General features: G+C 32.1%; 4 protein-coding genes and 1 long non-coding RNA gene across 6 annotated transcripts; 2 read left to right on the top strand and 3 right to left on the bottom strand.

Moving 5' to 3' along the window:
* Positions 1-12,649: 12,649 nt before the first annotated feature.
* Positions 12,650-70,742, top strand: LOC143080696 (calcium-transporting ATPase type 2C member 1-like). Of its 2 annotated transcripts, XM_076256686.1 has the most exons (24): positions 12,650-12,785; positions 22,278-22,481; positions 24,672-24,761; positions 25,487-25,522; positions 26,036-26,097; positions 26,940-27,048; positions 29,934-30,095; positions 31,569-31,637; positions 40,328-40,470; positions 41,322-41,446; positions 44,203-44,300; positions 45,172-45,357; positions 45,725-45,829; positions 48,620-48,631; positions 51,777-51,933; positions 52,463-52,633; positions 56,066-56,214; positions 56,756-56,919; positions 60,876-60,944; positions 63,004-63,120; positions 64,192-64,339; positions 65,097-65,192; positions 66,034-66,175; positions 66,775-70,742. In XM_076256686.1, the coding sequence occupies exons 2-24, from the start codon at positions 22,296-22,298 to the stop codon at positions 66,897-66,899; spliced, it is 2,721 nt and encodes a 906-aa protein (XP_076112801.1). In that variant the 5' UTR covers positions 12,650-12,785; positions 22,278-22,295; the 3' UTR covers positions 66,900-70,742. The 2 variants fall into 2 exon arrangements, with proteins under 2 accessions (XP_076112801.1, XP_076112802.1); XM_076256687.1 differs by lacking the exon at positions 48,620-48,631.
* LOC143078413 (uncharacterized) lies at positions 31,764-40,023 on the bottom strand. The gene is made up of 2 exons (XR_012979212.1): positions 39,259-40,023; positions 31,764-31,910 (listed from the first exon to the last, which is right to left on the bottom strand). It is a non-coding gene; the product is annotated as an uncharacterized LOC143078413 (long non-coding RNA).
* A 5,834-nt stretch (positions 70,743-76,576) lies between the features above and the next one.
* LOC143080695 (stomatin-like protein 1) lies at positions 76,577-86,352 on the bottom strand. Its single transcript, XM_076256685.1, has 10 exons — positions 86,241-86,352; positions 84,832-85,118; positions 84,237-84,340; positions 83,345-83,411; positions 82,619-82,701; positions 81,589-81,792; positions 80,989-81,044; positions 80,191-80,297; positions 77,977-78,213; positions 76,577-77,056 (listed from the first exon to the last, which is right to left on the bottom strand). The coding sequence occupies exons 2-10, from the start codon at positions 85,025-85,027 to the stop codon at positions 76,821-76,823; spliced, it is 1,290 nt and encodes a 429-aa protein (XP_076112800.1). The 5' UTR covers positions 85,028-85,118; positions 86,241-86,352; the 3' UTR covers positions 76,577-76,820.
* A 5,427-nt stretch (positions 86,353-91,779) lies between these two features.
* On the bottom strand, positions 91,780-123,178 carry LOC143080694 (uncharacterized). The gene is made up of 8 exons (XM_076256684.1): positions 123,039-123,178; positions 121,745-121,909; positions 120,589-120,691; positions 119,016-119,132; positions 115,565-115,635; positions 98,916-98,980; positions 97,923-98,016; positions 91,780-97,151 (listed from the first exon to the last, which is right to left on the bottom strand). The coding sequence occupies exons 1-8, from the start codon at positions 123,073-123,075 to the stop codon at positions 96,340-96,342; spliced, it is 1,464 nt and encodes a 487-aa protein (XP_076112799.1). The 5' UTR covers positions 123,076-123,178; the 3' UTR covers positions 91,780-96,339.
* Positions 123,179-137,096: 13,918 nt separating this feature from the next.
* On the top strand, positions 137,097-139,144 carry LOC143080686 (E3 SUMO-protein ligase RanBP2-like). Its single transcript, XM_076256669.1, has one exon. It carries the CDS (start codon positions 137,110-137,112, stop codon positions 138,322-138,324), a length of 1,215 nt encoding a protein of 404 aa, XP_076112784.1. The 5' UTR covers positions 137,097-137,109; the 3' UTR covers positions 138,325-139,144.
* Positions 139,145-144,179: the final 5,035 nt, after the last annotated feature.

Here is a 144,179-nt window from a genome sequence, read left to right as displayed (position 1 = left end):
AAGATTTCTATTATTGTTTGGGTTTTTTAGACTCACATCTACTGACTTTTGTTTTTCAGGAACAGTGTCGAGATATCGTATGTTTTCCTGGAAGAGTTTTGATTAACGACCGATGTCTACCAGTACTACCTTTTACCTCAAACATAGGCTACATTATTGCCTTTGGTATCGATATTTATTTAACATTTGCAATTGAAACACCTGTATCTTTTATAGGGAAGTTGCGAAACGAAATTTGGAATCAAATCGAGCTAGTTGGTGGCTTTCAATATCCTTTTAAACAAATGTCTATTATTTTAGTAAACAGACCATGCAATGAGAATTTTTCATGGACTGTAGGACATATTCATATATCTGTCTTTATAAAAGTATTTAGTGTTGGTTTTGTTGACAGAAGCAAAGTAGAACAAAATCTGTTCAGGTTTATGCAAACTAATTTTACTTTTTATTTTCCCTGTTCAAAAAGAACTCCTGAAGTATTTTGTTCATCAAAATGCATTTTGGGTTTCGATGAAAATGCTTTTTATCTTCCTTCACGATTCTATTTTGCTTCTGAAAATAATAAATGTAGCCTGAAGGAAGAATTTATAATTCAAGACACGAATATGTATGTTTTCCGACGAATTAGTAGTCTATTGGAGTGTCCTCAAATTCAGATGGAAGCTGACGAAATCCAGGCAACATATGACAAAACTAAAGTCCGTATCAATCGTTCTGGTGCTGATCTTAATTTCTATGAATTCGTTTTCATCAATGAAAATGCTATAAGAATTTGTCTGAGCAGATTTTATGACATTGTTGATGCTACCAAACAAGAGAATACTCCTGTTATCCAAATGGTAATACTCATTTGTACTACGTTATCTCTTATTGCTCTTCTGTTGACATTTATTACCTATTGTATGTTTCCAACGTTAAGAACACTGCCTGGGAAAAATAATATGAGTCTTGTTTTTGCACTATTTTGTGCCTATACATTTCTTGAATTCGGTATTGAAAGAACTGAAAACCAATTCGGTTGTATGATTCTAGGTATTTGTATTCATTTTTTCTGGTTGTCTACCTTCGGATGTGTGAATGTTTGTTCTTTTCATATGTATCGCACTTTTCGACAGAACTTTATATTCCAGAGTCATGATCCAGAAAGAGACAGAAAGCGGTTTGCTCTTTACAACCTTTACTCATACGGTGTTCCATTGCTTTTTGTTGGTTTGAATGTGATAATTTCAAATAGTGTAATTGACAATCAGTCCTACGGTTACGGTGGAAAGGCTTGTTTTATATCGCATCAGTTGACAGTCATCTGTACATTCATTGCTCCTGTGGCGCTCATCTGTTTGGTAAATCTTGTTCTGTTCATTTTAACAGCAATAAGTATAGCCTCTACACCAAAAGCTTGTGCAACGGACTCTTTTTCGCAAAACAAAATTCAATTTTCGGTTTATGTCAAACTTTTTATCCTCACTGGAGGTTCGTGGATTCTGCAGATTTTAGATTCTTTTTTTCCGTTCTCAGTTTTCTCAATTTTAGTTTCTTCACTGAATTCATTTCAAGGTATTTACATATTTTTTTCATACATTTGTAACCAACGTGTTTTTAACTTGTACAAGAGTTTAACTGAACAAAAGCAGGTTGATACTAATAAAACTGATCAGCGGAGTTCCAAGTCGAAAACGTCGTTTCTGTCAACAGTATCTGTTAATGAATACCAAAACGATAAAGAAGTTGATTTAGGTCAATCAAAACGGGATGAAAGAGTTGTTTCAACTAACATGTGAAATGTATATATGGATATTGAGTGATGCCATTTCAATTGATATTTTAGTGTGTCCTTCTATGCGGTGATGTCACACTATTGTTTCGGGTAAGGGTGAAGGTTTGTACCCATTATAACGTTTAAACCCGATGCAATTGTTTTCACCTGTCCAAAGTCAGTAACCTGATGTTCAATAGTTGTCGTTTGTTGATGTGGAACATAAGTGTTTCTCGTCTAAGGTTTTTATATAGATTAGACCGTTGGTTTTCTCTGCGTTTGAATGGTTTTACACTAGTCGTTTTTGGGGCCCTTTAGCATGCTGTTCGGTGTGAGCCAATGCTCCGTGTTGAAGATCGTACGTTGATCTATAATGGTTTACTTTTACAAATTGTGACTTAGACGAAGAGTTGTCTCATTGGCAGTCATACCACATCTTCTTATATCTATTAAACGTACAGAGTTTGTTATTTTACAGCCAAAATCTGACATGAAGTAATTTTAAGAGAAAGTGTATGTTATACTCGTAATAAGTGTATATAATATTGTTTGTTTTTTTGTAAAATTGTTTTTAATATTATATATGGTGTTTTATGCTAAGATATATTGAAATATTTTATAGATGTAATATAAATATATTTAATTGTGTGTTTTACAGTCTCTCATAACTGTTTTAAGAATGGGTCGTGTATAAATTAGTCTATTGATATTATATTGTGATGTATATCAAATGTTTTAAAGAGGTGAGACTCTAATAAATTATTTGTTGTTGTTGTTGTTGTTGTTGTTGTTGTTGTTGTTGTTGTTGTTGTTGTTGTTGCTGTTGTTGTTGTTGGTTGTTGTTGTTGTTGTTGTTGTTGTTGTTGTTGTAAAACGTACACACTGGTCTGAAGACAAATCATTGTATGTTATCTAACTCGTTTATTTAGTTTATTAACTTGACAAACACATATGTTGTACTACCGTTAAAAAGAGACATTGATGTGACGGACTATACAGTCGTCAAACGGCAAACCCAGACCGTAAGCTATTAAAGTCATGGTGTATGCCACAACATCAAACGAAGAACAAATACGACAGACATGAACAAAAGACAATCACGGAATTGCAGGCTCTTTTTTGGGACAGACACATGTAAAATGTGACGTTGTTAAACATATGAGAGCACAACACTGCCATGACATGTCACATTGTCGCACCACAGTAAGAGAAAAAACAGTTGAATAAGACTTGACTCGTAAGAAAAGTATTTGACTGACAAATGAAATATAAAAGACAGAAAACAAAAAGTATAATTCTGATCACCATTACAATTTTTAGTTTGATATAAGTAAAAATTCGGTCATTCATGATCTCTTTACTTTTATTATCTTAAATAAGGGATATATTTCCCTCATAAAACCCACTGATCATGATTCCTTGCTCTGCTTTAAGTGATAAACTCTGCATCTTGTAACGAGTTTTGGATTTTCAAATAGGTTGCACTCGAGCATTACTGAAGAGACATTCGTTGTGGAAATGCGCATCTAGTGAAGAACATTGTGTACTGTTTATGTTAGTAATGCATTAGATCTGGAATAATTTAATGTGTCTTGTTCAGATTATACAAGAACAAAACTGAAGTCTTACTCTCAATCATAATTATCAAATAAGCCTCTTGATAAAATCAAGCAAATATACCAGTCGAACTTGTAATAAATTTCCACTTTTTGTTGGTGGATTCCCATTTTAGATGTTATGAAATTATCAATTACTTAGAATTATGTTATAAAATGATATATTGTACTTTAAAACGTTGTTAATATATCTGTTTTCTATGTATATAACTTGTCATGTTGTCAATAAAATATTGTTATAAGTTCTTTAGTTTTTATTTGTTCATTGGCATTTGGTTTCAAAAATTCAAAAACAGTGTTTATTGTCTTTAATCCCCCTGTGTAGTACATAGTTATAACAATGTGTCAAATGAAATTTTGATTCTTTATCTTTTCAATGGATTTATTTCATGTTACGTAAATCAGTATTGTTTTCTATGTGCGTTTCGTTGTTCCTTCTTCATGTTATTGATAATGATTGTTGATTATTTAACATACAGTGAATGCTCTGGAATCAAAACGAGAATTATTAAACAGTATACTCACTACGAAGGCTATGTAAAGCGGAGCGTCCTGGAAGTGGTCCCAATTGAAAAATGAGGGCGTTTGTTTCTTTAAGTCATATTATAATGCCGCTTTTTGCAATATTTTATTGCAAATAGTTATGAAAGGTACCAGGATTATAATTTAATACGCCAGACGCGCGTTTCGTCTACATAGGAGTCATCAGTAATGTTCAGAACAAAATAGTAATAAAGCCAAACAAGAACAAAGTTGAAGAGCATTGAGGACACAAAGTTCCAAATTCATTAAATAAATGCAGAATGTTGCCATGGATACACAAAAAAAGAAATTCTATTTCCACATTTTAACTTATGAAAATCAAATCTATGGAAGCTGCATATGTACAGCATGACAAAAACCTTTGGCTTCGTGTATTAGAAAGTCAGGAATAGAAGATGATTAATATTTTGTGGTTCAATTTAAATTTTATTTTCTAACTGTGGAGTGCTACCATAAATGCCCCCCCCCCCCAAAAAAGTGTTATTGTTATCTAATAGTTCGTTTCTGTGTTTGTTGCATTGTCGGGTTTTTTTGGGGGTTTTTTTTTGTGTTTTTTTTTTTGTGTTTTTTTTTTTTTTTTTTTGTTGCACTTTAGTGTTTTGTTGTTTCGTTGTTTTCCTCTTATAGTTGATGTGTTTCCCTCGGTTTTAGTTTGTAACCGGATTTTTTTTTTCTCTCAATTGATTTATGACTTTCGAACAGCGGTATTCTATTGTTGCATTGATTTATTACAACCCTGGATAAGCCAACGGTGAAAGGAATTACCCGACTCACGAAAGCTGTCAGGAACATGCAAGTTGTTATCCTTTCGTTTGATGTGTTTGAGCTTTTGATTTTGTAATTTGATTATGGACTTTTCATTTATTGATTAGGAACTATCCGTTATGAATTTTCCACGAGGTTCAGTATTTTTGTGATTTTACTTTTTACAGTTGTTCAGTTTGTCTATGGCATGGGACATAGCCCAAGAGGTGTTACCAGATTTCATAGAAGTATGTGTTTAAATCACCCCGTTGATGAATAAACAAAAACATAACGTGCGTTATAAAAAAAAACGCCCGGAGTTACAAAACAGAAAAACAAATCAAAAAAAAAAGAGAAGAGAAGAACAAACCAACGACCTGATTTAAGGTTAAAATATCAAATAAAAAACGACTAAAGCAGACAGCAACTAGACTTCAGGCTCCTATGATATACACACAATGATTACGACGGTTTTAAACATGTTTGTTGCTCATACCTTCCCTTACATGGAACCTGTATAAGCAATATATTAGAACAAGCTGAACAAAATAATTTGGAGCACACACAACTAAAAACACATGCGTTTAGTTTCAGTAACGGAGAGCAACTTGATTACCGAACTTCATCTGTAATAGTTAATATTTTCAAATACTTTAATATACTAGTAAATCGGTAAATCTCCAAAGGGTTTTGTTTAAAGATGTGATAGGCAGTCTGGAAAAAACTTGACCTTGCATATCCTTCTAAAATTTACGTTGTGTTTATGCATATTTAAATGTCTGTCCATATTTATACATAAGTCCTCAAGTATAGCTTCTCCTTTAAGATTTTGTTTTGATAGAAAAACTGGTACGTATAAAATAACAGGAACTATGTAGTCTTTTTCTTCGGACTACAAAATAAATATTTATATCAAATAAAGATCGTAGAAAAATGCTTTTCGACTGTTGTATTTGTTACATCATAATCCCGTTCCCTTTCTCTCGAATGTGACCTACCGAATTAGACGTATTATCAAGTTTGTACTAAAATGGGCAACACATGGGGTGCCGCATGAAATTTCAAAATTGTATATGTGAGCCATAAAAGTGTCCTGTGAAAAAGTTTTTACAGAAAAGGTATATTTAAATGTGTCCGATGCTGTGCATAAGAGTCTATTCAATCGATCATATGTTTAAAAAGTAAAATCACAAAAATACTGAACTCAGGGGAAAATCAATTCGGAAAGTCAATAAAAACATGGCAAAATCAAAAGTACTAGAACACACCCGTGATATCGCGGGTCCATGACTGAATTAAAGTATATAACTATGCGCAAGCCTTATCTTAGTATTAGTACTGTCATCTGATAAAGTCATGCCGATTATAAGATACACAATTTTCTCTGCTTTCAAATCTTTCTGTTTGAACCCGTCGAACTGGAACTTATCAATTATTGGTAATATTAATTATTTGGAAAACAAAAGGTCCTGGAATGGAGTATTTTTTAATCAACAGCATTGTCCTATATTAGTTATAAATAAAGATGAATTCTTTGATTCGCTGTTTTACATCATGTCCGCTAACAAATTGAAACTTATTTTTAGTCCAGATTTTTAGTATTCGTATTGTTATCTTAGAAAGTCTTACGGATTAAAATACTACAATAGGTAACAATTTGACAATTTAGTAGTGTCAACCCTGTGATTATGACCCGTGTATATAGCATATTAATCCTGAATACACCGTTTGGTGGTGCGCCTGTCAGATGCGGAAGGTACAGATAAGGTAATAGGTAACAGGTGATTATACTATTGGTATCGGTATCGGACTCGACCCGGAACTTCCTAATTATTGGCAATATTAATTACGTGGAAAACAAAAGGGCCTGGAGTGGTGTAATTTTTAATCTACACCTTTGTACTATATTAGTTGTTTATAAAGTTGAATTCTTTGATTCGTTGTTTTTACGTGATGACGGCTGACAAATTGGACCTCGTAATTTTAGTATTATAGATAGATCTTAGAGAACTCGCAATAATAAAATAACAATGTGTATATTCAAGAAGGTACAAAACAACTGATACATAGAAAAAACTTTATTCAATAACATTAGAATTACAATCAAAAACAAAGAGTTATATATACTGTCAGAGACATAAAATACATGTCTCTGATACTGTCAAAGGGGAAAAAATCTACTTTCAAAAAATATGTTCATTTTTTTTTTTTTTTACCTCAACATGAATTAATATTAAATTGTTACACTAAAGGTATTCACACAAAGACAATATGTCATATTGAAAATGTCCGTGACAATGCGCAAACCAAGTGTGCTCGAATACTTACTCGTGAAAAATATATACATGGTATCATGCTACATTGTAAGTTAGTACTATGTGAGACACTCCGAAAATGAAAGGTGGGAAAAGGCTGTACATTGTTTATTACATGATTTTTACAATTGCTTTATCAATATGCAGCAATAATAAGTTTCTAATGCAATTATCTTGATAACTGATGTAAATTACACATTATGTATGTTCGTACATATTCTAAATAACATAGTTCTCCGATATTTTTTTAGAATTGTAACATAAATTGGATTTTTTCCTTTGATGTTTTTATGAAATAATTTGCTTTAAAAGTGTGGTGAGGGAAAACCATGGTATATTATATGCAAATTTATGTTGTACCATACTTTGCTAATTAAATCATGCAACTCGACTAGAATCCAAAGGAAAAAAGGCGGAGCTTCAGCCATGGTATAACATATTCATTTTCATGTTATTCCATGGCTGAAGCTCCACCTTTTTTAAATGTATCCGCCTCTAAAATATTTAGGAAACTGTAAAACGTACTAAAAGGTCAAGATCTTCATTTGTTTTCATTTTATAAGAAAAAACACAAATTATAGGATTGTTACGAATTCCCTTAATTTTGGAAACAATTACTAAATGTTTCTTCTTTCAGTTTTGAAAAAAATAAAATGTAAAACTATCATTTCCTTTGCGAAAATTCAATTAAATTTCGATTTAAAAAGGGGGGTACGTATACAAAAAGGAATAAATATCGGCTACAAATATCTGTGAAAAAACATGATTAGGGGACGTACACTATCTACGCCCCTGGATCCGCCACTGTTAAAATATTGTTTTATCATTAAAATTGTGTTTTAATAAATAATCTAATAAAATAACGGAAGAAAGGCATTTTTCAATTAGATGAAAATTCTGTAAAATATGATTAATTTGTATGATACATTGAAAACAAAAAAAAATTAATTCTTACCGTCATTAGAATAATTATTTAATCCTTGTCGCTGGAATCCGACATTTTGTTAACCTCAGTCTGATGACATTATGAAATTACCTGCGCCTACAATCATACACGCGGCGCAAAACTAAAAAAAAAATCGAGAAAATCCGACATTTTCTTTACTTTCTGCAAATTCAGGGGTTCTATTACATGAAATACACAGACAATCATACACGAAGCGCAAAAGTGACTTGCGCGAGCTTCCATTTCATTGGATAAAACTGTAACGTGATCAATTTCCAATATTAGTTGAAGGTCTTGAAACTGTCAATCATTTTATTTATATTACAAATTTTATATACCATGTGTCTTACTCATTAACATATTTAAACAAACTCATCCTTCGGATTCGTTTGTTTAAATATGTTAACTCGTAAAAACCATGGTATATATAGTACCTGTACTATTGTGGTAAGAAAATAACTTTTAATACGAATGTTTACCTCAGTAAATAGAAAGAATTTTCCGCCTTTTTTCATTAGGAGTGTCACTTTTCTATTAAATCTCAAGTCATCGGTTATCCCGTTTTATATCTACATGTATATTAACAACATATTTCCTTTTCTGGACGAAATGGGTATTTTTAAAACTTGATCAAACACTTAATATGTATAAGTGAAAAATTTACAGTAATTGCTTATCATCAAGATGTTTTTATACTCAAGTTTACCTCATTAGTGACCCTTTAGAAATATATTCAATATTTTGTTTTATTAAAGTCTCACCACATACAATTCCATATATTTACACAATAAAATATTCATACAGGTACATAACACATACATGTATAACAACAAACTTAAAATTCACATTGTATGTGCCAATCTTAAAAGATTTATGAGAGATGTACAATCTATACTATTAAAAAACCATTAGATATTGTACATATTATATATAATATATATTTGCTTATGAATATCATTAAAATACAGCATAATCAATTATATAAAAAGCTATTTCTTCTGATTAAAATGCTATAGCAGTTTCTGGCGACACTTTCAAAAACTTTATCATTATTGAATAAAAAAATTAACTTTTCATTATCTGATAAAATGTTAAATCCACATTAAAATTTGCAACTTCATAAAACAATATATGTCTAAGATCTTCATATAGTGGACATTTCATTAAAACATGTAGTTCATCTTCAATACTATTATTACAATAAAAACATGTTCTTTCGTGTATTTATTTTTTCTTTCATATCTACCCGTTTCTATTCTAAGGGGAGCAACTCCACATCTAAATTTAGCAAAAATGTTTCTAAATTTAAGGTAGCAAAATACAAAGATTTTTTTACTTCCAATCACTAACGTTTGAAATGCTGTAACTTTCTTATGAATGCATAGAAAATAATAAAAGAGGTATATATAGATAGATAAAAGATCAATCTTTTAAATGAATGCAATATTTTTATTATGCAATTATTATGTAATCAATTATAATGTAATTAGTGGCAAAATCTGGGTAGGTTCATTTGAATGAATTTAGCTCTATCATCTCTTTAACTATACAGAAAATTTTAACCAAATCTTAATCAACACTTCATGGGCTTCAAAGGGTGTCTCAGATTGTCTCTATGGTGTTCCATTCTCTTATAAATCTCTAATTAGTGTAAACATCCTAACCACATAAAAGAAGAAAATGATTAATTAGGTGTAAAATTTGTTCTATACATTCTATCTGAAATCTGAGACACCCTTTGGTAAATAATGGCCATAGGAACAACATATAATAAAATCAACCCTCTAGGGATACATATGCAGAAGCTAATTTCATTTGAAAGTGGAAATTTGGTGAAAAATATTTTAGACTCAGTTAACATTATAATTGGTTACATAATTGTTGTATAATACTAACATTGCATTAATTTGAAAGAGTAATCTGTTAGCTATCCAAAACTACCACTTTTATAAATTTTCAGGCATTATTAAGAAAGTTACAGCATGTTAAAACTTGGGAGTTGGAGTTATAAAATCTTTGTATTGTGCTACCTTAACTGGTATTTTATATTTTAAGTAAGGTTTAGTACAATATTTAAATAACTTATAAGTTCTTCATTTATAACCTTGAGCATACGCAGATACTCTATAACTCCATTCTATTTTATATCTATCAAACATCATTGTTTCTAATTGTACAATAATACTCTTATTTAATTCATTAGTTTCATAGTTACAATAATTATCAAAATTATGATTTTTAAACATTTCTATAACTCTATGGCTCCAATTCTTAATTCTTAACCTCTAGCTAACTGACCATTTAAATACCTTAAAATTTATTCTATCTTGAGTTATATTTGAACATCTTTTCCAGTGTCTAAATACACTTGTCCATCGTTTTACAGATGGTGGTTTCCAACCCATATCGCCATGTATGGCATCATTTGAGGTATATTTACCGACACCCATAAAAAATCTTATGGCTCTATGTTGGACAGCATTGATACACGAGTAATCGCGTGTACCCCAAATACACGACCCGTAATCAATAACTGACCAGACCATAGTGTTGTATAATTTAGAAAATATAGAGCTATACTTGCTGATTTGGCTACTGCCTTAGCCATTAATTGATAATCTAAAAATTCTGTTAATAACAATCCCAGATATTGATAGTTACTTACACATTCCATTGTATTGGTACCTATTGTAAAATTACATTCAGTTCTAGGTACAGATGGATTTCTACAATGCATAATTTTGGACCTATTAATATTGCCATACTTTATAAATTATTAGGTCTTTTATTAAACTTTTTGATTCGAGCATCACGGATGAGGGTTTTTTTTATATATAGAACACAGACACTTGTCTCAGAAAAAATCCCTAGTGCCAGTGTTATATAGAACCTTATCTGGTGTACACAATTTTAAGCCAGATATCAATAACGTGTTAACAGTGTGAGGGTTAAGTTTAAGACTTCAATAACTTTGTCAAGCATTATAGAATAATTAATATGTTGATTGGTGTGTGATGCCACTTCAGTATTAATTGTGCTATTTTGTGGGCCTGGCTGTCAGTTTTTATTTCATATTAGTGGAGGTAGCCGGAAAAAAGTGTGACCTTTTGGTCTAAAAACTAACAATCCTATTCAATTATAATTGAAGATGAAGGCCATGGCTTGTACAGGATTAAAGACTCATAGTGGATCCACAACTTTTTGTAAGGGAGGGGCTACTCCAGTCATGATTCAGTAATTCCATATATAAGCAACCAATTTTTTTTTTTATTACTGTTTTAATTTATTGATTTTTTTCATAATTTTTTTAAATTTCAATAAATGTTGAATTAAGTGTTTCCTGGTATTATTTTGTCTTATAAGAAATCAGTGAGGTTTACATGATGACGGTCATTAATTAGTTCTGCACAGTGAAATATTTTGAAGGAACTGTGATCTTCATACAAACTATTTTATAATAAAATAGTCTTTCAATAAAGACTTTTCTTTCTGGTTTGTGTGTCTAGGTAAACGAAACACCTTCACCTTTATTATAGGATTTAAAGTTCCAAATGGGTTGGTTTGGGTTTTTATGAAGATGTTGGAATTTTTCTGCATTTTTTAGTGTTCGATTACCGATCTGATCGATTAGTTAAGTCTGGATATTGTCGATAAGCTATAAGAGGTAAACAGATTTTATTTTTCCCCAGAATTCAACACATCGGACTAAAACGTCACAACCCACTCGAGAAGGTCAACCAAATAAGTTACAAATACTTAATTGATTTTCTCCGTTATAAGAAGGAATATAAATTTAAAACTTTGCAAATGTGTTTTTTATGTTAAGATGAACATAATTAGATGATAAGTAAAAAATCGCGGAATTTCCCTTTTAACATTGAAAAGAAAAAAAAATCATTTGAAAAAAAAAATGTCTAATTTAAAACATGAAATAAAGTTGGACATGTGTATTTTTACCAAATGAAAGAAGAAATGACTCTGACGGAAAAGTGACAGGGTAGTATAATTGCAGTATAAGGTTTGTTTCAGTTTGTCACTAATATTCACTATGTAGTTAAGGTGACACGGTGTCTTCCTCTATCTTGGAATTTCGAAGGAAAAAAAAGCAGTAACAATCGGTCTAGATATTTAATGAAATGTGCATTTCGAGAGTAGTAATTGTAATTCATTTGCAAGACAGTTCTTATTGATATAGAAAATCGTGTGTCTTATCATATTTTAGGCTGTATTTAACACTGAAACAAAACCCAAAGTCCTGCGTTTATGAGCTTCTGTCCTTGCTTGGAAGTTGATGTAGGAGATAACTTAAATGAAGTAATTTTCATAATAGAATTAATGTGTTGTAAATTTACTCAGTATTTAGCAAGAAAATTTTTGGCTTAATGCAAAAAAGTTTGTTTAAGAAAAAAAAAAAACATGCCCCCTCCCCCCCAACAAAAACTCAAATAGTTACTGCTTAAAAAAATCAACAAACGTTTCTTCAATGCAACTTTAAAAAACTAGGTCTTCCAGAAAGTTAATGATGTTCTTGGTTGTGATTCATTGGTATAAAAATTTTTGAGTTATTGTTTGTACTGGGATATTTGTTTCGTACAATAATCATTTGAAAACAACATATATTTATAATTCAGTGGTCATTCTACACTTTTAAATTAATTTATAACATTGACATATCAATTCAATTTATTTAAAGCAAAAACATTAGTAAAGCTACCAGCTCATTTTCAAGCCGCAGCACCGCAATACTTCGTGTACTTCCGGTGAAAAAGTGTTGACAGTTTGACATATATATATGCACTTCGCACCGTCTGTATAAGTCATTAGGTAAAATTGCCGAAACTGAATGGGATACAATTCTGAATTTTGAGGTGAGTATTTTGAGATTTATCTTTATCTTAGTATAGTATACCGTTATATGTCTTTTTTTCTTTTTATTCAGACGATAAATCTATTCAACGACCATGACAACCAAACTTGATTTTCGATTCTACATCCGTCATCGTGAATCAATCATAGATCAGAGGATATGAAAACAAAATTGATAAGTAAGGCCACACCAATTAGATTAATAGTTCTTTGGACAAAAGCTCCAAAAAATATGGGGCAAGCGAGCGAAGTTTTTTTTATCTTGAAAATGAGTTTTGTTGAGGCGGGTGCTCTACAAGTGAAGCGAGCGGTATATATTTTTTTTTAATGTGCATTTTAGAAATTTATCTACATGTTAAAACTGGGTAACTTCAAAGGAAAAAGAGGAGAAACATGCTCTTACGCATATAATTTGATGTGTTTGTGTCTGTAGTACAGTCTATACCATACATTTTTGTACCAAGCTTTCTGGTTTGCTATGGTTTAGTATAATTTTGATTATTTTTGTCAAATAAGCTTTAACTTCGTGAATTTTTATTTATTAAATTCATTATTAAATTTATTATTAAATTCATTATTAAATTTATTATTAAATTTATTATTAAATTTATTATTAAATTCATTATTAAATTTATTATTAAATTCATTATTAAATTTATTATTAAATTCACACATGTGTATATATTAAGGAGGCAAAGCGGATAAAGTTTAGCGGGAGTAATTATGTTTGTTAGTTAGGTCAAGGACGTATGTTAGTTATACGTCCTTGGTTAGGTAAATATATTGTATGGAATAAAATTAAGCTATGTGTATATATGAAGAAATGCCCTTGAAAAATATTCACAGTTGTTTTCATATATACTAGTGATTGTTTATTGTCTGCTTGGCATCTAGTTGGACCTATTTCTCCATAACAGGATCAACATAATGAGCGACTGAGGTGAATATTTCAACAACATCTTGAGTAAAATAGTTATTTTGCTATGCATGTAGATCTCAGTGTAATGAAACATTCCCTTAAAATACATTGTATATTACTAATCCACATTCACATCATTATTTTGATTTGACAAAATACATTTTCCTTTTGCCCCTGTAACCTGAAATGTCATAATATTTGGACTAGGAAAACAACTGAAACTGTCAATTTCTGACTTGGTGCATACATTTCCTGATGATTACAATGGTAGCTTTAACTTAGTTATATAGCTAGCTTAACACCCACTTGATTGACAATCGTATTGCATTCCTAAAAAGACTTATTATAAGACAGGAGTTACCTGTGAAAGCAGAGGGGGCGTATTAGTTTTACCCTTCAGCTTGTCTGTCTGTATACTGTACATAGGTCTATACGTCCCATTGAATAAACGTACATGTATTTACACTTTTAGTATATAGCTATATTTTGCCTCCAAATGACCTTAGATCTGCTCTGAATCACCTTTTTAAAGCAATGACTTGAAAGTTATTATAACATAACCATTTTCAAACAACTTGGAACAGAATAAACAATATTATGTTAGAACATTTTCAGCTGATCTGACAAGAGAGAAACATTCCAAATTCACTATCATTTCTAAAGGGCAGACTTGGGGTCAATTACATTGCAATGTAATTAATTAAATTACACATTACATTGCAAAAATGATCAATTACACTAATTACACATTACACAGTTTTTGAAAAGTAATTAATTAAATTACAATTACTTTACTAAAGTAATTAATTAAATTACACATTACATTTTTAATTACCCCATCCCTGCTAAAGGCATCATGATTAGTGTAGAAATGTTAAGTTCAGCTGCACAAATATATTGTAAATGTCAGGGTAATGTTTTTATATTACATAAAAATACAACATGTACAAAACAGTAAATATACATTAACAGTCAAGGGTCTAATTACTAAGTAATTAGAGAAAATAACAAACATGTTGTTATTGTGTGCTAAATAATCAAAAAACATATGTATGGTACATGTTTCAAAGGGAAAATATACAACCTTTATTTTGTTAAATTTTTGGTGGAAGAAGACTTCAAGTCTTCTGAAGACCTATGGTGCCGACTTTAAAATCATTGAACCTCTGTGCGGCTAATGCCACATCTGTTTCTGTGCATTACAATTTCATAGCAACTTCCGATTCTTGACACCAATTTTTATACGACCGCAAAAATTTTAATTTTTCGTCGTATATTGCTATCACATTGGCGTCGTCGTCGTCGTCCGAATACTTTTAGTTTTCGCACTCTAACTTTAGTAAAAGTGAATAGAAATCTATGAAATTTTAACACAAGGTTTATGACCACAAAAGGAAGGTTGGGATTGATTTTGGGAGTTTTGATCCCAACATTTCAGGAATTAGGGGCCAAAAAGGGCCTAAATAAGCATTTTCTTGGTTTTCGCACAATAACTTAAGTTTAAGTATATAGAAATCTATGAAATTTTGACACAAGGTTTATGACCACAAAAGGAAGGTTGGGATTGATTTTGGGAGTTTTGGTTCTAACAGTTTAGGAATTAGGGGCCAAAAAAGGGCCCAAATAAGCATTATTCTAATTTCTTGGTTTTCGCACAATAACTTTAGTTTAAGTAAATAGAAATCAATGAAATTTAAACACAAGGTTTATGACCACAAAAGGAAGGTTGGTATTGATTTTGGGAGTTAAGGTCTGAACAGTTTAGGAATTAGGGGCCAAAAAAGGGCCCAAGTAAGCATTATTCTTGGTTTTCGCACCATAACTTTAGTTTAAGTAAATAGAAATCTATAAAATTTAAACACAGGGTTTATGACCACTAAAGGAAGGTTGAATTTGATATTGGGAGTTTTTGGTCCCAACAGTTTAGGAATAAGGGGCCCAAAGGGTCCAAAATTGAACTTAGTTTGATTTCATCAAAAATTGAATAATTGGGGTTCTTTGATATGCCGAATCTACATTGTAACTGTGTATGTAGATTCTTAATTTTTGGTCCCGTTTTCAAATTGGTCTACATTAAGGTCCAAAGGGTCCAAAATTAAACTTAGTTTGATTTTGACAAAAATTGAATCCTTGGGGTTCTTTGATATGCTGAATCTAAAAATGTACTTAGATTTTTTATTATTGGCCCAGTTTTCAAGTTGGTCCAAATCGGGTCCAAATTAAACTTTGTTCGATTTCATCAAAAAATGAATAATTGGGGTTCTTTGTCAGATATGCCAAATTTTACTGTGTATGTAGATTCTTAATTTTTATTATACCCCCGCTTTAAAAAAGGGGGGGTATACTGTTTTACCTCTGTCTGTCCGTCCATCAGTCCGTCCATCAGTCCATCCGTCAGTCAGTCCGTCCCATGAAACTTTCGTCACATTTTTCTCAGGAACTACACATCCACCCTTTCTGTAATTTGGTATCAACATTTATATATGTCAGCCATACCGTGTGATGCCTTTTCAGATTCATCACTTGACAACTTCCTGTTTACCGAACACTTGTCTGATTTTACACATGATAGCCAAGTTGAAAATTTTCGTCACATTTTTCTCAGGAACTACAATACAAGGATTTCTGAAATTTGGTTTCAGGATTTATATAAGTCAGCTATACCGTGTGATGCGTTTTCAGATTCATCACTCGACAACTTCCTGTTTACCGAACACTTGTATGATTTTACACATGATAGCCAAGTTGAAAATCTTCGTCACATTTTTCTCAGGAACTACAATACAAGGATTTCTGAAATTTGGTTTCAGGATTTATATAAGTCAGCTATACCGTGTGATGCGTTTTCAGATTCATCACTCGACAACTTCCTGTTTACCGAACACTTGTCTGATTTTACACATGATAGCCAAGTTGAAAATTTTCGTCACATTTTTCTCAGGAACTACAATACAAGGATTTCTGAAATTTGGTTTCAGGATTTATATAAGTCAGCTATACCGTGTGATGCGTTTTCAGATTCATCACTCGACAACTTCCTGTTTACCGAACACTTGTATGATTTTACACATGATAGCCAAGTTGAAAATTTTCGTCACATTTTTCTCAGGAACTACAATACAAGGATTTCTGAAATTTGGTTTCAGGATTTATATAAGTCAGCTATACCGTGTGATGCGTTTTCAGATTCATCACTCGACAACTTCCTGTTTACCGAACACTTGTATGATTTTACACATGATAACCAAGTTAAAAATTTTCGTCACATTTTTCTCAGAAACTACAATACAAGGATTTCTGAAATTTGGTTTCAGGATTTTTATAAGTCAGCTATACCGTGTGATGTGTTTTCAGATTCATCACTCGACAACTTCCTGTTTACCGAACACTTGTATGATTTTACACATGATAACCAAGTTAAAAATTTTCGTCACATTTTTCTCAGGAACTACAATACAAGGATTTCTGAAATTTGGTTTCAGGATTTTTATAAGTCAGCTATACCGTGTGATGCGTTTTCAGATTCATCACTCGACAACTTCCTGTTTACCGAACACTTGCATATTTTTACTCTATTAATATTATCCACTTGCGGCGGGGGTATCATCAGTGAGCAGTAGCTCGCAGTTTCACTTGTTAGTCCTGTTTTCAAATTGGTCTACATTAAAGTCCAAAGGGTCCAAAATTAAACTAAGTTTGATTTTAACAAAAATTGAATTCTTGAGCTTTTTGATATGCTGAATCTAAACATGTACTTAGATTTTTGATTATGGGCCCAGTTTTCAAGTTGGTTCAAATCAGGATCCAAAATTATTACATTAAGTATTGTGCAATAGCAAGAAATTTTCAATTGCACAGTATTCAGTAATAGCAAGAAATCTTCAATTGCACAGTATTGTGCAATAGCAAGAAATTTTCAATTGCACAGTATTGCGCAATAGCAAGAAATCTTCAATTGCACAGTATTGTGCAATAGCAAATATTTTCAATTGCACAGTATTGTGCAATAGCAAGAAATATCTAATTGCACAATATTGTGCAATAGCAAGAAATGTTCAATTGATTGGAGTTATCTTTCTTTGTCCAGAATAGTAGTTGAATCAACTTAAATCATTGTTTTATACAATATACAATGTATATTCACTTTTACTACCAACTGAGAAATTAAAACAATCTTTACCATTCAGTGATAACAAGCACCTTTTGTTACATTTTAATATTTTATGATGTATTTAAATGAGTAGTTATTGTTGCAAACTCCATTAGAAATTTGAATTGAGATCAGTTTTGGAAAAAGGGAAAGGGGGATGTGAAAAAAAAAAATGGGGGGGGGGGGGTTAAATTTTTCTCATTTCAGATTTCATAAATAAAAAGAAAATTTCTTAAACATTTTTTTGAGTGGATTAATATTCAACAGCAAAGTGAATTGCTCAAAGGAAAAAAAAGTATTTTAAGTTCATTAGACCACATTCATTCTGTGTCAGAAACCTATGCTGTGTCAACTATTTAATCACAATCCAAATTTAGAGCTGAATCCAGCTTGAATGTTGTGTCCATACTTGCCCCAACCGTTCAGGGTTCAACCTCTGCGGTCGTATAAAGCTGCGCCCTGCGGAGCATCTGGTTACACATGATTAAGCATCTGAATCATTTAATTTGTAAATTAGGATTGAAAAACAATCACTATCTAGCTAAATTTGTACCCTTTTATGCCATAAAAAAGAATAGGTTTGTTTGCCCAAACTCTACCTACCCAGAAAAAGGTTGCCTACTCAAATTCTTTTATTGTCCTGAATTGAAGAATTTTTTTTTAATCAGTTAGGCATGAAGACTAATAGACACCCGATACTTCAATTTCTCTTTTTGAAAAAAAAAAGAAATGCCTACCTACCTACCCACTGTCTCAACCTTTGGATAGGGTTTGGGCAAACCAAATTTTTTTAATTGTGGCCTTATTTATGTAAATTATTAGATTCCATTTCATTTTCATGAACGTTGTTTGTTTACTTGTTATATAACTGGATGTTTTTAATGTAGATATTTGTAGTACGCATGTGCACGTGTGAATTTGGTATCGGGTCGACTCACCCTGTTTATATGTTCGCCCTTGGTTTGTTCGTCCTGAGTTCTTTTGACCATATAGTACGTTCGCCCTGTGTTCATTCTCTTCACTCTTATCAAGGACGTTTTATAATACATGTACATCCTGTCATTTTTTTAAATATTAAAATTAAGGGTATTGTAAAAAAAACCTCTAAAACACGATTTAGTGAAAATCATCTGTTCCTTATTTTGTTCCCAAGGTAAATCAATCGTGTTCAGCCAATCAAATTCTGTGTTTCTCATGATCAAATTAATAATTATATATATAAGCCAATCAAAAATGTTTCCTCTGAAGATTATTCTAACATGCTAGATTTTGAACTTTGATGTTTTCATCTAGTAAAATCGTGAACATGGCACTGCTGCAGGTGAATTTTCATCTGCAAAGAGGGTTCTTGCACAGCTTAAGGATAAAAGCATGGCTGATTGACAAAATTCAATGATGCAGTACTACCATAAAGATAATACTGAATAGTAGTTTTTTTCACTAATTTATTGACATAATACGTTATTTTTGTATTCAATTAAATCATTTAAAGCACAATGTACTATTCTTTTTTTCACAAAGACCAACAAACAGGTCCATTGAACATAGAAAATGATTGTAAGGATGGGAAATCCATGTATTTATGACACATTCTTGTTTGAAGAAAAAAAATATGTCATAAAGATAATGGAACAAAGCAGGCTGGGTTATTGGGGCTGCTTTTATGGTAATTCAAGTAACCTTTTATTCACCTTCTTCCACCTCAGAGCTATCAGCTCTTTGATTCTCAAGTTCTATTGATATTATAATTTTCTTTATGTATACTTATCTTTGCAAAGATATACAAGCTCATAGTTTACCAATCATGCATAGTACACCTATGTTATTACAGAAAATATATTTCTGCAATAACCAAAGGGTGTTACATGTATTACAGTTTCTCTATATCTCTTTAGAGGCTTTGCTCTGACATGCATAACAATGCATTTCAATTCATTGTAAGAAATGATGATCAGAGCTTGTAATGAGGCATGGCGCAAGATTCCAAGTGTCTCATTTACTCTCATATACTAAGTTACATGCTTGTAATAACTAAGCCTTGTTATTACAGCTTAGTTTGCCCTTAAAGGCCTTGTCTTATTGATTTACCATGGTTGATCAAAATTGTATTAATGGAATTAGAAAATTAGTTATCTAGGTAATATATTAAACTACATTTTTTGTACTGTTCAAAGTTTTAAGAATTCCCAAATGCCCATTATAGATAAAATATATTTAACTGATAACAAACATATGTTATTACAGGTTAAGGAAAAAAGAGTAGACAACTCATGAAAGTTTCTTTAATAACACATGCATGTTATTTTTCTCTAATAGCTTATTTAAGTTAGACCCTTGACTGATTAACAATGTCATGAACATGATGAATGTGGATAAAGGCAATTTTTTTATTAAATAGAACATGTAGAAAAAATAGATATTTCTGGCTTTAATAGCGACTAAATAATTTTTTATTTTTTGTGTTTTTTTTTGGGGGGGGGGGGGGGGGGGGGCTGTCAGTAACAAAAGAGTGGTCTAGGTCTGACTTATATAATTTTCTTTCTGAGGATCAGGCAAAGGGTGCATATTGAATATGTGACTGCTGGGTTCATATCCACAGTGTATATTCGTCACGCTTGTGTTCAGGTTTTAGAGTTACTGAACACTAAATACTTGCAGTAAATTGTAAATTTGTAGAGGTTGAAACTTCAATATTATGTGGAAATATTATACATTTTTGTACAAATAAAGTACCTCACAGAACTTTCGAATATTTGTTTTTTTTATTTTTCATAAAAAAAAAAAATCAAATTAAAGTGTATTAGAATTTATACATTTATTTTAAAGTTTCACACATTCTGTTAAATAACGAAAATTCACCAATTGAAAAATTCTTAAATTACAAGAGAATATTACTAATACCTGCATTCTGTTTTTCGTATGTTTTGTTCAAAATTCAATTTTCTTTGCAAAAACTCTTTAAACAGAAGAGTTGAAGATGGTTTAAGTGCATATGTTCAAGCATTTCACCGTTAAATTTGACATTTATCCGACTGATTTATTATAGAGTCAATAAATGTGTTTATGGTGTTGTTGAAGTCCATTTATTTTCCCATCTTCCTAGGTGACTAGCATCAGAATGATGTGCAGTTTAACTAACGAAATGAGTATAAAACTATAATTATTTCTTATGAATAATTACCTGTTATACACAAGGAAGCTGCATTATACAGGAATTTACCATCGTACCTGCTGCTACATCCCTGAAAAGATATATCAAGTTTGAATTTTGATGGTGTCACTTTTATTACTCTACAGATATGCCCTTATACAAATGAAAAGTCATGAAAATGGTTGCATTTCTCAGTTCAGTTTTCTTGATTTAATAGTTCAGTCATGGCACTGTATTTATTAATTCTTGGTCTTTTTTAGAGCAAAGTTATGAGTCAAGAGAAATGAAAGAAGAACATTATACAACTTTTTTTTATTTATTTAAGTAAACAGCATTTGATAAATGTATAAGTGATTTTCATTGTAACTCTACCTACAGCATGTACAATATTATTCATCTGTACCAGTAAATGAAAAAAAAACAGGTATTTTTTACCTGATATACTGACATGACCGACATTACAACAAATGTTTAGAAGAGTTATCAGTTATAGATGTAAGGGAATTCCCTATGTCATTGCAGTCATGGTTGAAAACAGATAGAAAAATACAATTAATAATTACCTGTTTTATAAAACAATCATTTCTTGTAAACTTTCTGTCAAATATGTCATGTGAAATATGTAAACTTCCTTGATGCTGGGCATGGTATACATTTTAGATATACTTTTTACTAGTATTAAACTATGTTTTATACATATTACAAAGATATAAGGAGATGTTACATGCATATATAAATCAATGATTAATTTATAAATTTATAAACTGTAAATGACAAAAATAGACAGGTGTTACAACATGTTTATTTGATTGTGTTCAATTCTTATGTACATTGTAATTATAAATCTTCATTATTATCAAACTTGACTTTTTTCCTACTTCAGAAATTTGTAATCATCTAAAACACATACAAAAAAGAGTCAATTTATTAGATAACTTCCAATATTTTCATGATAATAAATATAATACATGTAACCTTAACTGAATACCCTCAACAAAAAGTAAATACATAGATGTTTCAAATATGTATGTTATCAATTATATCTATTGGCATGAGCTCCCTTTGATTTTTATAAATTTTAGATTTTACATTTCCAAGTTATGGTGTTTTATTCTTTAAAAGGTTGGTATTTTTCCTGTTTTATTTAAGATAAAAAAATCTTTTGTAAACTTTATTCCTTTTATTCTCTATTTTTAGATTTTAGCTCTCATCAAAACAAAGATAGAATTAAATATATCAGTCTTCAATTTTTTCCTCCTTTTTATATGTTATAGGTATAACCAAATGAAGCTATGATGTCTATTCTAACATCAGAAAAGGCAGGTTACATGACAGTGAATGAAGTCACTGAGACAACAAGGACAAATGTTGATACTGGCCTGAATGGAAGTGAAGTTAGTCAGAGGAGGAGTTATCATGGTTACAATGAGTTTGAGATTGCTAAAGAGGAACCACTATGGAAAAAATATTTAGGAGAGGTACAATAGAAATAAAATACGGTATACACGTTATGTGATCTATAGATGTTTTTGTCTTGTGTCATTTAAACTCTGGTGGATAGATGCTTCAGTGTCAATAATACCACATCTGCTTATTTTAAATAGAAATGAATGGAGATGTGGGATACTAAAATGGTGCTGCAACACAACAATCAATAAACAAATAGACATTTTGAGGTCAACATTTAGTGTAAGAAATATACAGATGTTTTTCAATGTTTATTTTTTCATGCTTGAATAAACAAAATAGATATACATGTATTAGGTCATCAATCATTATGTTCAGCAGTTTATGTTTTCCGATGAGTACATTTTAATGTATATTCGATCATTTCTGCTACAAGTGTTTTAAGGGATCATTAATGATCAATTGTTTTTGAGATGCAATGTATTTATTTCAGAAATCAGCACAAATCCATTTGGAATTTTTAATGGACAAATTCCTAAAATAAGAGAAATATCTTCTATAAAACTGAACTAGATATATATCAATTTATCATGTGAAAACTACAGAAGCACTGTAGGTATAGCATTGTGTTGTAATGTTTATAGCTCTTTTTAAAGAAAAATTCTCAAGATTTTTTTTTCCCTTCAAATTTTAGTCAATTTATCATGCTATTGACATTGCAAAATTGACCTTTTACCTACTAACACTAAAACCAATATGGGTTTTGTTATTTCTAATTTCAATGGGGCATTTTCCAGATAAGATTTGTGAAGATTAAAAATACATGACATAGGGTTCAAAATATATCATCCAAAAACCAATTTTGTCATAATTTCAGACAGTCAAATATTGCTGCTATGACCTTGACCTTTGACTAAGTCACCTCAAAATTAATAGGAATCTTTTTAACCAAATCATGGGATATTATCAAACCAAGCAAGTTAAATATATTTTTCATGTATTAAAGGACATTATCTGGAATCTGAAGTGTTGCAGTTTTCCCAACACCCAGTTAGCATCCATTATAAACATAGTTCAATGATGTCACAACTGCATTGTACAATATATACTGGAAATAAATAAACAAATGTCAGTAAATGTATTTGGAATGAGAAACACAATCAGTTGTATTGCCATTCTGTTAAAACAGACACTCTCTCAAAACACAGACAATATTCATTTTGTATAATTTTTTGTCCTGCTTGACGTAGTCAAAAAGTGAGACATAGGTAATTGCTGTTTCCAGCGGCTGTGGCAGCTGCGTCAACAATGTATTGGTTTGTGATAAGGTCTTGTTTATGGTGAACCACAAGGGGTAGGGCAATGGTATTTTGTATGCAGTTGTATAATTAGCATTAGCAAATCTCATTACCATGGAGATTATTTAGACCTGCCCCTTCATTCATGGTCTAATAACTTTGAAACTTTTCTTTAGTTTACATGTATTAGTTTGTGATTAGGTCAGTTTATGGTAAACCACTAGTGGTAGGTCAATGATATTTGGTATGTAGTTGTATAAGCATTGGCATATCTCATTTCCATGGAGATTATTTGCTCCACCCCCTTAGTCATGGTTTATTGACTTTGAATTTATCTTAGTTTACAAAATGAATGGTATAGTTCGTGGTTAGGTCAGTTCAAGGGGAACCATTAGTGGTAGGCCAATGTTAATTGGTATTCAGTTGTATAAACATTTGCACAATTCATTTTCACAGAGAATATTTTGCCCCACCCCCTCTGTGAGTCATGGTCTATTGACTTTGAAACATTAGCTTAGTTTATATGTATTAGTTTGTGATTAGATGAACTGCTAATGTTATGTCAATGATATATGGTATGGAATTTATTGGTATTTGCAAGTCTTATTTCCATGGAGAACTCAGATTATACATGTAAAGCCCCTTCCCGTCATCATGGTTCATTGACTTTGAAACGTTTACATAGTTTACAAGTTAATGTTTGTGTTGTGGTTTGTTTAAGGAGAATGACTCATGATAAGTCAATGGTATTTGGTATGCAGTTGTATAAACATTGGCACTTCTTGTTTCCATGGAGATTGTTCAACCATGTACCTTCAGTCATAGTTCATCAATTGTGAATATTTGCCTCACTTATGAAACATGTTAATGTATTGCTATTTTTATTTCAGCATTTGCATAATCAAAATTTCCAAAAAGCAAGACATCTCTGTGATAACAGTTTATTTTTATTTTTTTTTCCAGTTCAACAATCCATTGATATTGCTGTTACTAGCTTCAGCGTTAATTAGCCTCATTATGAAACAGTTTGATGATGCTGTTAGTATAACTGTGGTAGGTATTTATTACTAATGTTGTCATAATTACATCACATGTATGTTATTAAGAATCTGTTAGTTTGATTGGCTAACAACAATTGCACATCAATTCAAAAATTAACCTTCATATCAAAATGAAATGTTAGATTCATGATGACATGTGCTTGTGCTTCCACAAAAAAGTGCACCCTCAGTTTAAAAAAAAGAAATAAAATTGATAAAACTTTTCACAGTCTTATTAGCACTAAAATATAATTAAAAGAAATGAATGCTTCTTTTTGTCATTTTACTAAGCTGGAAAGTGTTCATTGTGCACACATTTTAAGAATGAAACACTTCATACTTTGCTCCCATTTACACCATTAATTTCTTAAAACATGTACCTGGTACAATAAGTAATATAAAATATTTTGCTACTCAAATCCTATTTCTTATCCAAATTTTTTAGCCTAAAAAACACATATGTTTTGTTGCATAAATTGCGATATTGTCATAGTAAATATATTTTAAGTGATACTAAGTAATTGAAAACATTAAAGGCATAAGAAGGAATAGTTTATATTTTCCATTATGTCTTGTCAGTGGATAATAAAAAAGTCATAGTCAACAAGATTCAAAATTTCCCTGCAAGAAATAAACTTATTACCAATTACCAGGACACATATATATTTATGTATATAAAAATGAGTCAACTTATGTATTCTTTTTTTGTAAGTCTTAAACATTTGTTTTACATTGTAGGCTATCATAATTGTGGTGACAGTAGCTTTTGTACAGGTATGTGTATTTTAGTGTATTTTAACTTTGAATTCTGATGATAAATATAAGTGACCATTCAGGTCAGTATCAGTTAATGGGATGTCAGATAATGGGATGTCAGTTAATGGGATGTCAGTTAATGGGATATCAGTTAATGGGATGTCAGTTAATGGGATGTCAGTTAATGTGATGTCAGATAATGGGATGTCAGTTAATGGGATGTCAGTTAATGGGATGTCAGTTAATGGAATGTCAGATAATGGGATGTCAGTTAATGGGATGTCAGTTAATGGGATATCAGTTAATGGGATGTCAGTTAATGGGATATCAGTTAATGGGATGTCAGTTAATGGGATTTCATGGGTAAAAACCCCTCATTTGAATGTTCAATGGAGTACAAGCTTTATATAAAATTGAGAATGGAAATGGGGAATGTGTCAAAGAGACAACAACCCAACCAAATAAATGCATTCTTTGGTAAATTCATGAATTTTTACAAATAATAAAATAAGTTGTTTTATAATTTTGTAGGAGTACAGATCGGAGAAATCGCTAGAAGCTCTGGCTAAACTTGTTCCACCTCAGTGTCATTGGTAAGTCACATGTGGAAATGACCTTAACTTAATAGAAGATAAAATGCTGTTTGGATTTTTTTCTTCAAATATTTGCTTAGTGTAAATATGTACACATTGTTTCAAACTATTTTTTCCAAAAACACAATTTTTTTCCTCCTTCACGAAGAAATCACTTTTTGTAACTAATTCCGTGAAAAGCACTCAACAGATTTTTCTAAATGACATGTTATAATGTGCACCAGCTATTTTAATTCTTAGTTTGAGTATTTTTTTTCAATTTCTAAGACCAAAACTTTTCTGTCTGTATTATTTGGAACAGCAGGAATTTTCCTGTGGAGCACTCAAATTTTTTTTAGTGGAAAACATTTGCTTTTTTAAACACTAACTTATATTGTATATTTTATTAGCTATCTTTTAAAATGAATACAATGATACAATTCTTATTTCCTGTTCCAAGATTCTAATTTTATTTTGAAATATTTTTTCAATCCTGGCCTTTGGGTCTTAAACTTTACTCATTACTAATAAGGGTACACAATTTTTGCCCTTAACTCAGAATCCAGTTATTTTATTGGTTGATTTATGAGTCTCAGTACTATAATCATACTCATCATACTCAAAATGTCTCAATATACTACTGCAACAGTTTGTAATCAAAACTCTTCTCAAACCACTCAACAGGATTTCATGAAACCTTTTAGATAATAAGGACATATTATGAAGATCTGTATAATGACAGGAAATTATGATTCAATTTTTTTTTCTAAGAGTTATTTTATTTGTCCAGTGACAATGTTGGGACATGTGGGTATATGAGTGCGCTCACTAAGGTTCTTTAATTATTTCTTTATCTTTACCAGTTTGAGAAATGGTCAGATAGAGACATTTTTAGCCAGAGAATTAGTTCCTGGTGATATAGTACATCTAATGGTTGGAGACAGAGTTCCGGCAGATCTTCGTCTTTTTGAGGTAAGATAATGATACATCTATTGAATGATGAGCTTCAGTCATTAGGTTGCAGCAGATCTTTGTCTTTTTGAGGTAAGATAATGATACATCTATTGAATGATCAGCTTCAGTCATTAGGTTGCAGCAGATCTTTGTCTTTTTGAGGTAAGATAATGATGCATCTATTGAATGATGAGCTTCAGTCATTAGGTTGCAGCAGATCTTTGTCTTTTTGAGGTAAGATAATGATACATCTATTGAATGATCAGCTTCAGTCATTAGGTTGCAGCAGATCTTTGTCTTTTTGAGGTAAGATAATGATACATCTATTGAATGATCATCTTCAGTCATTAGGTTGCAGCAGATCTTTGTCTTTTTGAGGTAAGATAATGATGCATCTATTGAATGATGAGCTTCAGTCATTAGGTTGCAGCAGATCTTTGTCTTTTTGAGGTAAGATAATGATACATCTATTGAATGATGAGCTTCAGTCATTAGGTTGCAGCAGATCTTTGTCTTTTTGAGGTAAGATAATGATACATCTATTGAATGATCAGCTTCAGTCATTAGGTTGCAGCAGATCTTTGTCTTTTTGAGGTAAGATAATGATACATCTATTGAATGATCATACATCTATTGAATGATCAGCTTCAGTCATTAGGTTGCAGCAGATCTTTGTCTTTTTGAGGTAAGATAATGATACATCTATTGAATGATGAGCTTTAGTCATTAGGTTGCAGCAGATCTTTGTCTTTTTGAGGTAAGATAATGATACATCTATTGAATGATGAGCTTCAGTCATTAGGTTGCAGCAGATCTTTGTCTTTTTGAGGTAAGATAATGATACATCTATTGAATGATCAGCTTCAGTCATTAGGTTGCAGCAGATCTTTGTCTTTTTGAGGTAAGATAATGATACATCTATTGAATGATCATCTTCAGTCATTAGGTTGCAGCAGATCTTTGTCTTTTTGAGGTAAGATAATGATGCATCTATTGAATGATGAGCTTCAGTCATTAGGTTGCAGCAGATCTTTGTCTTTTTGAGGTAAGATAATGATACATCTATTGAATGATCAGCTTCAGTCATTAGGTTGCAGCAGATCTTTGTCTTTTTGAGGTAAGATAATGATACATCTATTGAATGATCAGCTTCAGTCATTAGGTTGCAGCAGATCTTTGTCTTTTTGAGGTAAGATAATGATACATCTATTGAATGATCAGCTTCAGTCATTAGGTTGCAGCAGATCTTTGTCTTTTTGAGGTAAGATAATGATACATCTATTGAATGATGAGCTTTAGTCATTAGGTTGCAGCAGATCTTTGTCTTTTTGAGGTAAGATAATGATACATCTATTGAATGATCAGCTTCAGTCATTAGGTTGCAGCAGATCTTTGTCTTTTTGAGGTAAGATAATGATACATCTATTGAATGATCAGCTTCAGTCATTAGGTTGCAGCAGATCTTTGTCTTTTTGAGGTAAGATAATGATACATCTATTGAATGATCAGCTTCAGTCATTAGGTTGCAGCAGATCTTTGTCTTTTTGAGGTAAGATAATGATACATCTATTGAATGATGAGCTTTAGTCATTAGGTTGCAGCAGATCTTTGTCTTTTTGAGGTAAGATAATGATACATCTATTGAATGATGAGCTTTAGTCATTAGGTTGCAGCAGATCTTTGTCTTTTTGAGGTAAGATAATGATACATCTATTGAATGATCAGCTTCAGTCATTAGGTTGCAGCAGATCTTTGTCTTTTTGAGGTAAGATAATGATACATCTATTGAATGATGAGCTTTAGTCATTAGGTTGCAGCAGATCTTTGTCTTTTTGAGGTAAGATAATGATGCATCTATTGAATGATGAGCTTTAGTCATTAGGTTGCAGCAGATCTTTGTCTTTTTGAGGTAAGATAATGATACATCTATTGAATGATCAGCTTCAGTCATTAGGTTGCAGCAGATCTTTGTCTTTTTGAGGTAAGATAATGATACATCTATTGAATGATGAGCTTCAGTCATTAGGTTGCAGCAGATCTTTGTCTTTTTGAGGTAAGATAATGATACATCTATTGAATGATCAGCTTCAGTCATTAGGTTGCAGCAGATCTTTGTCTTTTTGAGGTAAGATAATGATACATCTATTGAATGATGAGCTTTAGTCATTAGGTTGCAGCAGATCTTTGTCTTTTTGAGGTAAGATAATGATACATCTATTGAATGATCAGCTTCAGGCATTAGGTTGCAGCAGATCTTTGTCTTTTTGAGGTAAGATAATGATACATCTATTGAATGATGAGCTTTAGTCATTAGGTTGCAGCAGATCTTTGTCTTTTTGAGGTAAGATAATGATACATCTATTGAATGATGAGCTTTAGTCATTAGGTTGCAGCAGATCTTTGTCTTTTTGAGGTAAGATAATGATACATCTATTGAATGATGAGCTTTAGTCATTAGGTTGCAGCAGATCTTTGTCTTTTTGAGGTAAGATAATGATACATCTATTGAATGATGAGCTTTAGTCATTAGGTTGCAGCAGATCTTTGTCTTTTTGAGGTAAGATAATGATACATCTATTGAATGATGAGCTTTAGTCATTAGGTTACAGAAGCATTGGTATCAAGCACACATCTCTTCTAAAATAAATGTTGCTAATTTTAAATAAGAAAACATTATTTTACAGTATTTTTTAATCATTTTTCAAGAGAAATTAATTGTTTTGGTCTAAACCTTACTAGATTGTTTTAGGAAAATTTTTCAATTCTGAAAATGAAGTTATAAAATTCCACTTTATATACAGTCATCTGTCTCAAATACTGTGCTTTTTTGTATTTAAGAGATATATAATAATATAAAACTACACTCCTACGGTCCTACCATATCTTACCATTATTTTTTGCAGGCCAATAATTTATTGGTAGATGAATCCAGCTTTACAGGTGAATGTATGCCAAACTTAAAGACCACAAAAGAAATGAAGAATGGACATGAGAATGATAATGAGATCCAGGAATACCCTTGTATAACATTCATGGGAACTATGGTCAATGCTGGCAGAGGAAAGGTAATGATATTATATGAAAATATGTATGTGCTGTTAAAAAGAATTATAACTTTCACTTGATGCATCAAAAGTGCTCTACAGCATAAATGTTGAAGCTGCAAAAATGTAAATTTTTACTACGACAAGAACCATTTTTGTCCAGCCTTTGACTTCAAATGAAAAGACGACACATAGGGATCCTACATTCCGTTGGCGTTGTCGGCAGCGGTGGCGGTGTCCACAAATATTCACTCTGTGGTTAAAGTTTTTGAAATTTTAATAACTTTCTTAGACTATACTTGATTTCTACCAAACTTAGACAGAAGCTTGTTTATAATCATATGATGGTATCCAGAAGTAAATTTTGTAAAAATAAAATTCCATTTTTTCTGTATTTTACTTATATATGGACTTAGTTTTCCTGCTGGGAAACATAACATTCACTCTGTGGTCAAAGTTTTAAAATGTTAATAACTTACTTAAACTATCCTGGGTTTGTACCAAACTTAAACAGAAGCTTGTTTATGATCATGAGATAGTATCCAGAAGTAAATTTTGTAAAAAAATAAATCCATTTATTCCATATTTTACTTTTAAATGGACTTAGTTTTTCTTCCATTTAACATTTTTCCCCCTTTTTAGCTCACCTGGCCTGAAGGACCAAAGCATTTAGAGCAAATATGACATGGTGTAAAAGTGTTTATCAGGTCAAGATCTATCTGCACTGAAATTTTCAGATGAATCGGACAACCCGTTGTTGGGTTGCTGCCCCTAAATTGGTAATTTTAAGGAAATTTTACTGTTTGTGGGTATTATCTTGAATACAATTGTAGATAGAGATAAACTGTAAACAGCAATAATGTTCAGCAAAGTAAGATCCACAAATAAGTCAACATGACAAAAATGGTCAGTTGACCCCTTAAGGAGTTATTGCAGTTTATAGTCAATTTTTAAAAATGTTCATAAATTTGGTAATTTTTTGTAATTTTTTTCAAAATACTTTCCTCTGTAATTAAAGGGCCAGGTTTATTTTAGATAAAATAAATTGTAAGTAGCAAGAATGTTCAGTAAAGTAAGATCTACAAACACATCACCATCACCAAAGCACAATTTTGTCATGAATCCATCTGTATTTGCTTAATATGCACTTAGACCAAGGTGAGTGACACAGGCTCTTAAGAGCCTCTAGTTGAAAGTTCTGGTTCTTAAACTTCAAACTTGAGATGAGGCTACTTAGTCAGCACTCTTTGAAATTTCAAGAATGTGTCTCCTCTATGAATATGTTATCATTTTGCTTATAAATTATTTTCCATATTAATCTTTATGTTTCTCCTCAAGCAGGGGCAGAAATCTGACTTAATGATTCAGGCTGATATGAAAATGATAGGATGATATCAGAACATGGTTTAGAAATGGTGTGTAATATTCTGCATATATTGTTTTCTAAACAGAAAATTAGTGTATTTTGTTTTAATATTTTAACTTTTATTTCAGGGTATAGTAATTGGTACAGGAGAAAATTCTAAGTTTGGACAGCTGTTTAAAATGATGAAAGAAGAAGAGGTATGGCAAATTACTTTTATAATTAATAAAACTGCACACTCAAAGTTTTATAATAATTAAATCAATGCTGCAATATGTAAAAGCCGGTTTCTTGAGGCTTTTAGTAAATAATAACTAACTTCTGAATAGGGTTCTGTAACTTTTATTTCAGACTAACGAAGTTCAATACTATATGGTAATGTAAATAAAGCCCTCACATATCGTGCAAGTGGCACATTTCCATATAAACCATATTACACACTACATCTTTAATACAGTAAGGTTTAAATATACCTTATTTATGAAACTCCAAATCACAGAATTGTTATTGTAAAGATTGTTATTTGCAGACAGGTAAATATAGGTGATGACCACAAGATGTCTTCCCATAAGATATAGAACAAAAGAATTAAATCGCCAAAAGTACTGACCAATAGAAGAAATGTCCGAAAGCGCTCAAATCAACCGTGAAAATAAAGTAATAACTACAGTGAAATCAGACTTAACCAAACCATAAGAATAGAATTCGTCCGTCAATAGTCCATGTCAATAAGTTAAAAATAGAATAACACATAATACTTATCCTTAATTACAGAATGTAATTAATAAGCTAACAATATAACTTTATTCAAATATGTACTAATATCAATTACTAAGAATATAAAAATACACACAATACATAAAATAACAGGCTATCACATACTCCCCCCAGCCGTGAAATGACGTCCCGTCATTTCCTGTCTGGTTGCTGTTGTAATGACGTCAATAATAGCCTGTGCTGCTTCTGCCTGTTTTCCATGAAATAGATGAGTGTCCGCTAAAGATGTAAGGCATTGAACCCTCTGAAACCAATCTGTAGTGGTGGTATGACTTGCACTCTTCGAAAGCTCGTATTTCCCTGGCGTCATCCACGCAGGTGCTTTCCTTGCTCTGGTCGACCGACGAATACTAACAGGTGACGACGATGACGAGCTGTCAGAACTATCCTCCTGATTGTCACTTGTCACCTCTGGTGAAGGCCTTCTATCGCCGATATCCGAATCTGTCCCATTGGTGTCATGAGAGTGGGCGTCCCCTTCAGATTCAGATTCATCTTCTGTTTCTACGTCATTTGTTGGATTCACCACTGGCTGAATGATATCTGAAGTGACGGTTGAATCACTGTCATCCTCAACAAATGGTTCCAACAATACATCTATAATATCCTCATCAGATGACTCCGGATAATCAATGGTCCGTTTCCTCAATACTCTAGGTGCTGGTTTCGGTGGTTCTTTCTTAGCTGGTTTTCTGAGTTTCGGTACTGGTCTAGTTGGCTCTACCAGATGACCCACTGGCAACAGCAAGTTTCTGTGGAGATTCCTTTTATGTCCTTCTCCACTCTCCTTCCTCACTGTGAAAACTGGTATCTCCAGATTCGGTCGTTCAAGTACAACGTAAGGGTCTTGTTCCCACTTGTCTGACAGCTTGTGTTTGCCTTCAAATGCCACTATTTTCACCAAGACTAAATCTCCTATCTTGATTGTACCTCCCTTTACTTTGGTGTCATAGTTCTTCTTCTGTCTCAGTTGTGCTTTCTTAGATGTTTCCGTAGCCAAGTTATGAGCAACTTCCAACCGTTCTCTAAGGTCCTTGATGTAATTGGATCCTGTATCTTTCCGTATGCCAAATGCTACATCCACTGGAAGTCTAGGATCTCTTCCAAACATGAGGTAGTATGGTGCAAATCCTGTAGACTCATGCTTAGTACAGTTGTAGGCATGGACAAGTGGTCCTACATAGGCTTTCCAGTTCCTCTTCTTGTCTGGTTGAAGTGTTCCTAGCATGTTAAGTAGTGTTCGGTTGAACCTTTCGCACATTCCGTTGCCCATCGGATGATAACTGGTGGTACGTGACTTGGTCATTCCTGTTAGACTGCATAACTCCTTTATGATCTTTGATTCGAAGGTAGCTCCTTGGTCTGAATGAATACGGTCGGGTGTTCCATAATGTACTATGAAGTGCTGATAAAAGGCTTCAGCTGTTGTCTTTGCCGTTTGGTTCTTGGTGGGAATGGCTTGAGTGAATCTGGTAAAGTGATCTGTTATGACCAGGATGTGTTGTTGACCTCCTTTAGATGGTTCTAACGTAAGGTAGTCCATACAAACTAGCTGTAGTGGTGTTGTTGTCTCAATACTTACTAGCGGAGCTCTCTGGTTTGGAAGTGTCTTTCTCCTAATACACCTTCCACAATGCGCTATCCACTCTGTAACATCCTTGGCTATACCAGGCCAGTAGAATCTGTCTCTCACTAATGACAAAGTACGGTCTTTGCCAGGGTGTCCCATGTCGTTGTGTAATGCCTGGAGTGTTGTAGTAATATGAGCTGTTGGAAGTACTAGCTGTTGTTTAACTTCATCGTTGATAGTAATTTGACGATATAATACTCCATCTATGATCTTCAGATGATTGTACTGCCTCTTGAATATGGCGTCTCCTTTCTCTGGTTTCTGGTCTTTCTGTATCATATCAATCCAGTGACTAACAACTGTGTCTTGTCTTTGAGCTCTCTTCCAGTCTATGATATCTGATGTTGATGTTCCATTCAGATCTATGTCATCTTGTAGTATATCTGGATTGACTGCTAAACACTCGGCATAAGGTACTGATGTTACGGAATTACAGATGGTTCTGATAGTGTCGGTTTTGATCTCTATGATATCCCTGGGAAGTCTGCTTCAGGAATCAGCATCAGAGTTGTTTCTCCCCGGACGATACTTGATATCAAAGTTGTAAGTTGCAAGATCAGCCAACCATCTGTGTCCTGTGGCATCCAGTTTGGCAGTAGTGAGGACATACGTCAAAGGATTATTGTCTGTCATCACTGTAAAATGTGCCGGTCCATACAAGTAATCCTTGAACTTGTCTGTTATCTCCCACTTAAACGCAAGGAACTCCATCTTGTGAGCCGGATAATTCCTCTCAGCTTTGGTAAGACCTCTACTAGCATAACAGATGACATGTTTTTCTCCATGTTGTTCCTGGTAAAGTACAGCACCAAGTCCAAACCCAGACGCATCGGTGTAAAGTACATACTGTAAACTGTTGTCAGGATAACTCAGTATCGGAGCTGACGTAAGGAGTTCTTTCAGTTTATTGAAGGCTTGGTCCTGTTGTTCTCCCCAATGCCATTCCTTCTGTGGTTGTTTCTTCTTCTTCTGTCCTTTCCTACCCGATGGAATTGGCATCAACTCTGTCAATGGTCTGCTAATCTTGCTGAAGTTCTTTATGAAACGTCTGTAGTTCCCAGCCAATCCCAAGAAACGTCGAACATCTTCAGGTGATGTAGGTGTAGGCCAAGCCATGACTTTCTCGGTCTTTTCTGGATCTACTTCCACTCCATCTGCTGAAACAATATGTCCCAGGAACTTTACCTTGCGTTGAAAGAACGAACATTTCTTGGGTGCCAACTTCAGGTTCGCCTTTCTGATGCGGTCCATTACTAGTTGCAAGTTGTTGAGATGTTCCTCATACGCCTTTCCAAAGATAATCACATCATCAATGAACACACAGCATATTCTTAGATGGTAATCAGCTAGACAGTCTTCCATGAGTCTTTGGTAGATGGCTGGACTGTTGGTGAGTCCAAATGGCATTCTATTGTACTCATAAAAACCTAAAGGTCCAACTGTGAATGCAGTCCTTTCCTTGTGTGGTTCGTACAGCTCCACCTGGTGATACCCGGACCTCATATAAACGACACTGAAAAAGGTACTTCCGGAGAGACAGTCAAGCAGGTCTTCAATCCTTGGTAGACTATAGCTATCCTTTTTCGTCCTATTGTTGAGCTGACGATAATCAACACATAGGCGTAGAGTGTTGTCCTTCTTTCTAGCAAGAACTACATTGGAGGCGAATGGACTCTTAGATGGTCTAATGATCCCTGCATGTGTGAGTTGTCGAAGATGATCTCTTACTTCTTCATATGCTGATGGAGGAATTCTTCTGTATCGCTGCTTAAAAGGTCGATCATCTGTCATATCGATGCGATGTTTGACAATATCAGTACGTCCTACGTCTTCATCAGTCTTGGAGAATATGTCCATGTAAGAGCGTAGAAGTTTAACTCCTGTATCTAGTTGTTCATCTGTTAAAGTGCTCTGTGTTATCTTAATCTTCTCCATGATGTCAGTACTTTCCTCTTCAGATGGTATACTTGGTGTAGGTTCTAGTTGAACTGGTTGTAATTCACATACTATTGCCTTCGGTGGTATACTTAGTGTTCTAGTTGTCAAATTCTCTATGGTAACAGCTACTGTCCCATTCTGTTGGTGTTGGTAAGTAATCAATGATGGTTCAACATCAAAGTCTTCCGAATCTTTGGCTAAGTTGCAAGGATGGAGCATAGCTGATGTAGTATGGTATGGTATTTCCTTGTCAACATATCCAGACAATGTAATGGTCGTGTTCGGTGGTACAATGATCTTTTTAACTTCAGCATTCTTTATAAGACCTAAGATGTTGTTGTTTCTCTTTAGTTCATGTTCTTGTAGTAATATACATCTAAATGTGAGATACCAGGGTGTAGTCAGCTTACTAGTCTGTAAAAATCTTTCTCCAAAGTCCTTCTTGAGAGATTCCATGAAGTATGACAGAGTTGACAGAGTGTTAGTTCCTAGTAATAATGGTACTTGCTGATTGTATCGACTGTCTGGTGTAACTAACAGGATAGATGAATGTGTCTGTTTATAACCTGGTATTCGTAGATCTGCTTCTATGTAGCCTAAGTATGGTAGTTTCTGGCCATCAGCACATTCAATGTCTAGTAGTGTTGTTATGTTGTTCAATGGTATTGTTAAATGTTCCCTGTAAAAAGATTCGCTGATAGTTGAGACGGTGGAACCAGTATCAAGAAGTGCTGGTGTTTCTAATCCCTCAATACTAACTTTAGTTTCTGTTGGTTTGCCAAATAATCCTGGTGGTAATTTAACACGACTTGTTTTGGGAACACTACTTCTGCATAAGCCTATGGACGCTCCCCCTACATAGGCTTCTTGCCGTTTAAATCCTGCCTGCTGTGATCCATTCTTACACCACAACCTCTTTTATAGTGTCCAGTTTGTCCACATCTCCAACATTGTGGTTCATCATGTGTCTGTTGTTGTCCTCTACCTCTGCCTCTACCTCTCTGTTGTTGCCATCTGGGTTGCTGATATTGTTGCCATGTAGATTGTTGTTGCCAAGGTTGTTGTTGTTGTTGTTGTTGCCATGTAGATTGTTGTTGCCAAGGAAGTTGTTGTTGTTGTTGCCATGGAGGTTGTTGTTGCTGTGTAGGTTCTTGTTTTTCCAGTTTCTTTTCATAACGGTCCATTCTAGTTGTCATCTGCTGGATCATTCCTTTAATATCCTCAGCATCTGATTGTTCAATTGCTGCTTTACTGGTTTGTGGCTTGGAAGACTTGGTTAATACCTCTCTGTGCATATGATCATTCTCAATTTGACGAAGTGCAACTCTCAGTGAATCAAATTCCTTGATGGTGTCATACTTGTGTCCTGAGATGTCCTTGAGTGATGTTCTCAAACCAGTCCACAACATGGAGTGAAGCATACCATCAACATCTTGTCTTCCCACAATACCTCTCTCTACTGCCTGTCCCATGAGTGATTCTAGACGGCAACTCCAGCTGGTAACAGTCTCATCTTCTTTTTGTCGTGATCCATAAAACTCTGCTAAAAGTTCCTCCTTCTTGTCAACATTCCCATAAATAGAGTCTAGCTTATGAATGACTTCTTCAACTGATGCATCTAAATCCAGTCGCATAGCTGCATATCCAGCTTCCCCTCGGAGCGATCTCCAAACAGCATTCAAGATGGCTTCCTTCTCATATGACTGCTTCATCAATAACTTTACTTCCTGCTTCCATAACTCATAGGTGGTGTCTCCTGACTTCGGTTCATTTTCAGAAAAATTGGAAATCCTTGGTGGGTGTGTCATGACTACTTTGCTAGATTTCTCCCTTGGTGGTGGCTTAGGTGGAGGTGGTAATACAATGTCTGGATTGACATGTTCTAACTTGATGGCCCCAGTAGATTTCAGGTAGTCTATCATCCATTTTGTTAGGTCCTCAGGTGTATCAGCCTTTGGTTTGGTTCCTGTTTTGGCAAATGCTTCCATGATATCCTTAAGTGCAGGTGGTGGACTTTCAACTAATGGTGTAGTAGGTTGATCAGTAGTGCCATTCTCCTCAGTTCCATTTGAAGCCATATCAGTGTGTCGAAATAAACTATATGTATATATGAACAATTTCTCAAATGTACCTACCAAATAATATAAATAATCTGCTTCTACCTAAAACAATATGGAATAGATATGTGAATCTTTTACGTTCACTATCTAAAATAAGGAACAACAATACTTACTCTGTACTAAATATCAAATCAAATTGTCAATGTAAGTCTAAGTCTCAAGTGTCAACTTAAATCAGAATCAAAATCCTAAAAACTATCCTATCTAGAAAAATGTAACCTAGAGAATCAAGAAAAGAGAAAAAAATATGGGAAAGCTGAAATGGATGTATGTGTATTACATGCAATAGGTAAGGGTTAGGAATAGGGATAGGCAGTGTAGTTGTTAAAGTACTAACTGTTATAAAGGAACATGCAACTTAACTCTCAAACAACTTTAACTACTATGCGTATAAATTTTAACTTTTTTTTATATTAAATCACTATTCAACTGTTTAATTTGTATAATAAATTTATCTGATATTTATAAATTAAATTGAAAATTGAATTTTACCTTTTAAACTAAACTGAAAATTAAATTTTAAATTTTAAATTAAATCTGAAATTTTAAATGCACCAACAAATATTTTTACAATCAACACAACACAAGGTACAACATACAACACTAATACATATAAACAACTATATACTATATAGGACTATGCACACACAATCAACATATAACACAAATGACAATGATAATAAACAAAGTCGCACACAAAATAAATATTATATATACACAACAACCAAAATTCACAAAGTCTATATGGATGTATCAATATCAAAGAACCCTATGTGTGTATGTGTGTGTGTCAAACAAATTTGGACTTTATTCGCTTATCAAAGTGTATGCGTAAATTAACAAAGTGTGGTTTTGCTTTAATTTGACATAAATATTTCAAACACAATCAATGTGTCTTATATTCAATGCAAAATACCAATTTTAAATGTATGTCACTCTCTATGCATAAATAAATGTGTTTGTTTACATGTGGTGTATGTCTAGACTGCTTTATCAAGTGTACTTCCGGTTGACCTTGACCTTATTTCTATGGGTGTGGTCTTTTAGGGGGGTCAAGTATCAACAAACAAATAAACAAAGTACAAAGTACAAATGTGGATGTCTAAATATGAATTAAATCTCAATGACAGTCAACTGCTATGCTTGTATTCAATTGAGTTTTATGTTAACTCAGTGTCAGTAATATTAACGCTTATCGGCGTGTAATGTTTACAAAATGAAAATTGGACAAATTTTTTCAACACCAATTTCAATAATTTCAAAGTCTTTGCATACGATAAATGCTACACAAATATATATATACAATGTATATTATCAGGCAATTAAGTATAAGTATATATGAACTTATATAATTACTATAATATCAATATGTTCAATAAATCCAGCAATAATGTTTGTTGATCAAGATGAATCCAACGAAAAATGTGCTCTCTGTCGTCCTAGTTCATGAACCGGTTATGTTGATATAAGTCACTGATCAGTTTCCGGTAATGCGCATGAAGTTTTTCCGTACGGATTCACTGTCGTTGTCAAAATTCGGAATATATTCCTGGTTTCTACTTCGTCGCTGATGAAAGCTTCCAAATACGTTGGGCGCCAATGTAAAAGCCGGTTTCTTGAGGCTTTTAGTAAATAATAAAACTTCTGAATAGGGTTCTGTAACTTTTATTTCAGACTAACGAAGTTCAATACTATATGGTAATGTAAATAAAGCCCTCACATATCGTGCAAGTGGCACATTTCCATATAAACCATATTACACACTACATCTTTAATACAGTAAGGTTTAAATATACCTTATTTATGAAACTCCAAATCACAGAATTGTTATTGTAAAGATTGTTATTTTCAGACAGGTAAATATAGGTGATGACCACAAGATGTCTTCCCATAAGATATAGAACAAAAGAATTAAACCGCCAAAAGTACTGACCAATAGAAGAAATGTCCGAAAGCGCTCAAATCAACCGTGAAAATAAAGTAATAACTACAGTGAAATCAGACTTAACCAAACCATAAGAATAGAATTCGTCCGTCAATAGTCCATGTCAATAAGTTAAAAATAGAATAACACATAATACTAATCCTTAATTACAGAATGTAATTAATAAGCTAACAATATAACTTTATTCAAATATGTACTAATATCAATTACTAAGAATATAAAAATACACACAATACATAAAATAACAGGCTATCACAATATATTATGACCATAAATAGGAATGTAATTACTTATGCAAAGGTTCAGTGACCAGATATGAACTGGTTCTTATTCTTGTTATCTTATTTTTATTTCATCCTCCTGGATACAATTTTAAAAAAAAAACCAGAAATTTTTTTCACTGGTTATGTAAAAATGGTTGATGACATGAGAAATGCTACAAGCGTGTACAACATATATATCATATATAACTATTTTCAGGTTCCAAAAACTCCCCTACAGAAGAGTATGGACCTACTAGGGAAGCAGCTGTCATTTTATTCATTCTGTATAATTGGTGTTATAATGCTATTAGGATGGCTACAAGGCAGGGGTTTACTGGAAATGTTTACTATCAGTGTCAGGTATAAAATATTAAAAAAATTAATGTTTTTATGCCCCACCTACGATAGAAGAGGGGCATTATGTTTTCTGGTCTTTGCGTCCTTTCCCGTCTGTCCCGCTTCAGGTAACAGTTTTTTGTGAAGGTAGTTTTTGATGAAGCTGAAGTCAAATCAACTTGAAACTTAGTACACATGTTACCTATGATATGATCTTTCTAATCTTAATTCAAAATTCGAGTTTTTACCCCAATTTTACGGTCCACTGAACATAGAAAATGATAGTGTGAGTGGGGCATCTGTGAACTGGGGACACATTCTTGTTATTTTTATTTTGGTTGACATGAGATGTTCTCAGGGAATTTATATATCTCCCAACCTGCTTTATGTCATCTCTGTTAAGGTTACCAACTTCTTCGATTGCTGTTATAATGCTTTTTTGTTTTAAACATCCATTCAAAGGTTTATGTGAAATACTATATATTGTACATGTTGTGAATGGATTGAATCTCTTGAAAATAAAATATACATGCATTTTTTTTTCAATATAAGATGCAGTTAAATGGGTCTTCTGAATGTATGCAATATTTAATCAAGAAAGGAAAGTATGCCTCATTTCTTATGCTTTGCCTTAACTGAAAAATCAAAGTTTCGGTCATCTGAAAACTTACAAACATTATTTTCATTTGTTTATCGATCTTAGATCAGGGATATATTTTATAAGTTTCAATGCCAGATGTTATTATTACAGTCTGTTTAACACTTTATACAGCAAAACTGTATACAGTCAATGATTGTAATGCCAGAAAATTTAACAGTTGTTATGAGATTAACTGAGCATATATGTCAAATGAAACATCTTTTTTCTGTTTCAGTTTAGCTGTGGCTGCCATACCAGAGGGTTTACCTATTGTAGTGACTGTTACGCTGGCTCTTGGTGTAATGAGAATGGCAAAAAGAAAAGCTATAGTCAAGAAATTACCAGTTGTTGAAACATTAGGTACAATTATTGATTAACAAACAAAGTATCAAATCACATGTGGCATATGATCTGTACCTCATTTTACTTTATATTTAATCTTCAAGAACTGTATATCATTTTCAGTTTATAGTAGTTCTTCCATGATAATTTCATAATGTTACAGCTGTATAATTATAGATTATCGTTGATCATCTCAACGAGATTTATTTTCTCGTTTGAGCCGGTACGGCGATAGCAAGAAAAGCAATTGAGTTGAGATGACCACTGATAATCTATATATTGCTATTTTACCTTTGAGGACGTTGTTAATTTCATGTCAATTTCATTAGAAACACCACATGCCTTCTTGGTTTCTTGTGATGATTTGCTATCTCAAGAGAGCAGCATGATATGAAAAATTATCACACAAAAAGATCAAAGGAAAAATGCACACAAAATAGCAATAATATATATTATTTTATTATTATTATTTTTAATTATTCTGTATAAAAATATAAGAAGATGTGATATGATTGCCAATGAGACAATTATTCAGCAGAGACTAATTGAGATAGATGCATGTAAGTAAATATAGATCACTGTACAGCCTTCAGTAATGAGAAAAAATAGATTAGAAAGCTATAAAAGGATAATCACCACAAAATAAAAACAACATTTCAAACCAAGCAAACAACAACCTGATTATGTACAAAACAATAAATAAAGCACAAATAAAATGTACATTGAATACATGCTGATCTTGTTACGGTCAGAAATCACCTTTAAATTGTAGCCAACAAAAGACACAAATCAATTATAAAATTTAACAAGATTTATTATACAAAAGTTTACAAGAAGCATTACACAAATAAAAGTGTCAATCCAAATGCTATGAATACTAATGTCTATTGATGTCTAAGTCTGAAAGTTTAACTTTAGTGTCAGTATATATATATATAGTTGTCATGGAAATCTCTAGAACACTCTAGACAAAGAAGGTCTTAGAAAGCTACAACAGAAGTTTCCAGAAAAATGTAGAAGTTTTAAATAATGTATCCTTTCTTTGGATCATTCTGGAATCGTTATATAAGTCAAATAGAAAGTTCCAATCATTCCATCAGTATCTGTGATTGTTCCAGTGATTTCTAAACTGCACAGTTATAAGATTATTTTGTAAACAACTATCAGGCCACACAAAACAAATTAGGCCAACATAATAAAATATAATAATTACAATATCATAACAATCTGTACATGTCAGTAACTGCTAGTAGTCTGTTGTTATTTACAATGGATGTATCATTGTCATTTTGTTTATTTTCTTTTGTTTCATATTCTGACATCAGACTTGGACTTCTCTTAAACTGTGTGTATTGTTGTGCGTTTGTTTTTCTACATTAACTAGAGGTATGGGGGGGGGGTTGAGATTTCAAAAAACATTAATATGCATATTTGTTTAGGGGTCAGCTGAAGGACGCCTCTAGGTGGGGTAATTTCTTGCTACATTGCAGACCCATTGGTGGCCTTCGTCTGTTGTCTGCTCTATGGTTGAGTTATTGTCGCTTGGACACATTCCCCATTTCCATTCTCAATTTTATTATAATTATGAGTTGGAATAGAGATTATTGATGATATTTTAAAAGTCATTAAAAACTTTAAATTGGGCTTATTAGATATTCAGTATACTAATGATAATTGTGCGAAGGAAATTATTTTTATGAAATTACTAATTTATCTGGAAACCAATTTTCACAACTCATGTAATCAACCATACAGAATAAAATAAATGATTTACATGTTAATAATATTTTTCTACTTGCTAACTTTAATTACAGGCTGTGCTACAGTAATATGTTCTGATAAGACAGGGACTCTGACTAAGACTCTAACTTTAATTACAGGCTGTGCTACAGTAATATGTTCTGATAAGACAGGGACTCTGACTCTGACTCTAACTTTAATTACAGGCTGTGCTACAGTAATATGTTCTGATAAGACAGGGACTCTGACTCTAACTTTAATTACAGGCTGTGCTACAGTAATATGTTCTGATAAGACAGGGACTCTGACTCTAACTTTAATTACAGGCTGTGCTACAGTAATATGTTCTGATAAGACAGGGACTCTGACTCTAACTTTAATTACAGGCTGTGCTACAGTAATATGTTCTGATAAGACAGGGACTCTGACTAAGACTCTAACTTTAATTACAGGCTGTGCTACAGTAATATGTTCTGATAAGACAGGGACTCTGACTCTAACTTTAATTACAGGCTGTGCTACAGTAATATGTTCTGATAAGACAGGGACTCTGACTCTGACTCTAACTTTAATTACAGGCTGTGCTACAGTAATATGTTCTGATAAGACAGGGACTCTGACTCTAACTCTAACTTTAATTACAGGATGTGCTACAGTAATATGTTCTGATAAGACAGGGACTCTGACTCTAACTCTAACTTTAATTACAGGCTGTGCTACAGTAATATGTTCTGATAAGACAGGGACTCTGACTCTAACTTTAATTACAGGCTGTGCTACAGTAATATGTTCTGATAAGACAGGGACTCTGACTCTGACTCTAACTTTAATTACAGGCTGTGCTACAGTAATATGTTCTGATAAGACAGGGACTCTGACTCTAACTCTAACTTTAATTACAGGATGTGCTACAGTAATATGTTCTGATAAGACAGGGACTCTGACTCTAACTCTAACTTTAATTACAGGATGTGCTACAGTAATATGTTCTGATAAGACAGGGACTCTGACTCTGACTCTTACTTTAATTACAGGCTGTGCTACAGTAATATGTTCTGATAAGACAGGGACTCTGACTAAGAATGAAATGACTGTTACCAGGATTTATGGAGCTGATGGTAGTCGTGCAGAGGTAACCAAAGATCACAAATTTATTCATTGCTTGATATGGGAGAATGACTGAATTATAGGAACAGGAAAACTGTGTAAGGGGGGTCAGTGGCGGATCTAGAACTTTCATAAGGGGGGCCCGCTGACTGACCTAAGGGGGGTTCTGCTTCAGTCATGATTCAGTGATTCCCTATATAATGATAATCAACCAAATTTTTCCAACAAAAGGGGGGGGGGCCCTGCCTCCCCCTTAAAAACAGTTGTAGACTTGGTACACTTATAGATTGTTGGAATAAATATACATTGAAATATCTGCATTCTAATAGAAAAAAAGAAAAGATTTTTTATGCCCCACCTACGATAGTAAAGGGCATTATGTTTTCTGGTCTGTGGCTCTGTTCGTCCGTCCGTCCGTCCATCAGGTTAAAGTTTTTGGTCAAGGTAGTTTTTGATGAAGTTGAAATCCAATCAACTTGAAACTTAGTACACTTGTTGATTATGATATGATCTTTCTAATTTTAAAGCCAAACTAGACTTTTGACCCCAATTTCACAGTCCAATGAACATAGAAAATGAAAGTGGAAGTTTCAGGTTAAAGTTTTTGGTCATGATAGTTTTGGATGAAGTGGAAGTCCAAACAACTTGAAACTTAGTACACATATTCCCTATGGTATGATCTTTCTAATTTTAATGCCAAATTAGATTTTTTTCCCAATTTTACGGTCCATTAAACATGAAAAATGATAGTGCGAGTGGGGCATCCGTGTACTTAGGACACATTCTTGTTTTATAAAACTTTGTGATTCAAAGTGTTTTATAAATTGGATGTTATGTAGTAATCGTCAAATCTTTCCATTATCCTGCATGATTATTGATATCTATTTTGACTACAGGTAACTGGTGTTGGTTATACTGCTGTTGGAGAGGTGATCTGTAATGGTGAGGTTGTAACTGAACATTCCCATTCTTCCATAAGTAAGGTTATAGAAGTGGGTGTTATCTGTAACGATGCTGAGATTTTACCAGAAGGATTACATGGACAGCCAACAGAGGGAGCACTTATAGCCGCTGCATGGAAGGTAGGTTGTATTTGTTGTTCAATCACATGACCTTTTGTAACGATGCTGAGATTTTACCAGAATGATTACATGGACAGCCAACTGAGGGAGCAGTTATAGCTGCTGCATGGAAGGTAGGTTGTATTTGTTGCTCAGTCACATGACATTCTGAATTTAAATTTAGATTTAATTTGATTGTCTCTCTTAACTCATCTGTTCGTTACTTAATGCTCTTCAACATTGTACTTAATGCCCTTTTTAACTTCTTTTTTTTCAGCGACACTGTCATTTGTAGACGAAACATGCATCTGGTAACACTACAAAATTTCAATCCTGGTATCTCTGATGAGTTTATTTTAGAACCTCACCTTATATTCTATATTTTCAGCTAAATATCCATCATATAAGAGACTTGTATTTAAGACTTGAAGAAATGCCATTTAATTCTGACACCAAGTTTATGGCAGTTAAGTGTACACCAAAATATGGAGAGGTAAGAGTTTCTATATAACAGATATATAAAATTCACATAGATGTATAAAGAACATGATAAATTTTGATCTGTAACTTGAACATTTGTTTACCTTTGAATTTGCTTCCTGGTATTTTCTCTGTAATATCATGCTACCAGAAAACACAAAAATATCACACATTGACCATACATGATTGTTTTGGAATTATTCATAAACAGAATACAATGTAATGACAGATTTGAAGATTTTATTTTGAAATTGAAGTAAAATATATTGATATATTGACCAAGATTGGCCAGAATAAAGCCTTAGGTCAGTATATGTTTGTTGGATAGTTAAAGCTGTAAATTGACTAAAATGATCAGGTTACAGTGTTCGTTATTCTTTGATATTATTATTAAATTATTTATTTAATTATTAAGCACATCATTTTCTTAAAGTTTTATATTTACTCTTTATTGTTTTGTTAATCAGTGTTTTTAGGGTGTTTTTTTTTTTGGCTCGGTCTTGCCTGTCTTTTTCATCAAAATCAGATTTTTATTACATCCTTTTCCCTTGTTTCCTATTCCTTGCATTTGTTTACATTTGATCTTGTCTCATGTGCATGTCCACATCTCTACCTTGATCTTATAAACTAATTGCTCCATATACATTTTTGTGCAGATAGATCTAGGAGAATCAAACCATACAACAACAACAAAATTGATTAAGTAATTTTTTCTCCTCCCAATTTCATGAGATATCTTAAGCATTTTGTGGACTACTGGGTACATTTATGTAAATTTATATCCTGAATCATTTGGGACAATATTGGACAGCATTTCATGACAGACATGTTACCCTGACCCACATTTCATGCTTCATTTTGCTTAATTGTGTAATACTTCAGAGTTAAGTTCTCAGATTCTAAGTGACTTACAGTCATATATCTTGGTATTAGAAGGTTTAAGTTGTTGGTAAGCTGTGATAGGAAGTTGGTAAAATTGTATTGGATACAAGTAACAACTGGGAAACTTCACTAGACCCCCATCAAAGCTAGTTATTTAAGGTAGCACAATACAAAGATTTGTTCACTCCCAATCAGACAACTTTAAACTGATGTAATTCATTTAATCCTTCTTTATATATTATAAATGAGGTACCAAAAGAAAGAAGAAAGATTCATCTTTCAAATTGTGATAATTTCAATATGACATAATTATTACATAATTAATTATTATGTAATAAGTTGCTATATTGTGATGTCCACACTTGAATGAATTTAGCGTCTTTGTTCTTCATAGCATCCCAAAATATTTAATAGATTCTGGTACAACACAGCTTGACTTCCAAAACTGTGTCTCAGATTTCCAAAAACATCAATAGAACAAATTTTATACCCAATTGAATTTAGTGGTCTCTTATGAATTATTGTTGCAAATTTCATTGTAGATTTATGAGAGAATGAAATACAATAGGAAAAATCTGAGACACAGTTTTGGAGGTCAAACTGTGTTGTGCAAGAATCTATAAAATATGTTGGGATGCTATGAATAATAAAGAAGCTAAATTCATTCAAGTATGGACATCCCAATATGGCAACTAATTACATAACAATTAATTATGTAATAATTATGTCATAATGAAATTATCACAATTTGGAAGATTAATCCTTCTTCTTTCTTTTGATACCTCATTTATAAAATTTAAAGAAAGATGAGTGGAATTACATTACTTTAAAGATGTCTGGTTGGGGATGAAAAATCTTTGTATTGTGCTACCTTAAACAGTATTTTGTACTCTTCACTAATTCCAGTAAAGTTTTACATTTTCTTTTAAATGTTAAGTGACTTAGTAATATTATGTGGTAATGGTATGTATCTAAGAAAGTCTAAGAAATAACCTTCATTTTATTACGCTATATTGACTTCAGTGAAGTGTTGTGAAGTATGGTCATTTCAATTTGGTTCTTGAATCTATCCAGGAGTCTGTGAAATTTTTGCCCAAAATTATGCTAAACTATGGTTTTGGTGAAGTTTTTGCACTATGTAGAATTATTGACCTATATACAGTAATATTATTTGTTTATTATAGAGATAAAATTTAGTTCATGTAATGTGGCAAACCATATTTGGAAATGCTCATATGAGCATGGTCAGTTCAGTTTACCCATTCTGTGTAACCATAATATAACTTTATATGAAGGTATCTCAATTTATGATACCAGCTATGAATGTTTTTAAGAAGACGATTTGTGAAACAAGGCAACTATTAAATGTAAATTTAGATTAACCTTGTGATAAATATCTTGTTATTGTATGAAAAATTTCACTTATCTATTTAGTAAATGCATGTTATTAATATACTGATGGCATGAAATATTGCACATCCCAATACCTTTTACTATTTGCTAGCCCAAGTAGATTTGAAACTCAATATAGATGTGATGAAATACATGTTTTTTTCCCAAAGAATTTTTGATCAAAATATCAATTTTGGTAATTTTATACCAACATTTGACAGACTAGACAAGCATATATTTGACATTTTCTAGAGTTATTGATTATTGTTTCAAAATGTTAATTTCTTATTTTGATTTTTCATATCTTACATGTCTTAAATTTTCATCTGAAACTATTTTGGTAGATATCAGCCATGTTTAAACCATTCACATTGCATATTTTTTCTTGAATTTTTGAATCAATATGAAATAAGGTAATTGCAGATACTTCAACTCGGTGTGTTACAGGCTTCTTAGTCTCGAGAATCTCTCATTAATTGAAATAAAACCTTTGATCAGTTTTTAATGGACAATTATGCTGTGCTTGTAGCATGGTATAGAGGTATGGGTTTAATTTTTTACCTTTCTGCACTTATTGTCTGCATGCACTGTGACATGTACTATAGGGAATCTAACATCAATTTGCATGGTAGTACTAAATTTAATATCGAAAGTATCATTTAGATTATATACTGTAATTTAGAAATTTCAAAGGATACTTTTGTTTCTGTTGATCTCTTTCTTGTATATTTTAAGACTATTTTTTGTTGAGATTTTTAACTTTGACAGTATACTCATTTAAGAGAATAGTAAGGTTTGTCATATTGCATCTACTTATAATTATATTCACATAGTATTTCTACTATAGCGGGGGGAAAATTGCTCACAAAAATTAGTTGGTTTCGTAGAACTGTATTTAATGTTTTAACACAGTAATGTCAGTAAGAAACAAAGAAAAATTCAAGTATCTTTTAATCATCACTGTTTTTTCTACCAATTTCTAAAAGACGAAGATACTCAATTCTGTAAGAAAACTATGCATGCATCAGAATAGTGGCAATAATATTTTGGCAAGTGACCATTTAGAATGTCTATACTATACCATTATGTCATTCAATGTTTTATACAAACTTGTTTATTTTTTCTTTATGATTTTAATGGAAAATCGTGCTTTTTGGTGTTTAGTTAAATCATGCTATTTGGTGTTTATTTAACAATCAATCTGAATATCAATTTATTTGGTTCATTTTGAAATGACCCAAAATAAACAAAACTGGAAAAAAATGGTAATAAAATGTAGACAATTAATTATAGAAGTTCTGTTACAAATAAGTCCTTACATTGTCATAGATATCATTTCTCTAAACCTGTTGTTATTTTCTTTTAAGTATCAAATTGATTTCATGTTGATATCTTTTGTTATACCCCCGCTTTAAAAAAGGGGGGGTATACTGTTTTTCCTCTGTCTGTCAGTCCGTCCGTCCGTCCATCAGTCCGTCCGTCAGTCCGTCCGTCAGTCAGTCAGTCCGTCCCATGAAACTTTCGTCACATTTTTCTCAGGAACTACACATCCACCCTTTCTGTAATTTGGTATCAACATTTATATATGTCAGCCACACCGTGTGATGCGTTTTCAGATTCATCACTTGACAACTTCCTGTTTACCGAACACTTGTCTGATTTTACACATGATAGCCAAGTTGAAAATTTTCGTCACATTTTTCTCAGGAACTACAATACAAGGATTTCTGAAATTTGGTTTCAGGATTTATATTAGTCAGCTATACCGTGTGATGCGTTTTAAGATTCATCACTTGACAACTTCCTGTTTACCGAACACTTGTATGATTTTACACATGATCTCTAAACCTGTTGTTATTTTCTTTTAAGTATCAAATTGATTTCATGTTGATATCTTTTGTTATACCCCCGCTTTAAAAAAGGGGGGGTATACTGTTTTTCCTCTGTCTGTCAGTCCGTCCGTCCGTCCATCAGTCCGTCCGTCAGTCCGTCCGTCAGTCAGTCAGTCCGTCCCATGAAACTTTCGTCACATTTTTCTCAGGAACTACACATCCACCCTTTCTGTAATTTGGTATCAACATTTATATATGTCAGCCACACCGTGTGATGCGTTTTCAGATTCATCACTTGACAACTTCCTGTTTACCGAACACTTGTCTGATTTTACACATGATAGCCAAGTTGAAAATTTTCGTCACATTTTTCTCAGGAACTACAATACAAGGATTTCTGAAATTTGGTTTCAGGATTTATATAAGTCAGCTTTACCGTGTGATGCGTTTTAAGATTCATCACTTGACAACTTCCTGTTTACCGAACACTTGTATGATTTTACACATGATAGCCAAGTTGAAAATTTTCGTCACATTTTTCTCAGGAACTACTATACAAGGATTTCTGAAATTTGGTTTCAGGATTTATATAAGTCAGCTTTACCGTGTGATGCGTTTTAAGATTCATCACTTGACTACTTCCTGTTTACCGAACACTTGTATGATTTTACACATGATAACCAAGTTCAAAATTTTCGTCACATTTTTCTCAGGAACTACAATACAAGGATTTCTGAAATTTGGTTTCAGGATTTTTATAAGTCAGCTATACCATGTGATGCGTTTTCAGATTCATCACTCGACAACTTCCTGTTTACGGATCACTTGCATATTTTTACACTATTAATATTATCCACTTGCGGCGGGGGTATCATCAGTGAGCAGTAGCTCGCAGTTTCACTTGTTTTTGTTAATTTGATTGTAGTGTTATAAACTTCCTTCCTTTGCTTCATAACATATCTGAAACCTATTAATATCTACAGTTTTAAATGTTCAGTTTCACTCTTTCCTAGTGGCTTTTACCCTGACCTTTGCACATGATACTGTCTTGGTTTCCTCAAACAATTCATATTCAGTTTTAACTAAAGGAATTTCTAAAAATTGCCATACAATTTGAAGAATTTGCACCTTAAGATTATTTATCATGAGAAGAGCCAGTGTTGATAGTTTGCACTACCCTAGAGTTAAACCAATCTGTATATGAATCTCATTCTTTGTAAGCTCTTTGAAAGAAACTTACATGCTAATTATTCAAACTGAATTTAAAATTAATACTGTAAATTCAGAAATTTTTGCGTGCATTTATTATTGTGATTTTGTCATTTTAGACTTCAATGTGATTTTATTTTTTTTTGATTTTGAGAAAAATCATGTTTAAATCATATAAAATATTTCAAAATGAGAGATTAAATTATTGCGTTTACAACTCTGTCGCATTTTTCCCAATAATAAAAACCTCACTATAATTTCTGAATTTACAGTATTTACTGAAATGATAGCATTCAGATTTGGAACTAAAGCATTATTTTACAAACTGATACACCTTAAAATATGTATGGGTACTGTACATTCCTTTATGAAAACTAATTATGTGAATTATCTCCCCTGATATACGATAGATTTCAAAAGTTATGAATCAAAGCATTTTTTAAAGATTTAAAAAATAAATGATTTTTTAAGTGAAATATTACAAGTAAGTTCCAGTTCTACACTAAATTTGCTAAATTACTGGAAATCTATACCAATTATTTGCAGCTGATTGCTAGGAAAAACAAGTTTAATTTGCTTATCTATCTATACATATTTTTATGTGTGTTGAATTACAGCATTTTAAATTAATTAATTTAATTTTAGACAAAAGAGTACATGTTCTTTGTGAAAGGAGCCCTGGAAAGAATTCTCAATAACTGCAGTAAATTTTATAACGAAGGACATTTGGAAACATTAACAGAAAAGCGTATCCTTGAATATAACCATGAGGCATCAGTCATGGGGAGTTCTGGATTACGAGGTAATAGAAAGAAATGATAACTATTAAAAAGAAGATGTGGTTTGATTGCCAATGAGACAACTCTTCACAAGAAACCAAAATGACAGAAATTAACAACTATAGGTCACCATATGGCCTTCAACAATGAGCAAAGCCCATACCTCATAGTCATCTTTAAAAGGCCTATGTTTGAGTTTACAAATATGATGAAGGCAAAAAGTTTAGATAGCTGAATATATGAATGGGAGTGTGAAAACTGATTTGGCATTACACATAATAGCCTAAACTGTTCTCGGTCTTTGTTCTCTGAGTCTTTTGATTATCACATGATTCGGAATTGAGATTACAAAAATAAGGGAAATTACTTTAAATAAATAAGGAAACGAGGTATGATTGCCAATAAGACAAACAGAGACAAAGGACAATAATGTAAACATAATAAAGTATATATTTGTCTGTCAGACACTCTGTCTGAACGCATCTTTTCTTAAAGATATTTTTTCTAATAGAATATGAATATTAATAATTGTTAATTGTAAATTACTTTCAGTATTAGCCATGGCTTATGGACCCAGTATGAACAACTTGGTGTTTGTTGGTATGGTTGGTATTATTGATCCACCTAGGGCTGGAGTAAAGGAAGCCATTGAAGAATTAATATCAGGGGGCGTGGCTGTCAAGATGTTGACAGGTGACGCAGAAGAAACAGCTAAAGCTATTGGTTAGTTTAATAGTTTATTTTAATTGGTAGGATTTGCAATTATGGAATCATAGTCCTTAAGGGTTGACTGGGGTATAAAGATATTGTCACTCCCTGATCTTCTTCTGACTAGCAGTAAAACCCTTTCCAAGTGGAGTTTATGTTTGGCTGATGCATACTAATGTATAAATTCAAAGTTGGTCAGAATGTGAATGTTGAATTAGATATCTCGTGAAGAGAGATTGACAAACTCTTTGAATGTTATTAAGAAACTTCCCCGACAGTTTACAATGCAGATCCTGAAACAGGAAGATTGCAGATATTTTGAAGTTGTGTACCTGCTGTTATTGAATTGTTTGGTTAATTTCTGCTCATATTTCCAGACTTTGAAAATTTTTAAGGAAAATTAAGTCAGAAATATAACAACCCAGCCATTTAAGACTTTGACCATATGTTTGTGAATATGCTAAGATATCTTTTGTTCTTAGTTTTTAATTTCAATTACAGCTGCTAGACTGGGGTTGTATACTGCTGTGTTCTTAGTTTTTAATTTCAATTACAGCTGCTAGACTGGGGTTGTATACTGCTGTGTTCTTAGTTTTTAATTTCAATTACAGCTGCTAGACTGGGGTTGTATACTGCTGTGTTCTTAGTTTTTTAAAGCAATTGCTTTTATGCCGTCGCGTATGGCCATCTTTGTGACCCAGATCAGAGACTCCGCCCAGATCAAGCCATAGTATTTTGTTAAACAGGCTCCTGGTCAGTCATTCTTTAACACCTATGTATGTTTTCTAATGCAATACATAGCTTGAAACTTTAAAAAAAAGTTAGTGGATTTAAGAAGTTTCAGAATATGTTCTTGTAGATGTATTTTTGTATTTAAAGGGTCAACCGTTTGACTATCAAATAACATAGAAGTCCGAGTGAAAAAAAGTACATTTTTATAAATGCGATTCCGTTTTCCGCCGTTCGTACGATGTTTCAACAAAATATGGATTCATTTCAGTTGTTGATTTAGTATTGAAAATTTAACTGAATTATCTCCTAATAAATACGGTTTTTTATGTTTAATTTGTGTTTCTTTAAGAGGTCAGGTGCTCTTGTTCATTCATAAAATTATCGTTCATTCATACATTTATCGTAAAATCAAAATCACTACACAGGTTAATGCGTAGTGTCAAATTATTACCTGTAATCTAAAAATAGACAAACTTTATTTGCGCAAATAATTTAGCGGAACGAAACCCTTGTTGAAAACACATAACAATAAGTTCGTTTTCCTTTTCTGTCAAAACTCCGTAATATTTATCGATCACCTTACTAATGAAATGGACCCGTCCAAACGTAGTAGATGCCAAGTCGGTCCAGATGAAGAGATATTTACAATTTGGAATTTTCTAGTTTATTAATACATAGATTGAAAAAAAGTACGTCTTTTTAAATATCATGATCAAAACTGGGTTTGCATAACAAATGTCAGATGAAACCATTATCCTCGTCTTTTCAATGAACAAGTCTACTACGTTTGTTGACACTCGACGGTCCACCGTGTTAGCAATTTTATTTCACATGTTTTCGAAATATTGAAGATCATTTTTCGCAATGTTTCCTGAAAATTGATAAATATCAAAGCAACGTAGAGCTGTTTGTTCTTGTTCGTATAATAAAATTGAGAATGGAAATGAGGAATTTGTCAAAGAGACAACAACCCGACCATAGAAAAACATACAACAGCAGAATTAAGGTCACCAACAGGTCTTCAATGCAGCGAAAAATTTCTGCACCCGGAGGCGTCCTTCAGCTGGCCCCTATACAATATATATACTAGTTCAGTGATAACGATTTAATGTCATGTTTGTCTGTGATGACCCCCCTTTTCGGGATTGCATGAGAATTGTAGTTATCTCGTACCCACATGCACTGCCTGTGCTCGTACCGCATCAGAAGGACACATATCAACTGAGCAATAATGTTTGGAACTTAGTTTTAAAAATGATGACAAAGTAACATTATGAAAATATTTTTATTAAGCTGAAATATACATTTATTCTTTACATGTTTATGTCTTGTAAGATATTTTATTTCTTTCCCGTTTTTTAACATTTGCGTCTGGAAAGTTGAAATGTTTTAACTTAATCATTTGTGTTAATGGTTAAATATAAATTAATAATGAAAATTGTTAAAATTAAATCAATAAAGGAAATTATTGCCAAGGAAGTTACAAACACTACCAGGGGATAATCCATGATGATTTCTTTTTGAGTTATATGTTTCAGCACATGTATATTTGACCCAAACTTTAGCCTGGTAAACGTGTTGTCTCCTTGTGAAATATAAAACATATTAAAAATGACTTTCTGCTAAAGTCTTTTATTTATATAAAGTTAAAACCTTCTTACTTTTAACTAGACAACACTCATGTCGGGTTTAATTCTTGTATATATGTGGATGAAAAATAAAAGTCCCCAAACATTAACATGGCAGCAATTGCTTTTACAGCCTTTAAGGCTTTGATTATTTTAATTACAGCTGCTAGACTGGGGTTGTATACTGCTGTGTTCTTAGTTTTTTTATTTCAATTACAGCTGCTAGACTGGGGTTGTATACTGCTGTGTTCTTAGTTTTTTATTTCAATTACAGCTGCTAGACTGGGGTTGTATACTGCTGTGTTCTTAGTTTTTTATTTCAATTACAGCTGCTAGACTGGGGTTGTATACTGCTGTGTTCTTAGTTTTTATGCCCCACCTACGATAGTAGAGGGGCATTATGTTTTCTGGTCTGTGCGTCCGTTCGTTCGTCCGTCCATCTGTTCGTTCGTTCGTCCGTTCGTTCGTTCGTTCGTCCGTCTGTCCCGCTTCAGGTTAAAGTTTTTGGTCGAGGTAGTTTTTGATGAAGTTGAAGTCCAATCGACTTCAAACTTGGTACACATGTTCCCTATGATATGATCTTTCTAATTTTAATGCCAAATTAGACATTTTACCCCAATTTCACGGTCCACTGAACATAGAAAATGATAGTGCGAGTGGGGCATTCGTGTACTGAGGACACATTCTTGTTTATTTTAATTACAGCTGCTAGACTGGGGTTGTATACTGCTGTGTTCTTAGTTTTTAATTTCAATTACAGCTGCTAGACTGGGGTTGTATACTGCTGTGTTCTTAGTTTTTAATTTCAATTACAGCTGCTAGACTGGGGTTGTATACTGCTGTGTTCTTAGTTTTTAATTTCAATTACAGCTGCTAGACTGGGGTTGTATACTGCTGTGTTCTTAGTTTTTATTTCAATTACAGCTGCTAGACTGGGGTTGTATACTGCTGTGTTCTTAGTTTTTAATTTCAATTACAGCTGCTAGACTGGGGTTGTATACTGCTGTGTTCTTAGTTTTTATTTCAATTACAGCTGCTAGACTGGGGTTGTATACTGCTGTGTTCTTAGTTTTTATTTCAATTACAGCTGCTAGACTGGGGTTGTATACTGCTGGAAACCAATGTTTGTCTGGTAAAGAAATAGAGAATATGGATGCTGATGAGTTGTCCAGGGTTATAGACAGAGTGACCGTTTTATATAGGACAACACCGAAAAATAAAAATAAAATTGTGGGGGTATGTAAAATTACAATTTTATATTTATAATCATATAAAATATCTCAGTGCAGTACTATATCCATTTTAGGTTAAAACCATTTGGTTAAAACATTCAAAATAAAAGAAATCAGTTGAAACTGAGAAATTTGAACAAGGCCATACAGTTTCCACATATTAGAAAATGGTCCTTAAATGGAAGGCAAATTTTATAAAACTATCAATTATGCCTTATAATAAAGGAGATGTGAGTTATACTTCAATGGGACACCATCCCAACAATTTAGATAACCAAAAGATTAAAAAAAAAGAAGCTCTAAATAACCTTATAAAGTCTAAAAAGGTTAAATATTTTCTTTCATCAATATGATAGTATGATAGTCTTTATGACTATTTTGATTTCAAGCAAGACGTTGGAACATGTGTGTTGATCTCCATATTTATACACACTTTTCTTATTATTGTATGAAATCGTTTAAGATAGATCTGTATTTCAATTAAAATGAAATTTAGAAAAAAGAAGATATTTATAACAAGGGAGATAATTCTGTTATATTTTCAGGCATTAAAGCGGAATGGTCATGTAGTTGGTATGACTGGTGATGGTGTTAATGATTCTGTAGCTCTGAGAAGTGCTGACATTGGTATAGCTGTTGGTTCAGGGACAGATGTATCTAAAGAGGCAGCAGACATGATACTGGTCGATGATGATTTCTCTGTTACCCTGTAAGTATATCTTAAAGTACTGTAAATTCAGAAATTATTGTGTGCATTTATTATTGCGATTTTGAAGGAATGGACGTAAATGCATGATTAATAATTTGCGATTTCAGGAAAACATGCATACATACATATATGTATCAGATATCAGAATGCAAGTTCTTATGATTGCAGTACTCATTCAGTCACATTATTCACAATAATAAAAACCTTGCAATAGTTTCTAAATTTACAGTATACAATAAAATGTATTGTTTTTGTACAATAAAGCTTATTTGTCAACTAAGTAGGAAATATGTAAAATAGAATAAAATGAATGCATGTTACAGTGAGTTGACTATAGGTGTTATTGTTTACCTGTAGCTATTGTTCAATCAGATTTAAACATTGACAATACAGTAGGGACATTTAAATTGACCAGTTGGTTTTGTAAGATTAAAATCTACCTTGATGCTACCTGTAAAAAAAATTATTCACCTAACCCAAAATTTCAGCATGCTTTTTTCCTGAAATTTTTCTTGACCTAGGATTATGCTATCAAAAAATTGAAAGGGTAGAAATTTTTTTCAGTTTTCATTGTTTTAAATCCCCAGTATTGATAATATTTCTAAAATTTACTATAAAATCTTAATCAGTAAAATATTTTGTTAACTGCATATTAATATGTATGAAAATTAAAACTGTTTTCTCATCACTTGGCGTCCGGCGTCCGGCATCCGGCGTCGTTAACTTTTACAAAAATCTTCTCCTCTGAAACTACTTGGCCAAATTAAACCAAACTTGGCCACAATCATCATTGGGGTATTTAGTTTAAAAAATGTGTCTGGTGACCTGGCCATCCAACCAAGATGGCTGCCATTGCTAAAAATAGAACATTTGGGTAAAATGCAGTTTTTGGCTTATAACTCAAAAACCAAAGCATTAAGAGCAAATCTGACAGGGGTAAAATTGTGTATTAGGTCAAGATCGATATGTCCTGAAATTTTCAGATGAATCGTACAACCTGTTGTTAGGTTGCTGCCCCTGAATTGGTAATTTTAAGGAAATTTTGCTGTTTTTGGTTATTATCTTGAATATTATTATAGATAGAGATAAACTGTAAAGAGCAATAATGTTCAGCAAAGTAAGATCTACAAATAAGTCAACATGACCAAAATGGTCAGTTGACCACTTTAGGAGTTATTGCCCTTTATAGTCAATTTTTAACCATTTTTGGTAAATCTTAGTTATCTTTTACAAAAATCTTCTTCTCTGAAACTACTGGGCCAAATTATTCCAAACTTGGCCACAATCATCATTAGGGTATTTAGATTAAAAAATGTGTCCGGTGACCCCGCCAATCAACCAAGATGGCCACCATGGCTAAAAATAGAACATAGGTGTAAAATGCAGTTTTTGGCTTAAAACTCAAAAACCAAAGCATTTAGAGCAAATCTGACAATAAATTAAAATTGTTCATCAGGTAAAGATCTATCTGCCATGAAATTTTCAGATGAATCGGACAACCCGTTGTTGGGTTGCTGCCCCTGAATTGGTAATTTTAAGGAAATTTTGCCGTTTTTGGTTATTATCTTGAATATTTATATAGATAGAGATAAACTGTAAACAGCAATAATGTTCAGCAAAATAAGATCTACAAATAAGACAACATGACCAAAATTGTCAATTGACCCCTTAAGGAGTTATTCCCCTTGATAGTCAATTTTTAACATTTTTCATAAATTTTGGTAAATTTTAAAAAAATATTTTCCACTGTAATTACTGGGCCAAGATCATTATAAATAGAGATAATTGTAGCAACAAGAATGTTCAGTACAGTAAGATCTACATACACGTCACCATCACCAAAACACAATTTTGTCGTGAATTTATCTGTGTCCATTGTTTAATATGCACAAAGACCAAGGTGAGCGACACAGGCTCTTGAGAGCCTCTAGTTAAATAATAAATGATTCTTTAAATTTGTAACCCTCATACATAGTATTGTCCATTTGTCAGTGACACATGAAAGAGCTATCCAGGTGATTTCAGTTTCAATTTTCAAATGGATTATATGTTGTGCATTTCTTTATAATGTCCCTTCAAGATTTTCATTTTGGATTATGATATTTGCAGTGCTTTCTTTGAAATTTATTATAAGAGAAGGAGAAATAATTGCAACACATTCATTATAAATTTTGGGATATATTATAAGAGTGATTCACCTGTTTAAATGGAATATATATCATTGGAATTATCATGGAAATGAAACAAAATGTTAAATTCATAAAGTGGATATAGTCTTATGTAGTGATAAAGTGAAAAGAAAAAGTAAAATATTCCAAAATATTCCTAATGTTGGGATAATATGAATTTGAAATTGGAAATAATCATTATAAAGTTCTGGATCTAATATTGTTTAATAGGAATATATACATGTAAATGAAATAAAAACTCAATACTGTGGATATAATAAAATCAAGTGATATAGTGAAAATATATGAATAAACTTATCCAAAATATTTGTAAAGTGAGATACTCATTTTAAATGTGATAATGGAAATAATCAAATATTGCAAAATTCTGTACCTGTTTTTAGGGATATATATATCATGGGAAATTTAACAGAATTTTGATAAAGAGAGAAAATCTAGTTATATAGTCAAAAGCATGAACAAATATTCAAAAAATTTCATCATGTTCATAAAATTAGAAAAATGTTATAAATTATTTCGGGTAAAGAAAATTGAATACTGGATGAGATGTAAAATATGTAGAGTAAATAAAACAGTTCATTCAAATATGATTTTGATATTTCAATGTGAATATACATTAACAATTTGTGCAAGGAACATGTCAAAAACAAATTATTTTGAGTTATTTAAACAGCCAAAGAGATATTACAGTAAAAAGGTTTTTTTTCCAACAATATGCAAGAAATCTAAGCACTCATAGTATTTGGCCAAGAAAACATTAAAGAGGAAATGTAGTGAATTATATGACATGCAATTAAATTCCCTTATAAAAACATATAGTCTTGATCTGGCTTGCCTTCTTCTAAAATTATAAATGACAGTAAAAAATAATCTCTTTTTCCGTCTAAATGTTGTGTTTTTTGGCATTTGAATGAATAATTATTTCAGGGAAAACATCCATTTCCATAACAAAAAGACTAATAAAAATGTTAATTTCTTTACCTGTATTAGTCTTTAAAAAAAAAAAAACATGAGAAAAGAATTTTTTTTATCAAATTCACAGTGTTTAGTTAATGTAAAAAAATGAAATAAGTTTGTGTCTAGTTATATAAGTGGTCATATTCTAGCATTATTCATACCATATAATCTAATTTAGACTGAATGCATATTATATTATTCAACAAAGATAAAAATTGAAGCCTTGATGCCATATAAAAAAAATTATAAGTTTAAAAACTTTCTCAGTTATACTACAACAGTAACAATTAAACAGGTGAAGTGATAGGATAAGAAATACTTCAGGAAAAAAGCATGCTGAAAGTTTCAGTTAGGTGAATAAAAAACTTTACAGGTAGCATCAAGGTAGATTTAAATCTACCAAACCAACTGGTCAATTTAAATGTCCCTACTGTATTGTCAATGTTTCAATCTGATTGAACAATAGCTACAGGTAAACGGTAACACCTATAGTCAACTCACTGTAGTACTTTATTTTATAAAACACACATGAAACTCAAACGTCATTTCAGCATTTTATTATAGTAATTTTAATGCATGAATTTATACATTTCTTATCTTCAGCCTGCAATGGTAATGTGTTAGGGCTGCAAGAATAATAACAAGTATTTGATATTTTGGTAATTTATTAACTTGTATATATACTAAAAATAGCAAGAGGAAATGTTCAAATGAGATTCAAATTTAGATACATTTTCTCCATAGATTTCTAACTCTATACTTATAGTTTGATGACATAGTTTTCAGTATGAAACTATTCTTTTATTTTAGGTCAGCAATTGAGGAAGGAAAATCTATATTTTATAATATAAGAAACTTTGTCAGATTTCAGCTTAGCACGTAAGTATAAGTGTTATTTTAAGACTACATGGAAATATTGAGGAAGAAAGATTTGATAAAAATAATTCACAAAATAAAGACAATGATTTCAAACAAAAAAGGAATTGACCCCTTACGGTCTTCTTTTATTTGTTAAATTATTAAAAGGCATCAAATTTAGTTTACTGGCTTTCTTACTGTGTCATTATGTTTCCTCTTTGCAAAATTTTGTATCTGTATTGATTTGATTTTGACAGGAGTATAGCAGCTTTGTCTTTGATAGCAGTTTGTACTGTGTTTAAGTTACCTAATCCATTAAATGCTATATTTTGACAGGAGTATAGCAGCCTTGTCTTTGATAGCAGTTTGTAGTACTATGTTTAAGTTACCTAATCCATTGAATGCTATATTTTGACAGGAGTATAGCAGCCTTGTCTTTGATAGCAGTTTGTACTGTGTTTAAGTTACCTAATCCATTGAATGCTATATTTTGACAGGAGTATAGCAGCCTTGTCTTTGATAGTAGTTTGTACTATGTTTAAGTTACCTAATCAATTGAATGCTATATTTTGACAGGAGTATAACAGCCTTGTCTTTGATAGCAGTTTGTAGTACTATGTTTAAGTTACCTAATCCATTGAATGCTATATTTTGACAGGAGTATAGCAGCCTTGTCTTTGATAGCAGTTTGTACTGTGTTTAAGTTACCTAATCCATTGAATGCTATATTTTGACAGGAGTATAGCAGCCTTGTCTTTGATAGCAGTTTGTACTGTGTTTAAGTTACCTAATCCATTGAATGCTATATTTTGACAGGAGTATAGCAGCCTTGTCTTTGATAGCAGTTTGTACTGTGTTTAAGTTACCTAATCCATTGAATGCTATATTTTGACAGGAGTATAGCAGCCTTGTCTTTGATAGCAGTTTGTACTGTGTTTAAGTTACCTAATCCATTGAATGCTATATTTTGACAGGAGTATAGCAGCCTTGTCTTTGATAGCAGTTTGTACTATGTTCAAAATACCTAATCCATTGAATGCTATATTTTGACAGGAGTATAGCAGCCTTGTCTTTGATAGCAGTTTGTACTATGTTCAAAATACCTAATCCATTGAATGCTATATTTTGACAGGAGTATAGCAGCCTTGTCTTTGATAGTAGTTTGTACTGTGTTTAAGTTACCTAATCCATTGAATGCTATATTTTGACAGGAGTATAGCAGCCTTGTCTTTGATAGCAGTTTGTACTGTGTTTAAGTTACCTAATCCATTGAATGCTATATTTTGACAGGAGTATAGCAGCCTTGTCTTTGATAGCAGTTTGTACTGTGTTTAAGTTACCTAATCCATTGAATGCTATATTTTGACAGGAGTATAGCAGCCTTGTCTTTGATAGCAGTTTGTACTATGTTCAAAATACCTAATCCATTGAATGCTATATTTTGACAGGAGTATAGCAGCCTTGTCTTTGATAGCAGTTTGTACTATGTTCAAAATACCTAATCCATTGAATGCTATATTTTGACAGGAGTATAGCAGCCTTGTCTTTGATAGTAGTTTGTACTGTGTTTAAGTTACCTAATCCATTGAATGTTTTATTTTGACAGGAGTCTAGCAGCTTTATCTTTAATAGGAGTTTGTACTGTGTTTAAGTTACCTAATCCATTGAATGCTATATTTTGACAGGAGTATAGCAGCCTTGTCTTTGATAGCAGTTTGTACTATGTTCAAAATACCTAATCCATTGAATGCTATATTTTGACAGGAGTATAGCAGCCTTGTCTTTGATAGCAGTTTGTACTATGTTCAAAATACCTAATCCATTGAATGCTATATTTTGACAGGAGTATAGCAGCCTTGTCTTTGATAGCAGTTTGTACTATGTTTAAAATACCTAATCCATTGAATGCTATATTTTGACAGGAGTATAGCAGCCTTGTCTTTGATAGCAGTTTGTACTATGTTCAAAATACCTAATCCATTGAATGCTATATTTTGACAGGAGTATAGCAGCCTTGTCTTTGATAGCAGTTTGTACTATGTTCAAAATACCTAATCCATTGAATGCTATATTTTGACAGGAGTATAGCAGCTTTATCTTTGATAGCGGTGTGTACTGTGTTTAAGTTACCTAATCCTTTGAATGCTATGCAGATATTATGGATTAATATAATAATGGATGGGCCACCTGCACAGAGGTAAGTACATTTAGAACAGTGTACAAACACTGTATTGATATAAACTATTATTATACTGTATGTAAACACAATGTCACTATTATAAACAAATTCCTATTAATATTTGGACAAATTGTAAGAAAATTGAGTAATATAAGATTCTGTCTTAGATTACAAATTATGTTTTCTGGACAAAATCTTTTGATTCATAAACAATAGTTTTTCCAATATGAAAATAATATGATGTGGTATGATTGCCAATGAAACAATTATCCATCAAAGTTCCATGACAGCAATTAGAATTACTTTAATAATGTTCAAATGATTGAAGAAAAATTCCTATTGATTTTGAGGTCACTACTAACTAAGTAGAAGTTTAAGGTCACAGCGCATTAAAAATGTCTTACCAAAAATTATCCATGAAGATCAAAATGGGTATGTAAAAAATAGATATATAGGTTATAATATCAGACAGATCCAGGATATAATTGATTATGCAGAAAAATTTAATATAGAAGTAGCATTATTATTTTTAGACTTTTCAAAAGCTTTTGACTCTTTAGAATGGGATTCCATGTTCTCAGCATTAAAAAAATTCGGCTTTCAAGATTCTATGCTCAAATGGATAAAAACTTTGTATACAGATATTAAAAGCTCAGTGATCAATAATGGGTGGATATCTGAACCCCTCAACATTTTTCGAGGGATTAGACAAGGATGTCCATGCAGTGCTTTAATTTTTGTTATTGCTGTTGAGTTATTAGCATGTAGAATAAGACAAGACAATAATATTAAAGGATTTGAAATCAAAATAGATGGGAAAACACATTTCTTCTACAAAGTTATGTTGTAAATTTTTGTCGAGTTTCCTGGGTAAAACTGAAATATTTAAATCCAGGAAAGGACATTTATTGCTGTTTATTTTTGATATATTTTATTCATTAATCTACAGTAAGTTCCTGTTGTATTTTTAAAAAAAATTCACAGAAATTTTATCCTGTTATTAACAACAGCAGTAAACTATTTACAGTTTTATGATTTTATTTTTGTGGTTTCACTGTGATATAAGGATGTCTTTTGTTTATATTTCAGTCTTGGTGTAGAACCAGTGGACCATGATGTAATTAAAAGACCCCCAAGGAAGGTCAAAGATCCTATAATAACAAGGAGTTTGATTGTTAATATACTTATATCTGCTACTATAATAGTCTCAGGAACTCTTTGGGTGTTCTGGAGAGAAGTAAGAACTATTCAAATTAGTAGAGCCCCCAGTTGCCCGTGGTCACCAAAATTTTGTTTTGATTCTGAAAATCATGAATAATATAACTATTTGTATCTGAAATAACAAGACTTGACTACTTCATCAAAAATTCGAAGTTCCATCTCTGAAAAATAAAAGGAGATACAGTATATGTGTCTGTGAGACAGCAACTCATGCCACAGAAAGCCACAAATAATATGAAGAAGGGACATACAGTGGTTTGATTCCACATTTGAATTCTTGGATTTTATAAAAATCAATGAGACAGTAGCTAAGTCATACACATTTTATAAAAATCAATGAGACAGTAGCTAAGCCATATACATTTTATAAAAATCAATGAGACAGTAGCTAAGCCATATACACATTTTTACACAAATCAATGAGACAGTAGCTAAGCCATATACACATTTTTACACAAATCAATTATCTTGAACTACCAATACTGTAGTCAGCCAAATGGATGGTGTTCAGAACTGAGATAAGTTGTGATCAAACTCAACCAAGAAAACAAAAGATTTTTAAGATTTGTTATATGTTATTTTACTGTCAAAAGCTTTATTTATCTGAGCTATAAATATCTTAGACTTTTCTGAGGTATTCAAAATTTGGCTTGTATCAGTCTTTGAGATAACATCACCAGACCCTGTTAATTATGTATATTGGCTTATACTATATTTTAAGTCTTTAAGATGATGATACAAGTGTATTAATCACAAGATTAATTCTTTTTTAGTTGAGTGACAATAAAATAACGCCACGAGACACGACGATGACGTTTACATGTTTTGTGTTCTTTGATATGTTTAATGCTTTAAGTTGTCGATCTCAGGTAGGTGTTTCCTAATATAAGTCATTCATTTCTTCTATTAAAAGTTCTATATGTTGTCTTAAAATTTGATTGTTCTTAATTAAAGTTATGGATAAAGAATACTCAAATTGTTAGAATTTTATTTTGTTGCTCATAAAATGCATTTTTTGTATCAGAATTATTCCAGTACTTTCCAGGCCTCGTTCTACAGTAAAATGGATGCCTCTACAGATCAGATTATATTCTGATAGGGAGGTTAAGGGTGTTATTTTTTTCCAATAATGTATAATGTATTAGGTTAAAATCCTGGTTCATGGTAGTTTACATTGGCCTTGTGATGACAGCAACTTGAGTTTAGTACATATACTTATTATGATATGAACTAATAATGATGTGAACTGTTAAAAACAATTGCCAAATACTGTAAATTCAGAAATTATTGATTCCATTTATTATTGCAATTATTGAAGAATAGAAAAAAATGCAAGATTATTTATTGCTATTTCAAAAAATTCTGCATACTGATATCTCTATCAGATATCTGAATGTGAGTTCTTATTATCGGGTACTGACACATTTGTATTAATCACAATGATAAAAACAACCTTGCAGTAATTTCTGAATTTACAGTAAAGGTTTTTACCCAGGTTTCCTGGATCACTGAATAACAAAATTGTTCTAATGCAAAAGAGGCATGGTTTAAGTAAAAGGTAAATGGACAAACATTCCTCTTAACCAAGCCAGAATCCAAGAAACTTAATCTGGATCTTTCAATGCACATCTTCATTGATAAGAGTCATCTTGTGATATGATTTGATAAAATAAATAATGGTGCATTGAAATAAATTTTATTTTATTTCAGACAAAGTCAGTGTTTCAAGTAGGACTATTTACCAATAAAATGTTTGTGATAGCTGTCGGAGGATCTATCATTGGTCAGCTCCTTGTTATATATTTTCCACCTCTGCAGGCCGTTTTTCAAACAGAGGCTCTTCATTTATCAGGTAAATATACACTAAATTGAATTTGATTTCAATAATATTTATTATTATCACTATTTTACGAAATTTTCCTTTGATCTTATTGACTCAGCACAGTAGAGTGATATGAAAAATGATTGCTAGAAATTAAGGGCACATTTGCTGTTGTCAATGAAATTAATGACATTGTTATAGGTAAAATAGCGATAAACAAATTTTCATTGGTCATCTCAATTCAATTGCTTCTCTCACTTTTGCCCTACCAGCTTAAGTGAGAAATTAATCTCCTTGAGATGACCAAGGATAAGTTATACGTTTTGCTATAAAAAAAAATATGTTTTCATGATAGAAGTATATGTGAATGAAAAAACATCCAACAACAAATTCGTTTAAGGACAGGGTTAAATAAACTTATTGGGTTTTATGACCTTGATTTCTGTTGTAAATGGAATGGCTTATTGTTTCATATATAAATCAGGAGATGTGGTATGGTTGCCAATGAAGAACAAAACCAAACAAAAGTTGCATCTATTTTTAATAATTTACATTTGTACTTTTTGAACACCAGGAAAAGTATTAACCAGGGACTTATGAAAATAATGTTTTTATTTCTTTTTTTCCAGATTTTGTTTTCCTGATACTTTTAACCTCAAGTGTATGCGTTGTATCAGAAATTAGAAAATTTTTATTCAGAAAAAGAGGACGATCTCTTTATGAAGAAAAAAAAGATATACACTTTATTGTGTGATCAAATTTATTGTATTTGTGTTGAATTATAATGAAAAAATCTTAGATACTAAATAATATTTTTACAAACATTCCTATTTTTTTAATATGTACAAAACAAATGCTGTAACAGTAAGACTGACAACTTGAAAAAAAAAAGAATGCAAGATTTGTAGTTAGGGAAAAGTTTTAGATTTCTGGGGGTTTTATATATAGATAGTTACATACTCATATTTTGCAATAGATTTTATTGACTATTTTTCTAAATTGAAGTTTCAATAATTCATTGTAAAAATTAACTTTAATTTATTTTTGTCTATATTTATGGATTGTGTAATAGCAATGAGAAGTTTAAAACAAAAATGTTGTGTTTAGTGGTAAGAATAGCTAAACCAAAAAAATAAATAACCAATTTAAAATGAATTGTATTTGCATGCTAATGTTGTAATGAAGTTTTTATGAACCAAGGGATAAAAGTGTTCATTTTAACACTTGTTATTTATTCTCTGTGTAGACAAACAAACTAGGAAAGTGTAACAGAACTAAGATTTGTCACCACATGGTAGATTTTGATAATTTTATGCGACTGGCATACAAGTGAGAGGTATAGCTAGCTATAAAACCAGGTTTAATACACCATTTTCTACATAAGACAATGTCTGTACCAAGTCAGGAATATGACAGTTATCCATTCATTTGACTATTATTATTTCAGAATCTTTGATTTAAATATTCTTGGAAAAAGTGCTATCTTGTTATTTTTAACTGGAAAAGATTAAATAATATTTCTTTAAAAAATTGCCAAATTATTTCGTATGTTTTCTGTATGATTCCAATTACTTATCCTTTTTTATTGGATAAACATTTGTGCTGGTTTTTTTTGACATTATCTGAACCATAATAAAATTGTTGTATAAAATTCTGTTTTATTACAAAATGTTCCAAATTTGAAAAAAAATGTTACCATTTTATATTCTCCAAAGAAATAAACTAGACAAATAGTGATTTCTGTACAAAAAATGATGTTAAAATGTTGACTATTTTAAGCCCTGTGTCTTTGTTTCTATATAATGTGCATTGTTAATGCAGGTTGTGAATAGTTGTTGTTTCCCAACATCATTGCCATTTTTTTTTTTTTCAAAAATGCAATTATTCAATGAGATTTTAGAATATTTATAAAAAAAAATGAAGTATGATTTTAAAGAATGTAGAATGGTTTAATTTTCATAAGAAAAATATATTATATGATTACTGTGATGTGATGTTTCTGTGTGCATATAATAACGACATCTTTATGAATGGAACAAAGAAGGCTCTATAAATGAATATGTTAAAAACAATTACCGTATTTATTCTATTTAAAGCCCCCCTTCTAATTAACGCCCCTCTACCGAAAATCGTGCGTTCAGAACTTTTGACTTCTAATAAACTCCCCCATTTTGTAGTTAAAAAAATAAAATTGAAACTTAACCATTACAATATTGCAAAGACATCGACCCGGTCACTCAGAAACATGAAACGAAAAATCAATAATGCCCATGTTTTAGTCCACTCCGATAATCCAACACAGTGTGTACAAGTTCCAAAAATAGATCTGTCAGTTTCACAGTACGCTGTTGAAATTATGTTCCATTGATGTGCACGCTTGTTCATTCGAAAATTTTAACAAATTATTTGATGAGGTCACATTACCGATAAACGCTATTTATAGATTATGGAGACAATAAGAAACACGTGTATGTTACTATAGTCTGTTTCAACAAAATTCAGGTAAAGGTCAATGAAGTAAGGTACGAAATTCGTTTCTCTAATTGATGCCCCCCTTTCGGATAATAACATTTATGCCAAATAAACAGCTTTTGAACAGGAGCATTTCAAATTTGAAGCAAATTAATATTTGCTTCATTATTACTTGAGCAAAAGTTGAATGAAGGGGAAACTGTAAAATGTTAATTTCTTTCTTTATACTTATAGGTTGAACTTTTCTAGGGTGTTTTAACATGTGATCATGGTCATATAGAATCTACTCACCATTCAGTAGGGTGTTTTAACATGTGATCATGGTCATATAGAATCTACTCACCATTCAGTAGGGTGTTTTAACATGTGATCATGGTCATATAGAATCTACTCACCATTCAGTAGGGTGTTTTAACATGCGATCATGGTCATATAGAATCTACTCACCATTCAGTAGGGTGTTTTAACATGTGATCATGGTCATATAGAATCTACTCACCATTCAGTAGGGTGTTTTAACATGTGATCATGGTCATATAGAATCTACTCACCATTCAGTTTCATCGATGTTTGCTTTTTTTTTCTTTCAATGAAAGTGCAGAGATAAGGAATAAATGTCCTATTTATAGAAGGGCCACCCACCGTCTTTGTAAATTGTTGAGAAAACATAATTTGTAAATCAAAACTTTTCCTATTTCATGTATTGTGCTCAAGATTACACCTTTTTATGCCCCACGTAGGAGCATTATGTGTTTTGGTCTGTGGATCCATTTGTTTGTTTGTTGGTAGGCATGTCACGGTCCATCTGACGCCCTTCAGGTTTAAGTTTTTGGTCAATTTCACGGTCCACTGAACATAGAAAATGATAGTGTAAGTGGGGTAATTGTGTACTGTGGACACATTCTACTTCTATACTGAGACAGAAAAGTATATAAAATGCCATAATTATTATTTAAATGTCTGAAAGCATTTGTTTTCTTGAAATTGGTAAATGTCCATCTATTTATGATAATAAAAATTTGTAATGTGGTTAATCAGTCATTCAGTCAATTTTGTTGAATTATATTTTGGTATCTAAGCATAATGAATAAATTTGTTGTTATAATTGTAATATCATCAGTAGTTATCTACAAAGATTCCTCTGTAACAGTGCTGATGAGTTCTGAAGGTATAACTCCATTGATAGAAAGGACTACATGCTAAAAGGACCCCCTTATCAACATGAACTATTGGCTTCAATATAGAACTATTTTAAACATGTAAGTGCTTTACAACTTGGAGTTGTACAAACTCAGGCTTAGTTTTTTAATAATAATCATAATCATGTAACAATGAAAACTCTATTGTCCTATTTCAAGCCATATTTATATTTAATATAGATTAAAACACATAAAAATATAGTCCTGTGGGAAGATTCAGTTTAAGAAGCTACATAGGCAAGTTTTTTGTACATGTAGTGCTTTTGGTTATTGATGAGCATAGTTTTTTTTTTAAAGGTTAATATGTTAAAAGTATTAAAAATTTATTATTTTTGAAATTAGGTGTATAACTACAATATTATTGTGTTGCCATAGCAACATAAAGCCTTTGAGATTATTTTTTGTATACTAGGCTATTAAATAAGAATTGCTTAATTTATGAAATATGCACTTTTGTCAGTTTGTATTTCTATTCATATCATTGATTCTCAGTGACTGGAGAGTGTAATTACATGTTATATTATAATATTGCAGAGAGAGAAAAGTTGATTAAGACATATTCATGTAGAATTATTTTCACAATATTTTTGAAAATCATGACAGTAAATAGAAAATAATTGCTTGCTAAAATAAGTTGGTTGACAATATGTTGGTTTATTTGATGGTTAATCTGTCCTTTAGAAAATGTGTAAACTGCATTGGATAGATATCAACCTTATTAAGTTGTTTTTTACCAGGGTCAAGTCAATTCAGGTAAAAATGTTGGGAATTGAATATTTTTATTTATTTATTAATAGTCATATATTGTCATTAATTGTGTATTGAGATGTTTTCATTGATATAAATGTGTAATAATATATGAGAGATATTTTGAAAATGTGATTATTCTATGTTTTATTAAATAAAGTATGTAAACTAATAGTAAAGTGTCTCTGACAAATGCATTGTAATATGACTATCCAGTTATTTCTATATTCTTGTGTTTGAATATTCATAATGTCAAAGATTGTTTGAGTTTGGTTTGACAAATAGACAGGGCCAGTTTCACTTGGTACTTTTCCCCCAGCACTGTAATTTGCAAACAGAAAGTTTCCTTACTAGATAAATACTGAACAACAAAGTAAGGACCAACAATTAATAATATAATAGTTCTTATCTTAAAGTTTCTCATAGCAGACATGAATTTTTAGTTGACTGAGAATTTGAAGTTCATCTAATATTTCAAAAATTCTGCTCTTTGGCTCTGATGTTGTGGTTGGTATGGTCTGTTGTATTGCATTTGAGGATTCTTGATTTTCTTTGGTGTATTCTCGTTATTCTTTTGTGTATTTTTGTTATTCTTTTGTGTATTTTTGTTATTCTTTTGGGTATTCTTGTTAATCTTTTTGTGTATTCTTGCTTGACATCTTACAGTTTATTTTGCTTTGACATTTTGGTTTCAATACTTGTTTAAGCTTTTACACTAATTATCATAGTTAACAAACATTGTTTTGGACAGATGGGTAAATGTGTTTCCTTAAATGAGATAAGTCTTGCTTTTTATGCCCCACCTACGATAGTAGAGGGGTATTATGTTTTCTGGTCTGTGCCTCCGTTCGTGCGTTAGTTCGTCCGTCCGTTCGTTCATCTATGCGTCCTTTCAGGTTAAAGTTTTTGGTCAAGGTAGTTTTTGATGAAGCTGAAGTCCAATCAACTTGAAACTTAGTACACTTGTTGCTTATGATATGATCTTTCTAATTTTAAAGCCAAATTAGACTTTTGACCCCAATTTCACATAGAAAATGAAAGTGGGAGTTTCAAGTTAAAGTTTTTGGTCAAGGTAGATTTTGATGAAGCTGAAGTCCAATCACTTTGAAACTTAGTACATATGTTCCCTTTAGTATAATCTTTCTAATTTTAATGCCAAATTAGAATATTACCCAATTTCACAGTCCATGGAACATGGAAAAGGATAGTGCGAGTGGGGCATCCGTGTACTTTGGACACATTCTTGTTTTATTCTAATTCAAGTTTCTTGTTTTTCATTAAAATTAATGTTGGACTGTGAGCTCTTACTCGTAAACGATACTCCTGTTTATAAGTTGGCCGTGAGCTCTTACTCCTAAACGATACTCCTGTTTATAGTTGGCTGTGAGCTCTTACTCCTAAACGATACTCCTGTTTATAAGTTGACTGTGAGCTCTTACTCCTAAACGATACTCCCGTTTATAAGTTGGCCATGAGCTCTTACTCCTAAACGATACTCCTGTTTATAAGTTGGCCGTGAGCTCTTACTCCTAAACGATACTCCTGTTTATAGTTGGCTGTGAGCTCTTGCTCCTAAACGATACTCCCGTTTATAAGTTGGCCATGAGCTCTTACTCCTAAACGATACTCCTGTTTATAAGTTGGCCGTGAGCTCTTACTCCTACTCGATACTACTGTTTATAAGTTCAGTACACAGAAAGTTGATGAGAAATGGATGTGAAAACCGTATAACATACTTATATGAAGCTTAATTGCAAAGTTCAGAAAGATTTGAATTGTAGTTCCTAAGTGCAACAGAAAACTTGTACATGGCCATTATATTATTTTGGTACACAGGAAGTGAATTAGTAATTGATCTGAAAATGCAGCACACTATGTTGAATAGATAAGTTCATGGAAAAACTGACACTTGCAGACAAGGAATTAAAGATTTAAGCCTCCTGCATCCCGGACATTTGGTTTAAATGTAAACGGGAATCCACGGTTTTCATCCTGGGCAACTGAGGAAATTATAAACAGGAAATATTTGGAATAAACAAGTATCTATTTAAAAAAAAAAAAAAAAGCTGAAAGTATTTCAAAATAGTTAATACCGCTAAATATAAAGGCTAGAAATTCAAACTCTAAAATACAATAAATAATAAGTTTTATTTATAAAAGAAATAAAAAACATTAAATAACTAAATAAAAGACTAACATCATACACGATAAATAAAAGTGATTTGTCAACAACAAAAGACTAGTTTATCAGTCTAGAAGTGTTTGAAAATTAAGACAATCAATCACTATAAAAAGACCTGTATGATCTTATGATCAATTTCAATCATCTGATTTTTGTGAAAAGAGTTCTGGTATTTTTTTTATTTTTATTTGGTTATGGCACAGTTAAACAAAACCAATGATTCAACAATAATAAAATAAAATTACAAAAAAAATTCAGAACTACATTATGGAAATGATATTAATTGTTCAATAAAATTCTTTTTCATTTATGACATTTCAACATTATTTATTTAGGTTTAAAAAAAATCTTAGCATCAGATGATATGTGTTCTTAAAGTTTGAATTAATTAGTCTTTTCATATTTCAAAAACAAAAACAAAAAAATTATGTTTGTTCTGAGACAAGGATTTCTATTTAACAATGATTTATCAACAGAATAGTTTGCAAATCTTACAAACTTGGAAAGAATATGTGTACTAAGTTGTAAGTTGATTGGACTTAACACTCATCAAACACTACCTTGACCAAAAACTTTAACCTGAAGCCGAACAGATGGATGAATGGATGAAATATTTCTTCAGTATTGTATTTGATGCATCAAATATATTGAAAAATACAATGGTTTCTTAACAAACATTTTAAAGCAGTTTAAAAAAAAAAATTATAACCAGATGCTCCGCAGGGCGTAGCTTTATACGACCGCAGAGGTTGAACCCTGAACGGTTGGGGCAAGTATGGACACAACATTCAAGCTGGATTCAGCTCTAAATTTGGATTGTGATTAAATAGTTGACACAGCATAGGTTTCTGACACAGAATGAATGTGTTCTAATGAACTTAAAATTTTTGTTTTCTCTTAGAGCAATTCACTATGCTGTTGAATATTAATCCTTTTTTCTTTTTTATTTATGAAATTTCAAATGAGAAAACTTGAACCCAATTTTTTTAATCACATCCCCCTTTCCCTTATTCCAAAACTAATCTCAATTAAAATTTCTAATGGAGTTTGCAACAATAACTACTCATTTAAATACATCATAAAATATTAAGATGTAAAAAAACTGCTTGTTATCACTGAATGGTAAAGATTATTTTAATTTATCAGTTGGTAGTAAAAAGTGAATATACATTGTATATTGTATATAACAAAGATTTAAGTTGATTCTGGACAAAGAAAGATAACTCCAATTAAAAAAAAATCTTGCTATTGCACAATATTTTGCAATTAGATATTTCTTGCTTACTATTCTGGACAAAGAAAGATAACTCTAATTAAAAAAAAATTTGCTATTTCACAATATTGTGCAATTAGATATTTCTTGACATTGCGCAATACTGTGCAATTGAAAAGACTTGCTATTGCACAAAACTTAATATAATAATTTTAGATCCTGATTTGGACCAACTTGAAAACTGGGCCCATAATAAAAAATCTAAGTGCATTTTTGGATTCAGCATATCAAAGAACCCCAAGATTTTAATTTTTGTTAAAATCAGACTAAGTTTAATTTTGGACCCTTTGGACTTTAGTGTAGACCAATTTGAAAACAGGACCAAAAATGAAGAATCTACATACACAGTTAGATTTGGTATATCAAAGAACCCCATTTATTCAATTTTTGATGAAATCAAACAAAGTTTAATTTTGGACCCCGATTTGGACCAACTTGAAAACTGGGCCAATAATCAAGAATCTAAGTACATTTTTAGATTCAGCATATCAAAGAACCTAACTGATTCATTTTTTGTCAAAATCAAACTAAGTTTCATTTTGGATCCTTTGGACCTTAATGTAGACCAATTTGAAAACGGGACCAAAAGTTAAGAATCTACATACACAGTCATGACAGTTAGATTCGGCATATCAAAGAACCCCAATTATTCAATTTTGATGAAATCAAACAAAGTTTAATTTTGGACCCTTTGGGCCCCTTATTATGTTGGGACCAAAACTCCCAAAATCAATACCAACCTTCCTTTTATGGTCATAAACCTTGTGTTTAAATTTCATAGATTTCTATTTACTTATACTAACGTTATGGTGCGAAAACCAAGAAAAATGCTTATTTGGGTCCCTTTTTGGCCCCTAATTCCTAAACTGTTGGGACCTAAACTCCCAAAATCAATACCAACCTTCCTTTTGTAGTCATTAACATTGTGTTTAAATTTCATTGATTTCTATTTACTTAATTAAACTAAAGTTATTGTGCGAAAACCAAGAATAATGCTTATTTGGGCCCTTTTTTGCCCCCTAATTCCTAAACTGTTGAAACCAAAACTCCCAAAATCAATCCCAACCGTTCTTTTGTGGTCATAAACATTGTGTCAAAATTTCATAGATTTCTATTAACTTAAACTAAAGTTATAGTGCGAAAACCAAGAAAATGCTTATTTGGGCCCTTTTTGGCCCCTAATTCCTAAAATGTTGGGACCAAAACTCCCAAAATCAATACCAACCTTCCTTTTGTGATCATAAACCTTGTGTTAAAATTTCATAGATTTCCATTCACTTTTCCTAAAGTTAGAGTGCAAAAACTAAAAGTATTCGGACAACGACGCAGACGACGACGCAGACGACGACGCCAACGTGATAGCAATATACGACGAAAAAATTTTCAAATTTTGCGGTCGTATAAAAACTGTTGGAAATAAAACCAGCAAACATCTTTAAAAAATAAAAATTAGCTTTTTACATAATGACTAGTGTGATGCATCAGTCTTTATTATCATCCAAATAGGAGAAAAACTAGAGACTCTAACACTTTAAGAACAAGCTCGAACATTGGTGCACCTAGTGATAAACAAACACTGTAAACAATTATCTATAATCACAAATTATATCATATAAACATAACATATATCAGCCCAAAAGATGCAGAAACAAGAATGTGTCCAAAGTACATGGATGCCCCAATCGCACTATCATTTTCCATGTTCAATGGACCATGAAATTGGATAAAAAATATAATTAGGCATTAAAATTAGAAAGATAATATCATAGGGAACATGTGTACTAAGTTTCAAGTTGATTGGACTTCAACTTCAACAAAAACTACCTTGACCAAAAACTTTAACCTGAAACATGCACTTTCATTTTCTATGGTCAGTGGACCGTGAATATAATTAGGCATTAAAATTAGAAAGATAATATCATAGGGAACATGTGTACTAAGTTTCAAGTTGATTGGACTTCAACTTCATCAAAAACTACCTTGACCGAAAACTTTAACCTGAAACATGCACATTCATTTTCTATGTTCAGTGGACCGTGAAATTGGTGTCAAAAGTTTAATTTGGCTTTAAAATTAGAAAGATCATATCATAAGGAACATGTGTACTAAGTTTCAAGTTGATTGGACTTCAACTTCATCAAAAACTACCTTGACCAAAAACTTTAACCTGAAGCGGGACAGACGGACGAACAAACTGACAGACAGACGAACGAACGGACAGACGGACGAACGGACACACAGTCCAGAAAACATAATGCCCCTCTACTATCGTAGGTGGGGCATAAAAATCCCAAAAACATTAAGTATTGTAAATACACTCATATAAAATATATAAAACTTAAGGTTTGACCAGACAGTTAGCAGTCTGGCAGATACATGTATCAGTAATATTGTTAACATTTATTTGAATGTGTCTTTACTTCATTCCCTCAAATTGACTGCATTAAGGATAAACTTTCAATAAATGCCAATACTATCTTATCCTGATATCATAACATTTTAAATTTTCAATAAGACATTTTGCCACAAGATGTCTGATCTAAGCTGTAAGTCAAATATCTGTTTTCATAAAGCTGATCATACATAGATTTATTCCAAACTGTACATAAAAATTAATAACATTTCAACTATGATGGAGATGATAAAACAAGGATATAACAGAGTATAGAATAAAGGAACACACTTAATCTTCACACAAATGGTTTGCTGTCACTATATACTGAACCAAGCGTCTCTGTTTTTTTATTATCAAAGCCATCTTTGATTGTCATGGTATCACAGAAAAACACTATCTCCTCGTCCTTAAACTATGAAAACATCTTTTCTATCTTCTTTCACTTTTTTCATCACAGTTTTGATAACATCCCCTAGCTGTGTAGCAGCAGACAGATCTCCTGTCACTTTGAGACGACCACTCATATATGCCTGTAATGGTTTTAGTTGTCCAATAAACATGCTTTGCATATCTGGTACTGTTAATGTTAGTGTAGTGTCTGGTTCCCCATTAGGTGGGAGGCCTTCTCCAGCATCTCCTCCACCTACATAAAAAAGAATTATCAACAATCATGACAATAAAGGCAGGCAAAAAAAAAAAAGAGTACATTTTTTCAAAAGTAAAGAGTATTTGTCTGAAAGAGGACCCTCATAGTTACACAATCTCATAATTTTCTTTCTTTGAATCTGCTACATTAGGTTAACCTTCAACTTTTTTTTTAAAGGTTTAAAATTAGGAGATAACTGTATTTTATTTTCAGCTCCAACGACATGAATTGGTGATTGAATGGTGCAAATTAAGTTTACTGGCGACACATTAGCGGGTATTTGCGACCATCAAATCATCAACTGGTACTGTCAAAACTTAAATTAAATATTGTTATCTCCATTTTAATGAAACTGACAAAAAACAACATTAAAACATGTTTTAAAAATCTGTCATATATATAACGTCTGAGGGCTATTCCAGAAAAAAAAGTATGGGGGTGTTGGAAGGCAGTTTGTGTCAGCACCCGCCACCCAGACAATTGTAATTGAGAATTATAGTGCATTATAGTGTGAAAAGTAGCTCTGATACCCATTACCCATGTATTATTAATATAATGTGCCTTCCAACCCCCCCCATACATTTTTTTTCTGGAATAGCCCTGAGCTACACTCCATGAAAATTATTGACCTTATCCAATCAAAATGAATGTTACAAACTTTGTTGCATTAGAATATATATCAAACTATTATTTCAAATCAACTTAAAGGTTATGGGAAGAAATACATAGTAATATTTAGCTTTACAAATTACCTTAACTAATTATAGTTTTCTAAAAATAAAATTTTTGACACAAGGAGATTTTATAGCATTAAAAATAGTAACTAAATAAGTTTTTTTTTTTCTTATACAAAAGATTTTTTGATGCTGTCTTGACATTTGCTATTTTTGTATTATTCTTAAAAATAAAAACCTCACCATTTTTCAAATCTAAATAATAGACACCACCCTCCTGTCCACTGAGCTGGAACATATAAACAGAGCCGATACTTCTGACCATAGATTCTGATAGCACTGTTTTGATGAGTCCTATAAATTCCCTGGGGGTGGGGATATTGTGGAGTAAGGCATCATCAACTCCAGCTGCCCCACTGTCAGGAAGTATTGTCACAGCCTCTGGAATTATGGGTAATGGCCCGTTTGTTGCATCTCCACCTACAAAGATTATATAGATAGAAATAAACTAATTACTTTGTCATCTCGGGGCCTTTTATAGCCAGTGGTCTCGCTAGCCCAAAATAGAAGGGCGCCACGCCCTGGTGCCCTCAGCCGCGCCCTGGGTGCCTTCATCCGCTCCCTTCTGCCCTGACGTCTTTCATTGCTTTCTGATCTCCAAGTTAATTATATGACACCTATGTGATTGCCAACACACCACATATACAAATACAAAAAGACAAGTTAGTTTATATGTCCAAACAATATTCATATCTAGGAAAGAAAAAGGTTTTCACAGGCAAATATTTTGGCTATGATCATTAAAAACTTTTGTTAAATAATAAGAAGTTAAAATTTTATATATATCAAAGGACAGTTACACTCTGGATGATTTAGAGCTTAAGGGGGTTCGCGGGTCTAAATCATTTATATAGGATTTCTCTATATTTTTCTAAAAATGAACTTTATGTTATAGTTAATAGAAAAATAGAATAAACAAGAATGTGTCCACAGTACACGGATGCCCCACTCACACTATCATTTTCTATGTTTAAAGGACTGTGAAATTGGAATAAATTCTCTAATTTGGCATTAAAATTAGAATGATCTTATCAAAGGGAACATGTATACTAAGTTTCAAGTTGATTGGACTTCTACTTTATCAAAAACTACCTTGACCAAAAACTTTAACCTGAAATTTGCACTATCATTTTCTATGTTCAGTGAACCGTAAAATTGGGGTCAAAACTCTAATTTGGCATTTAAAATAGAAAGATCATATCATAGGGCACATGTATACTAAGTTTCAAGTTGATTGGACTTAAACTTCATCAAAAACTACCTTGACCAAAAACTTTAACCTGAAGCCAAAAACTTTAACCTGAAATTTGCACTATCATTTTCTATGTTCAGTGAACCGTAAAATTGGGGTCAAAACTCTAATTTGGCATTTAAATTAGAAAGATCATATCATAGGGCACATGTATACTAAGTTTCAAGTTGATTGGACTTCAACTTCATCAAAAACTACCTTGACCAAAAACTTTAACCTGAAGCCAAAAACTTTAACCTGAAATTTGCACTATCATTTTCTATCAGTGAACCGTAAAATTGGGGTAAAATCTCTAATTTGGCATTAAAATTAGAAAGATCATATCATAGGGAACATGTGTACCAAGTTTGAAGTCGATTGGACTTCAACTTCATCAAAAACTACCTCGACCAAAAACTTTAACCTGAAGCGGGACAGACGGACGAACGAACGGACGAACGGACGCACAGACCAGAAAACATAATGCCCCTCTACTATCGTAGGTGGGGCATAAAAAGTAGGGTCACCGTTCATTTGCGCTCAAAATCTGCCTTCGAAAGAAGCATACATTTGTGTAAAGGCGTTTTTTTTCTGTTGAAGTAATAGGAGAAATAAAGGTAATATCGAAAGAAAAAAAAGAAATTGATTACAGAAATCGCTGAAATTTTACAATAATTTGGTTTAAGTACAGCTTATATGGAAATTATATTAAAAAAGATAGGTCACCGATGATTTGAAAAAGATATTTCAATTTTAGAGCCAAAAAATGGCATTTTTCCACCAAAGGGAGATAATTTGGAACTTTTTCAATGATGTATACATTTTGAAAGTCATCTGGGGCCAACACAATTTGATTGTTTTGAATGATTTTTGTACCATATGATAAAGTAACAACTACAAAAAGAAACAAATAAAATTTGTAATGAAAAACAAATGTTTGATTTTTTCTGAAATTTTTATACCCTCGAGCCTCCTTAACATATTTTATAGACACCTGTCTATAGTTGAAGACTATATGTCGACCACTAAATGGTTTTGATTTTATTTTTGGCTTTTTAATTCACTGATGTATACGGGTACTCATTTATTAAAATTGAAAAGAAACATTTCTATGCTACTGCTACTGTATAATATTTTGAGGACTATAAGGAAAATCTAAAACTTACTTGCTGAAGCCTGAAGAAATGCTGAGGCTAACTGTTGGAAAGTTTGAGGAAGACCAGCTGGCATTCCTGAATTACTTTCTGGCCTCTTTAATACTTTTATGGGTGATCTGGAATAAAGATTCAAATCATGATTGTTTTAGTTTCTTGATAAACATGACTAGAATGATAACAGAGATACTGGAGAATACCACAGTGTCTGAAAAATATTTATTTACTATAACACAACTAGATTTACCCTATTTCATGTATCATATTATTTGTAAGCTCACCATAAATGATATGTTATATCTTAAATGGAAAAGGAATTTTTTTGAACACATGAATAGATTTTATAAGTATTTCAGATATTGACATACAAATATTTGAATTTGGTCTTACAATATTGCCATTTTTCTATCATACATTTAAGAAATTTCTATGAATTAATTGTTATCAGCAAAAACCTTATCAAAATTGATGATTAGCAAAGATGTTTTTGCCAGTCAAATATTGTTGAATGATTTAGGTATGGTTGCTCTTGATATTTAATTCTACAAAATAACCATTTCAAAAAAAATTCCAATAACACTAACACAACCCCATTTGCTTGAATGTGACCTACTGATCTGCTTACCCTTGCGGAGCACCTGAGATCACCCCCAATTATCTATGGGGTTTGTGTTGCTATGTTGTGTTCACTGTATTATTGTTTGTCTGTTTGGCTTTTTCTTTTTTAGTCATGGTGTTGTCAGTCTATTTTTGACTTATGAGTTTGAATGTACCTCTGGTATCTTACATATAACTTAAATAATCACTTACATTCTGACCTCATGTATCACAACTCCCCAGTTTTTACAAGTTTTGTTGCTTCCTTCCTGAGAAAAAAATATAGAAATGAATTCATTCTAACATGCAGTTCATTTAATCTTTTTATTTTGATAATTTGTGAATATTTTTTAAACTTTTTCCAAATATCTCATCTCTAAAATTATCCTCTGATTAATTAAAAAAACAAGCAAATATAAAAACTATATTCGCAATTATTGTTTGAATTTCTTATGACCCATAAGTGAAGTGTTCTTTTTTATAATAGTTTAGCTACTTTGCACATCTTCTGTACTTAGTTACCGACTGTGCAAGGGCTGTATAGCCAGTCAAGGTTGTAATAGTTATCAAAGGTACCAGGATTATAATTTAGTACGCCAGACGCGCGTTTCGTCTACATTTGCTGTGTTACTTACTAATATGTTATCTCCCTTTTTGCAATACTCTTAAATTATCTCCCTTGTCACAATATTATATTTTGTCATTTTTCACTTTCTTTTGTTTTTAAAACTTAAAATAAACATTTAAATTTGTTTGTTTCAGTTTGAGTTATCTAGTAATGAAAAATTATAATATAAATAATAATAAACTTACCAAAATTTCACCAGTGATACCTAATTTATCAGTTTCTATGTCATGCAGTGTTTTCTGAACAAAATTATTTTTCAGTGAGGATTGAACAAGTATCCTGAGTGAATGATTCATGTCTTGTATACCAGTAATGTATCTCTCCACTGATGTTATCTTATAATAAATATCTGCACCAACTTCTATCAGTCCTCGGTCATGGGTTATTAGCTGAAAAATAATTATATGCTCAATCAATCTAACGTAATTCTATTCATACTTAAACGTCAAGTTATTGCAATGGTTCTTCTTTTAAGTACAGAGTGGGTGGCTGTCACTTTAGACTAGATATAACAATTTACATCACCATTCTCAATGAGCATTGCTGTAAATGTATTTATCTTACCTCCTATACATTTCTAGTCCATATAAGTAAGTAGGCGGGGCTTATTTCAATACACAGTTAGTAGTGGTGTTATGTCCCTTTGAAAAACAACACAGTGTTGAGGAAAAAAAAGGTTTCAACAGACAAAGATATTGTTGATGACCAAATGAAATAAATTCATAAAATACATTTAAAGCTAACACGTTTTTGTTGTTGGTATTTGTTTTTGTATAGACCAATGGAAGTAGGTTCTTCATACAAAAGATATTGAAGGCTTAATCCCTTTGATAGCCACTAGTCAAATACCACATGTTAAGATATTCGGTAAGATAAATTCTTTACATAACGTGCTAGTGACCTAATACTATAAATGTGGGGTCAGAAAATTCCATATGAGGATTCAAACTTCGCTCTCACCCCATATGGAATTTATTGACACCATATATATTGTATTAGGTCACCTACACGCTATGTAACTAATAACATCCCTAGTTTCGATTTGTGGTTACAGATGTATTCTAATACATCTGTACAAAATAGAAGGAAATTTATCAATGTCTCATTTAAATCTAGTCATACTAATGTGGCTGGACATTCAAAGTTCTGTTATGAATACTGACTTATTTTATTTTTCTGTACATGATACATGGTTTAACTATAATTAAAACTTACATGCTGAGGTGGAACATTAAATGCTCTGATGCGTAAATCCACTCTTTCTATTTTGTCTACACATGGTAAAATAAACACTATACCTAAAACAAAAACAAAATTTACTTAATTTCACTTAAATGTGGATTCACCTTTATTCATGGAATACCAATTTTATCTGTGTTCTTCAACAGCCAATAATCTGTTAATATAATCTTAATTTATCCATTATTTTAGGAGTTTCAAAATATGTTAATTATTGTAAAAAGTTTTACATTCTATGTAACAGTTGTCAGGTGAAGCCTGTCTTTTGATTCCTGTAAAACACTGTAATGTTATGTTTGGAAACAAATTGGAACAGCAAACATCATGGAGTACAAGTGGGTTACAATAAATGTTTCTAAAAAATCAAGAACTTAAAATTGATACTATAAGTCACAAGAGCATTAGTTAAGGAACAAAATAGGCTAAAAATATTGATAGGTCATGGAGCTCCTTTTTGATATTTGATTTTTAATATATGGCGGGAAAAGGCTGACTCAAACTTTTACCTTATATTTGCATTGGTATTATTTTGGTCTCAAATCGAAGAAAAGAAATCAAGAATCTGCTTAAATTTTAGTAAATGACCTTTTATGAGCTATTAATATGGAAAAAAGTCAAGGAGTTCGAACATCTGACACTTATTCCAAAACCTCACTTAAGTACATCCTAAATGCTAATATTATTGTTTTCTATAATGCATACCTTGCTGTTTTACAGGACGCATCCTGCCAAGTCTAAAAATAACAATCCTTTCATAATGTGATACTTTCTGAAATAAAAATTTATATTAAAGAAAATCATTTACCAAAACTAGCCAGATTAATGACTTTTTACATCTTTATTTAAACTACTGGTATTAAAAAATTAGCAGGAAGTTCCTGTACCAAAACATCAATCAGCATTATTTTGCTTCAAAATTCTTATATATATAAATAATATACAGGTCAGCAACAAGTACCAACATTCTGAAATCAAATAAAATCAATGATCCCTGATTCTTTGTTTTTTTTCAAGTTCAATTACCATGATTACCTAACACAATTACTTAAATAAGCAACCGTATAAAGCTGGTAAATGGTTTTGTATTAAAAATGTTTTCCCAATTGAATTGATTCTCATTTTTTTGTTCCACCTTTTAAAGCTGACTTAACAGTATGGGTTAAAGCTTTTCTCCTTGTTGACGGCAGTACTGTTGGGCCATAAAAAAGAATAGGTTTGTTTGCCCAAACCCTACCTACCCAGAAAAAAGCTGCCTACTCAAATTCTTTTATTGTCCTGATTTGAAGAAGTTTTTTTTAATCAGATAGGCATGAAGACTAATAAACATCAGATACTTCAATTTCTTTATAAAAAAAAAAAAATTAAAAAAATGCCTACTTACCTAACCACTGTCTCAACCTTGGGTAGGGTATGGGCAAACTAAAATATTTTTAATTGTGGGCTTGCCTATTATTGCTTACATCCACTACATGTGAACTTTGGTGGATAGTTATCTTATTGGCAAGCATACCACATCTTTTTTGCTTTATACAATATTGCAATTGGTCTTTCACAAAAATAATTAAATTGAGAATAATTAATAGGTACGACTTACCTTGATACAAAACCATAACGACACAGGACAGGTTAATATGACAAGAATTATTGCCAGGCCAGTTAATATCCAATGACAAGTCTGTGAAAAACAACTTGGTTTTACTGTAAATAACAAAACAAATCTGCTTATAAATTGATGTCCTTTCGATATAACTCTACAATACTGAAACCAGCAAAACAAATTAATATGCTATAATGAAATTAACAAAAATCCTACAAAGTATGAAAGTTTTTGTACATATTTTTATCAGCTAAGTAGCCTTAACATGGTATGAATATGTTTCAATAGGCAAAAATTTACACTCCATATCTGCTGGAAAAATTGGTAACTATGCCCACTACCATGGTTTGTTGACCAAATTATTTATGAATTATACAGAGTGAACAAACAATTTAATGTGGTTTTTTTTATTCAAGTGTCACTGATGAGTCTTTCGAAGTTGGCGTCTCAACGAATATATAATTTCAATCCTGGTATCTATGATGAGTTTATTTACTTATGTATAATTGCCTTACAAACTCTGCTGAACCAGCTGAGACATAATTAATAAATACTGGTATTTGTTTATACATGTACTACAATGTATTTGTACCTTTTACATATCTGATATCAGTTTTATTTTGTGGTGTCCAATCTTTATAGGTAAATGCTGACTTATATTCTCCCGTTGATGGCAGACCATAATTGTCAGACATTTGATTATTACTGTAAGAAAATGCAGATCCAAAATCAAGTTTTACTTCCTCCAAGGGATCAGAACTCGGTAAACGACTATATTTTGCATTCATTGTCAGTCAGTGATATTTTCTATATTGTTTAACTAAATGTATTTTAGAATAAACTCTTAACAAATCCTTGCATCCTTCATGACTAGTTAATCTGAAAATAAAAAATACAAATACAAATATTTTTATTGGCACAAACTCATTAACAATAAATGGTTAAGACCTTTGGCATTACATACAACTATAATAATTGACATGGTAGAATGAAAGGTTCCATGATAACATATCATGCTAAATTATGAAGTTACAAAATGATGTATCATATAAGTTCACTATTCTTATATTTAGACACTCTGATATGAAAGAGGAAGACAGTCTAAGTAATAATGCTGAGCTATTATTGACCAATAGAGATATTTTTTCATCAACGGTAATGTTACGCTGTATTTGAAATATAACATTTATTTTATTTTCTAATATTTCTCGCTTTGAGGTATATCTATTACATTTTAATAAGAAATGTTGTTCATCCTCAATTTCCCCATTTTTACAGACAGGACAGTATCTTTCCTCTCTAGGAATATTAAGATGTCTTCCCTTTCAATCATTAAAGGATGTGAACTTAAAATAAAATAAAATTATGTATTAGATATTTGAAAATTGAGGAATTTGAAAAATGTGGTATGAATATATAATTGTTCTTACACAAGTCATATTTAATATGACAGGAAAAGTAATTTTTGAATAAATGCATATGATCAGAAGTTCATTACAAGTCTAGTAATGGACTTTTGATATGATAAATAAATGTAACAATTCACAGTTTGCTATATATATAATTCTAAAATGTGTCATGCTTATTGTTTATCATGTTTATTACTATAAATATTGACTTTTTGTATAAATTTATATTTATTGATCAATATTGATAGATTATTAACTTTCTTGTTGCAAATTAGTCTTCTTGTCACTAAATTATTATTCTTAACGCTAATTGCCAAATTAGTGAGAACCGGCATGGCTGAATTCATCTGGACATTTTCAATTTTTTATAAGTGGACAGAGTTGGCAGACCTGTTTTCTGCAGGATTTTAACCCTTCTTTTATGTGGGGCAATTTTTCAGATCTATATTCAACGAGATTTTACCCTTTTTCATTAAGTGGGTGAGTTGGTAAACAAAAATTGGGCGAGTTGGTGAAAAAGTGGGGCGATTAAGTGTGGGGTGATTTAAAGTGGGTTTTCCTCGAGTCTGTTTACGTGTAATAGTTGACTTACTTTTATATTATACCAGCCTTAAGAAAATTGTGCATGTCAAGTGTCTGCTTGTAAAACAATTCAGCAAAATTTCCACATACCCTGTTGAAATTACAAACCGGAAGTTTGAAAATGATTAAAATATCGAAGACGGTTTCGGTTTGCAATTTTCGGTACGGACTTTAAAATTGAGAATAGAAATGGGGAAAGTGTCAAAGAGAATTTGTTTTCTCTATTTTTTTGTAATATTATCAATTAATTCTGTACATTTTTTTTTATAAATTTAAGATAAAAAACCTAAAAATCTTAACTCATGCATCATTATTTCGAAAAATTCTGGAAAATAAAAAAAATAAATAAAAAATAATCAATTATAAATTACAATGTTATTATTGTAATAGCTGTCTCTAGGTCTTCAAATAAAACTGAAGTAGCTTTACTATGGTAAAGCTGAGACTGAGATTACGATAAATCAAATCAAATCAAATGTCTTTTATATATTTATGACCGGATGAATAGCATGTTAATTATTTGGACTATGATATTTCTGACTCTAATTATTATATCTTTTAATCGTCATTATGAACTCAAATATTCCCACACAATTATCTTTTGGTTAAAAATGTATGTTTCTACTAATCCGATAATGGACTTCGTATCTACGTGTCAAAGACAGTTTTAGCAGATTATCTGGACAATGGACAATAATTGCTTAATCCGTAGTTACATGTATTTCTTTATTATTCTGTTTTATATACTTCTGAGAAATAATTTATATTCAGTTTTGGATAGGTCCTTAAACCGTAAAGACCGGACTCAATATTGTAATATTGTAACATCGTATATATTCTTGTTGGATCGTTTATTAAATTGTTAAACTTTATACCGACTTGAATCTTCATTTGATACCCAGCAAATAGTCTGGCTATATATTCCTAAAAATTAAAGGGCCCATATAGAACTTACTAGTTAGGTCAACACAAATCATACAGTTCATACAATAAACACACAAACACCACATGCAACTGATTGTTAATAATTAAAGGTGATTTAGAACAAGTATGGAAACATGGTTATAAAAATATATACATGTAACATAGCAGTCTCAGACTGATACTGCCTCTTTCTATTACAATTTTTATTTACACAAAATAAAGAGGCTGTCATAATAATTTATTATGAAGAATCTTCTGTCCAACCAAGTTTATTTGGTCTTCAGGTAAATCTGAACTGAAAAAAAAAATCCATCTATCAGTATAATTATTTTCAAAATATGACTACAGAAACCGTAATTTGAAAACTTCTGTTCAACTATTATTTAGAAAAAAATCCTGTAGTTTTGAGTACGCCTGTCCGGAAAACTTTAACAATAGACTGCATCTATAAGTAATTTCAAAAGAAACTAGGTCCATTTACCAGTAAATACGAGGAAATGTTTAAAAATATATTTTCAAAATATTGCTCTGGACACTGTCATTATTTATGAAAAAGCCTTGTTCAAGCTGCATGCATGGGAACAGTATAACTAATATTTATGTGTCCCTACTTCAATTTTCAAACAATCCATAAAAGTTTGGAAACGTTTTAAATCATGCCTTAAAAATCTTGAACCACAAACTGAGTGAACCTGTATGTTTTTGACGACACCGAAGTCATGTAGTATGTTAAATTTGTTAGATTGATGGGTTTGTTTTATTCACCACACCAACCTTTTCCTCTATGAAGGGTAATATGAGTGTTATTGCTTAGTTTAATTGCTTAGTTATAATAGATTTCATGTTATTGGTAAAAAAAAAAAAAAGATTAATTTTCGATTTTACCTGTATAAGAATGATTTTTTTGTGTGGATCGAATTATAATAAGTCAATCTTTGTTTCACTTTCAATGTTGACATTCTTTTCTTTTAATAACTGAACACGCATACATCATGCGTAATCCATCTCTAGCTAAGGGGTTAAATTGAAGTTCACATGAATACGGATCAAATGAGGTCGAATTGTTCACTTGCAAATGAATAATTCATCATCGATATTATATACTAGTAGCTTATTTTGACCATGGAAGTAATATTTAAATATTACTTCCATGTTTTGACAAAATTGAACTTGGCCATACTGGCTGCTTAAAGGGAATTATTATTTCACTATTTCACTTTCATTAATGATTGAACACGAAAAAAAATCGTGATGTATTCATTTTATATATTTCTCGTAACTAGTGTCCTTTTAAGGGCTTTTAATCATCCGAAGACTACTTTAAGATACACTTTTAACAGATAAGATATGATACTGGTCGAGGTATATTCTGATTTGTCACATGTATGTAAACAATACCACTGTTCGAAAGTCAACTACCACTGAAAATAACCCCTGGTTTTCTGAAAATCTTAACTAAGTATTCTATGAAGCGCTTTATTCTCAATATTCTTAATTTTCTATATGCTAGTATATAATAATAATAATTCATGGAGAAGCACATGTACGCTCAAAATGGTCTGCATATATTTCTCTTTCGCCAAACGTTTTCATTTCTGCAAATTTGTTTGTTAGTTTAAGTACAAAATGATATCAAAAATACCATTTTTGTTTAGGCTAGGGCTACTCTGTTCTAAATTGAAGTTCGCGAGTTTGTGGTCTGACACTGTGCTATATTTGCTCACACCTACGTCATTTTGGTCTCTGGTAGATCATTGCCTCCTTATTTAACATTAAAACGTCAAGAGTAGGCATACTGGTTAAAGTGTTTATGAGCCGACTACGTAAATGCTCCAGATTGCTTTTAATTTGCAATGTGAACACGGTAAAGAATTAGAGGCTCCAAGGAGCCTGTGTCGCTCACCTGGTATTTTTATTTACAATTGATGCATTAAATAATGCAACCGTTATACTTTTGCTGTAGTATCTGAGAGATATAAGTCAAAAACTGCATTTTCCCTTAATTTCTAATTCTAGCCTTGTTGGATGTCAGGCAGGATCATCGAACACTTTTTTTTAACTATATACCCTAATGCGGATTGTGGCCAAGTTTGGTTAAATTTGTCTCAGTTGTTTCAGGAGAAGACTTTTGTAAATGATTACAAACATTTACGAAAAATGGTTAAATATAATAATATAAACTGTCTTTAAAGGGCAATAACTTCTTATGGGGTCAATTGACCATTTTGGTCATGTTAACTTATTTGTCGATCTTACTTTGCTGAACATTATTTCTGTTTACAGTTTATTTCGATCTAGAATAACATTTTTAAAGATAATAACCCAAAACCGCAAAATTTCCTTTACGAATTACTAATTCAGGGGTAGCAACCAAACAACGACTTGTCTGATTAATCTGAAAATTTCAGGGCAGATAGTTCGTAACCTGATGAACATTTTGTCAGATTTGCTCTAAAATTGGTTTCAGAGATATAAGCCAAAAAACTGCATTTTACCCCTATGCTCTATTTTTCGGGCGGCGGAGTTGTTCTGTGTGTGAACTTGTAGTTGAAAACGTTTTTTTAATAATACGACAATCTTATGCAAAACTTTGTTGAAAACAAATGATCTTATTGACTTATTTGTAGATCATTCTTTGCTGTACACATTTAAACTGCTGTTAACAGTAAATCTCTTATGATTATATTTAAGATAATAACCAGAAACTGCAAAAAAATCCTATTCAGGGGCAACATGTTGTCTGATTCGTCTAAACATTTTAGGGCAGACAATCTTGACATGATAAAGATTTTTAGACCATGTCAGATCTGTTCTAAATGTTTAAGGTTCAGAGATCAAAGCCAAAAGCTGGAAATTACACCTATGTTCTTTTTTTTAACCAAATTTTGTTTAAAATTAGCCCCATAATTTATTAGTAAATCCAGGTAGCCCCATAATTTATTAGTAAATCCAGGTGGCCATCTTTGACAGTAATTCGGCAACAGAGTAGCAACACATTACAGCACCTCATAGGGAACATTCATGCTATGTTCGGTTTCATTCCATTTAGTGCACCTGTAGGAGAAGCGTTTGTATGTATTTCCCATAGGGTCTTATGTGATGCTGGCGGCCATCTTGGATGATGAATCGGCTACAAAGTAACAAGACTTGGTCAGCATCTCATAAGGAAACCAAATATTCATACCATGTTTGGTTTCAGCCTATAAAGCGGTTTTCTAGAAGAAGACATTTGTATATATTTCCCATAGTCCTTTGTTATAAAATTAAGTCCCATATTGGCGGTCATCTTGGTTGGGTTTAATTGCTACACAGTAACAACAATTGGTCAGAACCTCATAAGGAACATTCATTTCATTAAGTGGTTCTCGAAAAGACACTTATATGTATTGTCTATAGGGTCCTATGTTAAACAAAGTACAACCCTGGCGACCATCTTAGAAGATGGATCAGAATCAAAGAAATAACACCTAATTGGTCAGCACCTCATAAGAAATATCCATGTCATGTTTGGTTTCATTATATTCAGTGGTTCTCTAATAGAAACATGTGTATGTATTGTCCATATGGTCCTATGTTAAACTTAGTCCAGTCAATATTGTGTGTAATTCTTGCAATGTTCTAGCAAACAGATAGAATGTTCAAAGTTTTCTGCAATGTTGCAGCAAACATTCTTTATTATCTTAACTTTCTGGCAATCTTACGGCAAACATCGATGTTTCTGCAAACTTGCAGCTTTTCTGCTGCAGTTTGCAGCTAGCGGCAGACATCTGCAAACACTATTTCATGTGTTCCTGCAAACTTTTTGTTTGCCGCAAGCTTGCAGCAAGTTTGTTGCAAACAATTCAGTTCCATAAGGGTTGTCATGTTAAATATATACACCAAATATCTAATCAATATCCTCAAGCATGAAGAAAAAAAGTCTAGAAAACTAATTTGCCGGACTAATGGATGGACTGACGAACTGACAAACCGGCAGAGTGCAAACATAAAGTCCCCTTTGACTTCGTAGGTAGGGGACTAATAACTTGTGTAACCAGTGGAACATTTTACACAGACAAGGAACTTATTTCACCAGGTAAAAAACAAATTTCACCAGGTAAGAAACAAATTTCAAAAAGCCATAACATATTTCACCAGGTAAAATGTGGAACTTATTTTATAGAGATGGAACATAGAAACTATCTTTGAAAAAATTTCTCCCAAAACATATTTCCTGTAATCAATATTAATTCCACAGGAACTTTTTTGTACAAACACATGTTGTCCCACACATACAGTGAACTTGATAAATTAACTAGATTGTTATCTGAACCATAAAACCATGTATTTCCTCATGCATGATTTCATGGGAGATCAAGAGCAGGACACAAATAAAATAAACTATCATTGTGACATCAGACTGCTACATGTTACTGATATATGTTAGAGTTCTAAATTCTCAAATACAGACTGATCAACTCCTCCACCTTTGGCTTGCCAATTTTTATTTGACAATTTGCGACTAAAAAGCAAGGACCAGTTCATATAAGAAAAATATTTGTCTTAAAAAATGCAATGGAGGATTAGAGTTTCCTTCTTAGCCCGTATAAAATTAATGCTTTCTTCCAAAGAATGAATAACTTAAGTTAAGATATCTATGTTTATTTGATCAAATTATAATCTGAATCTACATAACAAACAATACAATAAATAAATGTACATATATGAATTCATATTATATTATAAAAACAAGGAGAAGGTACTACATGTGGCAGACTAATATATATAATTGTTTTTGCGTCAAATGAATTTCAAAATTTTTTGATATAGCATAAAGATGTAGAGTCTACCTACTCATTAAAACATGTTTTATAAACCTCGACTCAAACTGGCCAAAAAATAATACGAAGCACAACAATCACCCAACATGATATTTCACAAGTTAACAAATTATCTTTATGCTGACAAAAAAAGTATTTGAGCAACACTTGTGATGTAATTGCTGATGCAGTAAAAATGGGCTTTAAATGGGCCAACTTCTGTGTTTCATCAGTTAAATTCCATAATCAAGCTAATGTTTTTCTCTTCATCATACTTAAGCTTAATGGCTCCTGTTTGCATTGGGTGAAAACCTTTATTCAGACTTTTGATTTCTTCAAATAACAAATATTGAGTCCTAATGATCATGAGTACATTCTCCAATATTCATAGTACCTCTCCAATGTTCATTCATGCAGTTAAAAATCACATCCATATATTATCTTTCAAACATAACAATATAGCTATTTTTTAAAAACATCAGTTCCCAATATAGTTGAAGAGCTAATAACTTATATGGGTATCCTTGTGAATAAACACACACAACTTCTAATTGCTCCTTTTAATGTCACTTTCTTGTACATTTGTATATAAGTTTTAAATAACAATATAATAGAGATTAATGATAGACAGGTTTATAAAGTCAAAATATATCATAAATACATATTTCAATATGAAATAATATCAGACACACCACATGAATAAAGAAGCTAGGATAGTTTCAGTATATCATACATGTATTCAGATCCTATTCAATATCAGATCTATGAGAGTCCTGTGAATTAATTCACCAATAACTGCCTAAAAACAATGATTTTGATGATAATTGGGACGGTCATACATGACCTTATTTCAATATAAAATGAAAGAAAAATGTGTCCGAGAACAAGAATGTCCCCACTCTAGCTTTGAAATAAAAATGGGAGGGACGGAAGAGGGTCAAAATGACACACATTAATTGAATATCAGTCTTCACCCATTTCATGATAAGATATAAAATATTCATTCTATCTTTACCTTGATGACTGACAATGGATAGACATCACAGTTTCATAAAAGTTAATTAGAACATTTACATCTGAAAGATTACAATATAACTCTGTTTAAGACCTACAATCAACTCCAAAATAGAATTAGATTGTTTGATTGTCCTTATTTCCTTCAAGTTTTTACTTGTACACATAAACATCAAATTAAAGAAGATTCAAAGAAAATAAACGGAGAATGTGTCTATGGGACAAAAGATAATGCCATTTTGCCTATACCTTTATGAAAATACATGACTCAAGAACAGTAACAGTGAGGCCACCCAAGTCCCATCTTTGATCTGTATTTAAACATTAATAAGTATTGTGTACAAGTTTCATGAGATTTTTTTAGGCAAACTAAATTTGGTGAAACGAAACTAATTTTGGGATGTATGTAAGGACAGAGTGACAAGGGTTTCACTAATAATGCCTCTCCACAGCAGAAGACATGATTTGTTCTATTAACTACATTAACTTATTGTTATAAGCACATCAGAATCTAGGAGTCAATGTTTGATTAAAATTATCCTCAACCATCAAAAAACAATGCCATTGTTTACTTCTGTTAGCCCTTTATATATAATACATATAATATTTAGAACCTATTCGTTTCTCAAAAATACGAATGATATGCAATATAGTTTAAATTCCATTTTAAAAATATCAATTTTTTTAAGAACTGTTTTTCATGTAAATTCTATGCAATCAATAACAAATTTATATATTATATCTTTTTGCAGGAGTTTGACCGTTTCATTATCTTTCATGTTGACTGGTACTTTCCACATTTCTAGGTGGTACTTTTCAATTTATTCCATGAAAATCTTATATAAAAATTCCTACATTTAGGCGGTACTTGTCAATAGCATTATAAGGAGGGTAAAAGTACCGGGTACTGCCTCCTAATGAATGGCCTGAAATTTTGTAGTATACCTTCTGTTAAAATGCTAGTTAAAAATATGACATAACATGGTGATTTTTTACCCTTCCACATGGCTCAGTTGGTTACTATTTCTTTTTAATGTCACCCTCTCTTTAAAAGCAATAAAAAATCATAACTGAAAAGACATTCTGATTAAAATTTGAATAATTCAGTATAATGAATTAAGCAATACCATAGATCAATGGTAATGGAGCAGATTGTTACCCAAAACATTTGTCAACCTTAGGGAGCTACCATTTGACTTTTATGGGGGGCAAGGATGAAAAATTTTGTCCTGCCTTTTTTTTTAGCTGTAATCTCTGTCCCGCCTTTTTATTTTTCACTCTGTTCGGTCCTGCCTTTTTTTTTTTAGTTTATCCTGACTTTTTTTTACCTGAATTGTCGTCCTGACTTTTTTGTTTTTGTAAGTGTCTCATCCTGCCTTTTTTTTTTTACTCAAAACTCCTGTCCTGCCTATTTTTTTCAAATTTCATCCTAGCCCGCCCATAAAAATCAAATGGTAGCTCCCTTAGCTTCCCATGGCCCATGGGATGACAATACTATTTTGTGGTATTTATCTGTTCAATCACTCTTTCAGCTATGTGTTAATTATTTATTACTATCATATTACTTTTAAAAAATATACACAAAAATTAACATCACACAAATTGGTGTGTATGACATTGCTGTTATTAATGTCTTCTGATTATGTCAGTTTTCCAGTAACACATACATTTTCTTTGTTTAAAAATGTTTTTTGTTTTTTTAAATGTAGTTAAGCAATGACTTCCTCAAAAATATTATTATTGTTCATTCAATTAACAAAGGTTCTAGCCGCTACTGTTGATAGAGGTTACAAACAAATGACAAATAGACACTCCATCTTACCTACCATAAACAAGTAATTCTAACATTAATATTCAAATATTCTATATATTTTAAGAAAACTATTTATAAAATTCAACATCTTTTGTTTTAAGTTCATGAAACAGGTTTGTTTATCAACTAACTGATGATGAAGATAAAAGAATGTGAATGGAATGCTGATCATGCTGATAAAAAGGACTGTAAACTGGACCTTACTTAGTAATCAGTTGGAAAGTAGCTTGCAGTCTGCACGGTTAGCCACAAGTCCGATGCCCCAGACTAGTAAAATTTGGTTCGGACTAGTAAGTTTTTGCAAAACTTTGTTTGGTCCAATAAGAAAAATGTCAGAATATTGGTCTTCGGACTAGTAGTTGAAAAAGTTTTTGGTGCAGACTGAGCTTGGCCTTGTTGAAATATCAAAATACAGTTCTCATCTAATAATAGGTGTCCTTACAGCCACCTGGAGTCAAAAAATAAATTTGTGAAAAAAGGAGAAGGTTCATGAAGGGTTAAAATTGGCCCTAAAGGAGTAGGTTCGGTAAGGTCCTAAAATGGCCCCCTTTTTTAGCGTAAATTACAAATTCACATTGAATCATAGTTAATACAGTGACTAGTCAGGAAATAAGCCTTTTTGTTGAAAATTTACATTCCTGTGTGTTAGTTATGACTTCACAAATAGTACTTTGATTTTCCTTGAAAAAATCAGTGAAAATGGGTAAATTTCCATCGATTATTGGACTTGAAACATACAGCCCATACGCTGACAACAAAGATATCTTAAAATATTGTTTGTAAAGACATTTTACATGTCTCATTGTTAAAAATATTTAGTTTGTCGACGCCTGCGCTCCATGTTTCCTGATCCTAAAATAGGTTGAAATCTGTCCGATTTTGGATGTAAAAATCAACACTTTAAGATAAAATTTTGACAAAAACAGTTCTATTTAACTTTCTCCTATGTCTTAAAGTTAACTTCAATCCTTTTTCATCTGGTTACATTGAACCTTATAATCGGGGCCAATTATGGTCCTTACCAAACTTACTCCTTTTTAATGTTTTTTAAATCGGTCCAAAATACAAATTTCACATAGAAATACTTGTGATAATACTATTAGGACAAAACTATGGGTTTTTTTTGCACCTTCCTTTAAAATTTATAATGCTATGACCCCTGAAATAAACATTATTTGTATTTAAGGTCAATTTTGGTAAAATATTTCCATGGTATTAAATTGATTTGGCATAATTAACCTTGACTGCTATCAATGATCCTATTTTTTTTTATATTGATGAGTTCTATTTCAAAATTGGAATCTTTTGGTTACAAAACATTTTGGATCGTAGGTGGTGGCCAAGGTTTTCCTTAAGCTTTTAGGTCTTGAAACTGCACAAAATCATCATATTTTGACAAAATGTTCGACATGGGCCTACTTTAATATTATGTCCTTTTATGAGAAGAACTGTTTTATTTAGCATTAAGGCTTTTGAAATAGACCCATCTATGAACAAAATTTGGTGTTTTATAAAGTTGATATTTTAGGCCATTTTGTGCCATAAGTAAACCTTGTCTTTTACCAGAAATTATAATCTGGACTATAGCTCGGGCTTGTTGGATAGTAACTTGGACTTGTTGGACTATAGCTCGGACTTGGACAGTAACTTGGGCTTGTTGGACCATAACTTGGACTAGCTGGACTGTAACTTGGGCTTGTTGGACAGTAACTTGGACTTGTTGGACTATAGCTTGGACTTGGACAGTAACTTGGGCTTGTTGGACCATAACTTGGACTAGCTGGACTGTAACTTGGTCTTGTTGGACAATATCTTGGACTTGTTGGACTGTGTCTTAGTCTTGTTGGTCTATAGATTGAGCATGTTGAACTGTAGCCTGGTCTTGTTGGACTGTATCTTGGGCTTGAAGGACTGTAACTTGGGCTTGTTGGACTGTAGCTGGGGCTTGTAGGACTGTAACTTGGGCTAGTTGGATTGTAACTTGGGCTAGTTGGACTGTAACTTGGGCTAGTTGGACTGTAACTTGGGCTTGTTGGACTGTAACTTGGGCTAGTTGGACTGTAACTTGGACTTGTTGGACTGTAACTTGGGCTTGTAGGTTGATAGCTTGGACTAAGTGGACTATATCTAGAAATTGTTGGTCTTGTTGGGATGCAGCTTGTATATCCTGATCTTGTTAAGATGTTGCCTTGGTATCTTGGACTTGGTATACTGTTTAGTGGTGTTATGTATGAAATGTAGCCGGGAATGGTTTGACTCGATCGGACGGAACCTGATTGCTGTAATAGACTGCAGTTTTGGATTAATGGTCTACTGGTACTGTTGGTACTTGATGATGCAGATGGAGTCAAGCCAATTTCTTCACGTGATTCTGTAATGATATACATATCTAAATTATATAATTATAAGTAAACCACTAGATTCTTCAAAACTGATGGTATCGATATATATCATATTAAATTTTAACATCTCTGTTGAGGTCACTTCGGCCCGGTCACTTGTCTAAGTAATAAAGTCAAAATATAATCCAACATAATAGGTTCTACAGCTTTGACTAAGGTATAACTCAGAAAAACTTAAATGTGCAAAACATTTTTGATATTTACACTTTCTCTCTATAATTTATTGAATTTTCTGCAAACAAAAAAAGGCAACCCAAAAGAAGGAAAATATATGAATTCAAGGGCAATAACTCTTGTTAAACTTAAATAGACCATTGCAAATATTTGCCTTATTTATAAAGCTATTTTACTGAACATTTTCTCTATCTAAAATTTCTTTTTCTCTATAATAGCTTCTACAAACAAACACAAAACAAAAAATTGGTAAAAATTGTCTTTCGTTACATTAAAGGGCAATTTTGATAATTTCTAAGGATAACCCGTTAGAACTGTCTATTCTGGTTTTCATGACAAGTTTCTTGCATTTCAAATTATGTTCTGTATTTAGCAATGTCTGACATGTTTGTTACTTCAAAGGGACAATTCTTTTAAACCTTATATTAGCCAATTACTAGAGACTAAAAGTTTGATTGAATTTGAAGATTTTGATGATGGACCAAGACAGATAACAAAAGATGCAAAAGCTCACTTGCCCTATGTGCCAGGTGAGCAAAGAATGTAAATATCCTGTAAATGTTTACCTGAGATTCCATTCGTAGTCATGTCAGACTTAATGCATACTTCAATGGTTACTTTATTGTCTTTCACATAATTATTATCTGGATTTACTAACTCCTGCCAAACAGTAAAAGTAATCAATAATATCATTACTAAGTATAATAAAAAAAAAGTCTTATTACATGCAAATTGATCATTTTAATGTTGATGCATTCATTCTGCAAATGCTTATGTTGTAAAAAAAAATCAATTAATTGTGACAATTTCTTTAATTTTACATTGTGCATGTTGTGTGTGAACTGCTTTGTGGTCATATTGCTACAAATTTAGGCAATATTCTCTGTTGAAGTTATATTGTTTCATCTGTACCGTAATTGTAGGACTATAGGTAGAACAGGTAGATTCATATGTTTATAATGCACTAATTTTGCAACTAACCGTACTAACTTTTTAAAATAAAATAAGCATAGCAAAGTTTATGAATATTCAATTTGGTAGACATTGGGGTCCAACATGTGTACAAAGAGATATTGAACTTTTGCTTTGTGACTTTTTAATGGCTCCATACTCATTACAATGTATTAGCTATTTGCAGAGGAAACTTGTAGTAAACTGACAATGATCAATTTGAAACATTAATAAATCTTTTTATTGATCATATTTGCATTTAAAATAAATATCTTTCATTAACAGCTTATACTTTTGAATACAGTGTTGTCGTACTATGTAGTTGTAAGACTGATTATTTCATCTACATTAAAACATTTACTGCTTTTCAGTAGCTCATTGATTTATAATCATTCACACTCTAACAAAAAATAACTGAAAAACTGAAAATTTTCTTACTAGAGCATTATAATATCATGAATATTTATTATTATATACATGCAGTGTTATTCAAGAAATATAAATACTACTGAAATATTTTTTCCAACGGATCAACTTAGCCTGCTACTTTTGTGTCATCTACTGTTATCACATAGGTTTTTTTATTATGAGTTACTCATTGTACTTACATTCCATTGTATAAATTTACTGTATCCTTCACTATTCTTGTCACTACAAAACAAGTGGTGAATTGCTGGAAAATACATAGAAAAACAGCATGAAATATTTCTTTATACCATTCAGTTAAATTATTTTTTAAACCAAAGCAATGAGCCTGGCTGAGATCTTTTTCTATAGCAAAAGAAACATTTTTTTGTGTTGAGCACATTGAAGAATGAAAATTCTGATAAAAACTTTATTTTTTCACAGAAAGATGTTAATATCCATTGTCCAAGGCAGATATACAAAGATGTAATTTATGGTTCAAAAAGATATGATCCTGAAACAAAACTTTTCCCGAACTTTCATTGCATTTACAGGCTAAGTGACTTTGACCTTTGACCTACTTACTAAACCTACTAACCTTAAAATTATGTAGTATATCTGACTTAAAATTTATCAAGGGCTTCTATCAATCTGGACAAAGGTTGGACAAATGGTTAAAAAAATAGACATAAAAAAAAAAAAAAATTATAAGTATTATCAATTGTTGGGTGAAACCTTGATGTTTGACCTACTGACCTAAAAACCAGACAAGGTGTTTGTCATCTCCTTGGCATTACAAATTTTAATCAAAAAGTTTAACATTTCAAAATTTGTCAAAATTTAATTCTATCAAAAAATGGTAACTTTGACAATTTTGACCTATTGATCGATAAATCAATTGATTACATTGGTTGCAATGAATTACATTGATTTCCCAGGGAAATAAAAACCGATAATTTCACATGTGAAATAAACGTGGTTATTCCACTCCTCTCACGTCATGCAACATTAGGTGTTGTCAAGACGTCGATAACGTCAGATCAAAACAAATTATGAATGCATAGGAAAAGATATACAAATGTAGTTCCTTACATTTTCTACTTTAATTTCATAAAAAAAAAAAGCCATTTGTCAATGTAATCAAAAGAATAACTAATCAAAGAATTCAAATATCGAAAAATATTCAACTCATGACCAAACAACATTGATAATTAACTCATGCCCTGCGCGCATTCATGAATTAATGTGTCATTTGGTCACTCGTTGAATATTTTTCTCTATATGAATTCTTCGATTAGTTATTCTTTAAATGATTATCCGTCAGCTCATGAGACATAATTAACCCAAAAATTTAGGCTAATAGTTGGAAATACAGTTTAAAAGATAATAAACATTGGGAAACAAAAATTTGCTAAAATTTCAATCTACAAATAGTTTTTGTTACCTTGACCTTTAACCTCTTGACCCCAAATTCCATAGGTCATTTAACCACAGGGGTCGAAATTGGTGCTGGTCCGGTGGTCCGAGACCAGTAGAATTTGCATCGGACCAGTAGATTTTATCAGCGGGTGGTCCGGCGGACCAGTAAAAATTTGTCAATAAAAATCACTGATTGCATCGCAATCTCGTTTTGTTTACAAAAAAAATACCTGCGAAATCAATTACACGGTACTGGGGTTACTAAGGGCGCTATAAACAGTTTCGTATAAAAAACTAGGGGTTATTCCCCAACTAAAAATAGACATGGAGGGAAGTCCCTTTATATCAACATAATTGGTGAAAAAGTATCATGTTTTTAGTATTTGGTTGTAAAAATATGTTAATTAACTTCAATTAAAGCAGGTTGAATGATTAAAATAATTTTAAAAATTAGATTAAATATACATGTTTTGAGGGGAGACAACACTGTAAACAGTCTGATTGCACCCTTAAAGGGACAAATATAAAATATAGTGATGTTTTAGCATAGAAATGTGTTAGCGAATGGAGTAAAATAATTCCGAAAAACATTGTACAGCATGTATACATTAATTTAAAAGCATCAGTTTGGTATATTTAATGCAAATATTACAGATTTGTACATAGCAACCAGATATAAGAAAACCAGACTCTGTGCGAATATTGAAGTATTTTCATTTTTTGCGACGTCATGATATTTTTATTCAATCTCTCATATATTTTGAACCAAAAGTTGCATATGAAAAGTGTAGATTTTTTCTACTTTAACCTTTACTCCTGATCAGTGTTACATAAATTTTTATTCATTATAATATATATTTGGTACTTTTTATAGTCAAAAAGGTACACATGCCATTCCTAAGAAAACACTATTTCAATATTTTCTCAACTCAGCTATAACTTAGTTCATATAACACTAGGGACAAAATATATTTAAAGTAACTTTATTCATGCTTATTTCATAGTTTTTATTCTATTTATTCAAAAGAAACCCTATTTTATGATTTATTTTCTTTGTAAAACTGATGAAAATGTGATACAGGAAATGTTTTGAATTTGCCAGTTAAACTGTTTGCCACTGGCCAATATGCCACTACTGCACGACATAAAAAAAGAGCTGTAGTTTCACTATTCATGGTCACAATCTTTAAAGTAAGACATCATTTTAATCAGTATAGTGTACAGATTCAGAAAAGCTGAGAAAATTTAATATTTCGCATACAAAGCATTGCCTTAAGGGTGCTATAAACAGTTTCGTATAAAAAACTAGGGGTTATTCCCCAACTAAAAATAGACATGGAGGGAAGTCCCTTTATATCAACATAATTGGTGAAAAAGTATCATGTTTTTAGTATTTGGTTGTAAACAAGAGGCTGTCACAACGACAGCAAACCGGATTTATTAATATTTATTTGTGTCCTGGCAATATCACAAGAACCATTACTGATGAATGGTGAAAGTGAAAATCGTCAATATCAAATTTGACCTCCATTTTGTCAATAGTATCAACATCTTAAAATTTGAAAAGCTTATAATATTAGATTGAATGGTTCATGAGTAAATGCAACAACGTGAATGGAAACGCCATTTCACAATCTTTCAAGAACCATAACTCCTGAACGGTAAAAGTCAAAATCTACATTATTGAACTTGACCTCTAATTTGCCATCAGTAACAACATATAAAAATTTCAAAAGCTTTGGTTGAATGGTTCATGAGAAAATGCACGGACACGACTGGAAACACCATTTTTCAATCTTTCAAGAACCATAACTCCTGAACGGTAAAAGTCAAAATCGTCATTATTGAACTTGACCTCCATTTTGTCATCAGTAACAACATATTAAGATTTGGGAAGCTTAGGTAGAACAGTTCATGCGTAAATGCACGGACACGACTGGAAACTCCATTTTTCAATCTTTCAAGAACCATAACTCCTGAACGGTAAAAGTCAAAATAGCCATTATTGAACCTGACCTCCATTTTGTCATCAGTAACAACATATTAAAATTTGGGAAGCTTAGGTAGAACAGTTCATGCATAAATGCACGGACACGACTGGAAACTCCATTTTTCAATCTTTCAAGAACTATAACTCCTGAACGGTAAAAGTCAAAATTGCCATTATTGAACTTGACCTTCATTTAGTTGTCAGTAACAACATATTAAAATTTTAAAAGCTTTGGTTGAACGGTTCATGAGTTAATGCACGGACAACATTTGATTACCGCCCGCCTGCCCGACCGGCTGCCCGCCCGCCCGCCGTACATCCCCAAATCAATAACCGACATTTTTGTCACAAAAATCCGGTTAAAAATGTTAATTAACTTCAATTAAAGCAGGTTGAATGATTAAAATAATTTGAAAAATTAGATTAAATATACATGTTTTGAGGGGAGACAACACTGTAAACAGTCTGATTGCACCCTTAAAGGGACAAATATAAAATATAGTGATGTTTTAGCATAGAAATGTGTTAGCGAATGGAGTAAAATAATTCCGAAAAACATTGTACAGCATGTATACATTAATTTAAAAGCATCAGTTTGGTATATTTAATGCAAATATTACAGATTTGTACATAGCAACCAGATATAAGAAAACCAGACTCTGTGCGAATATTGAAGTATTTTCATTTTTTGCGACGTCATGATATTTTTATTCAATCTCTCATATATTTTGAACCAAAAGTTGCATATGAAAAGTGTAGATTTTTTCTACTTTAACCTTTACTCCTGATCAGTGTTACATAAATTTTTATTCATTATAATATATATTTGGTACTTTTTATAGTCAAAAAGGTACACATGCCATTCCTAAGAAAACACTATTTCAATATTTTCTCAACTCAGCTATAACTTAGTTCATATAACACTAGGGACAAAATATATTTAAAGTAACTTTATTCATGCTTATTTCATAGTTTTTATTCTATTTATTCAAAAGAAACCCTATTTTATGATTTATTTTCTTTGTAAAACTGATGAAAATGTGATACAGGAAATGTTTTGAATTTGCCAGTTAAACTGTTTGCCACTGGCCAATATGCCACTACTGCACGACATAAAAAAAGAGCTGTAGTTTCACTATTCATGGTCACAATCTTTAAAGTAAGACATCATTTTAATCAGTATAGTGTACAGATTCAGAAAAGCTGAGAAAATTTAATATTTCGCATACAAAGCATTGCCTTAAGGGTGCTATAAACAGTTTCGTATAAAAAACTAGGGGTTATTCCCCAACTAAAAATAGACATGGAGGGAAGTCCCTTTATATCAACATAATTGGTGAAAAAGTATCATGTTTTTAGTATTTGGTTGTAAACAAGAGGCTGTCACAACGACAGCAAACCGGATTTATTAATATTTATTTGTGTCCTGGCAATATCACAAGAACCATTACTGATGAATGGTGAAAGTGAAAATCGTCAATATCAAATTTGACCTCCATTTTGTCAATAGTATCAACATCTTAAAATTTGAAAAGCTTATAATATTAGATTGAATGGTTCATGAGTAAATGCAACAACGTGAATGGAAACGCCATTTCACAATCTTTCAAGAACCATAACTCCTGAACGGTAAAAGTCAAAATCTACATTATTGAACTTGACCTCTAATTTGCCATCAGTAACAACATATAAAAATTTCAAAAGCTTTGGTTGAATGGTTCATGAGAAAATGCACGGACACGACTGGAAACACCATTTTTCAATCTTTCAAGAACCATAACTCCTGAACGGTAAAAGTCAAAATCGTCATTATTGAACTTGACCTCCATTTTGTCATCAGTAACAACATATTAAGATTTGGGAAGCTTAGGTAGAACAGTTCATGCGTAAATGCACGGACACGACTGGAAACTCCATTTTTCAATCTTTCAAGAACCATAACTCCTGAACGGTAAAAGTCAAAATAGCCATTATTGAACCTGACCTCCATTTTGTCATCAGTAACAACATATTAAAATTTGGGAAGCTTAGGTAGAACAGTTCATGCATAAATGCACGGACACGACTGGAAACTCCATTTTTCAATCTTTCAAGAACTATAACTCCTGAACGGTAAAAGTCAAAATTGCCATTATTGAACTTGACCTTCATTTAGTTGTCAGTAACAACATATTAAAATTTTAAAAGCTTTGGTTGAACGGTTCATGAGTTAATGCACGGACAACATTTGATTACCGCCCGCCTGCCCGACCGGCTGCCCGCCCGCCCGCCGTACATCCCCAAATCAATAACCGACATTTTTGTCACAAAAATCCGGTTAAAAATGTTAATTAACTTCAATTAAAGCAGGTTGAATGATTAAAATAATTTGAAAAATTAGATTAAATATACATGTTTTGAGGGGAGACAACACTGTAAACAGTCTGATTGCACCCTTAAAGGGACAAATATAAAATATAGTGATGTTTTAGCATAGAAATGTGTTAGCGAATGGAGTAAAATAATTCCGAAAAACATTGTACAGCATGTATACATTAATTTAAAAGCATCAGTTTGGTATATTTAATGCAAATATTACAGATTTGTACATAGCAACCAGATATAAGAAAACCAGACTCTGTGCGAATATTGAAGTATTTTCATTTTTTGCGACGTCATGATATTTTTATTCAATCTCTCATATATTTTGAACCAAAAGTTGCATATGAAAAGTGTAGATTTTTTCTACTTTAACCTTTACTCCTGATCAGTGTTACATAAATTTTTATTCATTATAATATATATTTGGTACTTTTTATAGTCAAAAAGGTACACATGCCATTCCTAAGAAAACACTATTTCAATATTTTCTCAACTCAGCTATAACTTAGTTCATATAACACTAGGGACAAAATATATTTAAAGTAACTTTATTCATGCTTATTTCATAGTTTTTATTCTATTTATTCAAAAGAAACCCTATTTTATGATTTATTTTCTTTGTAAAACTGATGAAAATGTGATACAGGAAATGTTTTGAATTTGCCAGTTAAACTGTTTGCCACTGGCCAATATGCCACTACTGCACGACATAAAAAAAGAGCTGTAGTTTCACTATTCATGGTCACAATCTTTAAAGTAAGACATCATTTTAATCAGTATAGTGTACAGATTCAGAAAAGCTGAGAAAATTTAATATTTCGCATACAAAGCATTGCCTTAAGGGTGCTATAAACAGTTTCGTATAAAAAACTAGGGGTTATTCCCCAACTAAAAATAGACATGGAGGGAAGTCCCTTTATATCAACATAATTGGTGAAAAAGTATCATGTTTTTAGTATTTGGTTGTAAACAAGAGGCTGTCACAACGACAGCAAACCGGATTTATTAATATTTATTTGTGTCCTGGCAATATCACAAGAACCATTACTGATGAATGGTGAAAGTGAAAATCGTCAATATCAAATTTGACCTCCATTTTGTCAATAGTATCAACATCTTAAAATTTGAAAAGCTTATAATATTAGATTGAATGGTTCATGAGTAAATGCAACAACGTGAATGGAAACGCCATTTCACAATCTTTCAAGAACCATAACTCCTGAACGGTAAAAGTCAAAATCTACATTATTGAACTTGACCTCTAATTTGCCATCAGTAACAACATATAAAAATTTCAAAAGCTTTGGTTGAATGGTTCATGAGAAAATGCACGGACACGACTGGAAACACCATTTTTCAATCTTTCAAGAACCATAACTCCTGAACGGTAAAAGTCAAAATCGTCATTATTGAACTTGACCTCCATTTTGTCATCAGTAACAACATATTAAGATTTGGGAAGCTTAGGTAGAACAGTTCATGCGTAAATGCACGGACACGACTGGAAACTCCATTTTTCAATCTTTCAAGAACCATAACTCCTGAACGGTAAAAGTCAAAATAGCCATTATTGAACCTGACCTCCATTTTGTCATCAGTAACAACATATTAAAATTTGGGAAGCTTAGGTAGAACAGTTCATGCATAAATGCACGGACACGACTGGAAACTCCATTTTTCAATCTTTCAAGAACTATAACTCCTGAACGGTAAAAGTCAAAATTGCCATTATTGAACTTGACCTTCATTTAGTTGTCAGTAACAACATATTAAAATTTTAAAAGCTTTGGTTGAACGGTTCATGAGTTAATGCACGGACAACATTTGATTACCGCCCGCCTGCCCGACCGGCTGCCCGCCCGCCCGCCGTACATCCCCAAATCAATAACCGACATTTTTGTCACAAAAATCCGGTTAAAAATGTTAATTAACTTCAATTAAAGCAGGTTGAATGATTAAAATAATTTGAAAAATTAGATTAAATATACATGTTTTGAGGGGAGACAACACTGTAAACAGTCTGATTGCACCCTTAAAGGGACAAATATAAAATATAGTGATGTTTTAGCATAGAAATGTGTTAGCGAATGGAGTAAAATAATTCCGAAAAACATTGTACAGCATGTATACATTAATTTAAAAGCATCAGTTTGGTATATTTAATGCAAATATTACAGATTTGTACATAGCAACCAGATATAAGAAAACCAGACTCTGTGCGAATATTGAAGTATTTTCATTTTTTGCGACGTCATGATATTTTTATTCAATCTCTCATATATTTTGAACCAAAAGTTGCATATGAAAAGTGTAGATTTTTTCTACTTTAACCTTTACTCCTGATCAGTGTTACATAAATTTTTATTCATTATAATATATATTTGGTACTTTTTATAGTCAAAAAGGTACACATGCCATTCCTAAGAAAACACTATTTCAATATTTTCTCAACTCAGCTATAACTTAGTTCATATAACACTAGGGACAAAATATATTTAAAGTAACTTTATTCATGCTTATTTCATAGTTTTTATTCTATTTATTCAAAAGAAACCCTATTTTATGATTTATTTTCTTTGTAAAACTGATGAAAATGTGATACAGGAAATGTTTTGAATTTGCCAGTTAAACTGTTTGCCACTGGCCAATATGCCACTACTGCACGACATAAAAAAAGAGCTGTAGTTTCACTATTCATGGTCACAATCTTTAAAGTAAGACATCATTTTAATCAGTATAGTGTACAGATTCAGAAAAGCTGAGAAAATTTAATATTTCGCATACAAAGCATTGCCTTAAGGGTGCTATAAACAGTTTCGTATAAAAAACTAGGGGTTATTCCCCAACTAAAAATAGACATGGAGGGAAGTCCCTTTATATCAACATAATTGGTGAAAAAGTATCATGTTTTTAGTATTTGGTTGTAAACAAGAGGCTGTCACAACGACAGCAAACCGGATTTATTAATATTTATTTGTGTCCTGGCAATATCACAAGAACCATTACTGATGAATGGTGAAAGTGAAAATCGTCAATATCAAATTTGACCTCCATTTTGTCAATAGTATCAACATCTTAAAATTTGAAAAGCTTATAATATTAGATTGAATGGTTCATGAGTAAATGCAACAACGTGAATGGAAACGCCATTTCACAATCTTTCAAGAACCATAACTCCTGAACGGTAAAAGTCAAAATCTACATTATTGAACTTGACCTCTAATTTGCCATCAGTAACAACATATAAAAATTTCAAAAGCTTTGGTTGAATGGTTCATGAGAAAATGCACGGACACGACTGGAAACACCATTTTTCAATCTTTCAAGAACCATAACTCCTGAACGGTAAAAGTCAAAATCGTCATTATTGAACTTGACCTCCATTTTGTCATCAGTAACAACATATTAAGATTTGGGAAGCTTAGGTAGAACAGTTCATGCGTAAATGCACGGACACGACTGGAAACTCCATTTTTCAATCTTTCAAGAACCATAACTCCTGAACGGTAAAAGTCAAAATAGCCATTATTGAACCTGACCTCCATTTTGTCATCAGTAACAACATATTAAAATTTGGGAAGCTTAGGTAGAACAGTTCATGCATAAATGCACGGACACGACTGGAAACTCCATTTTTCAATCTTTCAAGAACTATAACTCCTGAACGGTAAAAGTCAAAATTGCCATTATTGAACTTGACCTTCATTTAGTTGTCAGTAACAACATATTAAAATTTTAAAAGCTTTGGTTGAACGGTTCATGAGTTAATGCACGGACAACATTTGATTACCGCCCGCCTGCCCGACCGGCTGCCCGCCCGCCCGCCGTACATCCCCAAATCAATAACCGACATTTTTGTCACAAAAATCCGGTTAAAAATGTTAATTAACTTCAATTAAAGCAGGTTGAATGATTAAAATAATTTGAAAAATTAGATTAAATATACATGTTTTGAGGGGAGACAACACTGTAAACAGTCTGATTGCACCCTTAAAGGGACAAATATAAAATATAGTGATGTTTTAGCATAGAAATGTGTTAGCGAATGGAGTAAAATAATTCCGAAAAACATTGTACAGCATGTATACATTAATTTAAAAGCATCAGTTTGGTATATTTAATGCAAATATTACAGATTTGTACATAGCAACCAGATATAAGAAAACCAGACTCTGTGCGAATATTGAAGTATTTTCATTTTTTGCGACGTCATGATATTTTTATTCAATCTCTCATATATTTTGAACCAAAAGTTGCATATGAAAAGTGTAGATTTTTTCTACTTTAACCTTTACTCCTGATCAGTGTTACATAAATTTTTATTCATTATAATATATATTTGGTACTTTTTATAGTCAAAAAGGTACACATGCCATTCCTAAGAAAACACTATTTCAATATTTTCTCAACTCAGCTATAACTTAGTTCATATAACACTAGGGACAAAATATATTTAAAGTAACTTTATTCATGCTTATTTCATAGTTTTTATTCTATTTATTCAAAAGAAACCCTATTTTATGATTTATTTTCTTTGTAAAACTGATGAAAATGTGATACAGGAAATGTTTTGAATTTGCCAGTTAAACTGTTTGCCACTGGCCAATATGCCACTACTGCACGACATAAAAAAAGAGCTGTAGTTTCACTATTCATGGTCACAATCTTTAAAGTAAGACATCATTTTAATCAGTATAGTGTACAGATTCAGAAAAGCTGAGAAAATTTAATATTTCGCATACAAAGCATTGCCTTAAGGGTGCTATAAACAGTTTCGTATAAAAAACTAGGGGTTATTCCCCAACTAAAAATAGACATGGAGGGAAGTCCCTTTATATCAACATAATTGGTGAAAAAGTATCATGTTTTTAGTATTTGGTTGTAAACAAGAGGCTGTCACAACGACAGCAAACCGGATTTATTAATATTTATTTGTGTCCTGGCAATATCACAAGAACCATTACTGATGAATGGTGAAAGTGAAAATCGTCAATATCAAATTTGACCTCCATTTTGTCAATAGTATCAACATCTTAAAATTTGAAAAGCTTATAATATTAGATTGAATGGTTCATGAGTAAATGCAACAACGTGAATGGAAACGCCATTTCACAATCTTTCAAGAACCATAACTCCTGAACGGTAAAAGTCAAAATCTACATTATTGAACTTGACCTCTAATTTGCCATCAGTAACAACATATAAAAATTTCAAAAGCTTTGGTTGAATGGTTCATGAGAAAATGCACGGACACGACTGGAAACACCATTTTTCAATCTTTCAAGAACCATAACTCCTGAACGGTAAAAGTCAAAATCGTCATTATTGAACTTGACCTCCATTTTGTCATCAGTAACAACATATTAAGATTTGGGAAGCTTAGGTAGAACAGTTCATGCGTAAATGCACGGACACGACTGGAAACTCCATTTTTCAATCTTTCAAGAACCATAACTCCTGAACGGTAAAAGTCAAAATAGCCATTATTGAACCTGACCTCCATTTTGTCATCAGTAACAACATATTAAAATTTGGGAAGCTTAGGTAGAACAGTTCATGCATAAATGCACGGACACGACTGGAAACTCCATTTTTCAATCTTTCAAGAACTATAACTCCTGAACGGTAAAAGTCAAAATTGCCATTATTGAACTTGACCTTCATTTAGTTGTCAGTAACAACATATTAAAATTTTAAAAGCTTTGGTTGAACGGTTCATGAGTTAATGCACGGACAACATTTGATTACCGCCCGCCTGCCCGACCGGCTGCCCGCCCGCCCGCCGTACATCCCCAAATCAATAACCGACATTTTTGTCACAAAAATCCGGTTAAAAATGTTAATTAACTTCAATTAAAGCAGGTTGAATGATTAAAATAATTTGAAAAATTAGATTAAATATACATGTTTTGAGGGGAGACAACACTGTAAACAGTCTGATTGCACCCTTAAAGGGACAAATATAAAATATAGTGATGTTTTAGCATAGAAATGTGTTAGCGAATGGAGTAAAATAATTCCGAAAAACATTGTACAGCATGTATACATTAATTTAAAAGCATCAGTTTGGTATATTTAATGCAAATATTACAGATTTGTACATAGCAACCAGATATAAGAAAACCAGACTCTGTGCGAATATTGAAGTATTTTCATTTTTTGCGACGTCATGATATTTTTATTCAATCTCTCATATATTTTGAACCAAAAGTTGCATATGAAAAGTGTAGATTTTTTCTACTTTAACCTTTACTCCTGATCAGTGTTACATAAATTTTTATTCATTATAATATATATTTGGTACTTTTTATAGTCAAAAAGGTACACATGCCATTCCTAAGAAAACACTATTTCAATATTTTCTCAACTCAGCTATAACTTAGTTCATATAACACTAGGGACAAAATATATTTAAAGTAACTTTATTCATGCTTATTTCATAGTTTTTATTCTATTTATTCAAAAGAAACCCTATTTTATGATTTATTTTCTTTGTAAAACTGATGAAAATGTGATACAGGAAATGTTTTGAATTTGCCAGTTAAACTGTTTGCCACTGGCCAATATGCCACTACTGCACGACATAAAAAAAGAGCTGTAGTTTCACTATTCATGGTCACAATCTTTAAAGTAAGACATCATTTTAATCAGTATAGTGTACAGATTCAGAAAAGCTGAGAAAATTTAATATTTCGCATACAAAGCATTGCCTTAAGGGTGCTATAAACAGTTTCGTATAAAAAACTAGGGGTTATTCCCCAACTAAAAATAGACATGGAGGGAAGTCCCTTTATATCAACATAATTGGTGAAAAAGTATCATGTTTTTAGTATTTGGTTGTAAACAAGAGGCTGTCACAACGACAGCAAACCGGATTTATTAATATTTATTTGTGTCCTGGCAATATCACAAGAACCATTACTGATGAATGGTGAAAGTGAAAATCGTCAATATCAAATTTGACCTCCATTTTGTCAATAGTATCAACATCTTAAAATTTGAAAAGCTTATAATATTAGATTGAATGGTTCATGAGTAAATGCAACAACGTGAATGGAAACGCCATTTCACAATCTTTCAAGAACCATAACTCCTGAACGGTAAAAGTCAAAATCTACATTATTGAACTTGACCTCTAATTTGCCATCAGTAACAACATATAAAAATTTCAAAAGCTTTGGTTGAATGGTTCATGAGAAAATGCACGGACACGACTGGAAACACCATTTTTCAATCTTTCAAGAACCATAACTCCTGAACGGTAAAAGTCAAAATCGTCATTATTGAACTTGACCTCCATTTTGTCATCAGTAACAACATATTAAGATTTGGGAAGCTTAGGTAGAACAGTTCATGCGTAAATGCACGGACACGACTGGAAACTCCATTTTTCAATCTTTCAAGAACCATAACTCCTGAACGGTAAAAGTCAAAATAGCCATTATTGAACCTGACCTCCATTTTGTCATCAGTAACAACATATTAAAATTTGGGAAGCTTAGGTAGAACAGTTCATGCATAAATGCACGGACACGACTGGAAACTCCATTTTTCAATCTTTCAAGAACTATAACTCCTGAACGGTAAAAGTCAAAATTGCCATTATTGAACTTGACCTTCATTTAGTTGTCAGTAACAACATATTAAAATTTTAAAAGCTTTGGTTGAACGGTTCATGAGTTAATGCACGGACAACATTTGATTACCGCCCGCCTGCCCGACCGGCTGCCCGCCCGCCCGCCGTACATCCCCAAATCAATAACCGACATTTTTGTCACAAAAATCCGGTTAAAAATGTTAATTAACTTCAATTAAAGCAGGTTGAATGATTAAAATAATTTGAAAAATTAGATTAAATATACATGTTTTGAGGGGAGACAACACTGTAAACAGTCTGATTGCACCCTTAAAGGGACAAATATAAAATATAGTGATGTTTTAGCATAGAAATGTGTTAGCGAATGGAGTAAAATAATTCCGAAAAACATTGTACAGCATGTATACATTAATTTAAAAGCATCAGTTTGGTATATTTAATGCAAATATTACAGATTTGTACATAGCAACCAGATATAAGAAAACCAGACTCTGTGCGAATATTGAAGTATTTTCATTTTTTGCGACGTCATGATATTTTTATTCAATCTCTCATATATTTTGAACCAAAAGTTGCATATGAAAAGTGTAGATTTTTTCTACTTTAACCTTTACTCCTGATCAGTGTTACATAAATTTTTATTCATTATAATATATATTTGGTACTTTTTATAGTCAAAAAGGTACACATGCCATTCCTAAGAAAACACTATTTCAATATTTTCTCAACTCAGCTATAACTTAGTTCATATAACACTAGGGACAAAATATATTTAAAGTAACTTTATTCATGCTTATTTCATAGTTTTTATTCTATTTATTCAAAAGAAACCCTATTTTATGATTTATTTTCTTTGTAAAACTGATGAAAATGTGATACAGGAAATGTTTTGAATTTGCCAGTTAAACTGTTTGCCACTGGCCAATATGCCACTACTGCACGACATAAAAAAAGAGCTGTAGTTTCACTATTCATGGTCACAATCTTTAAAGTAAGACATCATTTTAATCAGTATAGTGTACAGATTCAGAAAAGCTGAGAAAATTTAATATTTCGCATACAAAGCATTGCCTTAAGGGTGCTATAAACAGTTTCGTATAAAAAACTAGGGGTTATTCCCCAACTAAAAATAGACATGGAGGGAAGTCCCTTTATATCAACATAATTGGTGAAAAAGTATCATGTTTTTAGTATTTGGTTGTAAACAAGAGGCTGTCACAACGACAGCAAACCGGATTTATTAATATTTATTTGTGTCCTGGCAATATCACAAGAACCATTACTGATGAATGGTGAAAGTGAAAATCGTCAATATCAAATTTGACCTCCATTTTGTCAATAGTATCAACATCTTAAAATTTGAAAAGCTTATAATATTAGATTGAATGGTTCATGAGTAAATGCAACAACGTGAATGGAAACGCCATTTCACAATCTTTCAAGAACCATAACTCCTGAACGGTAAAAGTCAAAATCTACATTATTGAACTTGACCTCTAATTTGCCATCAGTAACAACATATAAAAATTTCAAAAGCTTTGGTTGAATGGTTCATGAGAAAATGCACGGACACGACTGGAAACACCATTTTTCAATCTTTCAAGAACCATAACTCCTGAACGGTAAAAGTCAAAATCGTCATTATTGAACTTGACCTCCATTTTGTCATCAGTAACAACATATTAAGATTTGGGAAGCTTAGGTAGAACAGTTCATGCGTAAATGCACGGACACGACTGGAAACTCCATTTTTCAATCTTTCAAGAACCATAACTCCTGAACGGTAAAAGTCAAAATAGCCATTATTGAACCTGACCTCCATTTTGTCATCAGTAACAACATATTAAAATTTGGGAAGCTTAGGTAGAACAGTTCATGCATAAATGCACGGACACGACTGGAAACTCCATTTTTCAATCTTTCAAGAACTATAACTCCTGAACGGTAAAAGTCAAAATTGCCATTATTGAACTTGACCTTCATTTAGTTGTCAGTAACAACATATTAAAATTTTAAAAGCTTTGGTTGAACGGTTCATGAGTTAATGCACGGACAACATTTGATTACCGCCCGCCTGCCCGACCGGCTGCCCGCCCGCCCGCCGTACATCCCCAAATCAATAACCGACATTTTTGTCACAAAAATCCGGTTAAAAATGTTAATTAACTTCAATTAAAGCAGGTTGAATGATTAAAATAATTTGAAAAATTAGATTAAATATACATGTTTTGAGGGGAGACAACACTGTTTTTTTTTTGCAGTGAAAATTGAAAACTTATTTGCAGCCACTGTAGCTCTTTTCGGAGCAGGCGAACGTACCCTGAAGCATGAATTTTTTGAAAGACCAGGTAAAAAATCTATGAAATTCATACAATTTTGATTATGAAAAATGTGCAGGTATCATGTCTTCAGGGGTGTGCACATGACCTGATTTCAGGTTTTTTAAGCTTAAATTAGGCAATGTTTTTCCCAGTTTCTCTGGATAAAACTTTTTTACACTATTAAAAGTACACTTTATTTTTATTTCATTATAAACTAGAGAACATTCTGATTCCAGTGATATCTAGTTTTATACAAGTATCTTTATTAATCAGTCCATCACTAAGGGTCACTTATACATGGTCCCTCAAAATATGACGTCATAGAAAAAAACTGTTGATTGCACCCTAAGTAAAACAATTTCTCGCGTGATCGTCCTTCACAACAACACAAAATGTGAAAAAAATTTGAAGGAGTTAAACCCCTGGACCAAAAAAAAATTTGACAATCAAAAGGAAGGTCGGAAATTGACAAAAGGAAACGTAAATATAAAAAAATCCTTGGAAAAAAGATCGCTAATGGTTAAATTATATAGTCGATCGCAATGTAATGCATTGTATAGCATGTGAACGATTGCAGTGACAGACCATGTTAAGAAATGTACTTTTGTAACGGGATCTTCAAATTTTAAGTTCGATTCTGTTCTTGTTCATGAACGATCAGAACAGCCCAAAAAATATTAAGGAATAAAAGAGAGGAAATCACTTTCTGTCTAACATATATGTAAAATAAAGCATGAAAATAAAAGTAAACATCTATCATTTTTATAATTTAGTGTTTGTCATATTAATATAATTTTTACAGGACCAGTAAATTTAGAGCCAGACCAGTAGATTTTCAGTTCACTGGTCCGGCTGGCCAGGACACAAAAAAGCTTAAATTGGACCCCTGTTTAACCAGAAAGGGTACCTGTTGGTAGATTCTGACTTTTACAACAATAGCATACTGTGGATTCATTATAATTTGTTGGACACCAATTTTCTTTGATTTTGTGGATATGTAGGTGAACCACGAAATTAAATGTACAAAGAATAACTAAACTTGTATAGACTTGTAAGCAGACTTCGGTAAAACCCCGAAATTAAATATCCCCGAACATGTAAGTTTTCCTAATTCAGGAAAATTGATACCCACGAAAATCAATCTATCCACAGTTTTAAACTTACTTTTTATCAAGGGTTCATCATAATTGTGCTTAAGAATTTTTATTGCTGCCTCTACTTTACACTTCCATGTCCTGCAAGAGAAATTTGTGGAATTATAACTAGAGGCTCTAAAGAGCCTGAGTCGCTCACCTTGGTATATGTGCGTATTAAACAAAGGACACAGATGGATTTATCACAAAATTGTGTTTTGGTGTTGGTAATGTGTTTGTAGATCTTACTTTATTGAACAATCTTGCTGTTTACAATTATCTCTATCTATAATGAACTTGGTCCAGTAGTTACAGTGGAAAATATTTTGTAAATATTTACAAAAATTTATAAAATTTATGAAAATTTTTAACTAGAGGCTCTAAAGAGCCTGTGTTGCTCACCTTGGTCTATGTGCATATAAAAGATTCATGACAAAATTGTGTTTAAGTGTTGGTAATGTGTTTGTAGATCTTTCTTTATTGAACAATCTTGCTGCTTACAATTATCTTTATCGATAATGAAATTGGCCCAGAAGTGACAATGGAAAATATTTTGTAAAAATTTACAAAATTTATGAAAATTGTTAAAAATTGACTATAAAGGACAATAACTCTGTAAGGGGTCAATTGACCACTTTGATCAAGTTGACTTATTTGTAGCTCTTACTTTGCTGTACATTATTGTTTTTTATAGTTTATCTCTATCTATAATAATATTCAAGATAATTACAATCAAAAGCTGCAAAATTTTCCTAAAATTACTAATTCAGGGTCAGTAGCCCAACAACAAGTTGCCCGATTGGTCTAAAAATTTCAGGGCAGATAAATATTGACCTAACGAACAAGTTTCTTCCCAACAGATTTTCTCTAAATGCTTTGGTTTCAGAGATATTAGCCAAAAACTGCATTTTACCCTACATACTATTTTTAGCCATGGCGGCCATCTTGATTTACGGGCGTGGTCACCAGACACATTATTTAAACTAGATACCCTAATGATGATTCTGGACAAGTTCAGTTAAATTTGTCTTAGTAGCTTCAGAGGAGAAGATTTTTGTAAAAGATCACAAAAATTTACAAAAAAATGTTGACTTATTTGTAAATCTTACTTTGCTGAACATTATTGCTGTTCACAGTTTATCTCTATCTATAATTATATTCAAGATAATAACCAAAAGCAGCAAAATTTCATTAAAATTACCAATTCAGGGGCAGCAACCCAACAACCGGTTGTCCGATTCATCTGAAAATTTCAGGGCAGATAGATCTTCACTTGATAAACAATTTCACATCGTCAGAGTTATAGGCAAAAATCTACATTTTACCCCTATGTTCTCTTTTTAGCCATGGTGGCCATCTTGGTTGGTTGGCCGGGTCATGCACACATTTTTTAAACTAGATACCCTAATAATGATTGTGGCCAAGTTTGGTTAGATTTGGCCCAGTAGTTTCAGAAGAGAAGATTTTTGTAAAAGTTAATGACGACGGACGACGCTGGACGCCGGTCGCAAGTGATAAGAAAAGCTCACTTGGCCCTGTGGGCCAGGTGAGCTAAAAACAAGAATGTGTCCATAGTTCATGGATGCCACACTCGCATTATTATTTTCTATGTTTTGTAGAAATTGGGGTCAAAACTCTAATTTGACAGTTAAAAAGATCGTATCAATGTGAACATGTGTACTAAGTTTCAAGTTGATTGGACTTAAACTTCATCAAAACCTACCTTCACCAAAAACTTTGACCAAAATCTTTAACCTGAAGCAGGACAGACAGACTGACAGAAGAACAGACAAACTAACAGACACACAGACCAAAAAACATAATGCTCATAAATACGGCATGAAAACACAGTTTATATTGTTCTTTATAAAAGCACAAAAATGTTGTCATTCACCTCAAAAGCTTACCAAATCTTTCAACAGACTTATTCACAAGGGATTTATGTATGATACGGTTGTTAAGTTATTTAAAGATGGCTTTATTTTGGAAATAATATTGATTCACTCATTGGATCTTTACACTAGAAATAAACACAATTATTCTAAAACCCTGGTATGATATAAGTTAAGTCTCCTGTTATTCTCAGAAAATATTCATGAACCTTTTATTATCTAACAAATATAAGTATATACAAGAGGCTGTCACAACGACAGCAAACCGGATTTATTAACATTTATTTGTGTCCTGGCAATATCACAAGAACCATTACTGATGAATGTGAAAGTTAAAATCGTCAATATCAAATTTGACCTCCATTTTGTCATCAGTATCAACATATTAAAATTTGAAAAGCTTAGATTGAATGGTTCATGAGTAAATGCAACAACGTGAATGGAAACGCCATTTTACGATCTTTCAAGAACCATAACTCCTGAACGGTAAAAGTCAAAATCGTCATTATTGAACTTGACCTCTATTTTGTCATCAGTAACAACATATAAAAATTTCAAAAGCTTTGGTTGAATGGTTCATGAGAAAATGCACCGACACGACTCGAAACACCATTTTTCAATCTTTCAAGAACCATAACTCCTGAACGGTAAAAATCAAAATCGCCATTATTGGACTTGACCTTCATTTAGTTGTCAGTAACAACATATTAAAATTTTAAAAGCTTTGGTTGAACGGTTCCTGAGTTAATGCACGGACATGACTGGAAACTCCATTTTTCAATCTTTCAAGAACCATAACTCCTGAACGGTAAAAGTCAAACTCGCCATTATTGAATTTGACCTTCATTTAGTTGTCAGTAACAACATATTAAAATTTTAAAAGCTTTGGTTGAACGGTTCATGAGTTAATGCACGGACACGATTGGAAATTCCATTTTTCAATCTTTCAAGAACCATAACTCCTGAACGGTAAAAGTCAAAATCACCATTATTGAACTTGACCGTCCGCCCGCCCGCCCGCCGTACATCCCCAAATCAATAACCGACATTTTTGTCACAAAAATCCGGTTAAAAATTATCTAATCTGCAGAATAACATTGAACAAAGTACCCAAAAGGATTAATGACCTGGCAATTGAAACATACCATTAGCACACATTGGTAATGGTACAAACAAACATCTTAACAAAAATACAAAATAAAGTGATGTTGTATTATTGCCATATGAGACAACTAACTATGTACAGAAACACAAAGAACCCAAATGAGGTTGACTTTTGGTTGCTGTACAACTTACAACAATGAGCAAAACCCATATGGCACAGCAAGCTATAAAAGGCACTAACATACCAAAATGTAAAACAATTCAATGAGAAAACCAATTGCCCGAATTATGTGAAAAACAAACAAAAACGAAAAATTAAGTTAAACATGATATACCGTGTGACACGGGTGCTCCGTTGCGGAGGAATTTACTTAGAGAAGAAGATATACCTTTACAAACAACAACTGACATGAATGGGCCTCTAGTTTTGTAATTTTAATTACAGTAAACAAAATCAATTACCAGTATTCAATAAAATAACTTTACCTTGAAATAGCATCTCCCTCACACTGAAGAAATATACCTAAATAGTTCTGAAGACATAAACTCAGAGATTTCTTCCTTTTTTTGTTGTGTTTCCATTGAGGTTTAGCAACAAGCCTCCTGAAAATAGATATTTTCTTTTTAAATCTAGATTTCAGTACAATTTACTCTCTTAACATTGATATTATGGCATATCTCCCTCATTCATGTTTGGTTTGGCTATACTTATGTTTTTTCCTAGATTAATGTATATCTTTAATCAGGTATTCAATGATTTTTTTTTTTATTTCTAATTTTGGTGTCTACAGATCATCATCATGAGCTTTTGATTTGTACATCTGATGCAGTAAAATCAGTACCATTAAAATTGTTATACATCAAATTGCAAAAGATAAATTTCAAACATTTTCAGAAATATGTATTCAGCAAATTAACCTTTAAGTTTGAAGTACATGCAAGAGTATGCACAAAAATGACATGCAGTTCATAAAGATATCATGCATGGTAAACAAGAATGTTTCTAAAGTACACTGATGCCCTACCTGTACTATCATTTTCTATGTTCAGTGGACTATGAAAATGGTGTAAAAACTCTAATTTGGCATTAAAATAAGAAAGATCATATCATACATAGGGAACATGTGTACTAAAGTTTCAAGTTGTTTGAACTTCAAATTCATCAAAAAGTACCTTCACCTAAAACTTCAATTTGAAGCTGGACAGACGGACGAACAGACAAACATATGAATGGATGTACAGACCGATTAACATAATGCTCCTCAGTGGGGCATAAAAATATATTATCATATCTATCCCCTTTGTTACCTAATCCCATGTAATCTTGTAATGTCAATACCATCACATACTCATGATAATGGTAGTTTCAAATTACTACATGTTCAGTATATTTTCAAGTACAAAATTTATTTTTTAATACAATAACAGAGTTCCAATACCCCCTTGCATTGCACATATTTTATCTATCAAAGGGGGAAAAAACAAATTATAAATATCTTAGAGAAATGAGGCTTCAGAGCAAATGCAATATGATTTCCATTTATATAATTTTTTATTCCAAGGGACATTATAACTAGTTAAAATATTTGATCAGCATTGATTTTTGAAAGTGTCAAAGACATTGCTGATATAAACCTAAGATAAAAGTTTCATAAAATTCTGGCAAGAATTGTACATCCAAGGATAAAACTTTTTTACAAATAATTGATTGGTGATAAAAAAAGTTTCATAAAAATCTGATAAAAATTGTACACATGGGAGCGCTGCTATGCAATTTTTCATATAAAGAATAATTTCAAGGGCCATAACTCTTCTAAAAATAAATAATCAGCACTGATTTTTGAACTCATTCAAGACATTGCTGATATCATGGATATAAAACTATGATATAAGTTTCATTAAATTCTGGCAAATTGTACATGTGAGAGGGCTTACAAGACAGGACGTACAGATGGAGGGACACCCAGTATTTCTATGTCCCTGTAAAATGTTCAATTAAATACGATATGACAACTACAAACAGAGAACTTACATACATGATTGATAAAAATGTACTTACCATGAAAGATTCCCTTTCATACAAGGTGGGCTTAACTGTTTTCTTTTAAATTTTCCAATATCTTCAATTGTATATTTAAATGTAACTTCATCTGTATGTTCATCTAAAATACATTGCATTGGTAGAGAAATAACATGGTTGATTGCTTTTATGTTGCAAATGTTTTTGTTAAGCAAAGTTCCAATAATTGAATCAAACAGTAAGAAAAAAGTTTTAAATGCATGACTTTTTGTATTAGTTGTTAAAGGCTTTGAACTAGCTGTCAGCAACTGAGAGTACTCTCAGTTAAGTTCTTAGCATCTTTTTGTTGTGGGGATGTACAAGTACCTTGCCACATACATTTTGTGTTTTTGTTAGATGTATTAAATCCTTTCAACTGATTTTTAAAGTTTGTGCTTAAGTGGTATTGTTACACAACTGTTCAAGGTTAGGGGACGGTTGGCACCTTCAAACTAGTTTAACCCTGTCACCTTCTGTATGTGCCTGTCCCAAGGCAGGAGCCTGTAATTCAGTGGTTGTTGAGCGTTGCTGTAAATCATGTTTGTTTTCATTCATTAATTTGTACATTAATCAGGCGGATAGTTTTTTCGGTTGAATATTTTTACATTTGTCATTTCTAGACCTTTTAAAGCTGACTATGAGGTATGGGGTTTACTCGAAGTTGAAGGCCATACAAATATCTATGGTTGTCAATTTCTGTGTCATTTAGTCTCTTGTGCCAGTTGTGGAGAGTTGTCTTATTGGCTACCATACCACTTCTTTTTTGTTTTATATACATAGCTCATTTGTGCTTATTATAGTTTTAAGCCTTCTAAAATAAGATATACAAATAAGAGTGGACAAATGGCTCAATGTGCCTATTATGTCATATTTAAGGGTTTTGCCTATTATCATGATTATCTTGAATATTAATGCCACAGACAATGTAAACTGCATCTGAAATACAAGATCCTCAAACCATCATTAAAACTAATATTTCAATGATCTCCTTATATGAGTTATTTTCCTGAAAGTATGATGTTTGGGCATTGTTTTGGCATCTCAGCTTATTATCTATAGACATGCTAGAACACTGTTTATACATGTATGTTTCAAGATGATAGACAAAAATGATCACATTGATTTAAAAAAAAATCTCGACTTATAAACATATTACCATGATTAGTTTGTTCAGTTATATAATTCTCACAGTCAATGCACACTTCATCAGGTGTATTCTCCTTGTTAAGGTAGAAATGATCAGGTAACTGTAGTCTTCTGGCTTTATCAATCTGATCTATTGATGCCTTGTCTTCTCCAATAATTGTAATGTCATCAGAATCTATAATGAAATATATATATATGTATATATATATATATAAACGCCTAAAAAGTGTACATAACAACACCAATAAAATAAAAAGGAACTATAAATGTAATTATTTATAAATATTTCGGATAACAGATATCCTTCATCGGTATATATGATTGTGATTTTTGTGATTGTGATTTTACCGATGAAGGATATCTGTTATCCGAAATATTTATAAATAATTACATTTATAGTTCCTTTTTATGTTATTGGTGTTGTTATGTACACTTTTTAGGCATTTATATAATTTATTTTATTGTGTACATGTATCGTTACTTGTAACGATCCAGCGCCCACGTGGGAAAAATCGTTGACTATTATTCAGACGTTTTATATATGTATATAGGTACTATTTGTATTTCTATCGCTTACTTTTTTTAAAGAATATGTTATGAATTTATGTCTATTTAGTTTTGTAGTAACTGCAGAGTCCTGGGACCCAAATTTTTATTTTTATTTTTTAATAGCTCATAAGAACTTTCTCCTCATATTTTATTTAAAAATTCTACCATACTTCATTTTATATATATTGTATAGGAGTATTTAAAATAATTGATAAATTTGTTTTGGTGGAGGAGGTGATTTTGTATGGATATAAAACTTCATGAAAATCATGATACCAAAGGTGAATCACAATGGTTATACTTGTTATACATACACATTTATACAGTTTAAAAATCAAAATTTTAACACCACTGGACGGAGTATTTGGATTATTTCACTCACAGGCCTGGCCGCCATGATCTATGGCTGTGTCCTTCTGTAGTGACAATAGAGCCAAACTGACTAACTAACATGCTAAAACATGTGTGAAATTAACATTTCCTTGTCCAATTAAACATGATTAAAACAGAAGTTAGTCAGTTAGAATACTGTGGATTCATAATATTTGTGGAGTACCCATTTTTGTGAATTTCGTGGGTAGAGATAAACCACAAATTTAAATGTTCAACTGATTAAAAATTTCTATAAGTTAGTTTAATGCAGACATTGGCAAAACCACAAAATAAAATATCCACTAAAATGCAAGTTTTTCACCATCCACAAAAATTGGTACCCATTAAAAAGAATGAATCCACAGTATGTACTTCAAACATACCTGAGGTCTTCCTTCTATCTTTTCTTAAAGCTGCCATCTCATAAAGACCACAATTGTTATGAGCAATAATTGGAGATTAAAATGATGGTTAAGTCTTGCAATTATCTGGAAAAAAGTATCAAAAAAATTAGTATGTGTAAATACTTAGGCAATACATTAAATTACAACATGTACAATATAAGAAATGTTAGTACTCTAATGATAGTTTTATTTTAATACACAATGCTATAAGAATTGTTACTCCAACTTTAATATAAAATGTTATGACAACTGTTCAGTACCCATACTCTTACATAAGTTAAATAAAATGCAAATAAATAATGTTAGCAGGGATATTATTCTGTTACCTTTAACATTGCATGGAACATTTGAATGTTATCATCAATTCAAAATGAAGTAAAAATACAAGTTACAACTTGAGTATAATAAAGTTCACATCTTTAAGTATAACTAGATATGTTAAATGGATGTTGGCATAGAGAGACTTAATACCCCTTTGCATGCATTTTAGTTGCTGCTGTGAAATTCTGTGTTAAGATTAAGACATTTTGACATTTAAGGCTTTCCTATTTTCCTTTTATATAATCATTGCTTCTGCTTTAAGTTGACACATGGTTACTGATAAGTCAATCTGACAAAAATATACTGACTTGGGAACAAAGTCTGAAGCTCTTTTAGTTTAAGGGATGTACATGTATCAGAACCCTGTCACATCCATATTGTGTTTTTGTTAGATGTATTTTGCCCTAGGGCTTTTCAACTGATTTTTAAAGTTTGTTTTTAAGTGGTACTGTTACACTACTATTCCAGGTTAGGGGAGGGTTGGTGCCTTCAAATTTGTTTAACACCACCACATTCTGTATGTGCCTGTCTAAAGTCAGGAGCCTGTAATTGTGTTTGCAGGAGAGGTAAAAATTATAATAGAATAACATTACATTACTGTTATGTTGACTACTCTGGATAAAGAAAACACAAATGTGAGTTGAGTTAGTCCCTCATGTAGAACATCCTGTACATTCCTTAAAAATATAAATATTTGTTTTCAAAAAAATTATTATATAACTAGTCCAGTCAATCTAGTGTGGCACAATCAATAAGTTAATAAGTGATACTTGTCAATTAGTATTTATTGCTTAATTTACAAGTATATTCAAAGAGCGATTAAAGTTCAAATAAATGTTTTGCACTGACACTGGCCGAGATGTGACGAATTCTGGTGTGATCGAATTGTGTCCTTGTAGTCCATTGAGGTATCTTATATAGTCCAATGGTCCATACACCTGCCTATAGCTGTAGGCCGGTTGTATAATCGTCCGGTTATCGAGTACTATTTACATGAGGTTAATTGTCAAATAATGTAATTAACCCTTGACGGATAAATGTTATTTTAAAGTAAACATGGTCATCTATGGGCTTCGGGGTATATATGTCCATAGTATACGAACAGATTGTTATTAGTGTCCAAAGGTTTCCTGCTATTTAATGTATTCACAGATTGTTATTAGTGTCCAAAGGCTTTCTGCTATTTAATGTATTCACAGATGGTTATTAGTGTCCAAAGCATACATGATTGTCATTGAATTGTTTATTTCCTTTTTAATAAATTTCCTAATTAATACTCCTTGATAATTAATTAATGTTACCAATTGTGTAACATTATTCCTTCCCTCGCAATAAGAACGAAAGTTCGGAAAATACGATAATCCTTCTTCATTTATGCTATTGTAAATCCAGTAGTTCCATTGTTAAGTTTTTTGGTAACCATCACCACATATATAGTTCATAAAATTCGGCAAGTCCAACATCTGAATATATTTACACATAGGTCATTTGAAAATATTTCGATATACATAGTTCGTGTTTTATTTCCAACACCCTCATAATAAGTTGTTCCTCAATACTGATTAGGAACGCAAATGTTTATACAATTCTATTTACACAGTTCATAAAGTCATTTTGAAAATTATTTACACGGTTCGTCTTCCGCTAGTTGATTCGGTCGTCTACGTTGTATGGTTTACAATCCAGTCCTTTTACGAAGTAGTCGACGTATCTAGCTCTGGGTACATCTTTCTCAAAAGACTGGTCGTATCGGTCTTTGGTCTAACATCGTCCTTGAGTAATGGTGCAGAGGGAAGCTTCTCTCTGGAATCAGGTACTTCTGTCCCAACCATTTTCGTTGTCACCATTTGGTACCCATCGTTCGTGGCATTAGAACCCGAACTCTCACCTTTCTTTTTGGCTAACCAAGATTTGTTTCTAAAAAACTTACAGTACAAAAATAAAGCTATTCCAATGAATATCGCACCCAAACCCATGGATAAACCTACTCCCCAATTTGGAAATACAACATCATTTTCAATTTCCCGTAAATTTTTAAGTTTTTCAATCAAAGCGTTCATAGGAATTTGTTTAATAGCCGTTAGTTCTCTTGGTAGTTCAAGCTTTGTAAAATTTGGTAAAGCAGCATGAAAGGGTTCCCATAAACTTGTATTCAATACTTGAAAGGTATTTAAGAATCTATCGAACGTTTTTTCTGTTAAAAATGTACTTTCCATTTGATAAGTAGGTAATAAGGTCAAATGATCACTCGTAGCGGTACAAGTTCGCTTTAAATTAATTATAGTGGTAGGAGGATTAATTATCTGATCCGTCAACATGTTTGTATTGTCATCACATCTAATTGTGATTCTAAATTCCTTAATGGTAGTAACTGCCCACATACTATCGGTCAAATAAGTTGCCATAGGCAAAATTGTATTTGGTCGTACTTTTGCTGTACATCTTGTTTTCCAATTTTCTTTATTGGCAAATAAGGCTATGATACATAATTTACTTAAATTAACTGGATAAACTGGACTTTTAATTTCACAAAAATTAACTAAAGGATTGGAACACTTGTCAATTTCATTGGTATTTAACAGCATATATTTAGTTTTTTCTTGGTTTGCAGCAATAACTTCTGCTTCTAATTCATACTGAGCCACCATATTGTTTGAGTCTGCTAATTTATCAGTTATCTTAGTAGGAACAGGTAAGTTGTGAATCTTATAAATGTCATAAGTGTCTCTTATATCTAGTAATGGTAACGAAATGATAATGATTATTTTGTTTTCGTCCAAAACTGTACTACAGGTCAAAAATTTATAAAAGTTCCAAATATCTTTAACTTCGTCACCAGGTATTTTTAATGTCGCCGGTAGTCGTCGTTTTATGTCAGTCAATAATACTCTTCAATTACCGGGTGAGATAAGACTAGGTGACATGTGTCCTAAGGACGACATGTTTAATTGTAATTACAAATGGTTTAAATAACATATTTTATAAGTTTTAGAAATTCTTAAATGATTTGCATCCTTCTTACTACCTATAAAGCCAATTGATACCTACATAATACCTATTAAAGCCCTCACTAAATTTTGTACATGTTCCTTAGATACTAATTTTGTTTCGTTAGCCCCAATCTCAGTAGATTTCTGATTATTTTTTATTTTAACACTGTTTACAGACATGTTATCTTCAATGTCATAATTTTCAGATGTTACCGACGAAGAATGAGTGCTAGACATGTTATCATCAATGTCAGAGACTTCATAATCCGAAGGCGAATTTTCTACTTTAATGACTTGATCATCATTATCATCATTTTCTATTTGACTATCTTGTTCTGAAAAAATTTTCTTTCCCCTTAATTTTTTAGATAACTCCATTAATGGTATATCATCTTCATAATCAGAATTTTCCCTTTCTTTCTTATATCTTTTTGCAATTTGATTTAACGGAGTGTCTGAATCTATGCTTTCATCATCAGAGGAATCTTCTGATTGTGACTCAATGGGAACTACATACGCAGCTTTACGTAATGCCCTACCTTGATTGTTGTTAGGAATTTCCCAATCTAACTTAGCCAAACGAATTTGTTCTGCATGAGCTTTTGTGGTTGTCCCATCTAACTGATTTTTTAAAATAAAACTAACAGGTGAAGTTTGTTCTATAATCCTATAGTACGGAGTCCATTTTTTTGAAAGTTTGCTTGCCCTTCTATGATTTTTATAAAAAACTGGGTTTCCTACCTCAAACTTTATATCTTTGCTATTTTTGTTTGCGTACTTAGCTTGTTTCTGCTTAGATTTTTTCATAGTTTTATGAACCAGCATAAATGATTTATGTTGTTGTTGTAAGGCAATTTTATGATATTCCTCCCCATTGTATTTTCTCCTAGGCTGTAAAATGTTATCTAAAGGTAAAACTGGATCCCTATTATATAATGCATAAAAAGGTGAAAGTTGGGTGGACTCATTGATATTGAATCTAATTGCTGCTAAAGCTTGGTTCAAGTATAAGTCCCAAGTTGTGGAATGATCTTCTATTAATTTTGACAAAACATCATGTAATGTTCTATGAAATCTTTCTATTTTTGCATTACCCTGAGGGTGATAGAATGAAGTTTTAATATGCTTTATATTAAGTTCTTTACAAACTTCTTCCATAGCCTTAGAACAGTTTTCCCCTCCGTTATCACTTGTTAGAATTTGAATCCCAGAATGCCTTGAAGTAATTTCTTCAATCAAAAGATGTGCAACATTGTCAGTGCTTTTTGTTGCGACACTAAAAGCTTCTGGCCACCCCGAGTACAAATCGATAAATCCTATAATGTACCTGTTTCCTGACATGGTAGTTGGATATGGTCCACTCAAATCTACCCCTACATGACAAAAAGGATAAGGCGGAATTTTTGTTTCCTGAATTGGCGCTCTAACTTTTTGTAAGTTGCGTGATTGACAAGGTACACAAGTGGTGACATAATTATACAGCTCCTTAAACATGTTTGGCCAAAAATATTTTTGACGAATCGAATCAAATGTTTTGTCAATGCCCATGTGCCCATTCTTATCATGATACTGTTCTACAACAGCTTGTTTTATATGAGAAGGTATGTACAACCTTATAATAGGATCATTATCTACATTTGAGATGTAATAAAGTATGTCATCTATTATGATGTACTTGTTTTGCACTGCCTCGGGTACCTTATCGCCTACAAGCTGTTCCTTTAACTCGCGTAATGTTTTGTCTTTCATTTGTTCAATTGACATATCAAATTCTTTAAACTGAAAATTTTCTTTTTCTGGAATATCTTCAACTAATTTGTCATTATTTGTATAATCAGTAAAATGAAATCTATTTGAATTAATCACATTAATTTCGTAAGTATTGTCACTAATATCCGGATAAGGATCTGGATTTTCGTTTGGTTTTTCATCTGAAGGTAATCTAGACATGAAATCTGCATACACGTTTTGGGGCCCTGGAATATACTGAATCTTACAGTTATAACCCGTTATGTTCAAAGCCCACAGTTGAATTTTCTTATTTTGCATGGGGGATTCTAAAATGTATTTCAAAGGTTTGTGATCTGTCTTTATCACAAATTCAGCATTATACAAATAATGATTCAATTTTTGTAACGCATAATGAATAGCAAATGCTTCTTTTTCAATGGTTGACCAACGTGTTTGCGTATCACTCAATTTATGAGATAGGAAATAAATCGGTCTTTCCACTTCCTTTTCACCCTTGATTGGATTTTCTTGTAATTGCGTTAAACAAGCCCCTACACAACTATCGCTAGCGTCCGTGTACAGCACATAGGGTTTATTCAAATCTGGGTATGCCAATAATGGTACTTTCACTAGTTCATCCCTTAACTTTTCAAAAGATTCCTGACAAGTTGTGGTCCAATTAAAAACCTTGTTTTTCCTAGTTAAAGCAACTATAGGCTCTGCAATTTTTGAAAATGAAGGTACAAATCTACGATAATAACTCAAACAACCGATTAATCCTCTTACTTCCCTGACATTCGAGGGAGCTTTCATGCCTTGAATGGCCTTAACCTTTTCAGGGTCTGGTTTTAATCCATCTTTACTTATTATAAAGCCTAAATAATTGGTTTCATTTTGCAAAAAATTACATTTTTTCAATTTCAACTTCAGTTTGTGCTGTCGTAATCTATCAAAAACTTGTTGAATGTGGCCTAAATGTTCTTCCTCTGTTTCGGAAAATATCAAAATATCATCAATGTAAGCAGTTGAAAAATGCTCTAACCCTTGTAGTACTTCTGTAACTAATTCACTAAATAAACTGGGCCCTGAGGCGAGACCAAATGGTAATACATTGAACTCAAATAATCCTTTGTGACATACAAAAGCAGTCTTTTCCTTATCTGACTCCTTGACCTTGACCTGATAATAACCTGACTTTAAATCTAGCGAAGTCATTACTTTGGCTTTACCTACCGAAGCAAGCAAGTCATCAATCAATGGTAACGGAAATGAATAAATTTTACTAATTGCGTTTAGCCTGCGATAGTCAACGCACATCCTTGAAGTTTTATCCTTTTTTGAAACAATAATGATAGGCGCAGCCCAAGCCGACCTAGACTTCCTAATAATCTTAGCCTCTAGTAGTTCCTCAATTGTCCTATCTATTATTTCTCTCTGATTGAGTGGGGCCCTATAAGGTTTTAATCTAATAGGTGGGTTATTCCCTGTATCGATAGTCATTTGTACTGTATCAGTGCACCCCAAATCTTTATCTGAAGTTGCGAAAACATCTTCATTGTCCCTTATCATTCTAAGTATATCCTTTTTAAATTCTTGCGGTACACTTATTTCAGACTCATCTAACTTTTTGAGTCCCGAAGTTCCTTGAGATTGATTCACATTGACTAAATTTATTTCTTCTAAATGAGAAGCCTTACCTACTACACAACCCCTTTTTAACCTAATTGATTTGTTTGTGTTATTTACAATCATCAAAGGAAACTTCCTATTTTTATTAAAATTAACCACCGTATTACTTATCATTAAGCCTGGTTCTGTACTAACATACCCTGAAGCTACAGGTGAGATTTCTAACAAATTAGTACTTCCAAAACTTGGATTGTTCTTAAGGCCTACGGGACAAACATTTATTGTTTGTGGTTTTAATACTGCATTTACGGTTAATCTTACAATTGAAGCCACATTAATGTCTTCTTCTAATGGAACATAATTTTTTTGAATTCTCAAACATCCTAAATCAAAATATAACCTAACTCCATTTTGTACTAACCAATCTTTTCCTAAAATAACATTTCTGTTCATGTCTCTAACAACATAAAATAATTGAGTAACTTTTGTACTACCTATTTTAAAAGTAAGGTTTGCACAACCTTCTACATGTAAAGACCCCCCATTTACGGACTGTAAATTAGCCGTTTTCTTTAATAATTTTGGTTTATCCCTCAAAGTTTCAAAAATTCTTTTGTGTATCAAAGAAACACTAGCGCCTGAATCTACAAGAGCTCTATATCTTTGATTTTGAAATTTAATTAAAGTTGAATTTGGAGCTCCTGCAACATTTATAGAATAAGTAGGTAATTTAATTGGACTCTTATCACTGGCTTCAACGTGACAAGAGCGCTTTAGTTTTCCGGATATACACCCCAGTTTTCTACCATGTTAACAGTCCTAGGTTTTCTATTTGGGCAATTTGGCCTAATATGTCCTCGTTGATTACACTGATAACAAACTATCTCATTATTTCTTCCCGAATTCCCTTGATATTGTTGCGTTTCAACTGCATTTACTTGTCTATAGGTTCTCTTAGAACGACAATCTCGTGCTATATGTCCTACCCTACCACAAGAATAACAATTAATTTCCCTATTTCTACCCGAATTTCCGTGATATGTTTGCATTTCTACGGCATTAATTTGTCTCAAATTTCCCCCAGAACGACAATCACGTGATACATGACCTACTTTACCACAAGAATAACAACGTTTTGCATCACGATAATGATCAATTTCCATTGGTTCATGAGAGTTCAAAGGTTCAGTCCGTCTTGGTCTAGTTAATGTCATTGGTCTTATCGTTTTATACCTTGGTTCGTCTACCCTTTCCGTTCTTAAAGTAAATCTTTTTCTCAAATTTTGTTCAGTCATTGCACTTTTAACTGCCAAAGAAAAAGTAGCTGGGTTTTCTCTCATTAATTTCATTTTTAAATACGAATGAGCTAAACCATCTATAAAAATGCCTACGAGTTCCCTTTCTATAGCTTCGTTATGTCCATCTAAATCTGAATATGCCTCATTTGCCAAATTCAATAAATTTTCTGCATAAATTTGAACAGATTCGTCCCCTTTTTGTTTTAATTGTCTCAAAAGTGTCGACGCATGTTGAGGGTCAGTAATTTCCCCAAACCTTGAAGTTAATTCTTTTTTTAATTGTTCCCAAGTGGTGTCCTGATGGTCTCTTAAATACCTTTGTATGTAATCTGAACAAGCCCCTTTACATGTTTGAAAAGCTATTTCCTTGATTCGATCCCTATCATTAAAAAGTAAAGCATATTTTTCAATTGACTTAATCCAGGCTTTAAAATCTTTCGTATTACCTTCAAAAGGCGTTATTCCTTGAACTACATTTTGAGAACAAATGGCTGATTTTAACCCTTTAATTTCCGTGGCTACATCGCCTTGAATCGTAACTACCTCTCGTAACCCATGTAATTCGTTAGCGACAGAATTGAAAGCTAATTCTACTTTTTGTGCTGACATAGAAGTATCTTGGTTATCCATCAAAAAAGAATGAAAGCTATGGTAATTGCAACTTACGTGGTTCCTTGGTTCCTTGGTCGTATAGTGGTTAGAAGTCCTTAATCCTGGTCACGGCACCAATTTGACTGATGTGGCACAATCAATAAGTTAATAAGTGATACTTGTCAATTAGTATTTATTGCTTAATTTACAAGTATATTCAAAGAGCGATTAAAGTTCAAATAAATGTTTTGCACTGACACTGGCCGAGATGTGACGAATTCTGGTGTGATCGAATTGTGTCCTTGTAGTCCATTGAGGTATCTTATATAGTCCAATGGTCCATACACCTGCCTATAGCTGTAGGCCGGTTGTATAATCGTCCGGTTATCGAGTACTATTTACATGAGGTTAATTGTCAAATAATGTAATTAACCCTTGACGGATAAATGTTATTTTAAAGTAAACATGGTCATCTATGGGCTTCGGGGTATATATGTCCATAGTATACGAACATACAGAAGATTTTTAAGTTTTAATCTTTAGCATAATACCCCAAATATACACAGTAAAAAGTCCCATAAAATCTAACTTGAGGAAGACTTAAAAAAATCACCATTTAAAAATCCTATGGAGGTTTGCATTGAAAAGGGAGATAACTCTTGTAAAAAAGACAGATATCAATAAAACTTAATACAAAATTATAACCTTACCACTTCTATTCATCAGAATGTATTTATTTTTGATTTTGTAGTGGTCTTACGAGTATAACAAACAACTCTAAAGGGGTTTTCATATCTTTTATCAAGCTATAATCTAGATTTTGTTATTCATTAATTGACCATTTATTAAATTTTTCAACATGTCAAGATAAAGAATCTCAACTTAATAAAAATAATTAAGCATGTATTCTTCTTTTTGTGGTTAAAAGTTTTTTTAGACAAGTAAGATGCTGAAAAAATATAATATACAGATATAAACAATACCAAATTTTCACATTATTTTTCAAAATGGTCAGAAAGCTTCAAACATTGTCAAATCTGCAATTTCTTAAATGAAAAATGCAAAAAAAAAAAAAAACTACCCATAACACTTTGGTTTTGTACATTTTATGAGCAGAAAATTATATAATTTAGTCAAAAACAAACTTATTACCCCATCAAAGTATCATACTTTACATAAATTTCAAGAAAATTAACCAAAAACTGACAAAAAAACCCCTAATTTTAGTGGAGTTATCTCCCCTGCAATGTTAATTTCCATAAGAAGTTAAAAATGATGATTTTGAGTTTTCCTCAAGTTAGATTTATTGGGACTTTTTTCTGTATATATTAAGGGCTTTATGCAATAGATTAGAACTAAAGAGACAATATTTAATAAAGGCTAATTTTTGGCAATAAGAAAAAAACAAAAAAATATTTCTTTAGACCCAGTATTTCTATAGCACAAATCGAAGAACACACATTGAGGATCCAAGAACTGTTGTCTGTAATTCAAACAATTGTTAAATGTGATTTTAAAAATGGTACAAAAAAAATCCAGTTCTTTCCTGTCACCAAAGTGAATCATTTTTTTAAAGTTTCTAATGGGAATAAGGAATAAGTTTAAGACACTATTTGTGGTTTACTAGTATATCCTGCAATAGTTTATCAAATGCCAATTATTGATTTAAGCATTTGCAATACAAAAGGTTTAGAAATATACTAAAATATAGTTAGATATGTCGGTAACATGAAAGAATCTTGAGTAACAGGACAGAGTTGGTAACAGAAAGGATTTGTTTTATAGTTTAAGAAAAATACATCATTTCAGATTGGTAACAATTGGAAGATAACAGCAAACAATGTCATTTATCCTTTGAAACTGTATTTGCAAGATGAAAAATATGAGAGCGAGAGAATATTACCAAATAAAACTTATATGTAACCTTGAATATTATAATTGTAAAAATCAATTTGTCAGTGATAAAAATTGTATACTGAATTATTTTCTATAATATGTAACCCCTTAATACCCTTGTCAGGTGGTAGTGTAGGGTTCTTGATGTTAAATCCTGACTATTGAAAAACAAATAAAAGATGAAAAAAAAAGAAAAAAAAGATGAAAAATATGTCTACGTAATGAAAAATTATAAAATAAATTCCTTTCTGTTACTATCTACTATACTAGAATTGCACAATGTTCTCTGCTGTTATCAAAAGCAAAAAACCTATTTTTTCATTTAATATACTGTATATTTTTTTGAAATTTATCTAATATGGTGATGATTACTTATATTAACTGAAGTGGTTGGCATATAGAAGATTAACCTTTTGATTCATCAGCAAAATTGTCTTGAACATCCTTCCTGTTACTGATTGTGGTTATGCTGTTACTTTTTATCAGGTAACATGACAGAATGTAACAGAAAGGAATAGCGCAGTACTTTTTGTTAAATTACTTGAATTGTGTAGAAGTTTACTTCCATAGATCTACATATCAATTTGATAAGATACTATAAAAACACATGTACCGTTATAGTGCTGACAATGCAATATTCTCAGAAGGTATACAAAAAGGCTGTAACAGGAGAGAACAACACTATTATTTTTCTCCAAATTCTGATCTTTGGGGAGTTCAGTTTTTTTTAAACTGGCTGCTATTCACCTAAACAAATGGATTCATACATTCAGGAAATGATGCTCTTCACATTTCATTACAAGAAATAAATATTTGTTCTTTCAAACGTGTCCATAGGTGGAAAAAAACCCAGCGGTATTTAAACAGGAGGAAAAATTACCCCTGGGGACAACATTTAAAAGACCCTTAAAAATGCAAAATGTTTTTACATGCTTTAGTTATAACTAAATCAGACAAGTAATGGAGAATTTTTTTTATAAAATCTATCAGATTTGTGAAAATTGGAAGGCTGTTTACTTAATATAGCTATTCTTTGAATGATTTAATTTTCAGAAAATAACAGGGGACAACATGATTTTTAAGGGGGGGGGGGGGTGATTATTTAAATTATAATACCTTTTTTGAAGAAATATTAGAAAGAATGTTTAATTGGGTGCAGTTGGTTCATTATATATATACTCTAGTTAATACTGAAACTTAAAATGTTCCAAAAAGATCAATAGATGCCTGAATAAAAAAATAATTGCTGCTGAAAGATGGGACATGGAAATTATACTTTTTCAGATATTGTCTCTAAAACATTTTCTGTTGTATAGTTAATTGAGGTTAAATCTTAGTTTGACTGGACTTAACATGTTATTTGCATACATTTACACTTTTGTCATAACAGTATTCAATGAAGTTAACATTGACTTCAGTTTGTAGTTTTGTACAAATGTAGTTATAATTAAGTTATATATATATTTATGCTGAGAATTTATACAATGTGTCTATGTGGTAGACAGCATTTTATAGGTTTTACAGTAATTCTGTATATTTATATATTTAGTTTATAGTGAGGGGGACAGGGGGGTACCCTTCTCCCTTCTCCCACCCCTCTTCTCCTTTCTCCTACCCCCGTTCTCCTTTCTCCCATTAGAATAAAACATCTTCTTTTGAGATATTTTTTCTTGAAATATAAGATCATTTTTTAAAAGGAGAGATATTTAATTTGTTCTCCTTTCTCCAACCTTTTCTCCTTTCTCCCAGCCTTCCTCTCCTTTCTCCTACCCCCTTTCTCCCTGTGTCCCTTACCCCTGTCCTCCCCCTCTATAGTGTTGTATTTTGTGTATAATATGACTTATTTTGATTAATTAAAGGAAGGTATAGTATATTAATTACAGATAGTTGTTATATCAGTCTCTGTGACAGAGTAATTACATCACAAAATACTATAAATAGATTTCCTACAACAGATAATAAAATTAAAATGTGATAACTTACAATGCTGAATATCAGGAAAAATCGGCGATGTTCAATTAAGTATACAATGCTTAAAAGCAATCTGTATTATAAAGGCTAAGCAATCAGCGAAAAGGATGGGGAACAAAAAGTTGAAAATTTCCAGAACCCGATTCAACTGCTAGTTTCTCTTTCAAAAAACTGAAGTGAAAGTGAAAGTAAATGCTTTCCGAAAATATATTCATGGCAGTATAGATAAATTAAAGGTCATCATGTTCATTCAATCATTGACATTGCATGTTTTTGCTAACAGTATAGTGACTTGTAGTGTGTGAAAACAGTAAGTTCATTATCATAAAAAATAAAAATGTTTTATATTAATATGACAACAATATTGTGTTCTTTCAGTTTTACAGTTCTACGGGAATCAGGTAACACTGACCAGTATTAAAAATCCTTACGGACAGACGTGAACAAAGACCGTCTTCAAAACTCATGCTAAATATTTAATCTTAGAGTCAAATCCGGTTAAATACTGATCCCTAAGCATGTAAGGGGCAATAAGAATTCCCTTAATAGAGAAGCTTGTTTGCAAAGACGGCTTAATCCGGGTTAGCTCGGTAAGTACTTCCGGCACATATCTTTTTTTGATTTAGAATCAGCAGCCGGCGTATAAAAGATCATAAATAAACTCATCATACAGTCATAGATACCAGGACTAAATTTTGTATATATACGCCAGACGCGCGTTTCGTCTACAAAAGACACATCAGTGACGCTCGAATCCAAAAAAGTTTAAAAGGCCACATTAGCTTCCCTCGAATATCAAGTTCTAGCTGTTGTTATATATAGTTGGGCATGATCTATAACGTAACAGATGATTGTCACTTGAGATAATAACCAAAACTGTTTAAAGGCATTTGAGGGGGTATTGCTGTATTCCATAGGGGTGCACTAGTCTCTAGTCCAGTCCAAATAACTGCCAACTTAACTACGAAATTTCTAATTTGACATTTTGGAAATCTTGTGGTTATTTTTTTATAAATACTTAATTTAATATAAAAAAAGAAGATGTGGTATGATTGCCAGTGAGACAACTATCCACAAAAGACCAAAATGACACAAACATTAACAACTATAGGTAACCGTACGTACGGCCTTCAACAATGAGCAAAGCCCATACCGCATAGTCAGCTATAAAAGGCCCCGATAAGACAATGTAAAACAATTCAAACGAGAAAACTAACGGCCTTATTTATGTAAAAAAATGAACGAAAAACAAAAATGTAACACATAAACAAACGACAACCACTGAACTACAGGCTCCTGACTTGGGACAGGCACATACATAAATAATGTGGCTGGGTTAAACATGTTAGCGGGATCCCAACCCTCCCCCTAACCTGGGACAGTGGTGGTAAAACAGTACAACATAAGAACGAACTATAAAAATCAGTTGAAAAAGGCGTAACTCATCAGATAGACAAAAATACAAGTGGACGTGGCCGGGTACTTATACATCCCGACACAAAAAGACACAATGAACAGATCTGAGTGTACTCGCAGTTATCTGACAGCTAGTTCAAAGCCACTAACAACTAATAAAAAAATCATGCATCTAAGACTAAACAATCGAAATGTAATAGATGTCTAATGTCTAATAATAGTGATGCCCTGAAATGTCCAGCCTGTCAAACACTTAAACCTGGAGTTACCAAGGAGGAGGCTAAATCCTCTAATCAGTCTGAAAAGAAGGAAGGAAAGAAAGGATTTGGCGATTTGTTCAAAACTAAAGAGGGTGTCTGTAGATGTGATGGCTGCCTTATTTCAAATAATGGTGATGTTCTCAAATGTCCTGCATGTGGTTCGTTGAAGCCAGGAGTTACAAAAGAAGGCTTACCGAAAGAAAGGGAAAAGTCTTCAGCTTTTGGTAGTACCGGTGGGGGATTTAATTTTGGTGGAAAAGGAGGATTCACTTTTGGAACAGCCGGGAAGTCTGATATCAAAGCTGGTTCTGGATTCACTTTCCAAACAACTGATACAGCTGGTTCTGGATTCACTTTTCAAACAACTTATACAGCTGGTTTTAATTTCACACGAACAAAATCTAACGCAGATAAAAATAAAGCAGATGCTCTAGCCAAAGGTTTCAACTTTACATTACAACCATCTGCTACTGTAACACCAGAGAAGAGCAGCAGTGGATTCAATTTTACATTGTCACCATCAATAGATGCAGATCCAAAGTCTCCACCCACCAATGCTGAGGGGATGTACCTAAATAAAGACGGAGATGATGATCACATTCATTTTGAACCGATTATTGAACTACCGAGTGCTGTTGATGTTGTCACTGGAGAAGAAGACGAAGAAGTATTATTTCAACATCGTTCTAAATTGTTTAGATTTGCTGATGGCGAATGGAAAGAACGTGGACTAGGTGATATTAAAATTTCCAAACATAAGGAAAATGGAAAAGTTAGACTTCTGATGCGTCGAGCACAAATTTATAAGATATGTTTGAATCATTATTTAACCGAAGAATTAGAGTTAAAACCTATGCCAAAAACTGACGGAAAAGCATGGATTTGGTTCGCCATGGATTTCTCTGATGTTGAACCTGCAATGCAACAATTAGCTGTAAAATTCAAAAATCAAGAAATAGCAACTTGTTTTAAAAAGGCATTTGACGATGCCAAAGCAAAACTTGAATCCTCTGTCGCTACCCAGGAATCACCAGTAAGGCCAGGTGATGATTCTTATATTATAACTGATGGTATTGAATATGTAAAAGAAGAGAAGGCAACAAAAGAACAGATAGCAATGGCAAGAAAATTCTTCTTACCTGACCACTTCTATTTGTATTAGAAGAAACCATCCTGTCCAGGTTGTATTGGTTGTGAGGATGAAGAACCGGGAAATTATTATAAAAAACATGTTTACAATTAGACCTAAGATATATGAAATATAATTCCTATTTATTTGTTTTGTATCTTTCTTTGTAGATTTCAATAGCCGAACATTGAGATATATTATCGAGTTTGTAAAAAATATGTGTGGCAGTCAAATGGTCAATCACTGCAAAGTTTGAATTATCCATAGGATTACGAACCGGGAAATTATTATTGAAAACGTAATGTTTACAATATGACCTAGCTAAGATATATGGAATGTGATCGCTATTTGTTTTGTATCTTGCATTATAAATTTCCATAGCTTAACCTTGAGATACATTGTCTGATTAGTAAGAATAGGTGATTGAAAGTCTGTTCAATACAATATTTTCAACATATTTGAATTCGCCAAACAACTCATTATTGGAGTTTTTGCTGTTTATAGACGATTTTTATAAATATTCACGTGTTTTCCTAACATCATAAATACTATCATACTAGAAGAACTTTACATAGCAAACATGGTTGAAATCATATTCATTAAGACATTGGCCTTCAATGCAGATTTTGTTTTTACTATTATCTGCAAAACCAAAACAGATAAATAAGCGCAAATAACAAGATTTACAAATAAATCAAATGATCAAAATTGTCAGTTTAATCATTTGTGGAGTTTTTGATCTTTAAAGACGATATCTACCAATGCTTTGTTGTCTGTCTATTATTTAGAAACTATAAAAGGTAGATAGAAGTCTAACTTAACATAGCATCATTTATCAGCAAGACAAGACATTTATAGACCTTTCTGGTACGACTTACAAAAACTTTTCTGTAGATGTCTATAATCATTGCCATGAGAAGAAAGAATTGACAAATTCACCGAAACTGGGTTAACCTTATTTACAAGAAAAAACGACCCATTTAATTAAGATAATTATAGCATATTAAATAAAGGCTGGGTTTTAAAACCCTTCAGCATTGAGCGCGGGATCCGTCAAAGTTGACCCGCAAGTTCTATAATTATGGTTATTGCTGATAAAAATTCAAATTTAAAGATAGAAAAAGAAAAATGGTATCAAACGACATTTGCATTTACCCCCTAAATATATATTTTATGAAAAACCAAAAGGATTTCAAAATAGGACAAAATATTTATTTTAGAAAATAATACAAGCAAAAGACAACACATGCTGTACTTAACAAAAATATACAAGATAATACATTGAAGTTTCTGCATCACAAATATCAACCAAACAATTAATGTTCTCTTGGAAAATAACGTTAACTCCACATTGAAAATTATTTTTTGACATGCATATTTCAGAAATTTCTTCTTCAATTTGGGATCAAATAAAACTATTACTTGATAAACATTAAATAGGACATCATATAATATCACTTATGCATGTATACAAAATAAACGATTTGTATATCCGAGGAAAAAACAAAACAAACCAATGTGTTTCAAAGTAAAAAATAAAGGAATTTCTTCAACATTACAGAATAATGACAAATAAAAAAAGCAAATATGAAAACTTCCAAAATTTGGTTGCAGAAAAAACTGTATTATCTTCTTGAACTAAAACTTATGATATATATCATGTTATCTTTTTTTTATTCAGTTGCATATATCATTAGCTAAAATATTATATATATTGTGCACTATCAAAATAAAAATGATGTAAAATTTCACTCAACTTTTGTATTATGGAATAATTTTATATCTGGTAAAATCTACTTTGGCAGTTTCTTCCATGTTAACGCTACTTCTAAGGAATGGGGAAAGGCTTTTGTTGTCTTACTGTTCATCGTACAATCTTCAACTATGGGCATTATATCAGTCCACAGCATGACAGTAATGAGTTCTAATGTGTGAGCTTCTAATATCTGTCAGACATCATTTCTATTTTTAGATACTTTGAATTAATGCGGTTCGTGGTTAGCAAAATAAATTGTCCAACTTCTTGTCGTGCCAGGTTTAATCCACCATTTTCTACATAAGAATATGCCTGTAAAAAGTCAAGATTATGACAGTTATTTTCAATTAGATTGATGCATTTGAGCTTTCGATTTGTCATTTGATACATGTGATATGTGACTTTCCGATTTGAATTTTCTTCGGAGTTCGGTTGTTTTGTTATTTTACTTGTTACCATTTCAGCATACATTTTTCATTGCTTATTTGTCAGCTTCCGTTTGAAGTAATGATTCAGTATTTAGCTTCATCTTTATTGTGAGGATTTTTACTGTGATTAGCTATTTTAGATTTGCCCTCACTTCCTGAACTACCATAGTCTGAACATTTATGATATCTTCTGAGCATACAACTTTCAGTTTCATTGTTCTCACCTCTCAATTAAATAATGTTCAGATGCGTCGTCGGTCATTTCCTGTTTGAAGACACTTTGATATTTGTGTACCCTCTAAGTATTGAATGTTTACCAATATGTTATAACTATTGGGTTTCATTGAGTATACTATTTGATGTTTTTTTTTAATAAGGAAAGATCTCATTACATATGCGTGACGAATTTTGTTCTCGTTATTTTATTACTAGCGAAAGTAACTAAAATTAGTTAAAACAGTACTGTGCACGCAAGACATAGAGTACAATTCCTTGCCATTTTAAGCATTTGACATGTTTTATGAGAAAATGTACCAAAGTATCTGTAAAATATAAAAATAAGCGGCAGAAAATCCTTTGCAAAAGGTGTCATCATTACGTCGTAGTTGTACACAAGCTAAAATGAATATAACCATTTGGACTAACTTTTAATCTTCAAAGCATTAAAGAAATATTCTATCAGCAGTCAAACTGTGCCTCTCTTCTTGGCAACTTGTTCCTTCCTTCATATAAGTCGGACTTCACACAGGAACAACTTAGTAGGAAAAGAAAGAAGATTGCAGTATTTTTTCACTTTACTTTCTACTATATGTAGATGATGATCTTTCACTAAATAATTTAAAATTTGGTGATTAAGTTGAACGCATCTATCTCTTCTAACTTGAGATACATGATGCAACAGATACAGTTAAGTTTGCCTTAGATTTTGACTTAAATCTAGAAATTGACAACCAGGCTCAGTTGAAAACAAAACTTTAGGACAAAAGAGATTATTAACGCTTCCTAATTGTGAAATTGCAATCTTTCTGTAGGAACATTCCAGCAGCGCCTACATATGGAGTATATATCTCCAAGTTGATACACTATTCTAGGGTTTGATTTTCCAGTCATGATTTTCTTGATAGAGGGTTGCTGCTTACAAGGAAGCAACTAAACCAGGAGTTCCAAGTGGTGAAGTAGAAATCATCCCTTCGTAAGTTTTACTGACGCCGTCTCGTGTTGGTTGACCGTTATGGGATAACCGTTTCACAGAAGATAACGGATACGTTCCTTATGTCGTAACTAGAACCCCGTCCTACCGAATTAGACCTAAAACAGGGGTTTTACCAACATGAGCAACACGACGGGTGACACATATGGATTAGTATATGATTACACTTCTGAGCCACCTGAGATCACCTTTTTTTGGTGTGGTTTCTGTTGCTCAGTCTTTAATTTTTTATGTTTTTTTTTCATGTTCTATTGTTTGTGTGTTGATCTTTTTCGTTTTAGCCATGGTGTTGTCAGTTAATTTTCGACGTATGAGTTTGAATGTTCCTATGGTATCTTTCGCCTTTCTTCTACAGATATTCTATGGATCCCAGTTATTGTCATATTTGCCCATTATTTCTGTTTAGGTTTAGCTATCTATAAAACCAAGTTCAACCCACCCTTTCGTTTGGAAAATTCCTATACCAAGTCGGAATATTGAAGTTGTATTTCACTTGTTCCATTGATTGATACCCTTCAATTTTGTCAGTTTTCATGGACTTTCACTTTTTTATATTGCCATTGAGTTCGGTATTTGTGTTATTCTTAAATAGTTTAAGATAGAATATTTTCATTAAACAAGAAAGGTATGTAAGTTTAGGGGGGGGTCCTAATTTTATCCCCAACTCTATCATTTTGATGAGATTTTTTCATCATCAACTTTCATCAACTACTGAAACTCTTGAGGAGCAGCTACACGAGAACACAAAGGGTGGGGAAACATACTCCTCTGCAAGGTATTGAAACCCTTACTCATTCTATTAAAATGGGCAATACAGTTGCTTTAAACGAAAGATAATGTCATTTAATGTTTTGACTGTTAATAATTAGTGATTAGAAACAATACATTATAAATCTGAAATTGTGTGTGCATTTATTATCGTGATTGTAATTTAATCGACAAAAGTGTGAGATTCATTAATACAATTTCAGGGAATGCTGCATACAAATAGCGCTTAAAATTCAAATTTTTAAGGGGAAACCTATGATTACCTACCCTATAAAAATTCATGCAATGATAAAAACATAAAAAAAACTTTCTGCATTAACATTATATAATTTTTTAGAAGACCGCGGATGTAACGAGGTTGCGTATCTAGGGTTGAATTCAGTGGAGAAAGTAGCATTATCACTAAGAATATATATGTAGTATAAAGGTTTCCAGTTGTTTCACGGGTATACTAATTGACTTATATTTATATATTTTTGTGCGCAGGTGCGCCTTGGAGCAAATGATCTTGTGATCTTAGATTAAGGTCAAATGACTCATATTGTACAGTTTATTAACTTTTTTTGTTTCTAGCAAATCAGTTTTAAGATAATAAAAAAGGGACATATAATCATGTGAATTGGTGTAAGTATACATGTAAAAATTTCCTACTTGAGTGACTGATTTAAATTTTCGTGTTGAGCCCTCTGATTCTTTATGACTTTCATTATATCATCATGTACAATACATACCGCGGATAATAAGAAGTCTCAGTTTTGAAATACTGATTACCATCCTGTCTTAACTATCACAGCTCCCAAGTCTAGGTTTTTGAAGATCACTGTGTAAGCTTAAGTATAACATCAATGATCAGTTCATTAGTTTATAATTAATCTGAAACTTTATAACTTTTTATTCAAATGTAACTAGGGGATTGGTTGAATAACTAAACACTACTTAATATCAAGTGACATATGTAGATGTCTTCATGTAGTTGGATTGGTTGTCCATTGCTAAGGCTATGATGTTATATATATGTGTGTACTTTGACAACATGATTTCGATTAAACAATCAAGAATTTCTGGGTTATTCTTTTTGAAAGGTTCGATGTTTGTCTATCAGTTACTATATGTACAATAGGTTCAATATATTTTGCCTCTTGTTGGTGGTAAAGTTTTTCCATTAATTGAAAAGAAAGGATCTGTCATTATCAATTAATGACAGAAAATCGCTAAGCAATAGTGAATAAAATTGCCGAAAAGCAGTTTTTAATTTTAAAGTTACAGCGAGGCTTTGACATGGAGCAAAACACTCACCTCACTGCAAGTGTATGATGACTCTTAAGTCTGACGAACATTTGACCTTGACTTCAAATACTTTCATGTTTGTGAAAAGATAGTATGCAGATGAAACATTTTTTGTGGTGACAATGACATTTTGAGATTTTTGGCTGTCAGATGTTCAGTTTATTAATATAATCATTGCTTCTGTGTTAGATTGACACTTGATCATGCATGGTTAATGCTAGGTCAGTTTGACAGAACTATACACATACAAAAAACCAGCAGAAGTTTAATTTTTAATTATACGTCAGTTACATCAGACGTGAATATAGATAGTAATACTCCCTTAACTTGAAACTGTGAATCGTCGAAGTTTAGATATGTTCCCTATGGCCATGTTATTACAGGGGACCTCAATATCGTCCAGGACAGAGAGGTTAAAAACTTCTTGAAAAAAGGACCA

The sequence above is a fragment of the Mytilus galloprovincialis genome, chromosome 6, assembly GCF_965363235.1.
Source record: "Mytilus galloprovincialis chromosome 6, xbMytGall1.hap1.1, whole genome shotgun sequence".
NCBI classification, from domain to species: domain Eukaryota; kingdom Metazoa; phylum Mollusca; class Bivalvia; order Mytilida; family Mytilidae; genus Mytilus; species Mytilus galloprovincialis.
The sequence above is the reverse complement of the archived record's forward strand: the minus strand, read 5'-3'. Positions and strand labels throughout refer to the sequence as shown.

Bases quoted from the DNA above. Each gene is read 5' to 3' on its own strand.
- LOC143080696 (XM_076256686.1), top strand. From the start codon at position 22,296: ATGATGTCTATTCTAACATCAGAAAAGGCAGGTTACATGACAGTGAAT. The intron at 30,096-31,568 runs GTAATGATATTA...CTTTTATTTCAG, and splicing joins TCAATGCTGGCAGAGGAAAG to GGTATAGTAATTGGTACAGG. The intron at 60,945-63,003 runs GTAAGTATAAGT...ATATTTTGACAG, and splicing joins GTCAGATTTCAGCTTAGCAC to GAGTATAGCAGCTTTATCTT.
- LOC143080695 (XM_076256685.1), bottom strand. From the start codon at position 85,027: ATGAATGCAAAATATAGTCGTTTACCGAGTTCTGATCCCTTGGAGGAA. The intron at 83,412-84,236 runs GTAAGTCGTACC...TTTTTATTTCAG, and splicing joins CGTTATGGTTTTGTATCAAG to AAAGTATCACATTATGAAAG. The intron at 77,057-77,976 runs GTGAGGTTTTTA...TTTTTTATGTAG, and splicing joins TTATTTAGATTTGAAAAATG to GTGGAGGAGATGCTGGAGAA.
- LOC143080694 (XM_076256684.1), bottom strand. From the start codon at position 123,075: ATGGCAGCTTTAAGAAAAGATAGAAGGAAGACCTCAG. The intron at 119,133-120,588 runs GTAAGTACATTT...ATCTATTTTCAG, and splicing joins ATGAAAGGGAATCTTTCATG to GAGGCTTGTTGCTAAACCTC. The intron at 115,636-119,015 runs GTAAAGTTATTT...TTTCTCTTGCAG, and splicing joins GAGGGAGATGCTATTTCAAG to GACATGGAAGTGTAAAGTAG.
- LOC143080686 (XM_076256669.1), top strand. From the start codon at position 137,110: ATGTCTAATAATAGTGATGCCCTGAAATGTCCAGCCTGTCAAACACTT.